Source organism: Salmo salar, chromosome 20 (assembly GCF_965601325.2).
Source record: "Salmo salar chromosome 20, fSalSal1, whole genome shotgun sequence".
NCBI classification, from domain to species: Eukaryota; Metazoa; Chordata; class Actinopteri; order Salmoniformes; family Salmonidae; genus Salmo; species Salmo salar.
In genome coordinates, this window is record NC_138310.1 from 68,638,535 (window position 1) to 68,767,196 (window position 128,662).

Consider the following 128,662-nt stretch of genomic DNA (forward strand, 5'->3'; position numbering starts at 1 on the left):
GAAACATCATGTATCTTCTCGTTATTGGAAAGACAGTGCATGAGGCCAACAGATGAGAATACGTTGAAGAACAAAACACCAGCCGCTCTGCTTGTAGCTCAGTTGACAGACGGCTCGTCTCTATTGGCTGGGGTTAGCCGAGCATGAGTCTGTGTTTATCTTCCATGTTGTTCCTTGTTCCCTGTCTGTTTGATACATAGGAGGAGATGTTTGTCCCTTTCCCTATGCGCTCCCAGAGGAACCAGGCAGGATACACGTGCGCCACCAAGGCCTTCCCCATCCCAGGCTCCAAAAGCGAAATCCAGCAGATCTCAGTAAGCAGATGGGATCTGGACGCTCTACTGTTTTCTCTCTCTCTCTCTCTCGCTCTCTCTCTCGCTCTCGCTTTCTGTTTGTTTGGGCTTTTGTCTTCATTTCTGCCGATTGAGATGTCTTCCTTCTATGATTGTGTGTATGATTGTGGAACTCCATACACACACACACACACACACACACGCCTGTGTGTGTATCCCCAAATCACAAAACAACATTGGCGGTGCTTCAACTTTTTCACCAGCTCAGTGACATGTTTTAAAATGACAGTTTGTCATAAAGCCAGATAACAAGATACTTTTACAAAGGAAATTGCTTATATTGTGTACCGTTCAAACTAGTCATTACACATTCATGTAAATCTGGGTTATGGGACCTAGAAAAAAAGCATGCATTTTGTTGGTTGCATTTAGCACTAACTTTAGATTCAATAGTGACCTCTGCAGTGCTTAAAAATCAGACTTCAAATGTGAAAAGACTTGGCCAACCGAAGGAGCAATGAAATACAACACTGTATCGTCTGCATACAAATGAATACAGTGCATTCAGAAAGCAATCAGGCCCCATCATTTCTTCCACATTTTGTTACGTTACAGCCTTATTCTAAAATTGATTAAGTAGTTTTGTTCCCCTCATCAATCTACACACAATACCCCATAATGACAAAGCAAAAACAAGTTTTTAGATTTTTGGGGGGGAAATGTATGAAAATAAAATAAATGGAAATAAGACATTTACATAAGTATTCAGACCCTTTACTCAGTACTTTGTCGAAGCACCTTTGGTAGCAATTACAGCCTCAAGTATTCTTCGGTGTGACGCTACAAGCTTGGCACACCTGTACTTGGGGAGTTTCTTCCATTCTTCTCTGCCGATCCTCTCAAGCTCTGTCAGGATGGATGGGGAGAGTCGTTGCACAGCTATTTTCAGGTCTCTCCAAGAGATATTCAATCGGGTTCAAGTCCGGGCTCTGGCTGGGCCACTCAAGGACATTAAAAAAACAAGTTGTCCCAAAGCCACTCCTGCGTTGTCTTGGCCGTATGATTAGGGATGTTGTCCTGTTGGAAGGTGAACCTTCACCCCAGTCTCTGGAGCAGGTTTCATGTAGGATCTCTCTGTATTTTGCTTCGTTCATCTTTACCTCGATCCTGACTAGTCTCCCAGTCTCTGCCGCTGAGAAATCCCCACAGCATGATGCTGCCACCACCATGTTTCACTGTAGGGATGGTATTGGCCAGGTGATGAGCGGTCCCAGGTTTCCTCAAAACGTGACTCTTGGCATTTAGGCCAAAGAGTTCAATCTTGGTGTCATCAGACCAGAGAATCTTGTTTCTCATGGTCTGAGACTCATTTAGGTGCCCTTTGGCATACTCCAAGTGGGCTGTCATGTGTCTTTTACTGAGAAGTGGCTTCCGTCTGGCCACTCTACCATAAAGGCCTGATTGGTGGAGTGCTGCAGAGATGGTTGTTGTCCTGGAAGGTTCTCCCATCTCCACAGAGGAACTCTGGAACTCTGTCAGAGTGACCATCGGGTTCTTGGTCACCTCCCTGACCAAGGTCCTTCTCCCCCGATTGCTCAGTTTGGCCGGGCGGCCAGATCTAGGAAGAGTCTTGGTGGTTCTAAACATCTTCCATTTAAGAATGATGGAGGCCACTGTGTTCTTGGGGACCTTCCATGCTGCAGACATTTTTTGGTACCCTTCTCCAGATCTGTGCCTTAACACAATCCTCTCTGAGCTTTACGGACAATTCCTTTTACCTCAAGGCTTGGTTTTTGCTCTGACATGCCCTGTCAACTGTGGGACATTATATAAACTGGTGTGTGTCTTTCCAAATCATGTCCAATCAATTGAATTTACCAAAGGTGGACCAATCAAGTTGTAGAAATATCTTAAGGATGATCAATGGAAACAGGATGCACCTGAGCTAAATTTCAAGTCTCATTGCAAAGGGTCTGAATATCTTAAATAAGGTATTTCAGATTTTTCTTTTTAATACATTTGCAAAAAAAAATGAACAAGTTTTGCTTTGTCTTTATGTAGAATAATAGTGAAGACATCAACACTATGAAATAACACATATGGAATCATGTAGTAACCAAAAAGTGTTAAATAAATCACAATATATTTTTTTATCTGAGATTCTTAAAAGTAGCCACCCTTTGCATTGATGACAGCTTTGCACACTCTTGGCATTCTCTTAACCAGCTTCACCTGGAATGCTTCTCAAACAGTCTTGAAGGAGTTCCCACATATGCTGAGTGCTTGTTGGCTGCTTTTCCTTCACTCTGCGGTCCAACTCATCCCAAACCGTCTCAATTGGCTTGAGGTTGGGTGATTGTGGAGGCCAGGTCATCTGATGCTATAATGACACAGGACGAGACCCAGATGCAAACACAGGAGGCAGATGGTTTGAGTCTCTGATATTTATTAAAATACAAGGGGCAGGCAATGGGCAGGTTGAGGACAGACAGAAACTCATTAACTAGGTCAGAGTCCGAAAGGTACAGGGCGTCAGGCAGGCTCGAGGTCAGGGCAGGCTGATTTGTCAGGCAGGCGGGCTCAGTGTCAGGGAAGGCAGAAAAGGTTGGAACCTGAAGGGCTAGAAAACAGAGCCTAGGAAAAACAGGAGCACGGAAAAAAACACGCTGGTAGGCTTGACAAGACAAGACAAACTGGCAACATACAAACAGAGAACACAGGTATAAATGCACTGGGGATAATGGGGAAGATGGGAAACATCTGGAGGGGGGTAGTAGTACTCGTACCTAACTGATGAGTCTGGTCTTTTACAGGACAGGTGGATTTGTAATGCAATGTAGCATCACAATACAGGCAACTGTTGGAGTTAAGCCTATGTAATCATTCCTGAGGTGACAATCTAGCTCTGCCCCGTTGCGTAGGCACAGTCGAAAACGAGTCGCCCATTCCCGATGATTCCCAAGGGGACACGGGTGACTTTGGATCCTCTCGGAAATGCAGGCGTCGGGGACTTCCGGGGTTCTTCGGGGGTGATCAAGCAGCTGTGGGCGAACAAGTGGGGCCAAAAACAGGCCTCCTCTCCCTCCTGCATTCCCGCAGACGTCCATCTATCCTTATAGTTAAGACTATGAGGGAATTGAGGTCCAGGCGTAACTCACAAGCTACGAGCTTGTCTTTAATCTCTTCTGATAGCTCATGAAGAAAAGTATTCAACAGAGACGCCGGGTTCCAGGCACTCTCGGCAGCCAACGTGCGAAAGTCTACCACTTAGTCTGCCACACTACAGGGTTGTTGACTGAATCAAAGTAGCTTTAGAGCCGCTTCTCTCCCGGACATTGGAGAATTGAATACCTTCCTCACCTCCGCCATGAAATCCTCCAAACGAAGGCAAATGGTGGATTGTTGCTCCCAAACCACCATAGCCCAGGAAAGCACCCTAACAGACATTAGCGTTATAAGATGTGCTATTCATCAAACAATCTGAAGGGAACAAAGAGGGTGGCAGCTCAAAGAGAAGGGAGCACTGGGAAAGAAATGCCCAGCAGGTTCCACGGACCCCAACATAGAGCTCTGGAGAAGGTAAGCTGTGTTCTCGGGAAGCCAGGGTAGGCTGTACAAAATCATAACTGGTAGGGGGATTACTGAGCATCTGGGAGGTCTCTGTTGTGACATGCTGCTTGATAAATAGTCCATGGAATGGCTCCAGTAACATTTCAAAACCATTGGTCATGGCGTTTGGAGACCTTCAATGAGGTTCTGAAGTAGCTCCTCATGTTTTTCAATGGTGGCCCCTGCAGGGAGACAGCGTTGTGGAGCCAGTCCGAGTCTGCTGGGTCAGTCATGGCCAGTTCGTACTATAACGACACAGGGCGAGACCCATATGCAGGCACAGGAGGCAGATGGTTAGAGTCTCTGATATTCATTAACCAGGTCAGAGTCCGAAAGGTACAGGGCAGCGGGCAGGCTCGAGGTCAGGACAGGCTGAATGGTCAGGCAGGCAAGCTCAGTGTCAGGGCAGGCAGAAAAGGGTAGAACCGAGAGGGCTTGAAAACAGAGGCTAGGAAAAACAGGAACACGGAAGAAACACACTGGTAGACTTGACGAGACAAGACAAACTGACAACAGACAAACAGAGAACACAGGTATAAATGCACTGGGGATAATGGGGAAGATCAGGGTGTGACAGGTGTAGCACTCCATCACTCTCTTTCTTGGTCAAATAGCCCTTACACAGCCTGGAGGTGTTTTGGGTCATTGTCCTGTTGAAAAACAAATGATAGTCCCACTAAGTGAAATCCCAATGGGAGCCCATATCACTGCAGAATGCTGTGGTAGCCATGCTGGTTAAGTGTGCCTTTAACTCTAAATACATTACCGACAGTGTCACCAGCAAAGCCCCCCAAACCGTCATGCCTCCTCCTCCGTGCTTCACGGTGGGAACCATACATGCAGAGATCATCTGTTCACAAAGACACAGCGGTTGGAAGAAAAATCTAAAATTTTGACTCATCAGACCAAAGGACAGATTTTCACCAGTCTAATGTCCATTGTTCGTGTTTCTTGGCCCAAACAAGTCTCTTCTTATTATTGGTGTCCTTTAGTAGTGGTTTCTTTGCAGCAATTCAACCATGAATGCCTGAATCACACAGTCTCCTCTGAACAGTTGATGTTGAGATGTATTCTCTTACTTGAACTCTGTGAAGCATTTATTTGGGCTGGTAACGCTAATGAACTTATCCTCTGCAGCAGAGGTAACGCTGGTTCTTCCGTTCCTGTGGCAGTCCTCATGAGAGCCAGTTTCATCATAGCGCTTGATAGTTCTTGAAATTTTCCAGATCTGGGTTGACTAGCATTAAAAATACAATTTACAGATAGAAAATAACGTAGCTGTTTGTTGACCAATGAGTAAAATATTTTTGCAAGACAAGGGAGCCTGGAAATGGGTTGATAATTATCGAGATCACTACTATCCCCACCCTTATGGAGTGGTAGCACAAAAGCTGATTTCAACACTTAAGTTAAATAAAAAATGTTACTGAGCCTGAAATGACAGGCGCTGCATATTTAAGCAAAGACGGATCCAAATTGTCAGCCCCTAATGACTTATTGGTGTCAATAGATAATAAGGCAGCAAGAACTTCTGTTTCTATGAGTTGTCAAACAGAAAATCCCTGACTACCATTTCCCATGTCACTTGAGGTTGACTGATCGTTCATCGAGGCAACTGGAGGCTGTATGTGGGAAGAACAGTCAACTGACTGGCAAAGTCCAGTGTGACCACCATTTCTTTCAAATAGGAAACCAGTTAGAAATCATCAAAATCGTATAAAACTACTTGCTTAGTCAGGGAAGTAGAGGAATTACAGTGAATTAACGATTTTGCAGAATTTAGAGGGATCAATAACAGAGTGTGCCACAGCGCTAAGGAAGAATTTTGATTTGGCCTGTTTATCCCGAGGCAGTGCACCTATTTCTCAATTGCCTAAATAGCTGCCAATCAGCTAACGAGACATTTTGTCTAGCCTTGGCCCAGGCTTGATTTCTTACCAAGAGGAGGTCTGAGAGTACAGGAGAGTACCATGGATTAGTTTGGTTTGCTTGAAAGGGCCATGTTTATCAGCCAGAGAGGTAAAAATGGATGAGAAAAAATGTAAGTGCCAAAATAGGGTCTGGTATGCAGCTAGTAGAAAAAAGCTTGCAATTGGGTGCGATTGTTTTTAAATTATCTTCACAATTATTAGAGGTTCAGAAGTTTTCAATTTGGTTACTCTAATGCAAGCCTAGGGCAGTGGTGGCTGATATTATTTGCAAAAACACCACTAACCAAATACTTATGGGGACGGTTAGTCAAGATAAGCTCAATCAATGAGGAGTTGGAAAGGTTCTTTTTTCTTTAGCCCCCAGGGATGAAGTTTGTGTCCGGTCCAGGCTTCCCACTGTCAAGGAAGCCCCTATAGCCAAAGGCTGCTGCTTTCAAATTCCACGGCGAGTGACGTGCCTCCATGGCTGGTTGGCAGGGTCAAGAATAGGAACATCCACTAAGTCATCCAGAAACATCCTACTAACTCCATTCTGTCTTGCGGACTACCGGACAGTCGGTTCTAGAGAGATGACACGGCGGCGACACTCCTATCAGGTCAGAGTGGCATCCAGCTACTTGAGTAGAAGAGAAAGAGAAAGTAGGCGGACGTGGATTCCCCAGTAGCTTGTGTAAGTTTGCTACTTGTTTGCTAAGAGTAGCCACTTTGCCTCTGTGGTCCTCTGTGAGCAAACAGTTGCAACATTGAAAGTCTGGATGGTCCATATTGCCCCAGAATACAGCTCCTTCAGCGTTGAAACCATTCGTTAGCCACCTATTTTTGAAATTACAGGCTAGCTAGGCTTCTGTGTCTCTCTTCTTGACAAAGATGTACTAAAAGTTTTGTTTAAGTTACTGTGGGTTTTCAAATATAGCCTGCACACCGCCTCCCGAAACAAGCACAGCCTGTGAAATGGCAAACACACAAGCAACACACAGCTGAGTCACACACCAGAGAGAAAATGGAGGACTTGCTCACTGTATGGATTCTGTCTGCACATACACTATACAAGCGGGAGATGATCAACACAAGTTGGTGCTGTAGAAACAAGCAGTAAATTGCGAGCCAGTGAGCCAAAACACTGTTCAACAAGTTAAGGAGAGACAGATAGCAGGAGTGTTCGCTTACCAACAAGCAGCGTAACGTGACAAGCGAGCAGCATTAGGACATTTAAAAGCTTCAGGATGGGACATTTCTTTTCAAAACGCACAAATTCAATACTTATGGACCACAGACCACTTTTAACTGTCATCTAGCCAGGGCCAAACTCTTTAGCTTTAAGGTTAGCTAAGGCTGTGAGTTGGAAACTATGCAGCAGTACATATATAAAGGTCCAGGTGGGAAGATTTGGCTTGCTCAAACATGCATCTCTATAATTATTCCTCAACAATGTACAAATGACAAGTGCAACGCTGTTAGTTTGGAGCAGGGAGATGATAATTGAGTACAGAAAACCCCTTTCCTTGTACTTTTAACACTGTAATGTTTATTTCAGATATATCGGTGACTTTACTGTTGAAGGTATTGCCTCTGTGATTTATGGGTCATTATTTTTATCTTAATATGTAATTGCTTTAGCTGAATCCAGTTACATGACTATACTAAAACTGCACAACAGCACAAATTCAAATCAATCCTTTCAAATATACGGTACTGTTCAGTACACAATAGTCACAATACTCAAACTGTGCTCCTTAACATAAACTGTGTTGTGCAGGACAAGTGGCTCCTCCACTCTGTCCTAATTCTGGTCCAGTCCTGGATTGAGCCATTGGTGTACCTGCAAACCACCTTGGATCGCTATGACAACGCCCCCGACACTCTACTCAAAAAGACCAAATGGGTGTCAGAAAAACTCCTTAGTTTGGAGCAAGGAGTGGTGGTCCTCATCAGGAAGGTACTTCAACAGTTACTCTAATACTTGTAGCTTTTAGGCATTTTCTCCTTTAGCCCAATGCATTTTCACACATCTCTTTCTCTTCTATATATGCCTCATTTCCTAGACTTCACCTCTCTCTCTCTCTCCCCCCATCCCCCTGTCTACTCTGTTCTGTCCTTGATGTGTACTATAGATGCTGGACGATGATATGCTGACCACCTCCTACTACAAGCAGGGTGTGGCTCCGTACGACCTGCAGCCTGAGGTGCTGGAGTCAGTTCTGAGGGACTACACTCTGCTCAGTTGCTTCAAGAAGGACGCCCACAAGATGGAGACCTTCCTCAAGCTCCTCAAGTGTCGCCAGACTGACAAATACAGCTGTTTCCTTCGCTAGAGAACAACTATTCCCACCCCATTCAAACCCTACTATTATATGGAATAAACAAGACACTACCCCGCATAATAAGGCTAGCTTAAAAAAAAATCCTCCCTGCTTCTGGTGCCCCCTTATTTGCCTTAAACACATAGTGAGGTCGACTGATATGACCACTGCCTTAGGGTGTCTTACCTCGTGCCTGGTTCAATACAGTATGTCAGCAACTGACTGTTTCCAAACATTTTCGTAAGTGTAATGGTTTGCCACTTTTTTAGAAAAGCTGCATTTTATATTTTCCTCTATATTTGTTTTACTTGGCTAGGCGTTGCAGGGCCATCCCAAAGGATGATTTGCATCTTGCTATGTCAAAAAAAGAGAAAAAAAATTGCATATTTTCCCATTGATTCAAATTTTCTTTGTTCTTAACTGGAGTTTGTATTCCTCCCTGGTTCTGCATTGTTTTTATTATTTCTGTTGCCCCTTGTGTATTCGGAGAGATTCTGTTCTTCTAGTTGAGCTGGCTTCACCTCTGCATTAGTGAAATGAAACACACTCAGTAGGAGACGGGAGTCAAAGGAAGAGCAGACGCTGCAGACAGAGAGAAGGTCTAGAGATATTCTGACAGGTAGAGAAGAGATTAAAAAAAGTAGTATTGAAAGAGGAATTGGACAGGAGAGTAAAAAAATTAAAATGGTTTGTTGGACAGGATATGAAGTAGCATTATTTTTAATTATGCCCATACCAGATAGTGTTTATCTCAAATTTACACAGAGGTCAGAATGAGGTGTTAAGAAAAGGACTATTTTTAGATTGAAAAATACCTTGATGATGCTTGTAACTGGCAAGACCAAAATAGGAAAATGGACAATCAATGTGTCTTTGTTATTTTAAATGGAACATTGCTGGAGGGTTAGCATGAAACTGTTCCACTGGTCCTATAGCAATGCTTAGCAAAGAGTAGAGGTATCCATGTGCCATAAACAAATGAAAGGACATAACCATCAGTAACTGAAGAGAAGGGAATTTTCTCTGATCTGAAATATTGGCTTTGTGAGAATGCATTTGGTCAAAGATATGGTTCAAAAGATATGGTTTAATTAACCTTCTTAGCTATGACAGAGAAGCTAAAGGAAGTATCAGGACAGACTAATTACAAACTTGGACTAAAAGCTCCTGTATGCAACCCAAAGGCACCATTTTAAACACATCTTCTAGAGTTTTTGTATCCCCATGGCAACACTGATGGTCTGTTATTAAGGGAAACATTGCAAGGGTGGAAAGGGGTACACTGCCCAACCCCCCTGCGTTATAACCCATCGTCGTTCCTCCTAATACTAAAGTATATCTGGTTTCAGGAAAATTACTCACCTTTTCTGCTGTAAGAGCTCAAAGCTTCCCTAACAGTAACTAGGCAATATGTCAAAATGTTCCCGTTTATAATGAAAAATGTGTTCCTTGGAAATGTCTCAGTTGTAAAATTATCTGTAGATAATAATTATGTGTATTTCAAGCCACGTTATCAAAATACGGCTTTAGTAGAAAAGGCACAGCATGTTTGTGATTATCAATAAAGACAATAGTTTGTGTTGTAAAGGTGATATTGATATTGATATGACTCTTTTTGTAATGCGTCTGTGTGTAGCTGGTGTGGATGAGTCAGGCGCAGGACAGCAGATATGAGTAATGTTGCAATTTTACTCGAACAAATAATCAACATACACGTCAGTAAATACAAGGCCACAATTACGGACCGCAATACAATAAACAATCACTCACAAACAAACATGGGGGAACAGAGGGTTAAATGAAATTAAAATGAAAAGTGGATCGGCGATGGCTAGAAGGCCGGTGACGTCGACCGCCGAACGTCGCCCGAACAAGGAGAGGAACCGACTTCGACGGAAGTCGTGACAGTACACCCCCCTTGATGCGCGGCTCCAGCAGCATGCCGACACCGGCCTCGGGGACGACCCAGAGGACAAGGCGCAAGGCGATCCAGATGGAGACGGTGGAACTCCCGCAGCAACGAAGGGTCCAAGATGTCCTCCACCGGCACCCAGCATCTCTCCTCCAGACCGTACCCCCTCCCACTCCACGAGGTACTGAAGGCCCCTCGCCCGACGCCTCGGGTTCAGGATGGCTCGAACAGCATACGCCGGGGCCCCCTCGATGTCCAGAGGGGGCGGAGGAACCTCCCGCACCTCAGACTCCTGGAGTGGACCAGCCACCACCGGCCTGAGGAGAGACACATGGAACGAGGGATTAATACGGTAATCTGGGGGAAGATATAACCTGTAGCATACCTCGTTCAGTCTCCTCAGGACTTTGAATGGCCCCACAAACCGCGGGCCCAGCTTCCGGCAGGGCAGACAGAGGGGCAGGTTTCGGGTCGAGATCCAGACCCGGTCCCCCGGTGCGAACACAGGGGCCTCACTGCGGTGGCGGTCAGCACTCGCCTTCTGCCGCCTCACGGTCCGTTGCAGGTGCACATGAGCGGCGTCCCAGGTCTCCTCTGAGCGCTTAAACCATTCGTCCACCGCAGGAGCTTCGATCTGGCTCTGATGCCAAGGTGCCAGAACCAGCTGATACCCCAGTATGCACTGGAAAGGGGAGAGGTTAGTGGAGGAGTGGCGGAGTGAGTTTTGGGCCATCTCTGCCCAGGGAATGAACGCCGCACACTCCCCCGGCCGGTCCTGGCAATATGACTGCAGAAACCTACCCACATCCTGGTTTACTTTCTCCACCTGCACGTTACTCTCGGGGTGAAAACCTGAGGTGAGGCTGACCGAGACCCCCGGACGTTCTATAAACGCCCTCCATACCCCGGACGTGAACTGGGGACCCCGATCAGAGACTATGTCCTCAGGCACCCCGTAGTGCTGGAAGACGTGAGTGAACAGGGCCTCCGCAGTCTGTAGGGCCGTAGGAAGACCGGGCAAAGGGAGGAGACGGCAGGACTTAGAAAACCGATCTACAACGACCAGGATCGTGGTGTTGCCCTGTGAGGGAGGAAGATCCATCAGGAAGTCCATCAATAGTTGCGACCACGACCGCTGTGGAACGGGTAGGGGTTGTAACTTCCCTCTGGGCAGGTGCCTGGGAGCCTTGCACTGGGCGCACACCAAGCAGGAGGAAACATAAACCCTCACATCCTTGGCCAAATTGGACCACCAGTACTTCCCACTAAGACAGCGCACTGTCCGACCGATGCCAGGATGACCAGAGGAGGGTGACACTTTTGGACTACATCAGTGGTTCTCAAACTGAGGTGTTGGCAGTGCGAGCCTGACTGTTCCTTTTTCCCCTTATTTTTGTTGTTGATTTTGTTGTAATGTTTGAGTCAATCAGATGTCACATGAACACACATAAGACATGGCAAAATGTGTAGAATTGCAGGAAATGAGAGGGGCATGTTTCCCAATGATGGACTGGTGGGCCCGAGTGAAAAAGTTTGGGAACCGCTGGACTACATGATTGCCCTCTTCTTCCCACCCCATTGCACCAGGTGGCAGCAGTACTCTGTCTTCAAGACCTTTTCATCTGAGAAGATTGCAGTTTTCTCAGTCCATTAAAATACACCCTTTGATCTAGGCCTACGTGTAACTTAAGATGCCTCCTATTGAGAGTAAAGTGTAAAAGTAGCTGTGGAATGCTGATGTGTTATAGAGCTGGACACGTGCTTTTGAACATTTGACACACATTTGACGCAAACATCATTTAGCCTACTGTTTCAGGAAGGAAGGAAAGTAAGATACATTGCAACATGAAATCATATTCATGGGAACTAGTATGGCCCTCTCTCTGCATATACATATAATATGTATACTGTATATTTTAGAGTCAGATGGAATTTGTCAAACAGCTTCAAGTTCTCAGAGAGGCTCATGTAGAGGAGACTTGACCAGGGTTTGAGCATGATTATGAGGAAATAACTTTATCCCTCAAAGGAAAACTCTGGACTGCAGCAGTGGCTCTGTTTGTGAGTGATGGATTGCCAAAATAAAGAAGCAGAAGTTCTATTAGTCGTGCTCTCTGGAGAATGCGCTTAAAATTGCCGGTCCTTATTGTTTGTTCCTGTTTACACCAATTTCACACTAGCAAGGTGAACACAATAAAGGAAGTGGCTAACAAAGACAGTTGTTCCTCGTCTGGGTTTCCTGCCAGTAATACAATCCTCTATGAGTGTCTTCTCATCTATAGCTCCTCCACGTCAATTCGACCCCAGCTCCCTTTATCACAAGATGTAAATCAGCCAGCAGTAGTCACGGCGAATCAAGTGTCAACATGGCAAAGGTTTTGCCAGCAACGTCAGGTTCAGCTTCCTGTGCCCTAATCACTTCAGCATGGGGGCCTAGGCCTCGGGTTGCCTGCCCTAAGCACCACCACCAGGCCCCCCGTCCACTGACAACACCCAGGGAGCAGCAGTCCAGCCCCTCGCCCCCACCCCCTCCCCAGGCTTTGCAGCCATAAATATTACAAATCTGCTATAAGTGAATGGGGGAGGAGGGGGGCCTGGATGATTTCACAGTCTAACTATTATAACCCGAGGTAAGGAAATCCAGACTGCTGGGATGCAAGAGTGGAGCAGAGCAGAGAGTGTGAGAGAGAGAGATCGAGAGACAGAGAAAGACAGAAACAGAGAGACAGAGAGAGAGCGACAGAGAGAGAGAGACAGAGAGAGAGAGATACAGAGAGACAGGGAGAGAGAGAAAGGGAGAGGGAGCAGAGGGGGGATTTGTGTGTGAGAGAGGCAGAGACAGGGATCAAGGGAGAACATGGATTGCTGGAAGGCAGGTAGATGGAATATGAAGTTTGGCGCTAGAGCTGGAGCTGGCTTGATATGGAATGAATCCTCAGTATGAAGTCCTTGAGCCTCTGTTGGCTCCCACACAGTGCACTGCTTTCATGTACTTCTCAGACCGACAGCTTGGAGAGCCCCAAACAGTCTCCAACCCTCCCAAGATTCCTCAAAGTTTTTTTCTTTTTGCATGCCTTAATGATACATCTGGTCTGAAAAGCAGTGGCAAGAACTTGTCATCTGATGTGTTTGTGTGTCTATGTGTGTAGAAAAAGCGAGCAGGGAGGAGCAGGAAGGGGGGAGGGCGTTCAATTGCACCTCATGTTCTGACAGCCGAACTGCAGCTCTTCTTTTACAAAGCCATTTCTATCACGCCACCACAGACCAGAGGGAATGTGACTCAGGCCATGAAAGAATGACAGAGGGCTTCTTAACTTCCCTCCAAGATCCCAGGACCACTGGAGCTGCAGCGTGCAGAGCTGTCAGACAACACTGTGTGTGTGTGTGTGTGTGTGTGTGTGTGTGTGTGTGTGTGTGTGTGTGTGTGGTGTGTGTGTGTGTGTGTGTGTGTGTGTGTGTGTGTGTGTTGTGTGTTGTGTGTTGTGTGTGTGTGTGGTGAAAAGGTCCAAACCGCCCCCCCCCCAACCCCATTTCTTCCCTGGGGGCGTCTCAGGGAGGCTGCATGTACGTGGAGGTGAGGTCAGGAGGTCAGAAGTTCAGGGGGTCAAGCCACTCCTAACAATTCCAATGTGTTGGTAGATGTCAAGCTGAGTCCGTCAGGTTGTAATAGCAGGCTAGGGTTTCGCCCAGGAAAGCTGCTAGTAAGAAAGAGGAGATGGGGGGACGGCTTAAAACAGAGTGAAGTCAGTGAAACATGTTGAAAGCCTATAATTATCCTCTGTTAAGGACGTGAGTGAGGTTTGGTGTGACACATTGGTCAAGGAAATTATTTGAATGTACATGACAAATCATGCATTATAAGTATGACATACAGTAGCATAATGCAAAAGATGGTCAAATATCCTCTTGCTTCCATTGTTTCTTTGTTTTATCTCCAAGACCACCTGTATGTACTGTTTTCTTTCACATTGCCATTGTGTACTGTCATTTGTAAAAAGCAGTGGGATCCACAATGGTACAAAAGAGTTTGATGTTGTTTTTAATCACAGGCAAATGAATGGGCTTGCTGAAACTGTCCCTGTGGGTGTCCCCTGTTTGTGGTTTGTGGTGAGTGCGGCGAACTGCAGGATTTATTCCACAAGGAAATGAGGCGATTACACAGGAGGGTGCAGGGAATGGGCTATGGGCTGTGAACTCAGCGGGGTAGGGACCATCAATCGTCCCTACGTGAAGCCCTGGCCTCTGTCCACTGTTCTGCTGGTCCACTGTCTTATCCTGTGATACATTCCCATGCCACGAATAGAAGAAGGTAGGAAAGAAACCTCAAATGTATAGATGGACTCTGATTTATTGTCATGGAGTCTGGACATTGTCATGAATGGACATTTTCACTTTTTTCATCATATAAAATGGATCCCCATTAGCGCAGAACAGGACAAGTAACAAAACACTGATACACTGGTAGACAGTCACAGAAATGTAACAGACAATGATATACAAATAATATAACAAAAGTATACTGTATACTGTTACAACTGAAGCATTTGTATAAGCCTGTATAAGCCTAAATGTAAATGTAATGTAATGTGCATTTACAGTCGTACATCCTAAATCCCTCTCATGAATGAACCTAGTAGTGAACCTAGTGAACCTCATGAATGAACTAGTACATGAGTGTATTTCTATCAGACTATTCAGCTTTTTCCATATGGTACCAGTTTAGGTTAAAGAACACTAGCTGGTTTAAACCAGGCAGCCTCTGTCACATCCACTTAGCATTGTCATGGATGTAGAAAAAGAAAAGAAGAACAAGCTACACTACTGTATCTAAAACAAATGGCCTGGAACAAACGTTCTCACTTAGGGAAAGAAAACCAAAAGGCGGACAGATGCCAAAAGAAGCTGAGCTTAAATCAATGCAATTTCCTCCCCTCACTTCTCTGGCCAGAGGAACCTTTGGAGTTTTCCAGCCTTTTTTCCCTTCTCTGAGATATAAATTGCAATGCACATAGTAGTACTGAGGAAACGGGTGGGAGCTGTAGGGGTGGCAGGGGGGCCAAGGGGGATATATTTGGGGGATATAGTTGCCTGTCTGCCAGGATACACTGTGTTTTTCTTAGATCAGGACACAAACATAAAAATCTAGTGCATTTCGCCCACTTCAGGAAGCTCTTCTGCCATAACTTCAAATATAATAATTTCCTTTTTGGAACGAGGGAGCATTAGCTTTCGTTTAATAATTGTTTTCTTTCTTGAAAGAAAAGCATTGGAGAGAGGAGGGTTGCTGATAGTAAATTGTTGTACCTTTAGCCTGTGATCCTAAATGAGTTTTGATGGGTGTGGTGCTAAATTCAGTGCCTGGCTGACTCTAACTCTGGTGAGGACAGTCACAGGCCCCTCCCTACTCAGCCGGGCCTCTCTGAAGAAAACAACAAATACTGGGAGCTGTCAATACTCTGAACAACACAATACACTACAATACAACATTGACAATGTATTGCTTTTTTCATATTCAAATGTAATTGATTGGGACATCATATGGAGAGAGATCAAATAGAGAATACGAATTAAAAACATAATACTATCAATGTGAATATATGCTCTCATCACAGGAGGTTGGTGGCACCTTAATTGGGGAGGGCTGGCTCATGGTAATGGCTGGAGCAGAATAAGTGGAATGGTATAAAACACATCAAACACATGGTTTCCATGTTTTTGATCCCATTCCGTTTGCTCTGTTCCAGTCATTATTATGAGCCGTCCTCCCCTCAGCAGTCTCCACTGGCTCTCATAATACTGACCATACTAAGAAAAGGAAAGAAGAACCACAAAAAGGTTAAGTGGGTTGTTTTATAATCAGTGAATAGAATAGTGTCAGAGATCAAGGTAAGACCCAGATGCAGACTGTCAAAGTAACACTGTTTAATGTTCCAACAGAGGCAAGCAGTAGACAGGTCAAGGCAGGCAGAGGTACAGGTCGGCAGGCAGGCTCAGGGTCGGGGGCAGGTAGAGTTGTCAGGCAGGCGGGCTCAGAGAACACAGACAGAGAACCCAGGTATAAATACACGGGATAATGGGGAAGAGGGGCGACACCTGGAGGGGGGTGGAGACAAGCACAAGGACAGGAGATAACAGATCAGGGCGTGACAGAATAGTTATCATTGGGTCTCCAATAACATAACATCTCAGTGTGTTGACTGGTTTTCAGGGTAAGACAACACTTTGAACACATTGCAATGGTTTCAGCTAGAAAGAGTGTCAGAAAATGTAATGAAATTATGTCCTCTCAATTTGACTGGAACCCCACTGGGACGACCTGTCTGTGTAGCCACTCTCATTCATTCAAGCTCATGAACGTTTTGAATTATATATTGTTTAAATGTTGTGGTTTCCCTGTTCTAACCCCATATTGGTGGCTTCCTCACATCTCCCCCACAGCTGACCAGCCTTGTCTTTGCGGTCTCAATCCCTCAGAGTAGACCATGGTGCTCCCTCCCACATGCTGTCTGGGGTTGCAGCACATACAGTAGACACACTGCCTTAGCAAACCTGAAGGGTCTGTGGGACCAGGGCTTTGTAGGCCAAACCCATCACCTCCATACAACCCAGTGTTGGTCTTGGGCGTGTTTCCATTAACAGTGGAAAATTGAAGGCAAAGTGCGAGATCTGCTCCCCTTAGACTCAGATTATAAATACAGACATTACGTCAGTGGCGTGTTTTGGCAGGGGTGGGGGAGAGTTGAACCGGGGAGGGAGGGAGAGCGATGCCCAGTCTGGTCCTAGGAGAGAGGCCTTGTCTGGACAGGGGAGTGGAGTGTGGGCTGGGGTGGTAGAATACAGAGTGACCATATATTTACATTAGGCCTGGCTCACTAGAGACCCTGGTACATTTGTTAAACAGAGAGAGAGATAGGCTGTGAAGAGGTGGTTGTTCAAACTGACAAAGTCAAGAAGTCCAGAGAGAAGATATCTCTACTGAACTGGAGACTGGAGGTCAGATGAGGAACTGGAGCTACACTCTGAGCAGAGTTGAGGTGCTTGGGGTTGGGAGGGGGATATATGTTTGTGGGGTGGGAAAGGAGAGAGGTGGACTGCAGGCCTTGTGTCTGAGCCTGTCTGATAAACATCAGACAGTAAAGCAGAGAGGGAGTGGAACACGAGGTAGCTGGGCTGTTACTGTGGCTACACAGCCTCGACCCAGCACCTGCTCTACACAGTAACAGCCATACAGTACAACAGTACACATCACAGATACACACCACCCACCTAGAGCCATCCAGAGTCTTTCTCAATAGTTGTGTTGATGACTGCATGTTCAAACGGAATCTGTTATCTGATAAATGAATTGCACTTGGCATGTGGAGATAACAGCGAGGATATAGACAATAAAATCAGAAATCACAGTTTTAGTATTTGAGTTGTATTTTGGGAATCATTTGTGGACCAGTGAATTAGAATAGCATCTGGCTCCGGTATTAACTAAAGCCTTGCTGCTCTCCTGTCCTCTCATTCCTTTTTTTATTCCTACTGCTTCTTCTCTGCCTATTGTTCATGCACTGTGGCGTGGATGTAGCTTCCTAGATTTCCGCTCAGCGAGGTGAAGGCGAGTGCTCGACTCCCTGCCAAGACAACTTATCTGGACCTGGCAGCCTGAAAACAGGATGGGAGAGGACAGAGGGGCTGGCTGCATGGGGGGAGGGGGCTGGAGGGGATAAGGCTACAGGAGAGAGGCATGGTGGTCTGATGGTGGTCTGCCCTTTAACACTGGGGGGGGTTAGGGTTCAGAGAGCTCTGTGGTGTCCATTCACAAGCCTTGCTCTCTCTCTAACGTGATGAATATGTGAGAACTCAGCTCATCCTCGGCCAGCTGCAGCCCCCAGTCCTGTAGGGAAATGTCCACTAGTTTGGGCTGATCCCAGGCCAGACACACCAGCTAGCCAAACACACAGGAGCCAAACACAGGTCTTTACAAGGCAACCTTCTAATTAAAGAGACATAATAAACACTGTGCTGTTTTTTATCTGTCTGTGAGATGGATCACCACCTCCCCCTGTTTTGGACTGATACATTGTCTCTTTTCAATGCCCAGTCGTTGTTGTTTTTGTTTATATTTTGGTTCTCACTTCTCACTTTGATATCAAATCGATTTGATGAGTGAATGAGATGTAGACCTACCGTTCAAAGTTCACTCTCTCGCTTCGACATTAAGTTAATTTGATGTTATGTGTGAAGCTACAGTATCAAGTCACAATGAAAGCCCAAAAAGAGAAAGGCAGGGATAGGGGATTTCAAGGGTTTGGGGACAAGGAGTCAAAGTGAAAGAAACTTGGCACATGTAAAATCAGAAGCAGTGAAAACTCAGTCTCCTGAGCCCATGGGCTTAGACATTATCTGTTTTAGGTGCAATCAGTCATTTACCATTTCCAGGTATATTTATATTTATAAGGTATAATTTCAGATATTATGTGCATTAAACTATCTGCTTTACTCATTACGTTTACGTTTTAGTCATTTGTCAGAGACACTTATCCAGAGCGAGGAGGTGAAACAACCAGAAATCATTATCTTTTTCTTATTACTCAGCTGTGACAAACACTTAATTAGTCACTTTGTCCATTAGTTTGCCCAAAAATATTATGTTTATCCTATTCTCTCTTCTTTCAAGCAAATGCGATAAACTAGGTTACCCTACTTTGGTGAAAATTCTCCATAATTTTAGTTACGGCTTAAAATATATATAATTGACGTCAGTATGTTTATTACAAAGGCACACAATAAGAGGCCTTGAGAGTGAGACATCCAACCGCTTCACAGTAGGTCCTCATTCTATGTCCAAATCTTGTATATCACCTGCCTCTGGACCGACGTGAAGCAACTCCCCAGGAAATTGCCTAATGAAAATAAAGTAAAAGTCCATACTTTTGTTGCGGCTGGCAGGCAGGCGTGCGTTTTGTAAGGACGGTGCGGCACAGGATAGCCAGGGGAGTTTACTTTACCAGGGAATCTGGGACACTTGGAACCAATTAAAGATGAGAGGCCTGTCAACATTTCTGTCTTTCCTCTCCCTCAGGTACCCATTTAAATCTTGTTTCCCTCTGCGCCTCTCTCTTTTTTTGCTGTGCAGGTAGGGTAGATTCCTTCCACCTTCTATTTCTGTCTGTAGGAGGAGCAGGGAGGGGACGGTTGGAGTGGTGGATTGGAGGGATGAGAAATACTGTAGGAGGAGCAGGGAGAGGACGGTTGGAGTGTTGGATTGGAGGGATGAGAAATACTGTAGGAGGAGCAGGGAGGGGATGGTTGGAGTGGTGGATTGGAGGGATGAGAAATACTGTAGGAGGAGCAGGGAGGGGACGGTTGGAGTGGTGGATTGGAGGGATGAGAAATACTGTAGGAGGAGCAGGGAGGGGATGGTTGGAGTGGTGGATTGGAGGGATGAGAAATACTAACCCCTGGCTGCTGCCTTGCATCCCGCTGTTTCTACACACACACACACACACACACACACACACACACACACACACACACACACACACACACACACACACACACACACACACACACACACACACACACACACACACACACACACACACACACACACACACACACACACACACACACACACAGCTCCACTGTAAAAAGCTTCTCTGATGAACTCTCTCTGTAGCACATAGCCCAGCCTCTTACAGTAGAAGAACCTCAGCAGAGCAGCAGGCCTGTGTTTAGACCTGAGTCTCTCTGTGTCCACAAACAGCCTGTCCCCTTTGCCCTGTGGTGGACCACATGATGATGGAAAGACAACCACCCATATCTCAAATAAGAAGACTGGTATACCTTATATTAGCCTTGGAGCATCACCACCTTTTGGAAATATTTGTGTATTTATTTTAGTCTATGTTTGGAAAGCACTTGCACTGTATGTAATACTACCAGCAGGTGATGTTCTTTATGATCACCTGAAAACAGAAAAACAAACAAAGTGTCAATTTCTCAATGAATGTGAGCAGCATTCAACATTCAGCATTCCACTGTAACATGTTGTATAAGAGGTGTTTAGATTAGGGGAGACTATATACAGAACAGAGCAGAGGAGGCTAGTGGGAGGAGCTTTAGGAGGACGGGCTCACTGTAATGGCTGAAATGGATTAAATGGAACGTATCAAATATTGGAAACCACATGTTTGACTCCGTTCCATTGATTCCATTCCAGCCATTACAATGAGCCTGTCCTCCTATAGCTCCTCCCAACAGCCTCCACTGGAACAGATGAAGCTGTGCATGGTTTGATGTTATTGCAAGAATGAGTGAAAAATAATAAGGGAGAGTAAGGAGGGATTTAAGGGTGTCTTAAACATTGTCAGGTTAACAGCATGAGCACCTAAATCCACTTCATTTTACACTAGCAGGTTTTCTAACGCACCACAACCCCTCTGCACATGCTGTGCGAAGCCCAGGAAATTACAATTAGCATCCTCCTGTATGTGTACACCCAGTGGGGATGACATGCAAGTACCACAACCTACCACTAGATGACAGGCAAGCCCCTCACATGTCTACTTGTAGATTGCTAGTGCATAAGCAATAAGCAATAACAGTCAACCAGGAAAATGTAGTTGGGGGTGGGGGTGTATGAAATAAAAGGAATGCATATGATTAGGGTTAGTGTTTGTGAAGCATTCTCTTCAGGCATGATTTTTTTATTTGATGTAATGTGCAGATGGTTGATGTAGGCTAGGTATGTGCACATGATTTCTCAATCACTTCTCCAGATGCCTGTCTCACTCTCTCTCACTCACTCTCAAGCCAGACTGTATTTGCAGAGCCATCTTTGAGGGATATCAAAGGCTGAATCAGATATCTAACAGGCTACCAATTCCCATCGAGTCTGATGTCCTTATTTCTCTGATCAGAAGAGAGGAGGGAGTGAGCGCCACGGGACGATGCTCATCTAGAGATGAGAACATGCCATGGAGTCCCTCAGTGCACCTGCATGTTCCATGATGTCACCAGAGTTATGTGTCACTTGGGGAAGAAGCACTATCCGTCCTCTGCTTGCATTGGTTGACATAAGAGATTTATTCTGCTTTAAAAAAACAATGTGTTGTACTTTGCACTTTATACTTAGACAAAGATACCAAAATATAGGTCTCATTTGAACATCATTCTTGAGGGTTCTTGTTCGTTTCATTCTTAGAAGAAGTGTTAATGACCTTGCATCATGTAAAAATATTTTCCTTTCTAGGATAAGGTGATGACTTCTCTCTCCTTTCTTTCTCCATTCCTTCCTTCATTCCTCTCCTCCTTCCTCCCTCTTTCTCTCTCTCTGTGGGCCTTGTGAAAACACAACCCAAACACTGGCCTCTTGTTTAGGGCAGGGTGTGTTCTCTCAGACCCCTCCCTGAGTCTAATCACCAAAGATTTCTTTACAAATTGCAATTACAGATAAACTGTGTGGGTGATGGGGATGGCCGATTGTGGAGGCTGAAGGGCATTATCTGGCATCAGCCTAATTGTTACATACAATCTGCCCAGTTTTCTTTACCTTCCCCTCTGCTGTGATTGTGTAGTGCGTACTTCAGGGGAAAACTGTTTATGAGTCAGCTCATTTGGGAGCACTTTGAAGTCAGCGCCCAGCATTTTTAAACTATTTTTTAAAACAGCCTAGTTGTGATCTGGCATTATTTTTTAAACAGTTTTTTAAGTTTGAGGCGGACGATAAACAGTCATTTGGAAGTTGTTTTTGATTTGTCATTGGAAATGGATGGAATATGCTAAGAGCATGACACACACTTAACGTTTGATGTCATTTTCCCAAGACACCGATAGCACATGTTTATGTTTCAATCTGTTTTCCATTATCTCTATTTTGTGTATCTTCAGTGATTATTGTGGCTGTGTCATTCACAGAGCCTATGTGTTCTCCCTTTCACTCTCACACTGTTCCATTTAAGCCACATGTGCAGCAGTTTGAAACATGCTACATGTGACATGTGGTTTTCTCAGCGTGTCACTGGTGAACAGATGCTTGGACTGAGGGAAACCCCAGACAGCGGTTTAGGCTCCACATCATGTTGTGAGGGAAAGAGAGAGAGCGTTAAGGGAGATGTAGAGAGAAAGAAAGAGTATGAGAGAGGGCGAGAGTAGGGAGTGTTTCACAAAGGTTGGGTGAGAACGAGGAAACTGTGGCCTAGTCTTTCCCTCTTTCTCTCCATTCTTCAGCCACAGTGAAGCTTCACGAAAACCAACAGACCACCCTGCATGGGGAGAACAGGAAATGACCCAACCTGAAGAGGAAGTGCTGCAAGGTGACCAGTAGCAGGCCAATTCAGGAGGGGGGTGAGTGGGGGGAGGTTGTTTGTGTTGGCATAACCCAGGGCCTAGCTATGCCACTGTTTCAGCAGTTTGGAGGAAGGAAACAGCTGGATAAGGGAGGCAGGTAGGGGCAACAGGCTCCAGACAGCCGTTGGCTTGCTACAGTTTGAGTGAACATCAATCAAAAGCACAAAGTCAGGCAAGACCTCCGCTATATTTAACCGCAGCATGTTAGCACATTTACACAAACACTTACTGTCACTGTCTCAGAATAGAACAATAACCTACGCTCACACCTTGGGGAGCAGGATTCATGGAATTAAAGCCATCCAGGCGTTCTCAGACAAGCATAGTTTGATGATTGTTTTTTAAAGTAATGGTATGATTAACTTAAGAGGCAAAGTTATGGACCTACCAACCCCATTGTGTGCAAGAGATGTGTTTGCGAACCATGAAACTCTTTTGAATTCCTGTGGGGTTCAAAGTGGGTCATGAAGGCTTGTAATTTTCCCAGTCAACCGTGCCACGAGCCACCCACATCACCACAAGCAGGCCAAATGGGTGGGTTGCTTCTCTGTGGCTATTTACCAGCCAGCCTATCTACAGCTATGCCATCTGGTAATGAACAACACATCACAATGTATTGATTGAAAACAAAATGTGTGTGTGTGTGTATGTATGTGTGTGTATGTATGTTTGTGTGAAAGTGGCAGAAAAAAAGAGAGCAGAACGCTGACCAGACATGTTAGTTGTGTTGAACCCTGGCTGTGCTGTGACTGACAATGGTCCAGAGGGGAGGCTGAGCAGGTAAGAAGAGAAGCCCCTCAGGGATAGGGTTAGGGTTATTGGGGAACCCTGGGTGCCCCAGTGGAAGATGCTGTCAGCTCCACATCCATGACCTCAGCGTATTATTCCTCCTAAAACTCTACATAAACCAGCTCAATAAGACAGACTCCACAAAAACAAAAGCCTGTCCCGGGGGAGTCATTGAGCTGCCAAGGCGAAATACCTCAAAATCCATTCCCAGTCAACTCCGTTCAAAACACACATACTTTACTGCCGACCCCTCCCAGCCTCACTCTGCCCTCACTCTGCCCTCACTCTGCCCTCACCCCCTTGACCTGAGAAAGGTTATTAATTGGAAAATGCTCAATAAGCGCGGGGTAATCTGTGGCACATTTTAATAATCATCTGATATTAATTAGAAGCAGCTGGTTTTGGTATTTATAGAATGATATTACATTTAATTGAATCTGTCACCCAGCTGCAGAGACCACATCTGGCAACCGGACTGCTCTGCCTTGGATGCAGCCTCTTTCCTCTTCCCCGCTCTCTGTCTTCCGCCCTCTCTCTTTCTCTTGTTCTGCTCTCTTTGTTGTTCATTTTTAAATGCAAAAAAAGTCCCTTTTTTGGGTGGATACTAAAATAGCAATATTGTACTGCTTGGCTTCTAAAGAAAGAAAGAAACAAAGTGAGGTCTGGTAATAATCGCAGTGCAGTTGTTGTTGCTCCAGACCTTTTTCTTCACTTGTCAAATCACCCTGGATAAATGAAGTGTCGGTCAAATTAAGGTATGGTAGTATGTTTAAACAGATTATAATGTTAACTGCTCATCCTAAAGTGTCATAACAGCTGGGGGGGGGGGGGGGGGGGGGGGGGTAAGCAGAACATAATCATAATGATTTGTACACTGCAAATAGAACACAACTAAGCCCAAAAATAAATTGTATTTGGAAACAGTAATAATTTCATACCTTGATTACATTGAGACACGATCACATATATATACACTGCTCAAAAAAATAAAGGGAACACTTAAACAACACAATGTAACTCCAAGTCAATCACACTTCTGTGAAATCAAACTGTCCACTTAGGAAGCAACACTGATTGACAATAAATGTCACATGCTGTTGTGCAAATGGAATAGACAACAGGTGGAAATTATAGGCAATTAGCAAGACACCCCCAATAAAGGAGTGGTTCTGCAGGTGGGGACCACAGACCACTTCTCAGTTCCTATGCTTCCTGGCTGATGTTTTGGTCACTTTTGAATGCTGGTGGTGCTTTCACTCTAGTGGTAGCATAAGACGGAGTCTACAACCCACACAAGTGGCTCAGGTAGTGCAGCTCATCCAGGATAGCACATCAATGCGAGCTGTGGCAAGAAGGTTTGCTGTGTCTGTCAGCGTAGTGTCCAGAGCATGGAGGCGCTACCTGGAGACAGGCCAGTACATCAGGAGATGTGGATGAGGCCGTAGGAGGGCAACAACCCAGCAGCAGGACCACTACCTCCGCTTTTGTGCAAGGAGAAGCAGGAGAAGCACTGCCAGAGCCCTGCAAAATGACCTCCAGCAGGCCACAAATGTGCATGTGTCTGCTCAAACGGTCAGAAACAGACTCCATGAGGGTGGTATGAGGGCCCGACGTCCACAGGTGGGGGTTGTGCTTACAGCCCAACCCCGTGCAGGACGTTTGGCATTTGCCAGAGAACACCAAGATTGGCAAATTCGCCACTGGCGCCCTGTGCTCTTCACAGATGAAAGCAGTTTCACACTGAGCACGTGACAGACGTGACAGAGTCTGGAGACGCCGTGGAGAACGTTCTGCTGCCTGCAACATCCTCCAGCATGACCGGTTTGGCGGTGGGTCAGTCATGGTGTGAGGTGGCATTTCTTTGGGGGGCTGCACAGCCCTCCATGTGCTCGCCAGAGGTAGCCTGACTGCCATTAGGTACCGAGATGAGATCCTCAGACCCCTTGTGAGACCATATGCTGGTGCAGTTGGCCCTGGGTTCCTCTTAATGCAAGACAATGCTAGACCTCATGTGGCTGGAGTGTGTCAGCAGTTCCTGCAAGAGGAAGGCATTGATGCTATGGACTGGCCCGCCCGTTCCCCAGACCTGAATCCAATTGAGCACATCTGGGACATCATGTCTCGCTCCATCCATCAACGCCACGTTGCACCACAGACTGTCCAGGAGTTGGCGGATGCTTTAGTCCAGGTCTGGGAGGAGATCCCTCAGGAGACCATCCGCCACCTCATCAGGAGCATGCCCAGGCGTTGTAGGGAGGTCATACAGGCACGTGGAGGCCACACACACTACTGAGCCTCATTTTGACTTGTTTTAAGGACATTACATCAAAGTTGGATCAGCCTGTAGTGTGGTTTTCCACTTTAATTTTGAGTGTGACTCCAAATCCAGACAAATCCAGACTCCATGGGTTGATAAATTGGATTTCCATTTATTATTTTTGTGTGATTTTGTTGTCAGCACATTCAACTATGTAAAAAAAAGTATTTAATAAGATTATTTCTTTCATTCAGATCTAGGATGTGTTGTTTAAGTGTTCCCTTTATTTTTTTGAGCAGTATATATACCGCTCTGGAAAAAATTAAGAGACTACTGCAAAATGATCAGTTTCTCTGGTTTTACTATTTATAGGTATTTATGGGTAAAATGATATTTTTGTTTTATTCTATAAACTACTGACAACATTTCTCCCAAATTCCCCCCAAAATATTGTAATTTAGATCATTTATTTGCAGAAAATGACAACTGGTCAAAATAACAATAAAGATGCAGTGTTGTCAGACCTCAAATAATGCTAAGAAAATAAGTTCATATTAATTTTTAAACAACACAATACTAATGTTTTAACCTAGGAAGAGTTCAGAAATCAATATTTGGTGGAATAACCCCGATTTTCAATCACAGCTTTCATGCGTCTTGGCATGTTCTCCACCAGTCTTTCACATTGATGTTGGGTGACTTTATGCCACTCCTGGCGCAAAAATTCAAGCAGCTCGGCTTTGTTTGATGGCTTGTGACCATCCATCTTTCTCTTGATCACATTCCAGAGGTTTTCAGTGGGGTTCAGGTCTGGAGATTGGGCTGGCCATGACAGGGTCTTGACCTGGTGGTCCTCCATCCACACCTTGATTGACCTGGCTGTGTGGTATGGAGCATTGTCCTGCTGGAAAAACCAATCCTCAGAGTTGGGGAACATTGTCAGAACAGAAGGAAGACATTTTTCTTCCAGGACAACCTTGTACATGGCTTGATTCATTGGTCCTTTACAAAGACAAATCTACCTGATTCCAGGCTTGCTGAAGCACCCCCAGATCATCACCGATCCTCCATGAAATTCCACAGCGGAATTTCGTGGAGGATCGGTGACCTTGAGATATCTCACAGCAATGTAAGTATTCATTCAACTAACAGCAATGTTACTCCATTCAACTATTCCAACATCCATTGTACATTTCTTCCATTCTATCACCTGTAAGGATGTGTGGATGTCAGTTTTTTTCTCTCTAATCAAAACAACCTAAGTTTGTCCTGATATTCTCCTTAGTAATATCACATCATTAAGTCCCCAGTCTAAAGTCATATTTCTGTCCCTATAATAAATCACAGTCAGTGCAGAGGTTCAGATCTGGATGCAGACTTGTGGCTCTCTCATGTTTTGTTGGATTGCATTCCTTAAACAGAGGCTGTCCATTTTTCTGACTTGATTTTCTCATCCCTTGGGTTATAAACAAGGAAGCAAAGACAAACATGTAAAAGCTGTTTCCATGGTCACATATAGACATAAACACAAAGGTACGCAGAAAAATACACCCAACACACACACCGCCTCCTCCTAATAGTATTATTATAATGTTTAATTTAACCTTTATTTAACTAGGCAAGTCAGATAAGAAAAAAATATTATTTACAATGATGGCCTACCCCGGCCAAACCCGGACAACGCTGGGCCAATTGTGCATTGCCCTGTGGGACTCCCAATCACGGCCGGATGTGATACAGCCTGGAATCGAACCAGGGACTGTAGTGATGCCTCTTTCACTGAGATGCAGTGCCTTAGACCGCTGCGCCACTCGGGAGCCCTATTAATGCTACCCTAGCCTGATTTGCACTTCCCGTGATGTGTTCCCCCTCACCCCCACCATGCTAAACTGGGGGCTAATATCTACAGACTGTCTGCTGAGTCTCACCAGGGAGATTTCCACTGGATACTCACAGCGTCTGGGTCTGTCAGAGAGAGAGTCATGCTACACCCACAAGCCCTGGGCTGAGGCTGCCACTCCCTGCTCCATTATCAGTCTGTCTGCTTGTGGCTCAGACTGCTGTAGTGCAGCATGTACGTCCTGACCCAGTCACTACTCCCTACAGGACAACAGACAGGTCAGTAGCCTTTCTGCTGGCTTCCTCACACAGTGCCTACCCTCTGTTGTACGTGGGTTAGTAGGTTCTGTCTTCACTGGAAACAATGGATATAGACAAACATCGGGATCAATATAAACTGATGGTTAGGGAGGGATAGAGAGTAGCCTGGCTGCTAGTTAAAGTTCAGTTAAGTGTGACTCTTTCTTCAACAAACTGGTCCAACTGTTGAACTGGATACTGTGTCACTATGAGGCCATGGCAGGAGTGGTGTTAAGAGTTCAGAACGTGGTCCTGTCCAACTTAGTTTAGGGTCACTGAGACAAGAGCCAGTGAGGTACACAGCACACCTGCTGGCTGGAACACAGTCTGTTTCTGTTGGAGCAGCGGGCCTCATATTTTGGCCGACGTGTGTTTGAGCAGAATGGACCCAAATGAAAGACACATTGGGTCGCAGAAATGCTGTGTTTGCAGTTGGATGAATGACTGTGGAAACAGGCTTGGCTGGTCCCAAAGAATCGAGAACTAATGTCATGATTGAGTACTCTGGGCTGGTAGTCCAACACAAGGCAAAACAGTTAATCCTGCTTTCTGAATTTGATTTACATTGATTATTGAAAAGCCTGATTAGTGTATCTAACCCATTAAAAGGACCCAGGCCTGCAGGGAGGCACATTGTTTGATAGGGGGCAGCAATAAGCTGCTGAGAGGATGATGTGGTTTAAATGGATCTCCAGACAGTCAGATAGCCACACACTGAGGACATGCAGTCATGAATTTAAGTAGATCACACTCTTCCTAGTTTGTCCCATTTTGTGTCTGTTTGATTTTCTCAGCTTTAGAACGTATCCCCAAGCAAAAGACAAACTGCTACATCTTTTGCTACATCTTTAAACATTTTTGAGCGTCTGCCAGCATTTTCTGGGTTGCACTCAATTCACCAAGAGAGTTAATTTGTCACTTTGGAACATAGCATAATTTGAGATATAAAAAGGATTGTAGCTCTAGGCATTCCAGTATTGTGCAATTGTTCCCTGTTGTTGACAAGGGGAGTACAGTGCTGAAGATGGGTTGAATGAGACACATTATTTTCTCTATAACTCATTTCAGATTGTTGTGCAGATCCTCAAGGCAATTTTATCACCAGGCCTTTTCCACGTTGAAGAGACAAGCTCTCAGCTCACATGCTTTATGTGCCCACAGAGCCACCTGCAGAGTTTACATCACCCCAAAGACACAGACTGTGAAAGGTGATACCGTCTATGACAGGTAGTAAAGACAGGGCCACTCACAGGTTTCTGCTTTTATTTCCCTGTCTTTATCTCACTGCACTGGCCTTCTGTGGTGATGCAGGTTACACATCTCCAAGGTCTATGCCTGAGCTCCACTTAGGTTAGATTTAGTTGACGTTCAGAAAGTGTACTACTCTTCATGCAGTTCAATCCTTCACGACAGTGTTATAACCATAGGTAGAAACACTACCAGGTTCCTGACTATTTTATTCTTCATCGTGGGACTTAACATTTGTCTTTATTTCATGGCTATCTTCCCCGTATAAATCATATAAAAGCAGTTATCTTCCCAGTATAAATCATTTAAAAGCAGTTATCTTCCCAGTATAAATCATTTAAAAGCAGTTATCTTCCCAATATAAATCATATAAAAGCAGTTGGATGATCTTTGGTGATCATCAACAGCTCCAATAGTCTGGAATGTGGGTCATTATTGAGACTGACCGGATCTCCTCAGTGTTCTAATGTTGCAGTGTTGGCCTCCCTATCCCTCACTCCCCTCAGTGGCAGACAACCAAGATGGATGCTGTGTTGCCAGGTCCAGGGGGTAAGAGAGGGAGGCAGCTCATTATAAGGTCAAGGGAACTGGCCGTTCTAACTGACAACCCTCATCTAGTGTACTCTCCTATTTAGGTCTGTAAACAGAGGTTACATTGGGCCAAAAGCTTCAGGCAAGAGTTCATGCATTTGAGCTTATCATGTTTACATTCCTTGATAATCTCAGTAGATCTGTTCATGATATTTCTCCCTCATTGATTGTTTTTAATTATTTTTTACTCTAGCCTCATATCAGGATTGCCATGGCCTGATTTAGAGTTGATGTTGTTTGACCGTGTCAGAAACAATCAGAGTTTTTTATTCTTGCCAATTATTTTTTCTACATTAGATGATCATATATTATAAAGGTCATAAAATATTATATTTTAAACAAATTTCACATATTTCAGTCCACACTAGTGTTTTATACACTAAAAGTGAAATTATAATATGAAATCAAATGCATTTTTGTATTTCTGCCATGTCTATTATCTAATGAGGATGAATAGAACTTTGTTTGGGCAAAAGGTTCAAAGACTGTACCAAACCATTGTAGATGCTGCGGCTGTGCTCTGACCAGACAGAAATTACCAGCTTTGTTCCCCTGGAAAACCTTTAAAAAAACCTAGGCCACGTAATTTAGAGGGGGATCCATTTCCACCGGTCTCCATTTACTTTTAACTGTTTCAGCCGCTCTGTCCCACACCTGGCCTCTGAGTGTGCCACTGAACAGAGCCTGCACTGTTCTGAACCCAGACAGAACTGCAGAGCCATGCGGAAAATAAATCAGATCCACGTTCATTACACAAAAGCTGAGGGCAGATTTATTTCATTATTGGACCTTTCTCATTCTGAGCCACCACTTCACCGTTTTTTTTCTTCTCTCCTTTCCCTCACAAGTGAACCTCTAGAGGGGGCAACATCTATTAGTTTAGCGTCTCCACCTCCATGCTATCTTGACTGTGGTTTTGGAGTGGTCTGAAAAACACTGGCCAAGCCACCCAAATGACCCTGTAATGGCTGTGAAATGTCCCCTATCTGGAGTGAATCAACTCCCTGAAACAACACAGACAAACCTGCATAAATACGCCTCTCTTCCCAGATCAAGAAGGAAGGGCCCGTGGATATAATTGAGGTCAGATTTTTGAAAGCGTGCTACCTTCCCCAGTCCCCTTGCTTCTGATACAGCACCCACAGGCCCCAGTCCCCTGCAAGCGCTTGTGATCAAATCCAAGGGCTGACTCTCGCCCTCTCTCAAGTCATAGCACATTGATGAAAGTGTTGATTGAATATAATTCTGTCTTGATATAGCTGCTTAGTCGAGGTCAAAGTACAGAGAAACTGTGAAACCACAGAGCCAAATCTACCATCCTAACAAAAACAAACAGCAAAACGGTTCTTCAGAGAATCACACTGAACAAAATATGAAGAGGATAACACAGTAAATATTTCATTAGTTTATACATTTTCTTCTTATTGAGTGAGGAACGAGATCTAGTGGAATTATCCAAATAGGCATCAATTATGTGTCCAATATCTTTGCCAGAGAAGCAACATGAAAATGGCTCAAATGGCAGAACAGTGCTCTCCAGTGTCATCAATTGATTGTGTTTGTGATCAACAATGACAAGAATCACAAACATACAGTGGGTTTCATCACCCATTCAGACATTGCACAGCTTTTAGCTAATACTGCAGGCACCAGCGGCTCTACCAGATGCTCAGAGTGGCACCCAGCAGCAGCATTGGCGAGAAACTGAATGGGTAGCCTACGTAAAGTCACTATCAGTGCGAGAGCATCCTCTCAGGAAGGAAGCAAGCTACGTTAGTGCCCCTCTGGCTTCACAGCATCAGCTCCTGCGGTGACAGCGGTTGTTTTTGTACTGTGGGGGGGTCATGTTACGACTATGAGAAGACCCCTCGGACAGGAAATCACCCATCGCAACACCCAGCAGCTCCAGCATTCTTGGCACAGAGCCAAGGTGGGGCTTGCTCACCCCAGGACTAGACAGTACAGGAAGAGGACAGCCTGAAAACCAAGAGAAGAGGCCTAATGTATCTTTGTATCTTTTATTATTTTTTATTCTTTTATCTAACTTTTTTTTTTAGGTATTTTCTTAAAACTGCATTGTTGGTTAAGGGCATGTAAGTAAGCATTTCACTGTAAGGTGAATACAACACCTGTTGTGTTCGGCGCATGTGATAAATACAATTTGATTTGATCTCATTGTCAACTTTAGCTGAACTCTTCTCAATACCCTCAGCCCTCTACTACATATGGTTGTACATGCACTGTAAACCCCAAGGCATTTTTAACTCAAATACTTCTAGTAAGTTGAACTCAAAGTCAACGAAAAGTAATTATTACTTAAAATGTTACTTAGTAAAAACATTTTTTTTTTATCTACCTGCAGTAGAGAGTGCTGGGAAAATAGTTAATTTGTTATCATAACTTAAATGTAGTTGATGTGCCTTCTCATTTCATTTTTAGTCAGTACTATCTGTGTTTTTGCATGTACATTGAGTGATTGATTGATTAATCTGATGCTACACAAAGATACATAATATACATTTTTCTAAACTAATCCAATCTTTTAGATACATTTTTTGCACCCGTTACTGAAATGGTTGTTCCAGCTTAAATGGCACACTGTAACTAACCCTGGCAGTCAGTATGAATGCACATTGAGGGTGAATAAAAATGTAAACTGTTGTATATCCTAACTCTGGTTGGATTCCAATAGGAATTACACATCACTTTGAAGCCCGCAGAATGTGACTTGAAGGTATGGATGCAAAATTCTGTTGTTTTCCAGAAATCCTGGTTTGCAAAAACTTCAACCAAGATTTCTGGAAAATCTGAGAAGTTTTGGAAAGTCATCAGAATTTTGCAAGTCCTCAAAATAAGGCCTTATGAGAAATGTAATGTCATAATGAGTAATTATAACGATACAATTTACCTAGGAACTCACTTGGTGAAGGCCACAGGACTGAAAATGAATGAATTCAACAACCATTTCTCTGTCACAAACAAATACAATTCACTCGAAAAGTCAAAGCACACTGGGAAATTATATTGGAGGTGTGGCTTAGTGGTGATGTTACTCAAAATGTTCAAACTGATACAATTTAAATCTGGACCCCCTACAGGGTCACAGTGACTCTATCGGTTTGAGGAATGACTGCAAAATTACTTTAAGTAACTGTACTCAGATTAAGAGCAACAGGTTTCCTTCAAAGTTTTGAGTAATGACAGCACATTGGTGTTTACAGTGTGGACATGGAGAGATCAAATGTGTTGTGGTTTGAAGAAACATTTAGATGATTCGTACGGTTCTGTAAGTGATCTAGTGAAAGTTAATAGAATTTGACGTTAATCAGATCACCACATGGCAAAGCAGTGACATGTTGTGATATGTGTTTGGTGAAGGCATTCCTGAGGCTGGGTTAGGAACCACAGAGTTACTACGTGGGAAATATCAAAGGCTTAGCACACACCACTGCTGTAGCAGAGAATGTAGGAGGTTTACGACAAACCCTGGTCCCAATCCATTCACCCTGAAAACATATGTGTGTGTATGTGTGTGCGGGTGCGTGTGCGTGTGCGTGTGTGTGTGTGTGTGAATATACGTGTTTGTGTCTGTGTCGCCAAAGTAGTCATTTATTGGCATCCCATTGATCTGACCTCAGAGTGTAGAGGTTGTTTCTGCTTAGCAACTTCAGCAGCTCAGGTTACACTGTCCACCCTGAGAGAAAACAAGATGGAGAACACTCCCCTGAGACTCCTCCCTCTCCCTCTCTCTGCCATGCCATGCCCTGCCTATCCCTCGCAACACATCACAACATATGGGATCCATTAACCCTGTTAGGTAGGGCCACATAAAAGTTTATTTCAATTTTCTACAACCCCACTCCTCGCTGAGGCCCCAGCAGACAGTAAATGAAATGCTTCAGGGCCCATGATTGCTGCTTGTGAACAGCAGGGGACATTTGGGTAGGCTGAGGTGACACTTCAGATCAGCTGGCTCACTACGACTATTATACATTAAAAATACAATTTTACATTACATTTTTTGGGGGGGTGACCTTGGAAACAGAGATCTGGATTTTATCTTCCGACAATAGCTGACGAACGACAGAGTTTGCCCTTAACTTTGCCTGACTTTACTCCTCACAAAACAATAAGTATTTTATGGAAACATGTTTTTTGTATTAAGATCAAATGCCATCACACAATGACTCAGTGGAGTGATACTTGACACTGTGATAGATGCTGTAAATGTCTGTGTCTTTATGAGACTGAGTAGTACTACCCCAGAATGTGAGGTTCAGCTCCATGAGTGTGGCAGTTCAGTTCAGAACAATGAAAAGCAGTAGTGTTTTCAGGGTCTATGAATGTTACTAACACAACAGGCATTTCATATAGTATTTATCGGTCTGGTTTGTTACTCTCAAACCACTACTCTACCCATGTCATTTACCTTCTTTACAATATAATTGTATGGCTGGAAAGGAAATATGAAAAGATTGGAGGAAGCTTAAAACAAATGAGAAGAAATTAAGTTAAAGTTGAAGTCACTTGTCTGAGATATCATATTCATCGGACGGGGGTGGGGGAGTTGACCCCCCCATCCTCCTCCACACTCCCCTGGCCTAGTAGTGGAACAGCCTTCATTTAAACCCACTGGAGGGTTATGAATGGTCTGTCTGGTTCTCTTACACCCTTGAAGCTCCAGCTGCTTCACATTACACAGAGAGAGAGAGAGAGAGAGAGAGAGAGAGAGAGCTCTACTCTGATGAGGCCCAGAGTTCAGTGTGCTGAGGAGGAGGAGGAGGAAGAGGAGGAGGAGGAAGAGGAGAAGGGGGAGGGGGAGGAGGAGAGGGAGAGTGAATAGGAGGCGGTTGTGAGGATGAGGGGGAGGAAGAGGGTGGGTTGCTTCACTTCCGGATCTAATGTGTCCATCCCAGCCTAATATCTCCCTTTTTTCCTACTCCCTGTTCATATCACTCATCCATTTTATTGCTTTTTCTGCCCCTCTTTCTTCACCTGATGTTCCTCTAATTTATAGTAATAAATGAAAAGTGTTGTCTCTTTTTGTGAGCCGCAACCATTACTTTCCCGGCAGCGGACCAAAAGTGAGAATGGGAGATTTGAGCCTTCCAGAATGTTTGGGCCAGTTTTATGAAAGTGTATAAATCTGAGTGGCAGTAGAGACGTAGATGCTAAATCCCCTGGCCTTGTGTTCTCATGTGTTCTCCTTCAGCAGACAGTGCGGGGTTGGGGAGTAATGAAACAAAGAAAATTAATATAATGTCACGTTATCACACAACGAAGAGTGAGAGCTTTAATTTGATGTATGTTTGGGTTTATGGGTAGATTAGACTATCCAGCAAATATCAGATTTGTAAAATACTTTTCAGGTCTTATATTTCCCTTTAGATTGATGGGGAGAAAAGCCATAAATGCACTTCACCACAAATAACCTAAATGGGAACCATCATGTAATAACCCTACACACCACCACCACGGTTACAGTCCATATTCAGACCATCTGCATTATATTTATGAGTGTCAGAAAGCTCTAGGTGACTGACACTGGATAGCAGATCGTTGTGGTCATAGCGAGGCAGAGATCATGTCTACATTATGGTTTGATGTAACTATATTGTTTATTGGACAATGTGGTTTAGATTGAGCCCACTCAAAAACACCATCCCCCTTCCCCCTCCTGCGTTCCCATGGACTTAGTAAATTGCTTGACTTACGTAGTAGGGGTTTACATTCTCATGCCCTCCCAGCTACCAGCAACCCCCCTTCAATCTGTGTTTTTTGTCTTTCTCTCATCAGCAACATGCTCATTCACAATAGCAGCTCACTCTCGCTCCACCCCCTGCACAGCACAGCTCAATGCAGAACATATGCTTCCAATGAGCTATCATTTGTTATAAATGAGGGTCCTGAAGATCCTACCCTCTCACGTTCACAGATACAGACACACACACACACACACACATAAAATGCTCACTCAAGAAATTTATATTTATATTCTAAATTGATTCGTAGGATGTCATTGAGGTTTGCCCCTGGAGATGTAATGTAAAACATATCTGACAGAGGGCTCCCTTCCTCATGGTGCAATTCTCAAACACACCACTAGAGGAGCCCCTACCTCACCAGACAAGTTCAGATAACCATGACCAGTTTCTGTGGTGAAAAGCACAAAGCATTGATAAGCAGGTAACACTATTTCAACTACATGACTTAGTGATATTGTTAACTACTTGTAAGAAGAAGTTTCCAAAACTTCCCTCACAGACACATGACATGATATGGCAATAAGCTATTTTATCTAAGATTTTCTCAATTAGATTGCTCTATTGTAAATGTAATGTCAGAGCCCTGTGAAATAAATGTGCTATTTTCTAACAGGTAGTCAGAACCCATTTACCTACCCCATGAAGTGGACAACGACCAACAGGTAGGCTAGGTTATTTGTATAATTGTTTAGAATGACTAGTCATACATGAAGAGTGAAGGTGCACTAGGCCAGCAACAGCTCACTGGAGTCATCTCACCTCTCTCGTCCCGTCTGCGGCAAAATGTCCTGAGGCCAAGATGACGTCGTTGTAAGCAGGGGCCAAGATGGTGTCGTTGTAAGCAGGAACTAAGATGGCGGCAAAACGTCCTAAATTCAAACAGAAATTGAAAGTTTGCCACCAACTATGGAAAGCGTGGATAAAAAGACGAGACGAACAACATCTCTCATCGATGATCAATCTAACTTTTAGCTTCTCATGACAAAAATAGTAATTCGAACACAAAGGCATTGGCCAATATATGACCTTGTTTTCAAGATTTTCTGATCGACTGATGATGATCATCTGAATCACATAATCAGCAGAGATGACAGTTCTGATCAATTTGTTTTGTCCTTTTCCCCAGGATAAGTTTACACACCCTCTCCTGGCGAGGAGACATTTACAGTAAATCACCTTTTACACAGGTAATAAACATGTTGTGGGGGTGCTTTGCTGCAGGAGGGACTGGTGCACTTCACAAAATAGATGGCATCATGAAAAGGAACATTATGTGGATATATTGAAGCAATATCTCAAGACTTCAGTCAGGAAGTTAAAGCTTGGTCGCAAATGGGTCTTCCAAATGGGCAATGACCCCAAGCATATTTCCAAAGTTGTGGCAAAATGGCTTAAGGACAACAAAATCAAGGTATTGGAGTGGCCATCACAAAGCCCTGACCTCAATCCTATAGAGAATGTGTGGGCAGAACTGAAAAAGCGTGTGCGATCAAGGAGGCCTAGAAACCTGGCTCAGTTACACCAGCTCTGTCAGGAGGAATGGGCCAAAATTCAACCAATTTATTGAGGCAAGCTTGTGGAAGGCTACCCAAAATGTTTGACCCAAGTTAAACAATTTTAAGGCTATGCTACCAAATACAAATTGAGTGTATGTAAACTTCTGACCCATTGGGAATGTGATGAAAGAGATAAATAAATAAATAAATAATTCTCTCTACAATTATTCTGACATTTCACATTCTTAATAAAGTGGTGATCCTAACTGACCTAAGACCTGGAATTTCCACTAGATGTCAGGAATTGTGAGTTTAAATGTATTTGGCTAAGGTGTATGTGACCTTCTGACTTCAACTGTATATACCAGTACAGAGTCAATGTGTGAGGGCACAGGCTAATTGAGGTAATTAAGGTAAGATGTACATGTCACGTCCTGACCAGTAGAGGGAGTATTAGTTATTGTAGTTTGGTCAGGACGTGGCAGAGGGTATTTGTTTTATGTGGTTCGGGGGTTATGTGTCTTGTAGAGGGGTGTTTATTTATGTGTTCCGGGGTTTTGGTGTATGTTCTGGTTTTTGTATTCTAGGGTTTTTCTAGTGGTTATATTTCTTTGTGGTCTGTGTGGCTCTCGATCAGGAACAGCTGTTCATCGTTGTTCCTGATTGAGAGTCATATTTAAAGAGCTTGTTTTCAGTTGTTTGTTTGTGGGTAGTTGTTTTAGCACTGCTTTTAGTTAGCCTGCTAAACTGTTCCTGTCGTTCTTTGTTTATTGGTTTTTCACGTTCACTTTAATAAATAAGTATGAGTATTCACGTACCCGCTGAGCCTTGGTCTCATCTATACGACAGCTGTGACAGAACTACCCACCAAACAAGGACCAAGCAGCGGGGTAAGGAGCAGCAGGTAAAAAATTATATGGACTATCAGGGGAATTGTGCATGGGAGGAAATTCTGGACAGGGCTGGACCTTGGCATCAGGCTGGGGACTACCGTCTCCCTCCGGAGGAAATAGAGGCAGCCAAGGCGGAGAGGCGTCGGTACGAGGCTTTGTATACGCTGAGGGAGAAGCACGAGAGGCACCCCCAATAATTATTTTTGGGGGGGCACATGGGTAGTTTGGCTGGGCCAATGGTGAGCCCTAAGCCAGCTCCCCATGCTTATAGTGAGGTTCGTATGGAGTGGAGGGCGCCGAGGTATGCTGAAGTGTGCACGATCCCGCCCATACGCACGCACAGTCCAGTGCGAGTGATCCCAGCCCCTCGCAAATGCCGTGCTAGAGTGGGCATCCAGCCTGGTAGGAGGATGCCTGCGCAGCGCATCTGGTCACCGGTGCGCCTCCTAGGTCCAGGCTACCCTACGCCCGCTCTACGCACGGCAACCATCAGGCCCCTGCACAGCCCAGTTCGCCCTGTACCAGCACTCCGCTCATACAGGGCTACTAGTTCCATCCAGCCAGGACGGGTTGTGCAGGAGGTGCGATCGAGACCGCCTGTGCGTCTTCACGGCCCGGTATATCCACAGCCAGCATCACGCACCAGGCCTCCAGTGCGTCAGCCCAGTCCAACTCAGCCTGTTCCCACTCCCCGCACTAGCCCTGAGGTGCATGTCCCCAAACTGGCACTTCCAGTACCAGCACCACGCATGAGGCTTTCAGTGCGGCAGCGCAGTCCAACTCAGCCTGTTCCCGCTCCCCGCACTAGCCCTGAGGTGCGTGTCCCCAATCTGACACTTCCAGTACCAGCACCACGCATCAGGCTTCCAGTGCGTCAGCCCAGTCCAACTCGGCCGGTTCCTGCTCCCCGCACTAGCCCTGAGGTGTGTGTCCCCAAACTGGCACATCCAGTACCAGCACCATGCATCAGGCTTCCAGTGCGTCAGCCCAGTCCCAAGCTTCCGACGACAGCGCCCCGTCCAGAGTGTCCGGCAACAGTACCCCGTCCAGAGTGTCCGGCAACAGTACCCCGTCCAGAGTGTCCGGCGACAGTACCCCGTCCAGAGTGTCCGATGACAGTGCCCCGTCCAGAGTGTTCGGCAACAGTGCCCCGTCCAGAGTATCCGGCAACAGTACCCCGTCCAGAGTATCCGGTAATAGCGTATAGCCCGGAACCGAGTGAGACGGCCTACAGTTCGGAACCAAGAGAGACGGCCCACTGTTCAGAGTCGAGTGAGACGGCCCACAGTTCGGAACGGAGTGAGAGGGTCTACAGTCCGGAACCGAGTGAGACAGCCTACAGTCCGGAACCAAGTGAGAGGGCCTGCAGTCCAGAACCGAGTGAGTCTGCCTACAGTCCAGAGCCGAGTGAGTCTGCCTACGGTCCTGAACCGAGTGAGTCTGCCTACAGTCCGGAGCCGAGTGAGTCTGCGTACAGCTCAGAACCGAGTGAGCCTGCCTACAGCTCAGAACCGAGTGAGTCTGCCTACGGTCCTGAACAGAGTGAGTCTGCCTACGGTCCTGAACCGAGCGAGTCTGCCTACGGTCCTGAACCGAGCGAGTCTGCCTACGGTCCGGAGCCGAGCGAGTCTGCCTACGGTCCGGAGCCGAGCGAGTCTGCCTACAGTCCGGAGCCGAGCGAGTCTGCCTACAGTCCGGAGCCGAGCGAGTCTGCCTACAGTCCGGAGCCGAGCGAGTCTGCCTACAGTCCGGAGCCGAGCGAGTCTGCCTACGGTCCGGAACAGAGTGAGTCTGCCTACAGTCTGGAGCTTCCAGAGTCGGCCTACAGTCCGGAGCCTCAAGAGATGCTATACAGCCCTGAGTATTCTGCAGGGGTAGACAGGTTGGGTGGGGGTTGTAGACCGGAACCTGAGCCACCTCCAGTATAGGTGGGTTGGGGAGGGGGGGTGTAGCACAGGAGTCGTTGTTGACGGCAGCCACCCTCCCTTCCCTCCCTTTAGTTAGGGGTTTATTTGTATTTTTTTGTTTGTTTAGGTGCATACGGGGTCTGCACCTTTGGGGGGGGGGGGGGTAATGTCACGTCCTGACTAGTAGAGGGAGTATTAGTTATTGTAGTTTGGTCAGGACGTGGCAGAGGGTATTTGTTTTATGTGGTTCGGGGGTTATGTGTATTGTAGAGGGGTGTTTATTTATGTGTTCCGGGGTTTTGGTGTATGTTCTGGTTTTTGTATTCTAGGGTTTTTCTAGTGGTTATATTTCTTTGTGGTCTGTGTGGCTCTCGATCAGGAACAGCTGTTCATCGTTGTTCCTGATTGAGAGTCATATTTAAAGAGCTTGTTTTCACTTGTTTGTTTGTGGGTAGTTGTTTTAGCACTGCTTTTAGTTAGCCTGCTAAACTGTTCCTGTCATTCTTTGTTTATTGTTTTTTTGTGTCCACTTTAATAAATAAGTATGAGTATTCACGTACCCGCTGTGCCTTGGTCTCATCTATACGACAGCCGTGACAGTACATGTAGGCAGAGTTAAAGTGAATATGCATAGATAATAAACAGAGAGTAGTTGCAGAGTAAAAGGGGGGGACAATGCAAATAGTCTGGGTAGCCATTTGATTAGCTGTTCAGGAGTCTTATGGCTTGGGGGTAGAGCTGTTAAGAAGCCTTTTGGACCTAGATTTGGCACTCCGGTACTACTTGCCGTGCGGTAGCAGAGAGAACAGTCTATGAGTAGGATGGCTGGAGTCTTTGACAATTTTTAGGGCCTTCCTCTGACACCACCTGGTATAGAGGTCTTGGATGGCAGGAAGCTTGGCCCCAGTGATATACTGGGCCGTACGTACTACCATCTGTAGTACCTTGTGGTCCGAGGCCAAGCAGTTTCCATACCAGTCGGTGATGCAACCAGTCAGGATGCTCTCAATGGTGCAGCTGTAGAACTTTTTGAGGATCTGAGGACCCATGCCAAATCTTTTCAGTCTCCTGAGCGGGAATAGGCTTTGTCATGCCCTCTTCACAAATGTCTTAGCGTGTTTGGACCATGATGGTTTGTTGGTGATGTGGACACCAAGGAACTTGAAGCTCTCAACCTGCTCCACTACAGCCATGTCAATGAGAATGGGGGCGTGCTCTGTCCTCCTTTTCATGTAGTCCACAATCATCTCCTATGTCTTGATCACGTTGAGGGAGAGGTTGTTTCCTGGCACCACACGGCTAGGTCTCTGACCTCCTCCCTATAGGCTGTCTCATCGTTGTCGGTGATCAGGCCTACGCCGTGGGCAAACTTAATGATGGTGTTGTGCCTGACCATGCAATCATGAGTGAACAGGGAGTACAGGAGGGAACTGAGCACTCACCCCTGATGGGCCCCTGTGTTGAGGATCATTGTGGCTTATGTGTTGTTACCTACACTTACCACCTGGGGGTGGCCTGTCTGGAAGTCCAGGATCCAGTTGCAGAGAGAGGTGCTTAGACCCAGGGTCCTTAGCGTAGTGATGAGCTTTGATGGCACTGATGGAACAGTGTTGAACACTGAGCTGTAGTGAATTAATTCTCGCAAAGGTGTTCCTTTTGTCCAGGTGTGAAAGGGCAGTGTGAAGTATAATAGAGATTGCATCATCTGTGGATCTGTTGGGGCTGTATGCATATTGGAGTTGGTCTCGGGTTTCTGGTATAATGGTGTTGATGTGAGCCATGACCAGCCTTTCAAAGCACTTCATGGACACAGACGTGAGTGCTACGGGTCGATATTAATTTAGGCATGTTACCTTAGTGTTCTTGGGCATAGGGACTATGGTGGTCTGCTTGAAACATGTTGGTATTGCAGACTCAGTCAGTGACAGGTTGAAAATGTCAGTGAAGACTCTTGCCAGTTGGTTAGGGCATGCTCAGAGTACACATCCTGGTAATCCATCTGGCCCTGTGTTCTTGTGAATGTTAACCTGTTTAAAGGTCTTACTCACATAGGCTACGGAGAGCGGGATCACACTGTCATCCAGAACAGCTGATGCTTCAGTGTTGCTTGCCTCGAAGCCGAATATAGAAGTGATTTAGCTCGTCTGCTGGGCTCGTGTCACTGGGCAGCTCGCGGCTGTGCTTCCCGTTGGAGTCTGTAATAGTTTGCAAGCCCTGCCACATCCGACGAGCGTCGGAGCTGGTGTAGTACGATTCAAACTTAGTCCTGTATTGACGCTTTGCCCATTTGATGGTTCGTCTGAGAGCATAGCGGGATTTCTTATAAGCTTCTGGGTTGGAGTCCCGCTCCTTGAAAACAGCACCTCTACCCTTTAACTCAGTGCCGATGTTGCCTGTAATCCATGGCTTCTGTTTGGGGTATGTACGTACATCATCGATGCACTTATTGATGAAGCCAGTGACTGATGTGATGTTCTCCTCAATGCCATCGGAAGAATCCCGGAACATATTCCAGTCTGTGCTATCTTAAAGTCCTATAGTTTAGCATCTGCTTCATTTGACCACTTCTTTATTGACCGAGTCACTGGTGCCCCCTGTTTTAGTTTTTGCTTGTAAGCAGGAATCAGGAGGATAGAATTATGGCCATATTTGCCAAATGGAGGGGAAGGGAGAGCTTTGTACGAGTCTCTGTGTGTGGAGTAAAGGTGGTCTAGAGATTTTTTTCCTCTGGTTTCACATTTAACATGCTGGAAGAAATTAGGTCAAACGGATTTAAGTTTCCCTGCATTAAAGTCCCCGGCCACTAGGAGCGCCGCCTCTGGATGAGCATTTTCCTGTTTGCTTTTGGCTGTATACCGCTCATTGAGTGCGTCTTAGTGCCAGCATCAGTTTGTGGTGGTAAATAGACAGCTACGAAGAATATATATGAAACTCTCTTGGTAAATAGTGTGGTCACAGCTTATCATGAGATTCTCTACCTCAGGTGAGCAAAACATTGAGACTTTCGCACTATTAGATTTCGTGCACCAGCTGTTGTTTACAAATATACACAGACCGCCACCCCTTGTCTTACAGGAGGCAGCTGTTATATCTTGCCGATGCAGCTTAAACCCCACCAGCTGTATGTTATTCATGTCGTTGTTCAGCCACGACTCGGTGAAACATAAGATATTACAGTTTTTAATGTCACGTTGGTAGGATTTTCATGATTGTAGTTCATTTATTTTGTTATACAATGATTGTACGTTGGCTAATAGGACTGATGGTAGAGGCAGATTACCCACTCGCCATCGAATCCTTACAAGGGACCTGACCAATGTCCCCGATATCTCCGTCTCTTTCTCATGCGAATCAAGGGGTTTTGGGCCTTGTCGGTGTCTGAAGTAAATCCTTCGTGTCCGACTCGTTAAAGAAAAATGTTTCTTTCAGTAGGAGATGAGTAATCGCTGTCCTGATATCTAGAAGCTATTTTCGGTCATAAGAGACAATGGCAGAAACATTATGTACAAAATAAAATAATGCAAAAAAACACACAAAATAGCACAATTGGTTAGGAGACTGTAAAATGGCAGCCATTACTAGGCTACAACTTCAACTGATAGGTTTTGCTACTTGCACTATGGGTTTTAAAAACTCCCAAATGTAACAAGATTAGCCCTACCTAATATGTGATAGCGTAGCTTTACTATGGAAGTAAGAGTAAAAACAGAACGGCCCACATTTCCGTGTAATGCTTACCTCAGCTTAGCTTAGCTGGAACACTAGGTGAATCTCAAGGGCCACACATGCTTCAAATCTATATATCTCATCATACTCTAGCTACTGTGGTCATTGTATTGCAGGCCTTGTAGTTTGCCTGCAACTAAAGAATAGCCCTTACTAACCCTTAGGCAGGTCTCCTTGGGTCTCTCTGCATACTTGGTGGATGATACTCCATGGGTATGGTATGTCCACTGACCATCTAACCCTGAGAGTGGATTAATAAATCCTTTTGTCAGAAATCAGTTGGATAATGTAAAAGTCAGATTGCATTGCTAACATTTTCAATAACCCTGGGTGATAGGTTAACTCAATTCAAACATTGAGTGCATGCAGCATCATCAGCATCTCAGATGAAAACAAGGCTTCTTTTCTCTCTCAACATCATTCAATGTTCATACTGATGCTGATTTTTGTATGAAGCACATCATAGGTTTGTGTTCATGTTTAAAGTAAAGGCATTTTTCTAGGCCAGCATTGCACACGGTGATTCAATTTGCTGTTGCTAGGGTGACGCTCTAATTTGGCCCTTGTAGTAGACATTGTGGTTAGAGCAACAGGTGCCTGTTATTTTGGTTCCCTTAGTGTGTGTGTGTGTAGGTGTGTGTGTGTGTGTGTGTGTGTGTGTGTGTGTGTGTGTGTGTGTGTGTGTGTGTGTGTGTGTGTGTGTGTGTGTGTGTGTGTGTGTGTGTGTGTGTGTGTGTGTGTGTGTGTGTGTGTGTGCGTGCGTACCTTTGTGTCTTCAGAGGGACTGAAATACACGCCCGCAAGCTGAGACAAGAGGGAGCAAATGAAGGCACTGCGGTTCGCCGAGCGCCGCACCCAAGGGATCCACAGCATTTGTTTACCGGCTCCCCGTGAAGGTGTGAGGCTTGAAAAAAAGTGTGTGTGTGTGCTTAAACCTCAATAAGCACACACACACTGCACATACAATAGCTCATAGTCCCTTTCTACCTCTCTCCTATTCACTCAAAAGCTACCAACTGCCACCCAGCTTGACCTTTCAATGTTTCCATTGCACTGCTCGGGCAAGGAGGTGAATGCTAGGTTAGATCAGAGATTATGTAGGTGACAGGGTGTTGGTCTCCCTCACTGGTTAGAGTGCAGATTTTAGTTCTCTGGATTTGAGTGGGACACACTGCTCTGCACTGGGTTTATACAGAGGAGATGCTTATTTCAGTCTCCCCCACCTGGACGGATACCATGGATATATTCAGCAGTCAGTGCTTTACAAATACTGCACATTTGCGTTTTTGGAATATCAGACTCATTCTTACACACTGTCTCTTTTGCAAACTGTGAGCTTCATGTTGCTAGTTGTGTGACCGCTCGTTAAGATACCATCTGAATTGATAGTAATTGCCATCATCTGGAACAGATTGGCAGGGTGTTCCATGGCAGATGTGAGTTACAGGGCCATGCTGACAGGAAAAGAGATGGCTTAGGCCAGAGAGGAAGAAGTGAGAGGTTGTACTCCGGCCAAAATCTCTCCATGAAAATAAGCCCATGAAGTGAGGAATTTTTGTATGGAGGTCTAAAAATATAAAAAAAAATCTATGTGACTGTGTAATTTGGTCAACAAAAAATGTAATTGCTAATTTTCTACGTGAGGCTTATTTCATTGAATATGAGTTTTGTAATGGTTAGGTTGTTATGAACACACTGATATAAATTGACATACATGGCATTTCGGCAACTTTGAGAAAAAAATACTTTATATTGAAGTTGTGCCTGTTGTCATAGAGATATATAGAGGACTCATCATGGATATAACCAGTTTTTGCATCGACTTTGCCATTGAGGGCTTCCACCATTTTAAAACAGTCAACTGAGTGTGGATTCCTATGAGTTGGGAGCATTCAGCCAATGAAGAAGAACATTTCAAATGGATTACTTTAAAATGGAGATATCCTCAATGGCGCTGCCCATGCTGTCAGAGACGCCATAATGGCACAGATAAAAAGATGAGTCCTCTATCTGTCTCTATGGCCTGTTTTTCACATGCGTATCTGCCCTCTCATTGGCTAGAATGGTCCCACCTAATCTCACCACCTCCAGCCTGACTTCCATCTTTAAGGACATGTATTTTCATTGTTAGATCAGTCACTTAACTATCTTGTCAATATAATAGACAATCGTTGCTTAGGCCCAGTCCTCTTGGAAATGGTTGTTCTGAGTTGTGCTCCAAAAACACCCAAATACGTCCTTTTAGAAATGGAAAAGCTCTCAGTATAGTGATGCAGGTCTTTTGATGTTGTACACATGAAATTGTGTCATTCCAAACTATATCCACAATGTTATATTCTATTTGGTTTCGATTCGAGCGATACCTCTCCATCCATTCTAGCAGCAGGCTACACGGAGAATGGAACTGCTGGATAGGGGAAACAGATTGAGTCGCACAAATTGGAATATAACGTTGTGGATGAAGCTCAGAATGTGTACAACATCTAAAGACATGACGTTTACATCAAAAATAGAGATTTGGTTGTAAAAAAAAAGCTAACTTCTCCTTTAAGTCTCTAACATGGAGGCAGATGTCAGTTCTAATTGGTCTTCAGAAGTACACAGCTTTCTTCTTTTAAGGGAATGGGGTCTACCCATACCCATCTTTTGAACTTTAGCTGTTGATCCACACTGTGGAGATGAGTTAAGGCCTGGTGTCTGTGGTCCCATATGAGTGAGGAGAAGGGGAGTAGTGTGTTGGCATGAGGGCTAGAATATTTATTGCCTGGTCTGGCCTGCAGCGTGCTGCTCTGCTCTGCTCCTAGGTAGTTATGGCAGTCAGCGTGTCCACCTTTGAACTGCTGATCTCCTGGCTAAAGCCTGACACGGTTTGGGTCTGCAACTCTCTCTCCTCTTTCCCTAGTCTCCTGGACCATCTCAAGTCCCTCTGTGATATACGCTTCCATGGAGGGGGACTCCTCTGACCATAACCCAGCCCTCCTGAGACCCCTTCCCCATGAACCTCTGTAGGAAGAGGAGTGAGTTGGGTTGTGCCCACGTCGCGGGAGGCACCACCGGTGTTCCCTGCTCTGTTATTCCAACTCTCTGGTTACAGTCCTAAACCCAAGGGGGTCTTTAATGTCCTGGAGATCACGACCCTGGCTGTTAACAGCTACAAGGGAAATACCCTCTCCATTCTGCCCTAGACTCTCCCCATGTTACCAATCCCCTCCTGTGGCTGACGTAGTCCCATGAGGTGTGTTGCCTCCCTCTCAGTATAGGAACCCTCTTGTAGACCCTACAGTATTTGCTTGCTTTGACAAGGCCACTGAGATGATGGTTGGCCAAATAGAATGAGGAAATATTTGCTCTGCATATCCCAAAATCTTAAACCACTAAACCCCACACGTGGTACAGGTCAGACGGTGAAGATTATGTTATGGCCAACCACTGACTTAGAGTATTGTATCTTCATTTCATCAGATATTTGCACTGAGTCAAAAAATATATTTAGGCTACCATACAGTTAAAAGAAATTGAAATGTACTTCGATTTCACAGTTAGAATAAGATGTTTGCCCAGGTAGTTTGAGAGGAAAAAATGCAATCATGATCAGTCAAATAATATACTAAATGTATAGCCTAGTTTTCAACTGAATATTCCATTTTAGTTTTGACCCCTGTTCTGACCTGGCCATTTGTCTTTTTGACAGAATGGCAATTTTCAAGCCAGTTAGAAATGTCGATTATCTCCCAGACTATTATCTTCTTATGTACCACAGTTGAACTTGTCAGAGCCAATTGAAATGCTGTAATTGAAGCTTGATCCGAAAAATGCCCAAGGCCCTTTTGCTATTTTTGTCTAAATTACACGTGTCATTTTTTTATCTATGAGCATGTCTTTCAAGATAACGATTTTGCATTGGCCATGGGAAATGTTTGTCTCCCCTGTCATTTGTGTGTGATCTCAAGTTCACTCACAGGGATAATTTAATCTCAAACGTATTCAACAATAAAGAGAGAGAGAGCTTGACATCAGGTGCTCAACGGTAAACCATTCCGTTCTGCACCCTCAGAAGCTCCCCATTCATTGACTGGAAGTTAAGTAAACTTCGTTTTAAATTTACTGACTGAGTAGATAATGTGTCTATACTGCAGAACAACTTGATACAGGCTAAAGCAATCTACTTTGTATCTTTGCTTACAAACCACTACCAATGCACAAATGTGAGGCAATGCTTCCAGTTTGTGTCATTGAGTTTGACATTTTGGAGTGCATAGTGATGATCACATGTTACGTCTGGCCAGGCAGGGCAAGGATTTCCTCCTGGAAGTGTCTGGCAGGAAAGGGTGTGATGGTGCTTCAGTGGAAGGCTGGAGTCCTCTCTGAGGTAAGGAGCCCCCCTCTCTAGTCCACCCCCACATCTCCCACACCTCCAAAGGCCCTCTCCCCTCCTCAGGCTCTCCTACCTTCTCTCAGCCTCTGACCATGACCCCATGACCCCATGCACTGTGGGGTGGTTCTGGTTCCTATTTATAAAGGTGGGTTTCCTCCAATTCCATTGTCAACATCCCATCCTCCTCTTTCCATGGCTCCCCTTCCTCTTTTCATCTGTGGTCCTTTCCTCCAATTCCTGTTTGTGAGAGTCCCGTGGCTGGCTGCCAGGCAGGTGGGTGGTCATCTGGGGAGCTGTTTAGTCATCTCTCCTAATTATCCATGGTTAAAGGCAGGGTGTGGTGAGAGAGAGAGAGCAGAGCACAGACTGCCACTGGACCACCGCGTCATGTCTGGACCAGTTATATCCTATAGTCATCTTCCTGGCTGGCTCACAATTTGTTGGGATGTAGTAGGCCAATGTACACACACATCAATGGAAAGTTTCTTTACTCCAGTCAACATCCACTTGATTGGTCATGCTACTCATTCTATTCATTTTGACATCCCTCTGCTTGAAGGTTATGCTTTGTAATAAATGTGGCCTACACTTATTTTTGAATATTCCATTTTTATTAACTTTGATACTGTTCTCTCTTGTACGTGGAAAAATATGTTCTCTGAATGTACTGTAAGTAGGTCTAATTCTTTTCTAAAATGCTTTATTAAATGTGACTTTTTTTGGTTGGTGGTGTGGAAAAACATAGCTTTCTCAGTTGCATGGTTAAAAAAAAGATATTTTTTAATGACATGATTTAGTGTATCCGTATAGGCATATACCATGTAAGGCCCCTCCATTCAGAGATATACCAAACAAAGAAGTCTTATAAAAGTTAGCAACTTTCTTCAGTAGTCAGGAGACCTTCATTTCTAAATCTATAAAGAATAAGGCTAGGGCTAGCAGCATAGTTGTCTCTGATTACAGAGATTTCTGCCAGTCCCACTTAAGATCTCAGGTCCCCAGAGAAGCCTTTTTATAGTCAAACAGGAACCTACGTTCCCCTCTGGGCTTTGCTTCATCTGTGGGCATGACACACTTTCTTCATATTTAGTCTGCTTTTTTCTCCATTGTTTTGACGCCTTCCTTTTTATCGACAGCTAATCTGAGCCAAGATTGAAAATAATAATATTTTTGTTAATGAGACGATGGTGTCGAAAGGTGAGAAACTGGAATGTAGAAATGTTTTAGTGCCTTAATTCAAAAAAGGAAGTTTCATGTAAACATCACATGTGCTGGAATGTGCAGTGTTTACTCAAACAATGGACAAAGTGTTTAAATCAATGATTTAATATGAAGAATGCAAAGTTGATACAAGAATCTAATAAAGAAATTCAACAAATTAATTAAAACTCAACAAAGAGCTAGAGAATGGTGATAATGCATGAATGGTTGACCATTGATACATATTTTGTTCTTTGCTGCCTCCCATCAACTAGGAAATGATGCAAACGGCGACCTGCAGAGGTAAAAGCATTGTGAACAAGGGCCCCCGGAGAGGCTTTCTGACAATGGATCCAAATGAGACCCCAGACAATGGACCCCCAAGTCCCTGACAATGTTCCAGGCCTTGTCCAGATCCAGATGCTTGTCCCGTCCTGGGCTGGCCGAACGGAGTGAGAAAACGTGTGTGGTTTGATTACTTGGACCTTGTGTTTGTTTGAGCCAAGGCTACGGCCCACCTGGATGTATAAACGCCCAGTCAGACAGACGGGGGGTTAAACTCTCACTCTGCTTTTATCTCACACAGACATCTGTTGCTGTAAGCCTCCCAGATGTTTCCTGCCCGGCTGGGCGGCTGGTGTATGGTAGTGGTGGTACTAGAGCACTGGGCCCAAGCCTGCTCACTCTCCTGTTCTCCTGGGCCTTTCATGCTGATAGTATCTTGGCAACTTGACCGAACAATTCCAAAATATCATCATGCGGAGGACGTTGTTATTTTTGAAGTCAATATGACTAGCATGTCGGCTCTTCCATGAGGACAAACAGGAGTGATGTCATTTTTCATTGTGAAGCGTTCTTATCCAGATACATTATGTAATTGTACTAAGAACCAGTGTGTCAAGTTGTCAACCACACAGCGAAGATTTAGCTAAAATAAAATTAATCAGGAATTAGGATTTCTAATCTGGCAGGTTCTGTATATCAGTGTAGGCCTACGTGACAACCTCCACACCACTCTCTCCTTTATAAAGGCATTTGTTTTGTTTTATGGACATAACTTGGAGAAGCGCCAAAGTCACCTTTGCTCTAAGTACCCTTCCATACTGGAAGGTAAGCGATCATTCAGCTATTATATTTAATATGCTCAGACAGAGATGACTATCTGCTCCTCAACCTGTGGTATTAACAGGAGTCTAGACTAGTACACACTACCATTATTAGAATGATTCACTGTATCACATCTTCATAACATCTGTTTTTAAGTGTCTTACCTTGGGTACATTAACTAATAGAAGAGTAGGTGTGTACATTCATCCACCCCATGTAAGATATCCTGTCACTGCAATATACATTATTATTATTATTATTATCATCATTTCATTCTTTATTATTAGTATTATAGACATTTGTGTATTTTATGTTTAACATGTTTTTATGTGGCTTTTTATAATCTAATTAATATGGAACATGTTGATGTTAATCAAATAGTGTTTTCTGATTGATTTCTTCTGCTCTCATTATTTTCCTTTACTGTGTACACCAACAGTTTATCCAGCCTAGTGGCTGGTTGTTATTCAAGCTAAATTATATAGGTACAGTCTTTGAAAAACTGGTCCAGGACTTTGAACGTTGAACTCATTTCCACAACTGTTAAGCAAATTGGCTCCTTCTGAAGTGAGTATAGACTTTACAGTTACCGCAGTCTGATAGTAGGAGACAGTGCTCTTACGACAGGGAGAGTCACTCTATCATCTGTCAGGCCTGGAGTCTGCCTGCTTCCCTCCTCCCTAGCCTCTCCCCAGTCTGGGGTGCTGGATGAGGGGGAGCTATCTATGATGGAGGGGGGCAGATAACAGTGTCTGGAGCCCAGAGGGAGCCATGATTCCATACAGTACACAGTGGCAAGAACCACATGAATCCCAGAGAGGTTCAGACACATGGGGACTTGTCACAGTGAGCCTTTGGTTTGCCTCTCTGGCTCTGTCTAACTTTAGCCTACATAGCCCAAATCCTGCCAGTATTGTTCGATGGTTGTACGTTTATTTCAGGCTGTAACGACCTGGTTGTGTATAGCTGTGTGGGTAATGTACCTGTATATAGATCTTGTTTATATACAGCTCTACAGTTTGATAATCCTATCCATTAATGTACAAACAATCTCAACGTGCGTTTTGATCGCATTGCCCCAACAAACTAATTGCATTCCATGTGAGATTTTCCCGTTGTTATGGTATCATGTATCAAGGTAAGACCCAAGTGCAGACTGTGTGAAGTAACGATGTTTATTGTAACAACAGTGGCAAGCAAATTACAGGTCTAGGCAGGCAGGGGTTGATTATCCAGAGTAGGAGCAAAGGTACAGGATGGCAGGCAGGCAGGCTCAGGGACAGGCAGACTGGTTAGGAGGGCGGGTACAGGGTCAGGACAGGCAAAAGGAGGACGAGGAAAAGAGAGGCTGGGAAAAGACAGGAGCTGGAAGGACAAACGCTGGTAAGATTGACAAACAAGACGAACTGGCACAGACAGACAGAAAACACAGGTATAAATACCCAGAGGATGAGTGGGGAAGATGGGCGACACCTGGAGGGGGTGGAGACAAGCACAAGAACAGGTGAAACAGACCAGGGCGTGACAAACAGTTCTTTGGCTAATGGTTTCTTTGTATGTTAAACACCATCCACTTGTTTGCTCTGTCTCGTAGTGGAAAGAAACATATGACTGAATGCACAGAGAAGCGTGAGGTGCCTGTCACACTATCATCACATGGTCTGAGGGGCTCTATATCTAGACAGATATCAGAGCGAGACAGTGGTACTTCTTGGTGTATTTTATTTTAGCTTGCAGATTATGCCGAAATGTAGCCGCCATCTTTCCTCTCCTCGCCCACACGTAAAAAAACAGAACTGAATTTTCATTGGTTAATTTTCATTTTTAGTGTAGACAGGTTTCTGAAGAATGACTGTTATGAATGTGACTCTGAGGTTGTTAATCTGCTCTGATGTTGGCAGACAGCCATGATAGACTTAGATGTGATTATTGACTCTAAAGTTTGATGTTCTATAACGTACCCATATGGTTAATGATTTTGCAATGTTTTGTCACTGAGGTTTTTGTGCTTGTATCACCCCAGGCTCAACATCATTTAGAGCTTGGATTTCACTCACCACATCACATCTTTCAGGTAGCTCAAATATGCATTGCGTGATTACACTTATTTGCATATGAGATCTGAAATGAATAAGAAAATGATCAGCCAAATGTTCCTGCACATTGATGGTAATGCATCATGTTTGGTAGACGACTGTTGACAAGGCAATGGCTGACATACAGGCCCAGTGGGCATGCTTTCAGGTATCTACAGTGTCACTAGTTCAGCCTGGGTATTTTCTGAACCGTTTTTTAATTGTATTGGCTTGGAGGAACTGAAGACCATTTGAGGTGCTGCTAGATGTGAATCTGTGATAGATTCAGAGGGAGTTATTTCCAGTGAGCCTCTATTTCTAGTGAGGAACTGTACCTACTGGCATTGATATACAGAGGCTTTAAGGCAATGGGATCTATTTAATATCCTCCTACGTTTCATTTGAGTTATAAGGATCACAGGATATTTATAGTACTGCCAAGATGTGTGATTCTTTCCAGACTGCTTGGCTGGGCTTTGGGGAGTGCCCAGGCCCAGCAGATGGTTGTTTTATTCACCTTCTTCTCTCTCTTCTTTTTCTTCTCTCTCTCCCTCTATGTACTTTTTCATGAAAACAATCAGCTGAGTCTTTTGGAGAAGGAGAGGAAATTCATCAGATCCGCAACACAGCACCCAACCCCAGTGTCATAAATTCTGGATGCTTCAAAGTAGCAGGAAGTGGAGGCCTAATAAGGTGTATCCTCCAGGCTTCCTGTTAGGCTAACCCCGGAACCCTGGGCCAAGTTACTTTAGACCTGCCACTGGATCCTCCCATTTGACCCCCACACTTAAACTGGGGCCATTATGTGGTCAAGGCTGCAAACTCACCACTCAACATGTCTCAGTGGTCATTTTGCTTTAGAGTAGACCACCAAGGTAGATCGCTGAGTCATTGTTCATTAAAAATGCAATCCCATTACGCAGATAATGCAATGTCTAGAATTACTGGAAGAAAGTACTTTATATTATTTTCTCATCAAACTAAGAAAACACACAAAAGCCCAAGAAAGGTCCATGATTTAATTCCCATGTTCCTCTGCTCTCTGGGGACTGCAGCCTAGTGAAGAAGGGGTTGACTTAGTCCGTCAACAGGAGACCCCGCCCACCCAAGGGGAGGAGGGGCGGCAATGGGTTGCCGTGTGCATCAACACTCATCTCAGCTGGGCTGGAGTGTCTGCATGGTCTCATCTCCAAATTGAGCTTGGCTTTGAACCATGGGGATCAGCCTCTCCTCGCCCGTTTCAGAGACAAGATGCCTAGATTAGACATGTTGAAAGGATATGTTTTCAATTTGACTCGTGCCACCCTCCTCTTCCCCCACATCTCCACCTCCCCCACCTCTCCTCTTCCCCCACCTCTCCTCCTCCCTCACCTCTCCTCTTCCCCCACCTCTCCTCCTCCCTCACCTCTCCTCTTTCCCCACCTCTCCTCCTGTCTCCCCTCTATCCCTTCTCCTCCCTGTCTGCTTCCCTCTGTCTGCCTCCCTCTGTCTGCCTCCCTGTCTGCCTGGGCCATGTGTCTGACATCTGATTCATTCTCCTGTGGAGAGGGGGAGCCAAACGGTGGATCGATAAATAATTTCTTTATGCATCTGCAGGTAAATAAAAAAACCTGTCTCTGGTTAAAAATACATGAATCCCTTGTCTGATGTGCCACAGATGCTCCACATGAATGTCTTCCTGGCCTTCCTCGGAGTAGCTCTGTAATTTCTAAACTGCTTTTACATGCAGACCCAACAGACATGTTTTATCTCCACAATAACACAGAGCTCTGCAGACCATTAAACCAAATGCAATGTTCAAGCAGCAAAATGTCTCGCAGAACATAGCTAATGTGTGTGTGTGTGTGTGTGTGTGTGTGTGTGTGTGTGTGTGTGTGTGTGTGTGTGTGTGTGTGTGCGTGCGTGCGTGCGTGCGTGCGTGCGTGCGTGCGTGTGTGTAAGCACAGGTGTGTGTTGCGCATGTATGTACTGTATGCACATCTGTTGAAGCAGAGTTGCAGCTATATAAGCCATTCAGATTGACCCAATTGGACTAGTGAGTTGATAGTACACAGAAATAGTTTTAGTCAATTAAAATATCCTGTATTTCATTTTTTAAGTAGGTGTTTCTTTCTCATAAGCTGCTTCTATAAGCCTTGCTAGTAACTATACTTCATAAACAATCTAGCCCTGGTTGGGTAAATCCAACACTAGCTGCGGGTTGTAATAATTGTGTTTTTGTGTGAGTCCCTTTGAGGCTTTCCTTATTACATTTAACAAGGTCTGAAATATTCAACAATATTCAATAATCCAAGAGAGCTCTCTGGCCTCTAGGTCATCAGGCTGCTAATTATCCCACACACCTGTCACCATCGTCAAGCGCACCAGCGCCTCATGACACTCACCTGGACTCCATCACCTCCTTGATTATCTTCCCTATATCTGTCACTCCCCTTGGTTCTTTCCTCAGGTGTTATTGGCTCGGTTTCATGTCGGTGCATTGTTTGTGTTTCGTGTTTATTGTTTTGTTTATTTATGAAAACATTCACTCCCTGTACTTGCTTCCTGACTCTCAGCACACATCGTTACAAGTTCATTGAAAAGCCCATGTGGGTTTTGAATATTTTTCTCATGAGCAAGGCATGCTGTTTAGTACCCCACCTGCACACACTCTTTGTCCCTCCAGATGTTCTCTCTAAGCAATGCAGTGTTGGGAGATATGGATCTCTGGCTCTGGTCTGGTAGCATGCTGATAGTCATCAATTACAGTATAGTAATGACAACACACTCTTGTCTCATTGGAGCTCCTCAAGCCCCATAGTTTACTTTCAAAGCAGCTGCCATTACTGGAGAGAGTATGTGCTATAAACAAATGTCTTTAGGCTGAGAACAGTTTGGTTTGAGACAATGTGTTTACACAACCAATGTACCACGTTGGTGTAGGTCAGGGTGGGTTTTCAAATTATATGAGATTTAGTAATGAGATGCAGATGTGTGTCTGTAAATTTATTTGTATGCAAGAGACTTTTGTTTACAGTTGCATTCATTTTTCTTGAAGCTTCTTACGGTCCAAAAATACTTGAGAATAGCGTTGGGTTGCAGGTCCCAGAGAGTGGTGTTGTTTTAGTTCAAACGCGGTGACAGCACAGCGCTCTGGGTTGTGGTGCGCTGCAGAGATGTCTTCTGGGGTGTTGTCATGCTGCGATGTGTGCCTGATAAAGGTGGTTTCCTGCCACTGCTCCACTTAGCTGGGAGAGATAGTGAAAAGTGCAATCACAGCTGAAAGCGAATGTCCAGTGTGTGTGTGCACCCACATGTGTATGTTAATTTTTGTTAACTAAGTCAGTTAAGAACAAATTCTTATTTACAGTGATGGCCTACCCCGCCCAAATCCGGACGACAATGGGCCAATTGTGCACCGCCCTATGGGACTCTCTAGCACGGCTGGTTGTGACACAGCCTGGAATCGAACCAGGGTCTGTCGTGACGCCTCTTGCACTGAGATGCAGTGTCTTAGACCGCTGCGCCACCTGGGAGACAGGCACCTGTGTGTGTGTGTGTGTGTGTGTGTGTGTGTGTGTGTGTGCATGCATGTATGTATGTGTGCTTGTGCGCGTGCGCGTGCGCGTGCGCGTGCGAGTGTGTGTGTGTGTGTCTGATCAGCGGAGCACATCCTCTGGCCATTGCAGGGAAGGAGTGGTGATTTGAATAGCCCCTATTGGCAGCTCTACAACACACTAATAGCTGCCAGGTTAATTTAACCCAAAAAACAGACCTTTTCTCTCTCCTCCCTTATCTACTTTGGGGGGGGGGGGTTCAAGCTAGAGTATCACTCTTTTGTTGCACATCTGTCCTTTGGCAGTGTTTTGCTAGTGCAGTGTCTAAGTTTGGAAAGTTGGTGTATTTGTAGTCTGCAGAGTATAGAATTGCATGTATTCATCAGCATGAACATTTCAGGAGGAGTTTGTTCTTGTCCATGCAAGCCGCTGTAACAAGAGAAAACTTCTCTCACTAGTCTGTATGCTGCAGTCAGTGACTGTCCTGTTGTAAATCAGTCTCCATATCACCTAAAACTTCTCACACCCCTGCTGCAATGGTTGGCTCTCCCCTTCCCTGCCTCTCTCCTCTGCACTGGGGCTGGAGGCTGGAGCATGGGCCAAGTCCCCAACCACACATCTGCCTTTGGGCTGATCCGAGACTTCTTGCTGTGCTGCAGGGGGAGGATGTGAGAACGGTGGGCCCTGGCCATTCCCAGCCGACAGCCACGGCCCAGGAGATTGCCATAGAGCGAGTCCGCCTTGCCTCGCCTCGCTCAACCCTGTGATGTGGGAATGGGAATTGCCTGGGAGGGAGGGAGGGAGGTTGTTGTCCCACTGAGTGGACTGAGGCACCCAGCCCGGCCCGGACAGTTAAAGATAGTTAGCTCTGTGTGTGTTTCCTCTTCTGTTGTTTCGCCTTGCCTCATAGACCGAACAACAGTGCCACACAAGTGGTCGGGACTGGAGCCTCCATGGCCAAGTGGCTCCAGGGGTTATGACCTCTTTCTGACTTCATTTAGGAGCAGTGTGTAAACATGTTTGCATTGTTGCAGAAAATGGTCACTCCAGGGTTAATAATTAATGTTATTCCCCCTTGTGTTCCTCAGTTCTTTTTCTAGCTTACTACACGTTCTGCCCTTTGTCCTTTTTCAACTCGTTGCTGTAGTTTCTCTTTATTCAGCTATCACCTCTCTTGTTCTTACTACAAACAACTGTCAGAATTATTACAAGTATCGAAACCACTTACATTGTTTTATGACTCAGATCCAGCTACCTCAAGAGACTGTTAGTGTGTGTTATGTATTACACAACCACTATCATAACTGAAGAGACTACAGCGTGGTTTTGTGAGTAATCTCTAGTCTAGCCCCACCATGTTACACTGATAAGGAGCAGGAGTGTCTGCTCTGGCTCAGACCTGAGAACCAGACCCCCTCCTCCCCTCTTCCCCTCCCAACACATCTCTGCTAGACGCCACACCCCCAAAGAGAACACTGGGGGCAACCTAAGGGCCAAACTTAGACCAGCAACCTTCATCTGAGCTTAGTGAGGGGTTTCAACATCCCTGTTCAGTCTATAGTGCACGTCCATGCTATGAGAATCAAGGGGACTCCCTCCTTCGCCTACATCCTTTGTCATGAAGCTGTCATTCCTAGAAGCATACCAGTTCCTGCTGGAAAATAACCGCTTTTGGGCAGTCACACACACTCACAAACACACACACACAGACACACACACTCACAAACACATACACACACAGACACACACACAGACACATACACACACACAGACACACACACTCACAAACACATACACAAACACACAGACACACACACAGACACACAGACATAATACACAGATCCACACACATATACACAGACACACACTCACAAACACATACACACAGACACACACACACACACACACACACACACACACACACAACACATACACACACACACACAGACACACACACAGACACATACACACACACACACAGACACACACACTCACAAACACATACACACACACAGACACACACACACACACACACACACACACACACACACACACACACACACACACACACACACACACACACACACACACACACACACACACACACACACACACACACACACACAGACACACATACAGACACAGACACACATACAGACACATACACACACACAGACACACACACTCACAAACACATACACACACAGACACACACACACACAGACACACACACTCACAAACACACACACACACACACAGACACACACACAGACACATACACTCACACACAGACACACACACAGACACATACACACACACACAGACACACACACACACACACAGACACACACACAGGCACATACACACACACAGACACACACACATATACACAGACACACACACACACATATACACAGACACACATGCAGTCACACAAAGTTATGGGAAGTTCTTCCAACACTAACTCAATGTCCATATGTCACTGGGATCCTTGTGTGGGAAAGTGGGTGACCTGAGGTGAGTTTGTCTGCTATGCAGTGTGTGAAAAACTGCTTTCCTTCCTCCCCCTCACGTTCCCTCACTATTGATTGTATGTGTTACATTGTATTTTCTCTCTTGTCTTTTAAAGTTTCATTGACTCAGTGGGGTGGTACCCAGCTGGCACAGACAGACCCTAACTGTGGTTTACAGTAGGCCTTAGTCACTTGGAGGGCCATGTTTATATTGCTGCCTGAGTCTGGGCAACACATGCTTGGGAAGCAGGCCCAGGGAACTTTTTCTCACTCTTTTTTCCACTTTCTCTCTCTGGCTTTCATGAGATACACGCAATGTAGGCCTAAGGGCCTTGGGGGTGTATGGGAGGGGGTCTGGCAGGGGATGCTAGGTCATAGGAGGGAGTTTGGACAGTGTCATCTTGGACAGTGTCATCTTGGACAGTGTCATCTTGGACAGTATCATCTTGGACAGTGTCTTGTGATGTCACACTCTCTGAAACTGTGAGAGAAGGCTGATGTGTCTACTTAGTCATACAGAAAGATTGTGTGGAAAAATACTACTGGCAACATGGCGTAGTTGATTGCATGATTTCAGCTTCCATGGAGAGAAGCAGTGGTACTTACCAAACTATATTCTAGGTATTGTACACGGTGGGTGTGTGGAATGTTGCCATCCACTGAAAATAACCAGGGGAGATTATGATTTTGTAGTGTGATCGTGGACAAGGAAAAATATGCCACTGACTAACTTTAGAGCGACTTCAGGAATGACTTCAAAATACCTCTGTTTCCAAATATAGACAGTGTTACCCTTTGAACTACAGTGAAAAGAGAACATGTTTCTAGGTTCTTGCCAAACTGAAACTTTATCTAGCCATAATCACCTGTCTATCAACTCCTTCAGATGTTTCCATATTACATCAGTAAGGTTGTGACATTTTAAATACAGAAAACGAATAAATGAAAGCGTAAGGGTGACTATGATTTCTGACCTTTAGGACCTCTTGATAGTTCCCTTGAAGAACATTGTATTTCCATTAGCAACTGCAGCACCAAAGAGCATTGATGTGCAACTCCACCTGTGACCAACTTCTGCCAGTTGAGGGCTCATAGCCATCCGTTGAGATGCCTACTCATGGGCAGAAAGCCACTCAAACCCCTCAAGTCCCATTGGCCTTCTCCCCTGGCGCCCTAGCTGCCCTGACCACTGGCAAAGCCACCGGCCAGCAGACCAATCAATTCAGGAATGTTTTTTTGTGTATGTTTTTGCTCGCCTAGTTTATGGCTGAAGGCAGACGGGAGATATTTTACTGTATTATTGCAATAAAATGAGTTCATTCATGTTGTGTGAGTTCATTCATGTTGTGTGAGTTCATTCATGTTGTGTATGTCTTTGTTCACACAAACTCTAAACACTCTTGTCCTTTCTCACAAAGCTTTAACCTCTAAGATGCCAAAAGTTGTCACAGATTACTTTACTCAATGTGGCCATTGGAAGAGATAGGGAGGGTTGAATTCCTCCTGAGGACAGTATCTGCTGTAACTCTCTAGTGTTTTCAGTCAAAGTAAGACTTTGTGAACATTTAGCATTTTTTTCTGTTAAACTGCTTACAGTTTAAAGTGTCACCCAGTTTGGACTGAAGTCTTTTAGCTTCAGATGAGGAACCATTTTTTTGGCAGCTGTAGAGGTGTATTATAAATTGACAACATAATTCATCAGGCTTAAAAATATAGAAAAATACTCAGGGCTCTATTAAATCCCTATTGCTGAAGCGATTGAGCCAACATATGCATCATTTACCGTGAATGCTGTTTTTGCCAATGAGGGAGCATTGCCTTTAAAATGTAATTGGACTTTAGCGCAGCATTTCCACGATATGGATTGAATAGGGCCCTTACTGTGAAGCGAGAAAAGAAGCAGGTCACCAATTCCCCATGAGTCACTAAGGAATGTGGGATAGCAGGTGCTGAATATCACTTTCGTTTATTTTTCCCCTCTTCTGCTTAGTTAGCACAGGCTGCAGTCACACACATTCATCCATGTTTGTTCTGTGTCCATGTTTTTATTTTTGGTTATTGCAGTGCTTGCATTCTGGCATCCTGGTCAGCCACCTCTGAGAGGCTGGTGGACGGTGAGAGTAGGCTGGTGAGAAACCACCGTAACCAGAGACCATAGACCAAACACGACCTGGCTGTCTACTGCCTCCCAGCTCTGCTCTCTGCCAAGCGAAGGAGACCCCAATTCCCTCAGTCAGAGGTAACCTAAGGGACACTCAACTCTTCTACTTTCACAAGTGCCTGTGCAGCAAATACAGGAAAGAAGACGGTCAATTAAAATACTCGTAATGTTTTATTTGCATTCAGTTCAGGTTGGATCAATGCGATTGACCAGAAAATGTCTTAGGCAAAAGATACAACCTAAAAACCCGGTCTGTAGTTTTACCCTAGCTCCCTCTTGACAGAGATAGTAGATTTAATGCCAGTCCAGGCTAGGCCCGAGATTACCCAGGAAGAGCAGTCAGCACTACTGGGCACTAAATCACAACAGCTTCAGCAGGAGCTTCAGCAGGAGCAGGCCAGAGAGCCAATGAAGTTAAGGGTCAAAGGTCAATGGGAAGGAAGCTCAAGCGCAGTCTGCATCTATTTCTGAGGTTACTCTCTGGCACTCACTAGAAAACAATGACATGTGTTTGTGCCTTAGAGCTAATATGTTTGTTGTACCCTTTATCAGTGGCTGTTCAGCAAATGATGGTAGTGTGTGGTTCACTTCTGGCATCAGAGCTACAGTGTTCGTTGTCCTTGATTTATTGATGTTTACGACATCCATTGTGTTTGCACTGCACAGTACAGGTTGAACAGTACATGTTAGTGGGAGTTGGAAAAATCCTTAACCTTTCTCTGACTAACATTTCTCTCCAAAAACTTGTTTCCCATGTTTAGCCTTGAAGCCACAGAGTGGTTATCTGGCAGAAATAATACAGTAAGACAGCCCCCTTAGCGTGTGTGTTTTTGTTCGCCTACAGTGATTCGCCATGCTTATTTCTGAATATGTATGGAAAGTACCTGCTATGATAAGCAGGGTTTTCACTGTTTATTGATTTGATCTGCATGGTTGAAAGTCATGCAAGAAGAGCTACAACTGACTACACATTAGGCTGAAATAGTTTCATTAAGGTGGAGGAGCTGGGGGTTGAAAGTAAAGGGGGAAAGACAAGCTACATATGAAGAGAAAAGAAAGCGAGTAGAAGCCAAGGGGCTTTGGTGAAGAGGGTTGACCCTATCCCTGATTTCTCGGGGGGGGGGGGGGGGGGGGGGTGCGTGTGTGTGTTTGCATGTTCACTTTAGCTCATTTAAGATATTCACATCTGATCCACTCTCTCTTTAACTACCCACAACTCTCACATCCACAATGGAAAACAGCTTAACTCTCAAGCCAGTTATATTTCTAACCAAGGACATTAGAGAATAATATTGTTTTGATTTATTGTAATAATGACTTTATAACATTTAATGAAATCAACTTAATTTGAGGACAGACTCAATGTCCCTCAGACAAAGCTTAACCCTTCCCTTATTTGTTGAAGGTTGTTTGAAAGGTTTCATACTCCTTATGAATGTAATGCAAGGAGATGTTACAAGCGAGAAGTAAATAGAAAGGGAGGGGGAATGGAGGTTCCTTAGCGGAGAAAGAGAGGACTATGGGCCTTTGAGGGGTGGGCGGCAGTGGCAGGAGTTGGGGGGTGGCCTGCATGGGACTGGTATGTGTGCGTGAAAGCCAGACGGGGAGGGGGGGACGGGGACGGGGGAGAAGAGGGCCTGCTCGCTGACTGTGATTGGAAACAGATGTTGGCGAGAGCCAGGGCAGAAAATAATTTTTGGGGGAAAATTCTCAGGCCTTCTCTTTCTGGGCCCTGGCTCCAGAAGCCAATCACAGCACGGCACATGCTGGTCTGAGGGGCGTTCAAAACCGACTGATTGGCCAAGGACTCTAACGTGGGTGCGCTGAGCAGATGTCCTGGGAAAGTTGCTGAATCCCAGCCGACCCGCAGTAAAAGAGAAGAGAAAAAAATGTGGTCCTACAACTGGACAGTGACCAAAACCTGTTGTAATCCAGCTGCACACACACAAACACGCGAGTACTCTGACACACACACACACAATCCACTTGTACAAAGAGAGGAACACATGCATGGAATCACATTCTTATTTCCAACTGAAACGCTTCCTATAGACCTATAAATATAGACCTATAAATATCAAATTCAGTGTCCCTATTCAAGTTAAGTAATACATTGGCCTCTTAAGAACCAAAATTGAAAATTACCTTTATTCAGGAAAATAAATTATGGCGTATTGGCCCTTTGTTATTGTCGTCTGGAGTAGACATTTTCTAATGAATGCAGGAGAGTGGCTCAACACCTTCACGACCACCCCTTCACCCCACCAACCCTCCTTACTCTCCCCTTAACCGGGAAAGACCACTCCACTCCTCAGACACACATCTCCTTCACCTCCTCACAAAGAAGCCCCCCCTCATTGTGGCCCTGTATCTGACAGGTGCTGTAGTGCATGGGTTTTAAATCAATCACCATTACTAATGGAAAGTCCACATTACCATGTGAAGCCAGTCCATTTCCTGCCCAGAATGCCAGGTCCCTGGTACCAAGGCCCTCATGAATGCAGGGTGGGTGGCCTACCAGCCCCAAGACTGGCTCTCATTTCAGAAGGGATACCAGGAGGACGAGGGGTGCCTCTGGGAGTCAATGGCATATTAACTGGGGATGCGACAACAGCAATAAAAATGCAAATTGAAGCCCAAGCTGAGGATGCCCCAGCCGTGACCTTCATAAACCTGTATAATACAGTCCTCCACCTGCAGTGACATGTGGGTCAACCCATCTCCTCCACCACAATACACACAGCTGAATGAGAAAGAAAATAAAAAAGCAGGAGATTGACTAGCTCCTTTTCCCTGAGTGGGAAGTCAGAGTAAATAAAATGTATTTTTTGTGTGTCAATGAAGTTTGTTAATTACATGTACGTTGCATAAACGTCAAACTGCTTTATGGGTGCTTACTCAGTCTCTGACCACTGTGGTGATTGTGTAAATCCTCCATCTCTGAGTGATGTTCGGTAACAGCAGGACCCATGAGAAGAGTCAGACCGTTGGAAAATATGCTATCTCTTGTAACAGGCATGGGCTAATGTGTTTATGTGTTCCCCAGACACCACTCCTACCCTGGGTCCATACAGACCCAACCAAGGAGACTCTACGATGAAGAACTATTTTATTTTATTTTTACATTTAAAAAAAATTGACCTTTATTTAACTAGGCAAGTCAGTTAAGAACAAATTCTTATTTTCAATGACGGCCTAGGAACAGTGGGTTAACTACCTTGTTCAGGGGCAGAACGACAGATTTTTACCTTGTCAGGTCGGGGTTTCAATCTTGCAACCTTCTGGTTACTAGTCCAACGCTCTAACCACTAGGCTACCAGCCGCACAGTAAGACCAGAATCGAACCAACTCTGTTGTGTTACCACCAATGGGGGGCCGAGGGGAATGTTGGTCATATTCCATGCCTTCTCTGCATAATGGAAGCAATGAGCTGTATCTGTCTGCGTCACACTCTCCCTCTCTCCCTACAGAGGAGCTGTGATTAAGTACTGAAAGAGGCAGAGATCAGGGAGGCATCGTGGGTCCTACCACCATCCTATACACATTTCTTAACCAACTATGCAATAGGCCTGCACACCATACTTTCTAAGTTCGGCTAGGTGTTTTTCCTGTTTAGGTCAGGTGGTTATGGGAATCTCATGACCACCCTGCCAGTCAAACCTCCTATCCTCCTCCTACTCTATTCTTCCCCTTCATCTCAGTCTTTTCAGGTTAACCATGTCATCTTTAACTGTGTTGAGCAACACATTTCACCAGCCTATATAGCGCAGCTATCTATCTGAACCTTAGTGTGTACCATCCTCCTCCTCTTCCTCTTCCTTCTCCTCCTTTTCATCCTCCTCCTCTTCATCCTCCTCCTCTTCCTCCTCCTCTTCCTCCTCTTTCTCCTCTTTCTCCTCCTCATCCTTTCTCACTCATGGGAAGACTAGGCGTAGGAGACAGATGAAGCTTCGCAAGCGGGGCCATTAGATAAATATTTGGGTTGAAGTCTGACAAATGCGTCTCTCTCCGTTTCTGGAGTGAAATAAGCTGTGAGCGACATGGGGTCTCAGACAGGGAGGCAGACATCTCCGTCTCGGTGACACCGCCAGGCGCTACGGTTTGATTTTCTGTTCCGCTGTTCGGTTCTCTCTCTTTTCTCTTTACACCAGTGATTATAGCAGTCTGTGAGTTGAGTGAGATACAAAAAAGAACCATGTGAAATCCCCACCTCGTCTGAATGTCTCTCTCTTTGGTTGTGAAACCAGCAGGTGTGAATGGTATCATAATGTGTTGGGTTATGTTCCAGGTTCTTTGGCAAAATGGGCTCCCAGAGCTTCCAGTGAAGTGTTTAAAGACTATGTTGCCTGGTTATAGTGTCTGGTCTGGATCACAGGCCCAGGGGTGTGGAATGCTGAATGTTAGAAGAACAACCTGCCTAACTTAAGCCACCCTCTGCTAAATACATATTAATCCTGTCCAGGGGGAAATTAGCCAGCAATACAGCATGTATGTGTGTGTATGTGTGTGTATGTGAGTGTATGCGTGCATGCGAATGTGTGTCAGTATCTACATCCTGTCTGCTATATTTATAGAAAGTTGCAGGTACGGAAAGTTTTAGTCATGTTGCATCCAAGTCCCAGTAAAGATAATACACTTTATTTTGTTAAGGAGTCTGAGACTATAGTTTTAATACTTCCTACAAATGTTCTATCAATGTCTCATTCAATGTTCTCCTGTTCTAACCTAAACGTATTCACTACAGCTTATTTGAACCAAGAACGAACATATTGCACGCTATGATGTACTAGACAATCGTTCTAAATATGGTATGGATTTCAAGGACTAGCCTCTGTCCTGATGTGACATCTCAAACCAAGCCAATATACAGTATCATCCCAGTAAAGGAATATAAAATATTTCATCTTTATGCCAATAATTTATCAAGTTTAGTTTGCTACAGACCATTGTGGGATAAAGACACCAGTCTGTATTGGTACTGGTCCTTTGCCTTTTGCCCTATGTGCTGTTCTAGAGGAGCCAGACAGCTGTGCTGTGCTGTGTTGGCCAGGGCAGTGGCTGGGGAGAGGTCACTGCATCTATGTTTTTTTTTTATCTATAGTGGAATTACTAGGACCCTAGGGCTACAAACACATGAATGGGCCCAGCGTGCCTGTTTCTGCTTTGACGTCACCCATCGCCGTGGAAGTGACACTCTTGTAAGCCAGGTACACACCAGCGACATCCCAGCATGCCTTTCAGAGGGGACCTGGATCTGCCACCAGGCCCAAACTGGGTTCTGAGACCGAGACCAATACATACTCTTGATCTGCACATTGTAGATGTATTTGGGTAGCCCAATTCAGATTTTTTTTCTACTAATTGGTCTTTTGACCAATCAGATCAGCTCTGAAAAAGATTTGATGTGAAAATATCAGATTTTACTGGTCAAAAGACCAATTAGTGGAAAAAATATCAGAATTGGGCTGCCTTACACAGTCTCAGTGTTATCATGATTGAGTGAGGTACTGACTTGCTCAGGCAGGTTTTGGATGTGAGTTATTCGTATGCAATGTGTGAGGTGAATAGGCCTAGATGTGCTCATCCAGTACATGCGCAGGTGGTTATTAACATGAGTACGCAGAAATCTTTTGAGGATAATGTGTAGGTACTTCTATTATGTTTACAAAAAGATAGATTAACTGACTAACCTTTCTTTTGGCATGTAGTCAAGGCCAGGAAGCCAAGTAAGACTGCAATCTGCTAATCTGCTTTCTTTAATAGATATTTAACTTGTTTCCAATGTACTGTAAGTATCAGTATAGATGTAATGTTTCAAAAGCCTTTTTTGCTCTGGTAATATTAGAAGAAATAACCACACAATACACACAAAGTATGAAATATTTGTTCACATATATTTTTTTATAACGTAACATTTTTTAAGTACATTAAGAAATAGAAGCAACAGTTTATAAAACTTCCCAGCAGAAATCAATGATGGGCCAGCATCAGCCTTTTTCTTTAACAGACAGGTCTATTCTCTATATCGAAAGAAAAACGCTACATTTTTTTTCCTGTGCTACCTTTATTTCCCATGAAAGCACCAGCTGTCTGCGTCTTTTTCTTTTATAAAATATAAATTACTGAAAAATATTCAAATGTTTGTGAACTAAATACATAAAAAATTATCTCATTAACAAAAATACAGAAACACTATAAAATATACAAAAAACAACACCATCCATAACAAAAAAGGTTTCCTAATGGATCAGTCTGAGATATGCTAATATCGCAAGGTATCTGTGTATTTATGTATTTAGTCCATTTAGAAAGATCTGTGCAATACTTGTGTCTACAACTTAACTTATATGACATTTACTGAAACAAACTTGACTTAGAAGTCCAAACAGACACAGTATATGTCCATTTAAACAAAGATATTATATTCTGATCTACTCAAAATGGTGACTGGCTAGGAGCTGGAAGGCATCGTCAACAACGAGTTAAGCATATATTTAAATATATGAACAGTTGCCCTAACGTAAAACATTTTTTGGAGGAAAAAAATCTGAACAGTAATAATCAAACAGTGATGTGAATCCTGGAAATGAGGTGTGCATAATGAACCACAGAGATTGGGTGGATTGATTTGTTCAAGAGAATTCAACTTTCTCTACACAAGATCACGTGTGTGTGTGTGTGTGTGTGTGTGTGTGTGTGTGTGTGTGTGTGTGTGTGTGTGTGTGTGTGTGTGTGTGTCTGTGTGTGTGTGTGTGTGTGGTCTGTGTGTGTGTGTGCGTGTGTGTTTGTGCTGACTGACACTAGAAAAACCAACCCTGTGGTCAGTTGCCCAACTAAAAAGTAACTAATATGGACAGAAATCCCTTTCCTATAATCTCAAGAGGGAACTACAGTCAGTCCAGCCAAATATCTTCACTGAGTCCTAACACTGGGTGCTTTCCAACAAATCAAAAGATCAAAGCAGAAACAACACTTTGAATGTGAGGGAATAACAGTCCCTGTCCTTCAAGATGGTGGACATACCCAAAGCGCTATCGATCGCCCAGACCTCACATGGGTTTGGTTATTATTCCTGCTTTGTCTCTTGCTTATTTGTTTAATCTGGGTCTTAATAAAGCATTATGAAATACAATCTGTACAAATAAACATTTCAAAACCTATTTTCATCAGAATGGGTAACATTCAGCCACTGTAAACAATAACATTTGTATTTTAAGATGATATTTCTTGACTTTGGCTTTTCCCATAAGACCTGCGTATAGTCATGTTCCCACTGATGACATTACTCAAAACCCAACCAGCACAACTACTGTGGCTCTTGAGCAAGCTGCACAAGTACATATAGTATTCAGGGCATGTCATTTCATTGATCCTTTCCATATACTGAATTGGGTGTCCTTACGTCTTAGAAATAGAAAAGCATGTACACATCATGGTAAGAAAATAGCATATAATGCCACATCTCTCCCAGTAGTCCTTTAGCCCAACTGTTTATGGTAGTCCTGTTTCCTGTCGATCTCTACCTCCTCATTGGTGAAATGGAGCATCTATACAAACACTTCAGTTAACAAAAGACTCCAAGCTGTACAACACCACAAGCATTCATCTCATCCTCATGCCATAATGATGATAATTCTCTTTCAGCCACTACTGATTAACTTCACAACTCCACGGTTCCCTCCCAAAACTACCCAGTCCTCCTCTCGTCTCTCTTTTTCAAACAGTCATCCAAAGTTTACACTCCTTGCTTTGAGCTCTTCTCTTTTCACCCTACTACCATCATGCACCTTGATATACCTTACCTAGCTATGGCAGCTTCCCTTCATTCAGAGAACACCACGTAACACACACAAATACAGTACACTCTACATTCCTAAGCTTTCTCTTTTGACTACAAAAACCATCCCTCGTACATGGCTCGCAATTCAATTTGTCAACAACAGGTCCCTCCCTCTCTGCTCTCTTCTAAAGCAATGCTAAAATGGGGGTTTGGAAAACCACTCAATGTACAGATTGTGATGGGCACGTTTGACTCCTTCATGTCCAAATACTTTCAAAACTCACCACAGAAAGGGTGTCTAAGGATTTTTATTACTGGTGGTAAGACAGTATATTTTTTATAGTGAAGCGGCAAATGTGCGGAGCTGAAAGCGTCAGTTTTAAAGCAACGGTTACTTTCAGGTGTCAATCAACCATTCTTGGTATGAGTAAGTAACTCTCCATCCAACCTATGAAAATGAGTAAAAAGGCCAGTGTCTAGTGTCGTCTGATAGTCATATCAGCATATTTCAGTTATTGGGCTTTCACAGAGAGGAGACAGGACTAACTTAACATTAAATGGTGCAACGTTTGGTTTCATAATACCTTCATAAAAAAAATATTTAAAAAAAATGGGGGAACCCTGGTCGGACTGAGACTAAACAGTACACCAGGAGTTGAATCTCAACGATAATACTGACACAAACATTATGCTTTTGAAACAATAGTAACAAAAACAACACTTTTTTGGTCCAAGCTGAGAACTCTACCCATGCCTATTGTGTGGAGTGGCAGAGAAACACTGACCTATTTCCACTACTTTACATTTTATATTTGGCAACAGATTTCATAGCAGGAACTCTCAATTCATGTCCTTCCCTATAATGGAAGCACATGCCAAACTGTCTCTTGCCAAACTGTCTCTTGGCCCCCTTCCTCAATGTCAGTTTCTTGTGCTACTTAGGCTAAATGGCCACTCTATTCTAACTGATAGCTTTCCATGTGCCTTGAGCTACTAAGTAATACCAGTATATACATATAGCTACCATACACACTATCTCAAATGTAACATATTATCAATTTTCACGTTTGGCATGTGCTTCCTTTTTGAACATCATCTGACAACAGCTCAAAATGATACAGACCACAGTTTAGGTTTGGTCCCAAAATGGGCGCCCTCTTTTACCGGACGGCATCAATCTCTGAAACCTTGTCCCCTCGACTCCTTTACTCTCCTATTCTTCTACTTTTTCTGTTCTCTCCTCCCTCTGTTTTCACTCGTCCACATCAGGCTTGACGTCCAGCATGGCGTGGAGCTCCTCGGGGGTGTATCCCAGCAGGCTTTTTAAGTCACAGACAAAGCGGTAGACATAGCGCTTCCCTGATGTCTTGTGGATGATGTTCTTGTCATAGTAGTAGCGCAGGCCTCGGCTCAGCTTTTCGTAGTTCATCTTGGGTTTGTTTTTCCTCTTCCCCCACCTCCGAGCCACCTGAGTCACAGAGGGAAAAGGCACCCTGTTACACCATGTATCAACCTTGAGACAGAGCTCTGCACTAATCTCACATTACAATATTATCGTGCACATGTCTTCTCTTGACATGGAACAATATTTAATGTAGCTAAATGTACCTGATACCGCTAAGGTTTCTTTGAGTCTAAGTAAGGCAAATACCACTGTTGTTGGCGTCACATTAAAAAGACATCAAGCTCAATATCCAGGCTGCATCACATCCAGCCGTGATTGGGAATCCCGTAGGGCAGCGCACAATTGGCCCAGCGTCGTCCAGGTTTGGCCGGGGTAGGCCGTCATTGTAAATACGATTTTTTTCTTAACTAACTTGCCTAGTTAAATAAAGTTTCAATAAAAAAATGTTTAAAAATCTGTCTAACTGTTTAGGGCCCCCATGCCATGTGAGGTCAGTGGTGGTGACCTCTCACCTCGTCAGGGTCGGACAGCTTGAACTCCCAGCCGTCTCCTGTCCAGCTGATGAAGGACTGACAGGACTTGTCCGTCAGAAGCTCCAGCAGAAACTGCCACAGCTGGATGGGGCCGCTGCCTGCAGAGCAGAACCAGGAGAAGGGAGAGAGAGGAGAACAAGGTAAGAACACTGAGAGAGAGGAGCCTTGTTTTCAGTATAATACAGATGAGTATTACTGAACATGACATCATCAGCCACATGTAAACACAGCATATCTTTGACTGACTGTTCTCCTCATGCTTCTCATTAACTACTTGTCTTGGGGTCATTCATCTCCTACTATAGAAATACAAATATTGCACTCAGAATCAGACATGTACAAGACACAATAGTGGAGAGAAAACAGTGTTTTCACAGACAAGGGTCCCATTCATCATGAATCCCTTTGTCTACACTTTGCCCTCTGCAGTATGTGGAGCTGGGCTTCACAGCGTGTTTTTGTCTGTCTGTATGAATTTCATGGCAATGAAATCACAGTGTTTAAAATAAGAGGGGGTCTTCATATGAGGCCTTGGCTGTGTGTGTGCGTGTGCGTGTGCGTGTGTGTGTGGTGTACAGTGCCTTGCGAAAGTATTCACCCCCTTGGCATTTTTCCTATTTTGTTGCCTTACAACCTGGAATTAAAATAGATTTTTGTGGTGTTTGTATAATTTGATTTACACAACATGCCTACCACTGTGAAGATGCAAAATATTTTGTTTTGTGAAAAAACAAGAAATAAGACTATAAAACAGAAAACTTGACTGTGCATAACTATTCACCCCCCCAAAGTCAATACTTTGTAGAGCCACCTTTTGCAGCAATTACAGCTGCAAGTCTTTTGGGATATGTCTCTATAAGCTTGGCACATCTAGCCACTGGGATTTTTGCCTATTCTTCAAGGCAAAACGGATCCAGTTGGATGGGTTCCTGCTGGTGTACAGCAATCTTTAAGTCATACCACAGATTCTCAATTAGATTGAGGTCTGGGCTTTGACTAGGCCATTCCAAGACATTTAAATGTTTCCCCTTAAACCACTCGAGTGTTGCTTTAGAAGTATGCTTAGGGTCATTGTCCTGCTGGAAGGTGAACCTCCGTCCCAGTCTCAAATCTCTGGAAGACTGAAACAGGTTTCCCTCAAGAATTTCCCTGTATTTAGCGCCATCCATCATTACTTAAATTCTGACCAGTTTCCCAGTCCCTGCTGATGAAAAATATCCCCACAGCATGATGCTGCCACCACCATGCTTCACTGTGGAGATGGTGTTCTCGGGGTGATGAGAGGTGTTGGGTTTGTTCCAGACATAGCGTTTCCTTGATGGCCAAAAAGCTCAATTTTAGTCTCATCTGACCAGAGTACCTTCTTCCATATGTTTGTGGAGTCTCCCATATGCCTTTTGGCGAACGCAAAACGTGTTTGCTTATTTCTTTCTTTAAGCAATGGCTTTTTTCTGGCCACTCTTCCGTAAAAGCCCAGCTCTGTGGAGTGTACGGCTTAAAGTTGTCCTATGGACAGATACTCCAATCTCCACTGTGGAGCTTTGCAGTTCCTTCAGGGTTATCTTTGGTCTCTTTGTTGCCTCTCTGATTAATGCCCTCTTTGCCTGGTCTGTGAGTTTTGGTGGGCGGCCCTCTCTTGGCAGGTTTGTTGTGGTGCCATATTCTTTGAAACATTTTTATAATGGATTTAATGGTGCTCTGTGGGATGTTCAAAGTTTTGGATATTTTATTACAACCCAACCCTGATATGTACTTCTCCACAACTTTGTCCCTGACCTGTTTGGAGAGCTCCTTGGTCTTTATGTTGTCGCTTGCTTGGTGGTGCCCCTTGCTTAGTGGTGTTGCAGACTCTGGGGCCTTTCAGAACAGGTGTATGTATATATAGTGAGATCATATGACAGATCATGTGACACTTAGATTTCACACAGGTGGACTTTATTTAACTAACTATGTGACTTCTGAAGGTAATTGGTTGCACCAGATCTTATTTAGGGGCTTCATAGCAAAGGGGGTGAATACATATGCCCCACCACTTTTCCGTGTTTAAAAAAATTATAATTAAACAAGTAATTTTTTTCATTTCACTTCACCAATTTGGACTATTTTGTGTATGTCCATTACATGAAATCCAAATAAAAATCAATTTATATTACAGGTTGTAATACAATAAAATAGGAAAAACGCCAAGAGGGGTGAATACTTTGCAAGGCATTGTATGTGTGTATGTAGTTTAGTGTAAACTCCCAGAGATCAGCCATTAGGAACATTACATTTCATCTAATTTGTAAGCAAATGTTGCTTGATTTTCTGTTATGTTCAGGTCTGTCCTAATAATGCAATATACCGTAAAAGCAATTAAATGCATTTACCTACAATTTGATTGACATTTTTTACATATATTTGCAAATTAAACAAATGGACCAAATGTGACGACCAGAACTTACAATCGTGTTGAAAAGAAAAATAAATAGTAGCAGGAGAGAAAAACAAAGTGTACTCTTTGATCTTGTGGTTTTCTGTACAGACAAAAAAAATCACACCTGGCTATGCAGCGCCTACTTAGCAAAGCTGTAGCAGAGCGGAGCTGTTACCTCCCAGACATGCTTCATAAAATCACCCTCATACGACACACACCAAAGCTTTCAGAGAAATGGAAGTGTGGGTTGAACACCTGAAAGCAAAATAAGTTGTTTTCAATCCAAGGCTTCTACTCGCTTCCCTCAGTTATGAACATGAATGCAAAGACGCAATACCCACATTTCAGAAAATAATAACCAGCTATTTTCAACTGACTACTGTACAGTAGCTCTCCTCCTGATGAAGGCACATTCAAAAAAGCCTGCTACTGTAACCGTGGGCCCACATAAGGGTGATACAACAGTGCCCCTTTCCAGCCCCCTCAAGCTCTCTCACACGAGAATGTTTGGCGACCCTAAAATGTTTTTCCAAAAATATGTTAATAGCCCCCATGCACAATGGGCCTCATTGAAAAAGCGTATTCAGTGGAGAAAGGGTGGGGGTGCTTGCATTCATAGTACTGTTTAGGATCTGCCTTTAGGCTTTACAGATGAGACTGTAGCCTATGCAGGGTGGACAGAGAGACGGAAAGAGAGGGAGAGAGAGAGACAGAGAGAGAGAGAGAGAGAGAGAGAGAGAGAGAAGGAGGCTGTAGTTGGCCCCAAGGCACAGTGACTGACTGCCTGCTGCATCCCCAGAGGTGACAGAAGTGTGATTGGAGACGAGAAACACAGTCAACCTCAGAGAGAGTTGACGACTGACTGAGCCTCACTTATCTCACACCTTCTTTATCACACCAGCTCATCACTGTGTGTGACTGGGAACCGTGTGTGTGCCTGTCAGTGCACAGCTACTGGGAATTGAAGCCAAAACACACGTTTTCATCAAAAGCTATTTGAGATATTACATAAATGTTTTTCTCTTTTCTGGGAAGATTCTCTCTGTTTTTCACATAGTAATAAAATGCATTTGTTGTTTGGGAGCCAAATGGTGTTGATCTTTCTCTTGGCTGCAGGACAGCATACAGAGTAATAACAGTTAATAACAATGGTTGTTGCCAGCTAGACACTTAATTTCTGAAGCATATTGAAGTATTTTTACCACTTATGTTCATTTTATTCTCTTTAGTTCTGCATGACTCTAAAAGCTCTGAGAAAGTATTCTGACTAAAATGAAAATATTGGAACATGGATTAGCCTCTGAACATGAGTCTATGGTAGTTTTATAACTAACGCTACATCATTAAACACATACAGTAGGGAAGTGAATTACTTTGCAGAAATGCATGAATGATGACATGCAGAAAATAGCCTAAATATGTAGGATCTTAATTTGAGCCAATTTGCTACAGCAGGAAAATAATCCTGCAGCAACAGGAAATGTTAATTATTATGTGGATTATAATTAATTGACATTTTTGTAGGGGTTAATCAATTTTTCGCAAGGGAAAATCAAGTCTGAAATGTCAAATTGGCAATTACAAACTTCAAAATACTTTTTAAACCATTGCAGGAAAGTTCCCCTGCAACAGGTTGGATCAAATTAAGATTCTACATCTGTACCACTAGCAGGCATTATATTACGAATGCATACTGTAGCCATGTAAAAGCCTTCAATTAGGGCATGCCAATTTTTTATATCTGTCTTTCATTTTATCATTTTCATTTTATGTCTAATGTACATCTCTGTAGGTATGCAATTATGATCCAAAGATGAATGCATGAATGAAGAAATTGACATAATTGATTAGTACAGACAACTTTGCAGATTACAAATTACCATGAGATGCCAATTGTAGGCAATGAGTAATGCAATCTGAAGAATACATTGTCAGTGACGAACACTGTGTGTTCTGGTATTTCCCCTCTCCTCTACTAGCAACCTTGTCACTGCAATTTAACACAGAGGAGAGAAAGTCCCCAAAGACTAGATAGAGAATAGGAGACATTGTAACTAGTGTGTCAAGTGCATTAAAGCTATTGAGAGACAATTTCCCCTTAAATTGCTTCTCAGTCTCCATAGATGTATAGAGTGCATTTTGAAAGTATTCAGTCCCTTTGACTTTTTCCACATTTTGTTACGTTACAGCCTTATTCAAAAATATTTTTTTCCTCACAATCCACACACAATACCTCATAATGACAAAGCTAAATCAAGTTCTTAGATTTTTTGGAAATGTTACATTTACATAAGTATTCAGACCTTTTACTCAGTACGTTGTTGAAGCACCTTTGGCAGCGATTACAGCCTCGAGTTGCCTTGGGTATAACGCTACAAGCTTGTTACACCTGTATATGGTCTGTCCCAATCTTCTCTGAAGATCCTGGGGAGTGTCGATGCACAGCTATTTTCAGGTCTCTCCAGAGATGTTCGATCGGGTTCAAGTCCAGGCTCTGGCTGGGCCACTCACAGTCATTCAGAGACTTGTCCCGAAGCCACTCCTGCGTTGTCTTGGCTGTGTGCTTAAGGTCGTTGTTCTGTTGGAAGGTGAACCTTCGCACCAGTCTGAGGTCTTGAGCGCTCTGGAGCAGGTTTTCATCAAGGATCTCTCTGTACTTTGCTCCGTTCATCTTTCTCTCGATCCTGACTAGTCTCCCAGTCCCTGCCGCTGAAAAACATCCCCACAGCATGATGCTGCCACCACAATGATTCACTGTAGGGATGGTGCCAAGTTTACTCCAGACGTGACGCTTGGCATTCAGGCAAAATAGTTCAATCATGGTTTCATCAGACCAGAGAATCTTGTTTCTCATGCTCTGAGAGTTTTTAGGTGCCTTTTGGCAAACTCTAATGTGCCTTTTACTGAGGAGTGGCTTCCATCTGGCTACTACCATAAAGGCCTGATTGGTGGAATGCTGCAGAGATGGTTGTCCTTTTGGAAGGTTCTCCCATCTACACAGAGGAACTCTGGAGTTCTATCAGAGTGACCATCGGGTTTTTGGTCACCTCCCTGACCAAGGCCCTTCTCCCCCGATTGCTCAGTTTGCCTGGGTGGCCAGCTCTAGGAAGAATCTCGGTGGTTCCAAACTTCTTCCATTTAAGAATGATGGAGGTCACTGTGTTCTTGGGGACCTTCAATGCTGCAGAAATGTTGTGGTACCCTTCCCCAGATCTGTGCCTCAACAAAATCCTGTCTCGGAGCTCTACGGACAATTCCTTCGACCTCATGGCTTGGTTTTTGCTCTGACATGCACTGTCAACAAATCATGTCCAATCAATTGAATTTACCACAGGTAGACTCCAATCAAGTTGCAGAAGCATCTCAAGGATGATCAATGGAAACAGGATGCACCTGAGTCTCATAGCAAAGGGTCTGAATACTTATGTAAATACGTATTCATTTATTTTTGCAAAAAGATTCAAAAAACCTGTTTTCACTTTGCTGTAACGTAACAAAATTTGGAAAAAATCAAGGGGGTCTGAATACTTTCCGAATGCACCGTATATACTTGTGCTCTATGTTGAAACATGGAGAATTCAACTCTCTTACGGAAAAAACACATGAATTTGTGTGTGAAATCATGTGATTTTCCACAATCATGTCGTTTTTCTGTAATGGCTATAGGTCCCAAAATGTAAAATGGTGAACTTTTTCACTACATTTTTACAAAACAAACTGAAAACCTTGCCATAAAAAGAATACGAAAATAGAATGTGCCAGACCTTGGATCTTTTTTAAACTTCTAAGATGTGTTTCTTTGTGTTTGAATAGAAGATAGAGTAGCTTTTTCATCAGGCACTGTAGGTAGAAAGGGGCCTTAACAGATGAACAGATATATCTACTCTAGTTTTAAGTGCAGGTATTGTTTTGTGTTTGCACCCAGGTTGCCAAGACGACCTGGAAAATAGGTTGAGATGCGGCCGCAGATAAAACGGTGCAGATGAGAAAGTCAGAGGTGCAAGACGAGGCGAGATGGAGAGAAGAGGCTGAGAGCAAATGTCTTGGTTTCCTGTGAGTGCATGACTCTGGAGCTGCAGTGCCCCAGGCTGTTATAGAGGTGTGTATATAAACGCTCTCAGCCAGAAGCTGTGCCGCCAGTTACAGAGACCCAATTACACTGAGGCACACCTACAGTATGTACATCTGCTGCAACTGCCTGGCAAACATGTAACATATGGCTCCATTGGGTGGCATAAAAACGCCTGTAAGAAGTAAGAAGGATGAACGTTTGGCCATATTTATTGTAGTTGATCGCACATTTTCCAAACTGTAACCTGTATTTTCTTCATTCATTTCGACTAACCTGTGTATCCTGCCAGTGCTGCGGCGGGGATGACAGGTTTGTCCTTGCTGAGGTCTGAGCGCTCCCTGACGTAGTCCTTGAAGGTTCCCTTGGGCTTGTGTCCGTGTAGGGTGCTGGGGTAGTCCTCGGAGTCGAAGCTGTCGTACGATGGGACGCGCTGCAGACTGCTGAAGGAGGACTGGCTGCTCCAGGACTGGGTCAGACGGTCACAACTTTCAAAGCTCTCGTTGCTCTCAAACGAGTCCTGGCCTCCCAGCTTACCTGAGAGACAGAGAGGGGGAGAGCAGAATCTGTTCATTTTATTGCCTCATAGTGTGAGAGGGAATGAAAAAAGAATTATCTGAAAGTAAATAGTTTAGAGCAGTGACATTACGATTTGACAGAGGACAATATTTATGGCAGGAATACACATTAGACACTGGCAGTAAATTACACTCTCACTGAGCTTCTTTGTTCTGTATAACGTAATGTATGGTCCTGGTCCCTTCATTTCACACTCAGTTTAGCATGTGTAACTGCTATTTGGTTTTGTCTAATTGGAAGAAGATCAATGCAAATTGCCTTGCTATTTCTGGCCTCGGCAAAGATAAAAGGAGCATTTCAACTGAGCGCTATTAAAGAATGAAAGATAATCCAGTGCCTCGACTGATACTGAAATCTTCAATTGCACAAATTGAAGCCACATGTGGTTTTCAGTGGTGCCACAAATACTTTTCCACATTTAGAAAGCACAATGCGCTGGGATTTATTAGGTACAAGGCCTGGACATACCTTGCAGGCGAATGCCTAGTCAGTCCACTGGACGGGCCTGTGTACTGTAAACTCCCTGACACCCCTTATTAATTTGTTAAACCGGGGGATTTGAGAAGAAAATCCTCGCTTTATTGGTATCAATGTAAACCACGCTGTTAATTCTTCTCCAAACTATCAGTAGGAAAGCAAACAGTGGTGCATGTGGCAGGTAAACAGAACGATTCATGAGAAAGAAAAACCACGCTCTGACACTCTCTGTCACTCTCTGGCATTCTCTGTCACTCTCTGTCACTCTCTGTCACTCTCTGTCCTTGCTGAGAACCACCTCAAGGTTCAGATGTAAAAAACAGAGATGAGAAATTTGAGAGAAAAAAATGTGGTTGTTCTTGAAGGTTACCTCGCTTGGGCTGTTTTACATGAAAGCTATAGGGACAGACAGCGCTAACGCACCGTGTGGCTTTGTTCTCTTCTCACTCTGACATAAACAATTGACTTATTATCTCCTCGAGGCGGGTTTGCTTGAACCACAAGCCAGCCTTAGGGCCTCCTTTCTTCTATCGTGGTACATCCAGTGATGTGGCAGGGCAAGATTGGAGGGCGTCAGCGAAATCACACGCACACAGTGATGTTCACAAACCCAACCCAATTAGCTAGACCTCAAGACTCACACAAGGAGTTACAGTCAACACCGTGGAATGACTTATCATAGATTCATACTGTATGGACTGAATCAGAGTCTCAGTCTTATGCACAACTAAGACATGGACTAAAGGCCTACTCACGTAATGGCCCCAAGTTACCCAAGTTAACTTGTTCCTCTTTGAGATAGGGCACCTAATACACAGCAGCTGTAACAGCCACACTTCACAAAATCTTGATTTCCAACCATTTCCTTCACTATCTTGTTTGTGACCCCTCACCTCTGCTGATGCGGCCCACACACATGTTGTCGGGGGAGACCACCTCCTGCTTGACTGAGAAGTAGTCCCCCTGCAGTGTGTTGAGGGGCATGTCCCTGAGGATGACGTTTGGGTATTCGCTCTCGTACTTGAGTGACAGCAGGTCCTCGGAGCTGATTGGGTGAAGGGTCTGGTAAGACTCTGTGATGAAGCCCGGCTCTGAGTATTCAGAGGGAGGAACGCACTGGGCATGCTCAATGCCATAGCCTGGAGAAACACAGGAGGAGGAGGAGGAGAGGGAGGGAGGGAGGGAGGGAGGGAGGGAGGGAGGGAGGGAGGGAGGGAGGGAGGGAGGGAGGGAGGGAGGGAGGGAGGGAGGGAGGGAGGGAGGGAGGGAGGCGGGAAGAGAGTGAGAGATAGAGACAGAGGGAGGTGGAGAGAGAAGGAGGGGGCGGGAGAGAGTGAGAGAGAGAGAGAGAGAGAGAGAGAGAGAAAGAGAGGGGGAAGAGAGTGAGCGATAGAGAGAGAGAGGGAGGTGGAGAGAGAGAAGGAGGGGGCGGGAGAGAGTGAGAGAGAGAGAGAGAGAGAGAGAGAGAGAGAGGGGGAAGAGAGTGAGCAATAGAGAGAGAGGGAGGTGGAGAGAGAGAAGGAGGGGGCGGGAGAGAGTGAGTGAGAGAGAGAGAGAGAGAGAGAGAGAGAGAGAGAGAGAGAGAGAGGGGGGAAGAGAGTGAGCGATAGAGAGAGAGAGGGAGGTGGAGAGAGAGAAGGAGGGGGCGGGAGAGAGCGAGAGAGAGACAGCGAGACAGAGAGAGAGAGAGAGAGAGAGAGAGAGAGAGAGAGAGAGAGAGAGAGGGAGAGAGAGAGAGAGAAATGGAGAGCTCAGTTGTGTAACTGCAACAACAAAAAATTACTGGACCTACTGTGCTGAGTCATATTCCCATTCTTTATGTATAGACATTGATTGACATAACATATTACATATTAACAAGCCATTAGTGCATTAGAGCCAGACTACGTACATAGGATTTAGTCTCTTCAGTGATACTTACTGACGAAGTAGTCTGAGGTATAGTGGGATTCCTGGAAGGTGGAGGTCAGGCCGTTGACAGGGAAATGCTTTGTGTCTTCTTCATGAAAAATAGATATCAACAGTCACTGACCCTGTCATTGATTTAATGTATCCTTTAACAGTCGTAAACACACTGCATTCAGTATGGTTGGGCCTGGCTGATTAAATATTAATGACCAGGAGGAAACGGAGGTCTTCCTCTTCATCTCAGATTACCATGTAAATGCTAACAGCGCTAACACTTGAAACCGTTTTGCACAAAGAGACTACAGCGGCAATGCTGTGCTTCAACACACACTACAGCTAATGTGATAGGTACAGTAGGCATTTCTGAGGCTTATGATTGATACCAGGGTTGGGCTCAATTTTGAATTGAAGGCAGTCATTTCAGGAAGTAAACAAAAATTGTAATTCAATATTCTGAAAAGGGCATTTATTTTCAATGACTTCTCAATGAACTGAAAACTAGAAGCTATTTATATCAATATTTTGGACATTTCTGAATTTGTTATTAATATCCCTACCTGAATTGACTGCCTTCAATTCTAATTGAGCCCAACCCCGATTGGTATGTTGTACAGAGCATTATGTGTACTGTAGTACATCATGCTACAGCCTGGGCCTACCTTTCTGAAGCATCTCTAGATGTTCCCAGAGGATGTCGCCCACATAGTCAGGTGCTAGATCCAGGAAGCGTTCCTTCCCCAGGGCACACATACTGGCCCCGTTCATACAGAACTTGTGGAAGTCCACGCTCTTCAGGCTGAACTCGTTCACCGTCCACGTCAGCCACTCTCCCACGTGGCTCTCTGTCCACTGCCTGGGGTCTGAGAGGGACATGGGGGGAGAGGGAGGGACATGTCACTGAAGGGCTACCTGAGGTCACAGTCATACACATGGTGACAAGAAACCTCCACTCCACTCTGTTTTAATCTACCATCTCGTGAATTATAATAGAGGTGAGGTATTATCAGGCCACAGAGCCATTTCTGTAGCGCATTCATTTTCATTAGCAGTTTCAGTGGGTCATATTTTAGACGTGCTGCTGCTGCTGTTAGAGGTAAGAGGTGAGGTGGTACAGATAAGTGGTGATACTAACAATAGACTGACAGTGAAACCCCAGCTATTTGCAGACTGGCTGGGAGGGCTGGACTGGGGAAACCAAACATAGACATGCTGCATCCTATAATATCAAAATGGTAAACTCTGTGGTATGCCTCAATCGAAGAACAATCATGAATAATTTATCTCTGTCTCTCTACCCCGGCTTTCTCTAAATCCTACAGTCTGTCTGACAACCAATACACTCAATCTGTCATTTTGTATATAATGTCACCACTTAGCTATCTTTAGTCATACTGAGAGGAGGGGTTTAGATTTTGAGTGTGTGTAGGGAAATATGTCACAGTGGGTAATCAAAAAATATGCATGTAAAGTGAGACATAGGAAGGGAAAGAGAGAGAGAGACACAGAAAGAGAAAGTAAGCCCTTGTTTAAGTGCTTTACCTTTGGGAATGGCCAGTCGTTGCTGTTCCTTTGTGAAGCCGCTGAACGTGTCCTTCAGAGCCTGAGACATCATCTCTTTACTCCCTGGAGTGAGCAGGGGCACGTCTCCACACTCCAGATCTGTCAGTCACACAGGAGAGAGAGACTAGCAGTCAGACTCAGCGCACAGAACACAGGGCCCCCCCCCCCCCACACACACACACACACACACACACACACACACACACACACACACACACACACACACACACACACACACACACACACACACACACACACACACACACACACACACACACGCCAGCCGCCGTGATGAAGCACTTGGCTGAACAATTACATCCTGTCCAGACAGACAGTGTATCGACTTGGGAGAGAATCAATTATACTATGGCAGCTGCCGCTAACGCTTTGGTCACATACGCGTGCACACCAACAACACATGCTCCAGCTTCCGCTGTCCGTGTTGTCCAAGTTCCTCAAAGCAAAGAGTTGTTTGTTTGGCAATATAATACATGAATGCCTCACATATGGACAAGGTAGAAGCCATTCTCACTGGGGACCCAGTGGGTAGGACTCACAGAGTGGGGATGATACCTATCACTGTGACCTCTTATGCCCCCTTCCCCCCAGAGGTCAGGGACGAGGTGATGATGTCACCCTAAGCCCTGCCAGGCTGGAGGGGGTGGGGGTAAGGGGTCGAGGGGGGTGGGTGGAGGGTGAGTGTCTCTGTGGTCCCGGACACACAGGCCCACTGTTCTCCCCTCACAGCCAGTGGGCACCCAGCATGAGAGAGAGTACTCTTTGATGGCGTTAAACAGTGCCTGATGACTCGCATTGATCTAATTAGACTCTACCAGGCTACAGAGGGGTGGAGGGAGGCGGAGAGGGAAAGCCCCCAGGGCAGGAGCGCTAGACTAGAGTGCTAAAATTTTACTTGGATCAAGACAGCAACAGACAAAACTAAGACATGGAAAGAGAGAGAGCGAGACAAACACAGACAGACAGACAGACAATGACTGTGACAGTCTTCTGTGAATGAATATATAAATCGCCACATTTCATAACAAAGAAAGGCATAAATGATTACCACGGCTGTATGTCACTCTGTCTCTATCACCTCTCGCCGTGTGAGGTAAACTACCAGATCACAAGCAGGCCCGGAGGGAGGCTGGAGACGTTTTGTCACCCCTCTGCTGTCTCTCAACACCATAAATGTTCTGGCATCTCTGCCCTGGTTTGATCTGCCAGCCCAGCGAAGGGGAGGCCGTGGCGATGTGCAGTTCATGCGTGTTTTCACTGCTCATCAACGTTCCCGACTTCGTCTGGAATGCACAACAGCTGTCGTTCCTCTGTGGAACTGTAACTCAACGCTGCCTGTCTGGAACCCAAGGCTCTCTCTCTCTCTCTCTGTCTAACCGCTGGAAGCTGACAGGCCAAATTATGCAGAGTGCCCAAATGGAAGCGAACCATAACACTGCCGGTATGTGATTCGATTAGGCCTCCATGCTCCCTCTCTCTCCATTTGGAAGTCCTGATTATACTACATATTACAGTAACCACTCTATTGGCTTGGTTATGCATTTCTACCGTATCATGCTATTTTAGTATCATATTACAAAAGACTGAAGAGACTATTGTCAGACAAGGCCCATTCTGAAATTAAAATAAAATGAGACCTGACTGTATAGCGTCCACCATGTCCCTGACTGCACGGTCGTCTTGACCATCTCCACCGAGACGGCTGGTTGTTGAGTAACTACGTAGGGTTAGATAGCGCTAGTGGAGAGCGATCGCTGGCTGAGATGAGATGGAGCTTGCTCAGAGTCAGACTGTGCCTGGGCTTTGATATCAAAGACAAAGACTGAGAGAATGTTGAAGTTTATTTTACATGGATAGAGTGGAGTTTGTCTGCACTTTGGAACCAGCTCGCGCTGCCCTCTCGCCATCCCCACGCTGGGCTTCGCAGGCCTAAAGCTGTCTTAAAACCAGGGCCCCATCAAAGATACAGAGCTCCCTCTGGGTGAGCAGGTGGGGGTTCATATTGTACAGACGCCCACCAGCTGAAACAGGCAGTTTTAAACCCCAGATAAGACTCATATTGGTTATAACTTAACCATTGTGAGTGTGTCTGAACTGCACAACATTCATGTTTTAACTTCAACATGATATTTCCTGGTGCATGAAACTCCTATAGACTGAACTGAATTTGATTCTGTCTTACACATTACAAATGATTACATTTCATACAGTATACTGTGAATGGTACTCACTCCCTCTCTAAACGACCCATGCAGTTCTCTGTAAGATAGCTAATGTACTGTACATCTAATAACTGGGGAGGCTGGCTTGGGTATGGTGTCTCTGCTAAATTATGAGGCCCTGATATGGTTTCAATGCCTGGGAGTCTGATTAGGGCAGGTTGGGCAGGGTCAGTATCACTGAGACTTAAGCATCTGCGAGCCACCTTCACACACAGAGTGGTAGTCTATCTTAGGATAAGACCCATCCATTTAGTGGACTGACAGTGTGATTGGGTTTAATATGTATTGTGATTATGACAGGAGAAGGGTAAGATTGGTGATCTATGACACCCACAACTTAGATTACAGTGGAGAGAGGGAGGACCGTGCCTGCATGTGGCTTATGGTAAATAGTCTTATTGCCTACCAATTAGGAAAAAATATGGATCATTCAATTATTTATTAGAAATGGTATGCAAAATGGGACTATATTATCATTGACAGACAGTGGGAGAGAGATGTCCTGTAGATTTACTGTAAAATATATTGATAGTCACTGGTTGGTGTGCAGAGCTCCACAATGATATCTGTCCCCAGAGACGCCCACTGAATAAATGCTGTGCGTGCCGGAAAAGCATCCCTCTTCCCCCACTCCTAACCTTCCCTGCAGACAAAGGTTCCAGTCCACACCTCTGGCGCTCAGGTCTATTAGCAGCAAGGAACAGGAGGAGGGAGACACACGTGAACCGAATTATTAGCCTTCTTCGCCTATGCGCCGGAGAGAGGATGTGAAATCTTGCGGCCGGGGCCATGGCCCTAAGGAACCGTGGTGGGGCTGGTGCGGGGCATAGCAAGTCAGGGTGGGGTAGGGTGGGTGAGGTGAGTGGAGTGGAGGGAGAGTGGAAGGATGAGTCATTGAGCTGTAATGTGAGTCGATCACAGGACTGACTGGGGGGAGATGAATGAATGAAAAGGGAGGCCTCAGAGTGCTCCCTCTGTCTGACATCAGAGTGGGAATGGTGCCATCTCCCTGCCTCTGGCTGAGACTGCTGTGTTCATTCATAAACCCCCTGCTATGATGCTGCCTCTGCTTCAGATGATGCAACGACATGCATGGAGCAGGAAACTTCTACCGACACAATGGGAGAAAGAAGCACTGTGCTATCATGTGGCTATAAATAGTCCTAGACTGAGTGTGTATGAATGTGTGTGTGTCCATTTAGGTCTGTCATTGTGTGTGAGAGAGAAAGAGAGTTGGTGTGCGATCAAAGAAGGGAGGACGTCTACGGGGCTATTCAGTGGACTGCCAGATATTTCAGCAGTGAAATGCTTTTAAAGCCATAAAGGTCTGATTTATTTCAGTCTAATGTGAGATTAACATCTTTGGCTGACAATACACCTGTCTTTCTCCTTCTCTCTCTCTACAGCGCTTTGTGGGTGGTACGGCTATATTTATGCGACTGAGTCCACTTCCTGAGGCTAAGGTGTCACTTCCCAGAGAGAGCTAGAGAGAGGTGAGAGGTGGGTTGAGCGGGTTGGGCCTTTCAGGGCCAACCCAGGTTAACCCCTTTACCGAAAATATCCCTCTGAGGCTTTATGGTTTATTAGGCAGCGGTGGTGGGTACCACCAGGGGGTCCTACCAACTCAGGGACCCCCTGTCCAGAGGTGACGCTGCTATCTGAGAGAGGCTTTGATGGAGATTTGTATCAGTCCCAGTCTGGGAGCACGGGGTCATAAACCCCGCTGAGTTAAAGAGAGAGCATTCAGCCCTGCAGAGTAGAGCAGCAGGGGAAATAAGTGGTGGGGAAGGGGGGGGGGGGGGGGGTCAGAGGGCACTCTAAGTCCTGAGAGGTCCGCTTGTTCTGTCACTATTTGGATATCCATGTGAGGGCCAGGGCCAGAGACAGGAATAGAAGTGGCCGCTTGCCACTCGCTAGAGGAGGCTGCCGGGCCGGTAGAGTAGTGGTGTTACAGCAGGACCGACAGTGGGCCAGGGCCAGATGAGGGCCAGCCCAGGCGCTGCTCTGAGGTCACAGGCTGGGGCTATCCCCCCATCCATCTAGCCGTCCATTGCATCCTGTTGAAACAGAGTTGCTATTCTTAGGGCTCCACCACTGTCTGCTGTGCGTCCTCTCCCTTCACAAGCCTGTGGTGCTCAGCCTCCAGACCAGACCTGTAACTACTACTACTGTCGACCAGACTTGTTACTACAACTACTGTTGACCAGACTTGTAACTACAACTACTGTTCACCAGACCCATAACTACTACGTCTGTTGACCAGACCTGTAACTACTACTACTGTCGACCAGACTTGTTACTACAACTACTGTTGACCAGACTTGTAACTACAACTACTGTTCACCAGACCCATAACTACTACGTCTGTTGACCAGACCTGTAACTACTACTACTGTTGACCAGACTTGTAACTACTACTACTGTTGACAGACCTGTAACTACTAATACTGTTGACCAGACCTGTAACTATTACTACTGTTGACCAGACTTGTAACTACTACTACTGTTGACCAGACCCGTAACTACTACTATAACTACTACTACTGTTGACTAGACTTGAAACTACTACTACTGTTGACCAGTCCTGTAACTACTACTACTGTTGACCAGACCTGTTACTACCACTACTGTTGACCAGACTTGTACTACTACTACTGTTGACCAGACCTGTAACTACTACTACTGTTGACCAGACCTGTAACTACTACTACTGTTGACCAGACTTGTAACTACTACTACTGTTGACCAGACCTGTAACTACTACTACTGTTGACCAGACCTGTAACTACTACTACTGTTGACCAGACTTGTAACTACTACTACTGTTGACCAGACCTGTAAATACTACTGCTGTTGACCAGATTTGTAACTACTACTACTGTTGACCAGACTTGTAACTACTACTACTGTTGACCAGACCCGTAAATACTACTACTGTTGACCAGACTTGTAAATACTACTACTGTTGACAAGACCTGTAACTACTACTACTGTTGACCAGACCTGTAAATACTACTATAACTACTACTACTGTTGACCAGACCTGTAAATACTACTGCTGTTGACCAGACTTGGTACTACTACTACTGTTGACCAGACCGTGACTGCTACCACTGTTGACCAGACCTGTAACTACTACTACTGTTGACCAGACCCGTGACTGCTACCACTGTTGACCAGACCTGTAACTACTACTGTTGACCAGACCCGTAACTACTACTAGTGTTGACCAGACTCGTAACTACTACTATAACTGTTGACCAGACTTGCAACTACTACTACTGTTGACAAGACCTGTAACTACTACAACTGTTGACCAGACCTGTATCTACTACTACTGTTGACAAGACCTGTAACTACTACTACTGTTGACCAGACCCGTAACTACTACTACTGTTGACCAGACTCGTAACTACTATAACTGTTGACCAGACTTGTAAATACTACTATTGTTGACAAGACCTGTAAATACTACTGCTGTTGACCAGACTTGTAACTACTACTACTGTGGACCAGATTTGTTACTACTACTACCGTTGACCAGACCCGTAACCACTACTACTGTTGACCAGATTTGTAACTACTACTACCATTGACCAGAATATTAACAACTAGTACAGTTGACAAGACCCATAACTACTACTACTGTTGACCAGACCTGTAACTACTACTACTGTTGACCAGACTTGTAACTACTACTACCCTTGACCAGACCATTAACTACTACTACTGTTGACCAAACCAGTTACTACTACTACTGTTGACGAGAGAAGGAACTACTACTACTGTTAACCAGACCTTTAACTACTACTACTGTTGACCAGACCCGTAACTACTACTACTGTTGACCAGATGTGTAAATACTACTACTGTTGACCAGACCTGTAAATACTACTACTGTTGACCAGACCTGTAACTACTACTACTGTTGACCAGACCCGTAACTACTACTACTGTTGACCAGACCTGTAAATACTACTACTGTTGACCAGAAGCGTAACTACTACTACTGTTGACCAAACCAGTTACTAATACTACTGTTGACGAGACAAGTAACTACTACTACTGTTATCCAGACCTGTAACTACTACTACTGTTGACCAGACCTGTAACTACTACTACTGTTGACCAGACCCGTAACTACTACTACTGTTGACCAGCCCTGTAAATACTACTACTGTTGACCAGAAGCGTAACTACTACTACTGTTGACCAAACCAGTTACTAATACTACTGTTGACGAGACAAGTAACTACTACTACTGTTACCCGGACCTGTAACTACTACTACTGTTGACCAGACAAGTAAATACTACTACTGTTGACCAGACCCGTAACTACTACTACAGTTGACCAGACCTGTAACTACTACTACTGTTGACCAGACCCGTAACTACTACAACTGTTGACCAGACTTGCAACTACTACTACTGTTGACAAGACTTGCAACTACTACGACTGTTGACCAGACTTGTAACTACTACTACTGTTTACCAGACCTGTAACTACTACCACTACTGTTGACCAGACCAGTAAATACTACTACTGTTGACCAGACCTGTAACTACTACTACTGTTGACCAGACCTGTAACTACTACTACTGTTGACCAGACCTGTAACTACTACCACTACTGTTGACCAGACCTGTAACCACTACTACTTTTAACCAGACTTGTAACTACTACTACTGTTGACCAGACCTGTAAATACTACTGCTGTTGACCAGACTTGGTACTACTACTACTGTTGACCAGACCCATGACTGCTACCACTGTTGACCAGACCTGTAACTACTACTACTGTTGACAAGACCTGTAACTACTACTACTTTTGACCAGACCCGTAACTACTACTACTGTTGACCAGACTCGTAACTACTATAACTGTTGACCAGACTTGTAAATAATACTACTGTTGACAAGACCTGGAAATACTACTACTGTTGACCATAATTGTAACTACTACTACTGTTGACCAGACCCGTAACCACTACTACTGTTGACGAGATTTGTAACTACTACTACCGTTGACCAGACCATTAACTACTACTACTGTTGACCAGATTTGTAACTACTACTACCGTTGACCAGACCATTAACTATTACTACTGTTGACCAGATTTGTAACTACTACTACCGTTGACCAGACCATTAACTACTACTACTGTTGACCAGACCCATAAGCACTACTACTGTTGACCACCAGACCTGTTATTACTACTACTGTTGACCAGACCTGTAACTACTACTACTGTTTACCAGACCTGTAACTACTACTACTGTTGACCAGACCCGTAACTACTACTACTGTTGACCAGGCCTGTTACAACTACTACTGTTGACCAGACCCATAACTACTACTACTGCTGATGACCAGACTTGTAACTACTACCACTGTTGGCCAGACCCGTAACTACTTCTACTTTTGACCAGACCTGTAACTACTACTACTGTTGACCAGACCCATAACTACAACTATAGCTACTACTGCTGTTGACCAGACTTGTAACTACTACTACTGTTGACCAGACCCATAACTACAACTATAGCTACTACTACTGTTGACCAGACTTGTAACTACTACTACTGTTGACCAGTGCTGTAACTACTGATACTGTTGACCAGACCAGTAACTACTACTACTGTTGACTAGACCCATAACTACAACTATAGCTACTACTACTGTTGACCAGACTTGTAACTACTACTACTGTTGAAACAGACCCGTAATTACTAGCTGACAATCTGGACCCCTACAAATCAGCCGGGCTAGACTATCTGGACCCTCTCTTTCAAAAATTATCTGCCGAAATTGTTGCAACCCCTATTACTAGCCTGTTCAACCTCTCTTTCGTATCGTCTGAGATTCCCAAAGATTGGAAAGCTGCCACGGTCATCCCCCTCTTCAAAGGGGGAGACACTCTAGACCCAAACTGCTACAGACCTATATCTATCCTACTCTGCCTTTCTAAGGTCTTCGAAGGCAAAGTTAACAAACAGATTACGGACCACTTCGAATCCCACCGTACCTTCTCCGCTATGCAATCTGGTTTCAGAGCTGGTCATGGGTGCACCTCAGCCACGCTCAAGGTCCTAAACGATATCATAACCGCCATCAATAAGAGACATTACTATGCAGCCATATTCATCGACCTGGCTAAGGCTTTCGACTCTGTCAATCACAACATACTTATTGGCAGACTCAACAGCCTTGGTTTCTCAAATGATTGCCTCGCATGGTTGACCAACTACTTCTCTGATAGAGTTCAGTGTGTCAAATCGGAAGGCCTGTTGTCCGAACATCTGGCAGTCTCTATGGGGGTGCAACAGGGTACAATTCTCGGGCCGACTCTCTTCTCTGTATACATTAATGATGTCGCTCTTGCTGCTGGTGATTCTTTGAATGTCCTCTACGCTGACAACACCATTCTGTAAACTTCTGGCTCTTCTTTGGACACTGTTAACTAACCTCCAGATGAGCTTCAATGCCATGTGCCATGTGTAACTCTGTGTTCTTGTATGTGTCGAACTGCTTTGCTTGGCCAGGTCGCAGTTGCAAATGAGAACTTGTTCTCAACTAGCCTACCTGGTTAAATAAAGGTGAAATAAAATAAAAAAATACTACTAATGTTGACCAGACCTGTGACTACTACTACCGTTGACCAGACCCATAACTACTACTACTGTTGACCAGACCTGTAACTACTACTACTGTTGACCAGACCCATAACTACAACTATAACTACTACTATAACTACTACTACTGTTGACCAGACCCGTAACTACTACTACTGTTGATCAGAACTGTAAATACTACTATAACTACTACTACTGTTGACCAGACCTGTAACTACTACTACTGTTGACCAGACCTGTAAATACTACTATAACTATTACTACTGTTGACCAGACCTGTAACTACTACTACTGTTGACCAGACCTGAAACTACTACTACTGTTGACCAGACCTGTAAATACTACTATAAATACTACTACTGTTGACCAGACCCGTAACTACTACTACTGTTGACCAGACCTGTAAATACTACTATAACTACTACTACTGTTGACCAGACCTGTAACTACTACTACTGTTGACCAGACCTGTAACTACTACTACCATTGACCAGACCTGTAACTACTACTACTGTTGACCAGACCTGTAACTACTACTACTGTTGACCAGACCTGTAACTATTACTACTGTTGACCAGACTTGTAACTACTATTACTGTTGACCAGACCCGTAACTACTACAACTGTTGACCAGACCTGTAAATACTACTATAACTACTACTACTGTTGACCAGACCTGTAACTACTACTACTGATGACCAGACCTGTAACTACTACTACTGTTGACCAGACCTATAGCTACTACTACTGTTGACCAGACCTGTAACTACTACTACTGTTGACCAGACCTGTAACTACTACTACTGTTGACCAGACCTGTATCTACTACTACTGTTGACCAGACCCGTAGCTACTACTACTGTTGACCAGACCTGTAACTACTACTACTGTTGACCAGACCTGTAACTACTCTTCAGTCTGTCTGTCTCTCTTTACAACAAAACACATAGCTCTCAAGGAACACCACTCTGATGCTAACAGAGACTAATGCCCCATAGCTGCTCTTCTCTCTTTCTCTCTCGTCTCTATCTTTGAAATGACATTAGTTTCTGATGTGTAGTAAGTGCATTAACTCCATATTGTTTACCAGTCTTAGTTCTTGCGTGATAACATTAGCTGCCTTTTTCAATTGATCGCTGTCTATGCCTGGTGGAGTGTATTTCTCTTGAAAGCCGGTGGAAATTCCCTGCTTTCTGCAGAAGGGATAAAACTGAGACAAAGCTCTTACTAATGGCTCATGGTCACCATCTATGCTGCTCACGATCATACACTCAATGCTTCAATCATAGAGAAAGAGCAGATGGTTTTATGCGTCTTCAAAATAGAAGTGACGACTGGGTTACAAAATGTCTCACTCTGCAAAACTACATACACAGATTGTGCAATGCCCCAACTCTCTATGAAAAACACCTACAACACATTTCAGCATTTCACAACCCTCCAATCCACCCAAGGCAAGGAACAAGGGATAAAAGCAGGAGAAGTCTGTTCTATGTTGTTTGTGAGTTAACCAGGGCTCTGGTTAGCTGTTAGAGTACATGCTAGAGAGCAGAGCAGGTGGTGTGAGATTAGCGGCATGTAGCAGCTTTCCCTGGCCCCAGCCCTGCTGTAAACACACAGGGGATGCTCTGAGGGAACTGTTTAGGCGTTAAAGCAAACACACAAAATATCTGACAAACAGTTTACCTGCTCGCTTGCATTCTTCTAACAAACCCACCGTGCCTGGCCCCTTTTCAGTCTAAACTGCAACATTCCGTGAGTACAGTTTCCTGACACCATTCTGAAATATGGCGGGAAGCGATACCGACTGAAAGTAGGGGGAATCTGTCATATTAATGGAATATTCATTCATTCAACAGTTCTCTTTGTGACATTCTACGCACACAAACACTATGAGCCATGGATACAATTCTACATCACACAGCTTAATGCACTCTGCACATTCTAAAGCATGGGCGACAGATGGATAGTGGATAAATAAATTCCCTGCAGACCACATTGTTTTCATGTTGCGTACCATACATTCCTCTGGTGTTTTACAATCACTAATGTGTTTCTCACAGCTTTCTTGTGTGCCTTTAGTGTGACCGAAAATGGCTGTGGCCCCCTTAGAAAATGGTTGGAGGTCAAATAGTTGAATTACTCTCTATTTTGGATGGAACAGTGTTGTTTTCGAGTTGAAATTAGTGTTTGTACAACATATCAAACGTCTGGTTACTTTTTTTTACCTCTATCTCAATATAGGTGGTTTTTGATGCAATGCAACACTTCAGAGAGATATAGCTGTGTGTGCTGATCAAATGATGTGTAAGAGATAACAGCAACTCATGGAAAATATGCACGCAAGCGTACAAACCCTTACACTCACTCACACACTCATCCAAATGCAGGTATAGGCAAAACATTGAGTAGATGTGACTCACACTGTCAAAGAATGACTGGACTTAACATTGTGTTCCTCTTGACGTGAGTAAACATGACGCAAGAAATTAGTCTTTCTAAAAGAATGTTGTCATTTACTCACTATTTGTAATTTATTCCTCAGAGGTTCCCATAAAAACACACTGGAGTCTGAGGTCTGAGTGTTGAGGGAGGAGCACGTAGAGAGACCTCTTAATGTGGTTTTATGAGAAACTGCCAGTGGACTGTGTCCCAGCAGCTCTTTAGTGGTGGAAGTGAACGGTGTCAAAGACAAGTTCTCATTAGGATGGGCCCTTGGGACTCCTCCAGATGCCCACAGTAACTATTATTAGCAACACTCAGTCTGGAGATTGCCAGGCCAGACCTCTCACTACATCCAAAATATGCAGATATGAAGAAAGAGAGAGAAGGAGCCAGGTCGCAGTTGTAAATGAGAACTTGTTCTCAACTGGCCTACCTGGTTAAATAAAGGTGAAATAAATAAATAAAAATGCTAAGGCATCCAGCTGTTACAAACACCCAACTCCCAACCAACCAACCACAGCCTGAGCCCCAACCCCAACCTCTCTTCCTTGGGGTGCCAGAGCAGAGCACATGTGCCTCCGATTTGACTGTGCCTGCATCACTGAGGCCTCTCACTCGACGTGAGAGCGCCACAGAGTCTCACCTACATCATACAGCTCTCCTCCCTCGCCACAGCTTTCCTTATTGTTCTCTGCTAAGGAGAGCAGACCTGCTTGTCAATACCCCTCTGATGTAGTAGGGTTGACATACATTAAAGTGCAGTCTGTGGCTCATGGGACGTTCACTACTAGCCTGATTACAAAAGCAGCCCACATGCTGACTCCAAAAACAGGTGGTCTGCAGAAAACCGAAAATGCATACAAAAGGGAATTAGGAAAATCTGCGCCACTGGCCGTAAGCAAAAGACTGGGCCGTCCTCGGAGGACACCAGATTGATGTCTATACCAGACAAAGCATAGTTTACTCTGGGCAAACAACCTCCCGATGAGGAACTGTAAAACAGCAGTATGGGACAGAAATACATGTAGTGCTTCACACAGGGAATGGTGGGACGTGTGGGAGGTGGTTGGCCACACCTCCAGACATAGCTATGGTTTGGTGAGGCAGCGTGGAGCCCACCAGTTAGCTCTCCCAGTCAGCACAGTAATGTAGAGTAATGGGGAGAGGAAGGGCCTGCGGCGGCAGGAGGCAGCCGGTGGCACGCGGTGGTGTGGCGGGTGCTGTGACTCAGGGATTAGCAGAGACTGACAGATGGCTGGGATGAGACAGACCGACGCCACATCAAGGCCTGAGGTGATGTTAGACTGAGAGATGCTCATGTGGCCCACAGAGGGGATGGAAAAGAGGAAGGAGAGGGGGAGAGGAGGAATGAGAGGGGGGAGGCTGTAAAAAACCTTCAAGCTTGTTACTTCTTCTTTCCTAACTCGTGGACATGCTGTTTCTTTGTTTTGGTTGGCGTCTCGAGAAGGCTTATTGGTGAAGGCTACACTCCAAGAGATGAATCTACTCTGTTTTTGACAAGGTCTAAAGAAATCATCTTTCAAGAAGTTCACATACCGTTATAGGACTTCAAAAAGATTTAGAGTACAAGCAAATACATTTTTCAACCCGATTCCACACATGCCTATGCTTTCAGCACATCTTACAGTATGTGCCACACCTTCAAATGCCTTTCTTGCGCTCTCTCTCCACATATGCTTACTATTTAGCACACTGATGTATCACAAGGTAGCACGCCTACTTTTATATGACTAAGTTCTGAAAGGCTAAATTAATGCGTGTAGTCACAAGAGAGACATCCCGATATTGCCCACGCACGATAACATTTCACAGATTAACAGGGCAGGACTACGGTCAGACAGATGAATGAATGAATGAAGGAGGAGAAGGAGGAGGGAGGAGATACCCATTTAATGATATTATAGGGTGACATCATAGCCCATTCACAGCAGAGACACTGGGTCATTGTGGCCAGTAGTAAAGTATTCCTCTTCATAGACAACCATTCTACCAACAGCCCAGCCTTTGAAACATCTGCCCCACATGAGATGAGTCTGAGGCCCATTCAGGAGACTGGGCATTCAGTGCCCACTGGGCACAACAGCAGCCTGGCATCATGGAGACATTGTTTAGCTAAAAACTGTCTAATTACTATGGGCAAAGCACCAAATACAAGACACCAAAAAGTGCTTTGGATCGAACATCCTGGTTGGCCATTGCTTGATTCGGCAAAGTGAAATGGACTTCAGCATACCTGTTTGTTCTGTTGGGTCCAGCAGCGCCAACCCACATCAGAGGAGGCTGAATCGCCCCACCGCTATTTGCACAGCTGCCAAACGGCCAGGCGGGCTCAAACACGGGCACATTTTGCATTTTACACAGCACTACTGAAGGAGTGCTGACACTGTCAAACCAGCCCTCAGCTGACACATGCTTATTTAAGCCACCCTGCCCAGAAGGAAAACACTCCTCACCATGCCAACAGGCACCAAAATGGGGAGGGACAGTCGGGCGTCAGCCTCTGGCACCTGGCCCGTTGTGGACCCTGGCTGGCTGTATGTGACATGGGTATGTGGTGGCATAGGGGGCCCTGAGTGTAGCCGCCCGGCCCGGTAGTGCAGCATGCCAGTTAAGACAAGCAGCCGCGTCTTAACCGGATAAAAGGGAGACTCGCACCCAGCAGGCCTGCCTGCCACACACATTCCTCTCAGTCAATGAACCCTGACCTGCAGACCTGAAGAACAGAGAGAGAGGGATCCTAGACCATGCAGGGAGGACTCAGTCAGTACAGGAAAGCACATGTCCTTATACACGATACAGAGTGGTAGGAATAGTGTAAGTACAGTACTGTAAAGAAGCCATGAGCTACATTCTTTTGAAATCAGAAAAAGGGGCCCTGTTATTTTGCAATCCAACACCCTCCATCTTCAGAAGGAATCGGACTTATCTTAGCATTCGCAGCTCCACTCCTTAGCTTTATCGTTTTGTTATGGCTACTTGATAAACTGAGTAATCAGCTACTGCACCATGCTCTACATTGGACTGGGCTTACAGTCAAATTGAATTCAATATAGCAGCACTTTATTGCCAAGTATTCACTTGCTTGTAGAAATCTTTCACTTGTATTTCCCAATATATCATTGACGCTACTCATTTCAAATTCCCCAAAAATCTGACTTCTGTGTGGGAATGAAGGATCTACTACGTCAGTACTTATACAGTAACACTCAGGAACCTGCTTTTTGGTATATAAACAGCTTTGTTTGGGATCACCCCTAACCTCCACAGTCTGTAGGCACTTAAAATAAATGATCTCAGTGGGATATAGTGAAAAAAGCTTCAGTAAACTGACACTCACTTCACCTTCACAAAGATAGAAAAATAAACAAGACAATGAGATGTATCCTATTGTCTTGCTGTGTGTGTGTGTGTGTGTGTGTGTGTGTGTGTGTGTGTGTGTGTGTGTGTGTGTGTGTGTGTGTGTGTGTGTGTGTGTGTGTGTGTGTGTGTGTGTGTGTGTGTGTGTGTGTGTGTGTGTGTGTGTGTGTGTGCGCACATAGATAGAGAATAACAAAATCCTCTGCCTAGGTATCATCACTCTATAGCTCACTTAACCCTTTCCACCATTCACAAAGATCCTGTCATGTTCTGTCATGCCTACTCAGTATAACTCAGCCATGGGGGAACATCGCAATTTCCTCTTTTGATCAGAAGGAGTAGGAAGGGTTCACTTCATCAGTGGGCCACTGGTCTACTGTCCTATTTACAATGAGAGAAGCTAGCTACACGGAAACGGGGAAGGAGTAGATGTAATGTGTATGTCTGATGTAGAGAGTCTTGGCAGCTACAGCCTGACCCCAGTACACACGGTCGGCAGAGGAAGCTAGCATTGCGAAATGGCTTTGCAAGATAGCGGTATGTTTTGGCAACCCCACTGCAGCTATCAGCAACTTTCTGATATGAGTGCGTTACCATCAGTGTGTGTGTGTGTGTGTGTGTGTGTGTGTGTGTGTGTGTGTGTGTGTGTGTGTGTGTGTGTGTGTGTGTGTGTGTGTGTGTGTGTGTGTGTGTGTGTGTGTGTGTGTGTGTGTGTGTGTGTGTGTGTGTGTGTACGTGTGTGTGTGTACGTGCGCACGCGAGGTGCTTCACCTCAAGGAGTCATTACACTTTCTTCCTATTTTTCTGCATAACGGGTTACGGAGAAGTGTATGTATCATGTTTCCATGACGTCTCAAGCCTTTGCCACCTTAACAGCTGGCACACTTCTGAAGCCATAAACGTAGAGATTTGAATATTAGCCTAATGTTAGCTATTAAAGCCCAGTCAGCCCTCTCAATGAAGGAAGAAAGAGTGAAATCAACCTGACTCTGAATGTAAAAGAACAGAGTCACTTTGAAGGGAATTAAACCACTGAATTCTAAATACAGACTCAAACACTGTGTTATGTGGGCTTGCACTCCATGACCCAGCCCAGTGCAACCATGACCTGGCCTTACGGGCAACAGGCAGGATATCCAGCCTTCAGGCCTGCACACTCATCAACCCCGTCTGCCTCTGGTTCTCTCTTGAGACTCTGGCTAAACCACTCAGCACGAGGAGGAGAGGAGAGGAGAGGAGAGGGGGAAAGGAGAGGGGTAGTACTGATGACTGGGCACCAGTGGTGGTTTCCCATGCAGACAGCAGCATGCCTGATATGACACGCCCTCCCTGGACTGGGGCTACTCTGGGTGGCCAGGGAGGGAGATGGGACTATGATAGTAGGTGCCCGGCAAGGCAAGATCTACTCAGCATGAAAGAGAAGGCTGACTCTCTAGAGAGGGAACTCATTTGAAAAGGAAAAAAAATACACCAAAGGCACATACTAAAGGCACAAGGCTACTGTACAGCTCCATAAATAATGTGTTCAAATTAACAAACCTTTTATGACTGAGTAGAAGTGTCAACTGTCAAATTAACATCATTTTTTAAACACACAGGAACTTTTCAAACACTAGTAGGCACAATGTCATACTGCTTGCTTTAGTCTCATGTTCTTTGCCATAGTTGAACTAAGTGTTCATATAGGTTAAATAGTTAAATCATGACTCCTCATAAATTAACTCTTCAAATCAAATCAAATTTTGTTGGTCACATACGCCTGTTTTTTTTAATGTATTAAATCATGCCTCCTCATAAATTAACTCTTCATCCATGAAATATGATTGTCAGTCTAATGCAGGGTTCAGCAGCTGCAGCTTTAGCTTACAGTCTAGCCGTGTGACACCGGTATGTTGAGAACATGAGACTGACGATTAAGAAATACAATTATGTAAACGGGGATTCCATTTAGACTAAATTGCATAAGAGTAATAATGTATTTCCCCTTGTCCCTTATTTTATCCAGAACAACTGTCTGGATCCACAAACATTTATCCAAAAAAATGTGTCTTATTCGTTTACACAATAAACAAATTAATGTTTTGCATGCACAACAATTGTGAAGACGCGATAGGACACGGACATATCCCGTTAGGCTAAATGATGGCTTTATCATAGGGAAATACTTATTACCTCCACTGATACATGTTGCACTACATAGGATGGCATTTGCCTTACAAAAGTTGACCCGTGTTTTAAATGCAAGCCGCTATTCGCCACACAACATGAAACATACGGAGAGATCATAGGCAACTGTAATTACAATGTTATATGTCAAAATACAAAAGTTGCTTTACTCACCGTCCATTCTTTCAGACTTTATGATGGTTAATGTCGGTTTCATATCGACAGCTGCCGTCATGATCATCAGATCAATTTGTTCGATAACGGGATGATAAATTTTGTCTCTCTCTCTCTAACACAATAATTCCGTGATAATTTATTAAAAATTGCTTTCTTCCCTTGCCGTCCAATAAAGTTTTGATTTACTCAAAAACAATATTGCGTTTTTCCTGTCCTCCCGCTTCAATTTATCTCCACCAAAATGTATCCAGTAGGCTACAAACTTCTCTTTCAATCGCTCTCTGTCCGCTACACTCTCTCTCTCTCTCTCTCTCTCTCTCTCTCTCTCTCTCTCTCTCTCTCTGTGTCGCTCTCTGTCGCTCTCTCTCTCTCTCTCTCTCTCTCTCTCTCTCACACTCACTCATTCCCTCCCTCTATCTATCTCCGTCAGGGCGTTTCTGTCGCTCTGACTGAGCAGTACGAAAGAGGTTGTGTTGTTCCCTCCGTGGAGCCTAAATGTACCACCGGCATCTGAAGGGGTGGCGTTTCTACCGCCAGTGGTCAAACTCGTTTTGCATGGCCCGGTTCCCCGGGTAAGCAGAGTTCTCATTTTACACCATTCCATTGGCCTTTAAGTGAAATCCCCAACATACCGGAGCATCGGGCCATGCAAACGAACTCCACCAGTGATTCACAATTCAATTACATTCTTGCCTGCTGTCTTTCTATGAGAATCAATCATCCGCATGTTCCCGCAAATTAGTCCAATTCGGAGGCTGATAGTAGGCTATTTTGGACAGCTGATTAGTTAGGCTATTTCTTGTATTAAGAGATTAATTTTGTTTACAGATTTTACACACACAACAATAGGCCCACAGAAGTTCATCCATGTTCTATAACCCTAATGTCAAAGACTCCCCCATAAGGCAACTTTACTGAAACATAAGAAGGTCTTCAATTACAATGTTGAACAAATTACATAATTATCCAGATAGAGATATTATCCAGATACCTAATACAGTGAGTCAATAACCCTATACAATTCCCATTGTTTCTGAAACGTCTCACTGTCACCCTAAGGCACAAGTTAAAAGAAAGGTGAGGGAGGGTTACTTAGCGTCTGATAGACAAGTATACAGACCAGTATAGTGCCTTCAGAAAGTATGCAGACCCCTTGACTTTTTCCACATTTTGTTACGTTACATCCTTATTCTAAAATTGATTAAATAAATAAAAATCCTCAGCAATCTACACACAATACGCCGTAATGACAAAGCGAAAACAGGTTTTTCAAAATGTTTGCAAATGTATAAAAAGTAAAAACAGGAATACCTTATTTACATAAGTATTCAGACCCTTTGCTATGAGACTCGAAATTGAGCTCACATGCATCCTGTTTCCATTGATCATCCTTGAGATGTTTCTCCAACTTCATTGGGGTCCACCTGTGGTAAATTCAATTGATTGGATATGATTTGGAAAGGCACACACTTGTCTATGTAAGTTCCCACCGTTGACAGTGCATGTCAGAGCAAAAACCAAGCCATGAGGTCAAACACATTGTCTGTTGAGCTCCAAGACAGGATTGTGTTGAGGCACAGATCTGGGGAAGGGTTTTGAAGATCCCCAAGAACAGAGTGGCCTCCATCATTCTTAAATGGAAGAAGTTTGGAACCACCAAGACTGTCCCTAGAGCTAGCTGCCCGGCCAAACTGAGCAATCAGGGGAGAAGGGCCTTGGACAGGGATTTGACCAAGAACCCGATGGTCATTCTGACAGAGCTCTAGAGTTCCTCTGTGGAGATGGGAGAACTTTCCAGAAGGACAACCATCTCTGCAACACTCCACCAATAAGGCCTTTATGGTAGAGTGGCCAGATGGAAGCCACTCCTCAGTAAAAGGTACATGACAGCCCGCTTGCAGTTTGCCAAAAGGCACCTAAAGACTCTCAGACCATGAGAAACAAGATTCTCTGGTCTGACTAACCCAAAATGTAACTCTTTGGCTGGAATGCCAAGCGACACATCTGGAGTAAACCTGGCACCATCCCTACGGTGAAGCATGGTGTTGCCAGAACCCTGCTGTGGGGATGTTTTTCAGCAGCAGGGACTGGGAGACTAGTCAGGATCGAGGAAAGATGAACGGAGCAAAGTACAGAGAGACCCTTGATGAAAACCTGCTCCAGAGCGCTCAGGACCTCAGACTGGGGCGAAGGTTCACCTTCCAACAGGACAACAACCCTTAGCACACAGTCAAGACAACGCAGGAGTGGCTTCGGGACAAGTCTCTGAATGTCCTTGAGTGGCCCAGCCAGAGCGTGGACTTGAACCCGATCGGATATCTCTGGAGAGACCTGAAAATAGCTGTGCAGCAAAGCTCTCCATCCAACCTGACAAAGCTTGAGAGAATCTGCAGAGACGAATGGGTTAAACTCCCTAAGTACTGTACAGGTGTGCCAAGCTTTTACCGTCATACCCAAGAAGACTCGATGCTGTAATCGCTGCCAAAGGTGCTTCAACAAAGTACTGAGTAAAGGGTCTGAATACTTGTGTAAATGTGATATTTCAGTTTTTTTCTTTAATATAAATGAGCAAACATTTCTAAAAACCTGTTTTTGCTTTGTCATTATGGGGTATTGTGTGTAGATTGATGAGGGAAAAAAACGATTGAATCAATTTTAAAATAAGGCTGTAACTTAACAAAATGTGGAAAAATTCAAGGGGTCTGAATACTTTCTGAAGGCACTGTACCAAGCATTTCAGGCTAAGGTGACCATCTGTGTCCAACTCCAAGGGTCCAAGCGTCCTCATAAACACCTCAGAGTATTTCCTATTCACCTTGTACTGATCAATAAAAACCTAGCCTGTCTTTTTACAGAACTGCCTCTTAGGCTTTTGAAAAGGGATGACGTCTTGGAAGAATGCACAGGATTTGATGCTGCTGAAACTTGAAACATATCCAAAATCAATCAGTGGCAGTGGCGACCCGTCATTCAGGGCAGGTGGGGCAGAGCCTATTTTGCCCTCCCCCCGCCACAAAATATATATATTATTTAAAAAATGTTGTCCCTGTTTTGCATGTTATTTTGGCACTAATATGCGTCACATATCAGTTTGCAAACAATATAAAAATGTTTTATCATTGAGTTAATAAAGCATCCATACAAACAGGTGTTTCAGCCTAGCTCAGTGCTTCCTGTGGTGATTGGGCAGCCAGCAGAACATATGGAGCATAGGGGTTGGTAATATTCTGTAGTTGCACCTGTGATTGGCTTAGTGTTCTATCACTCATTGGGACACTACACCACCGCAAAATCTATGGGGAGAGCTTGAAAATGTAAGCCCCTTGGGTGCTGCTATGGCAGGGTTACATTAGAAGTGCCCATCCAAGAAGGCTCATGGTCATTGGCCACATATAAAATTATGTCAAATCACGTTTTATCTACCGTAGCTTTGATTGGACTGATTATGTCAACATCATACTTTCAAAATCTTAGCTAGCAAGCTAACACTGGCAATTTTTTTTTAATCCTTGTCATATGAAGAGAAATTATACATAAAACGTATTGGTGCTCATCGGCTATTGGACGTAAACATTACACAAGTTTGAAATTGCAACAATGAGTGGTTTGGAAGGAATCAATGGCTAACTGCAAGCATTGCAAAGAAATCACTAGCCTGCTATTCAGTGGAGTGGGTGCGTGGTCCAAGTCTGGGTTTAGGGGTCTTTTTCCCAAGCTTGAAAGGATAAACATTCAACATTGGCCAAGTTGTCAATCCAGCATGACTTATGCTGCGTTCAAAACAACTGGAAACTTGGAACCGGGAACTCTCATACTTCAGTGAGTTCAAGACAACTGGGAACTCTGAAAAAAAAGAGCATCCAACTCAGAATTCTAAGTCGGGATTCTCGGGCCTCTTTCTAGCGCTTCGACCTGAAGATCACTGACGTCATGATTCAACCTTGTTTTTTTTCCGAGTTCCCAGTTGTCTTGAAAACCCCATAAATCCAGAGAATGCCAGACTTTCATTATGAAGTTTGATGACAAAATAAGCCTACGAAGGGCCGCCGCACCACCTTCCTGTTCAAGTGAGCACAGCACAACAAGGCTGAATGAACAGTTTCACTGCCAGACAAGGCTCTGCTAATATCCAGGTGTAGCAGTGGTAAGGTGTTGGGACTGCTGTTGGGACTCTGCTGTTGGGACAGCTTTATGTAGGCCCCAACAGTTTGTGGGCACCGTTTGTCACCGTTATAGTGCAATTCATGTATTGTTTAGTGTTGTGTTGTGTAGTGGATTTCCTGGCATGTATAAAAACATTATTTGGGGGGAGTTTGCCCCACCAAGATATAAATGCTAAAATCGCCACTGCTCAGTGGACACAAAGAATTCAAAATAAATGGATCTATTGGCTCTTTATCGACACAAATCAAATTGGGGCCCCTGTCATCATGGCCATCACAGCTAATTTGATTTGTAAGGGTTACTGTTTTATCTATAAGCTACTTTTTATGTGTTAGTCAGTTTTTTAGGCTACTCCGATGAGGGACAAGCAGCGTGTTATTTCAGAAATTGAATCAAGATTTAGTTCTGCCTCTTGTAGGAAAATGACTGAATATATGAGCAAGAGTGAAAGAGTGCTGGTGCTCCACTTGGAACAAAGACAACCATATGGAAGTTACCTGCCATGGCAACAGATTGTCATTGCAATTGTCACATGCAGGTTTCTTTGCTTCTTTAGTGGAACCTAGCGATGTTGACAACAGTAAGATGGTCTGTCCAAGACAATATTACTGGTAGAAGTAGACAGCTAAAGTACAATCATTTCATTGTTTTACAGCTGTGTAATTAATTCCTCAAACAAACAATACAGTGACATTGGATTTAGCAAGTGTATCAGCATCCAATCTACACAGGTCTGCATACACAAAATAACATGGTTAGCTAGATAAGTCAATATGGTCCATCCTAATATGCAGGGCAACATGATTATGCATGTACGTAGCTACAGTATACCTCCAAATGGGATTGGGAGGTAGGGGAGCCAGGGGTATTGATCATGAATGGATTTTTAAATAGAAATCTTTCACCGTCTCCATTAGCGAACCTGGATAATGTTTCACTTGACAGATCAGCCGTAGTAGAAATGCCAGGCAGAGATGTCGTGTGGCCTCTGCGGTCTCACTGCTCCTCACAAGGGGCCATCAAGAGGGTGGGAGGGGTACCTTTCAATTCATTTCAGTCAGTCAGTCAGTCACTCTCCTCTCTCTCCCTCTCACTGCCCCTCTTTGTTTTGGCTTAATGAGCTCCTTGTATCTACTCTTAAAAGGACAGCCCAGATCCTTTGTGCCTGAGGACAACCATTAAGACTAATAGCGTTGCTGACTAATATCTGGACTGGAGCTAGCAGAGTGGCCTTTTCAATGGGGGTGCGTTATGTCCCCTCTCGCTCCCTTATATGTATCATCCATGTGTTAATGGTGAACATTTAAAGTGGGTATTAATCTATCTATGTACTTAATATATTAGCTTGAAACTTACTAAGTTCTGCAAATAGGTCAAGTTGAATATAAACTTCTGTTTAATGATTTGAGAGCTCCACAGACACATATAAGTGCAGGTAGACTGATGTACCCATTTTGTACTTGGTTGATACACTCTAGTTTTCATTCAGTATTATCTTTCTGACCTGCTAAACTCATTTCCATGAGCGTTACAACAGAGTGAATAAGAGCTGGGTCTCCCTTTACTAAAACACTTCAAAGACAGAATCTGAGAGGAAATATTAAAATAAATAAAACACTATCATTACAAAAGCCAGGTACAGATGTAGGATCTTAATTTCCAGGAGTGAAATTCAGGAAATGTACAACTTGTAGTGCATTTGAGGTTTAAAAAGGCTTCTGAAGTTTGAAATTTACGAAAAATGTATCAACCCCAACAAAAATGTCCATTAATTGTAATCCACATAATCATTCACATTTCCTGTTGCTGCAGGATTATTTTCCTCCTGTAGCAAACGGCCTCAAATGAAGATCCTACATTTGTAAGAACTAGGGCTATTGTTATTTACCCAAACATGCAGTTTCCTGGATACTACCACGCCAGGTAGCCTAGTGATTAGAGTGTTGGGCCAGTCATTGAAAGGTTGCTGGATTGAATCCAAGGTAAAAATCTGTTGTTCTGCCCTTGAGCAAGGCAGTTAACCCACTGTTCCCTGGGTGCTGTGGATATTGATTGAGGCAGCCCCCAGCACCTCTCTGATTCAGAGGGGTTGGGTTAAATGCAGAAGACATATTTCAGTTGTACCACTGACTAGGTTTCCCTTTCCCAAATACGTTAGTCACTGGTCATTGTACTGTAATGTATACATTGTACAGTTACAGGAAGAATGGATATGGGAATGAAAACATCTGTACATGTCATTGTACGTGTAAGTGACAGCCCTCCCATGAGACTGAGCAGCACCACCATCATCTCCCACTGATCAGGCAACATGTGCACTTGGGTTTCAATGTCTAGCTTCTTTACCTGGCAAATGCTGTTGCCATGGTTTTGACAGTTAGGGGTTCATGCAATAGCATTGCAGTTTAGCAGCTATAGCTAAAGCAAAGCTGCTCCTCAGGCACATCTGTTATGGCTGCCTGCTTCTCCTTAATCCAGACATATAACTGGTGCACCTGCTGCTGCCAGGGGTTAATTGACAGCTAGCTAGCTGAAAGGACCTACTGCTGCTGCCAGGGGTTAACTGACAGTTAGCTAGCTGAAAGGCCCTGCTGCTGCTACCAGGGGTTAACTGACACACACACACACACACACACACACACACACACACACACACACACACACACACACACACACACACACACACACACACACACACACACACACACACACACACACACACACACACACACACACACACACACACACACACACAGCACACACACACACAGCACACCACACATACACTCACACACACTAACGAGACAGTGGGATCCTTGTGGGCCCTGGTCTCTTAGCCGTCTGGGGATGCCATAAGCTGGATGCAGTTCTGCTGAGATCATAGGCCTCGAGTAGGGACAGGACCACAGACTGTGTGCGTGTGTGCGTGTGCGTGTGGGCCTGTGTGTGTGTGTGTGTGTGTGTGTGTGTGTGTGTGTGTGTGTGTGTGTGTGTGTGTGTGTGTGTGTGTGTGTGTGTGTGTGTGTGTGTGTGTGTGTGTGTGTGTGTGTGTGTGTGTGTGTGTGTGTGTGTGAGAGAATGTGCGCGACTGTGTGTGTGTTTGAGTGAGTATGCTGGGGGTGGTTCTGGGCCTCCCTCAGCTCTTTCTGAACAATTGCCTTCGCTAAAAAGGACGTCTCTTCCTCCATTAGCGCCACCACGTGCCCCCCATCACTCCATTGTGCAAATAATTCAATTACCCCCCCCTCCCCCGGAGTCTCTGAGCCTCTCAGGTCTCCCTCCTTCTTTCCATCCCTCCATCCTTCTCTTTCACAGAAAGAGAGAGAGCTCACTGATGAAGCTCCACCACCCCCCGCAGCTAAAGGAAAACCCCTCGTATCCCCAGTTAGACTACAGCCTGTTAATTAGAAGCTGGTCTGCATTACAATATAGTGTTAACATCACTAGATGGATTCATTGGTTGACTATTAAAGCTCACACTATACCAAATGTGATATGATTATGATACCATTATGATAATAACAATATACTCATTACCCATTATCTACACTGACACATTGTTCAGTCCTGACACACTCATAAGGGTATAATGACAGTAGGTATTACTAAGCCACATAATAGCAGTTTTACAATAGAGGTCTTTTCTTGGATCATACCCACATGTTCCACCTTTCCGATGAGCTGGCATTAGTGGCATCACCTCTTCCCATGATGGTACTGTATGTCCTTGAAGACTGAATGTTCTGTATATGTGGTCACTCGTTAGTCACCGTAGAGGAACTGACCCCACTTACCCTTACCAGAACTGGTCTATGCAGCTATGTACAGAGGCTCTCTAGGGAACAATTTTTACATATGCCTAATGGCTGTGCCATTCCCGACCCAATGCCAGCTTATCAGCTATCACTACAAACAAAGCCAATGTCACTACTACAACCACTCACAAAAACATAGCCTAGCGAAGTGGGGCTGCGCTGCGACCCTCTGCTTCAGAGTTGTCTCTCTTTTTTCCCCTCATTTTGTTTTATTGTTGGGGGAAGTGTGCTTCGGCCTGATTAGCATCGCTGTTTCCTCCTTTCCCATAACCTCCAGACCCCCGCAGGCTGCTTGTTTACTCTTAGAAAAAATAAATAGGCCTGCGCCCGTGAGGACGTGCCCCTCATCAGAGGCGAAGACGCCCACCCCCCTGTCCCCAATCTCTCCCCCCTCCCCTCCTTTACTCCTTTACTCTCCTCCTCCCTCCCTCCCTCCAACCCAACCCCCCAGCCCTGGCCCTGTGACCATCCCCCCTCCCTACTATCCAGCTGTTAAATCACGTAAAATAAAACCCAGACCAATGGTCCCTGGGTTCCATGTCACAGCTGTGTTCTAAATGGGAGTGGATGTTTGAATGTACAGTGAGATCCTGAGTGCCTGGGAGTGGATGTGTGTGGAAGTGGGCTTTTTACTGAATGGGAGGATACAGTAATACAATACATGCCAGAGAACTGGTGTGAATTTAATGAATGACTATGTGGGGTGTGAGCGACTACCGGAAGTAAAGTGTGTGTGTATGTGTGTTTCTGGGTTTCAGTGAGACTGTGCAGCACACACATCATGAATCTCTAAGTGGGTGTTTATGATCAGACCCAGCGGTGTGAGAGTGTCTAGGTTTCTGTGAGTGGAGAAGAGAGGAGTGGAGAAGAGAAGAGTGGAGCAGAGAGGACTGGAAAGGAGATGAGTGGAAAAGAGAGGAAAGTGAGAGGGGGGTTATTGTAAACAGTGCCATGGTATGGCGGACGTCTGGAAGCTCTGTGTGACAGTGGGCTCAGGGCCAAACATGCAAAGGCCCTTTAACATACAACATCCCTTCACCACATCAGCTCTCAGGTCTCTCTCACAGTTACTGTAGCAACAAGCTATAAATCCAAGTGATGTAAACTAAAAGGGTGTTACAGTACTGTGTTAGGAGCTCAGTCTTTCAAACTTTAAGTTGTGGTCCTCTATAAAAAGTAGAGAACATTTTCATTACCGGCCCCAGTACTCAGTGCACCTGTGCTGATATTATAGCTGTCATTTCTATGAAAGAGAACCAGGGCAGTTTCTATTGGCCGTATACATAGTGAAACACAAAGAGGTTCTTCACAAGTTGTATACTGTATTGGACATTCTAGGTGGATACTGACACACAGGCAGTCATTTTCCATAATGTTAGTGTGACTCAACAGCAGTTGAGGTGGTATCTGTGTTTAATTGCATTGGTTCCACGAAAGGAAACATGTAATAGCTGGCAAAATATTCAATAGCAGAAATATGTTGCCAATTAATTGTGCGCAGTGACTTGGGCTGTAAAATATGAAAGGGAAGCACACGCAAATGTGTTCAAAGCTAAGCAAGGTGTAAGAGTGGTCTCAGGCCAAACTTACACACACGGTAAAGCATGGCTTCAGGAAAGGAAGAGCACGTTTGCTGGTGGCACAGACAGCCAAAGAAGACTTCTTCACTTCTATCCTTACTATATAGTTGGTTTTCTCAACAGGTTATTGAGATGACCTCGAACGACTGTGGTTAAGAAACATATAGGTCAGATCAACGGTTTTAGGAAGTGGAGTATGTCAAGGGTTACTGGTTAGGAGGTTTCAGCTCCATACACTGTGAGGCTACACTTCAATGACAGCAACAACATGTATTTGACACTCTGTGGGGTCACCAAATTACTCTAATTGCATCTACAGGTGGTTGCATTGCGCGGACGAATGAACGGCAGTGGTTTGCTTGATCACCATCATGAGGGAGAGGGGATCAACTGGAGGTCGTTTTTTTCCATGTGATAATGTTTATGTCAACGGTTTAGCGCTGGAACCACTGGAGGCTCCAAAGGAGTGTGTCTCCAGCAACAAACATCAGCAAATCCCATCAGATCCAGCCCCGACCTTATCCCCCGGGGGGAACCAGAGGCTTGGGAAAAAGACGGCTGTCCTTTTGTCCTCCTTTCCCCTGTGCCCCTGCATCCAGCCTGGGAGGAGACGGAAGAAAGCTGGTGCCTGGCCTAAGCACCACCCCCCCAATCCCCCATGGCGTGTGTCCCAGTCCCCTGAATAAATCACTCTTAAGAAAGAGGGAGGCCAGAGTCAAACAGAGGCAATGCACTGGGAGGAATGTTCCAGTTTAAAATAAACGGCAGAAAAAAACAGAGTGCAGGCAGAAAAATGCGGGGCATGTGGAGGTCCCCAGAGGAGGAGAGGAGGAGGCATCTGGTAAAGGCATCGGCCCTGGGGTCAACGTCACCATGGTCCCCAGGGAGGAGGAGACCCACAGGGGGCCCCGGGGCTGCTCAGCCGGCCGCTCTGTATGCAGCACTCTGGAGCAAGACGGACTGCCTGGACTGGTGGTGTGTGTGTGTGTGTGTGTGTGTGTGTGTGTGTGTGTGTGTGTGTGTGTGTGTGTGTGTGTGTGTGTGTGTGTGTGTGTGTGTGTGTGTGTGTGTGTGTGTGTATCCATGTAAGATGTGGGGATGAGGTGTGTGTGTGCCTGTATGTGTGTCACAGTTCATTTGCCACACCTCTCCACTCAAAGTAATTTGTTTGCAGTGAACACTTAATCTACAATGAACAATCTCTTTCACCCCCAATCTCAGTTCCATTTTACCCCAATCTAGTTTCCGTTTATATGAGGCAATCCATGTGTTCCTTTGAGAAATTTAAAAGGCAGATTTCACTTTGCTTGCTTAATTCACTGTATTAAGTACAGTGACCTGAACGAACAGGCAAACAACTGTGTTCTGTAGGATTTGTTCTTAGTCAGAGGCTTACTTTGGCTCCTACCTGTGGGTACGAGGTCATGTCCATTGGGGACCTCCTGCAGGGTGATGTCCTGGGGGTAAAGGGTTCTGGATGGGGGGTAGTGCTGCTGCTGCTGGGGGTGAACCACCATGCCAGGGAGCTGGGTCAGTGGTCCCATAGCCACTCCTCCACTCTGCCTCTGTAAAGGCAACACAAAACAGGGGGTTAACTAACTGAGCCTGGAAATGGTCTAGGGCTGGGCAATATGGCCCAAAATATTATATCACAATATGTTTCTTATTTTTGACAGCATGGTGGTATTTTATGTTTCTGAATAATGTTTTAAATGTTTTATGAGTAGTACATGACCTTAGGATGGCAACAAATTAATTCTAAGTAGTTTTAATGGGCTTTCTCCATTATGATAGTTTTATACTCAACCAAACTAGGACAAACCTGACAATGAAGTAGTCCAATTTGTAGAACTTTTCATTTATTTAACAATGTATTAAATTACCTTTATACCGTAATTTCCGGACTATTAAGCGCACCTGAATATAAGCCGCACCCACTGAATTTTTAAAAAAGTATTATTTTGAACATAAATAAGCCGCACTTGTCTATAAGCCGCAGGTGCCTACCGGTACATTGAAACAAATTAACTTTACACAGGCTTTAACGAAACACGGCTTGTAACAAAAATAAATAGGCTTTAACGAAACACTGCTTGTAACAAAAATAAATAGGCTTTAACGAAACACGGCTTGTAACAAAAAAAAAATAATTAACAGTAAGCTTTAGTTGTCTTTTTGCACTGAGTCAATTCCTCACGCTGCTGTTTCCAACGTCTTATCATCTACTCATTAAGACCAAGCTCCCGTGCAGCAGCTCTATTTCCTTTTCCAACAGCCAGATCAATCGTCTTCAACTTGAAAGCTGCATCATATGCATTTCTCCGTGTCTTTGCCATGATGAGGTTGACAAAATGACTACCGTAATCAGAATGATGGGAAGTTTGAGAGCGCTCGATTTAATCTAAACTGTAAACAAAAAAGTTGTTTGACCTTAACCCGTTTGGCAATTTCATTGGTCTAATGAAAGCTTCGTGCCGCCAAAAAACTGAGCACGTCACAGATTGTGTTTTTTTGGAGAAAAAAAATTTGAAAGCGGGAAAAATCCATATATTAGCCGCATCATTGTTTAAGCCGCGAGGTTCAAAGCTGGGAAAAAAGTTGCGGCTTATAGTCCGGAATTTACGGTATTTAGTACTTTTAAAAATCCATACCGGTATGTGGATCCATACCTTAAAAGATGATATATCACCCAACCCTAACCTGGTTCCTACTGCACAGCAACAGCAAGGCACAGATGCAGTATATCTTAACCTCACATTTTGTTTACTTTCAAACTGTGTTTGCTTACTGTACATGTGAGTAAAAGGTTTACTGAGTTACTGTAAGAACATCAATGAGCTCGATTGTAAGGGGGAAGAGACCAAGCTAGAGTTTAAAAAAAATACTATTTTGGAGTGGAGATGGTTTTGTTTTATGCTTTCAGTACAGATAAAACAAAGGCTAAATTTGATTCAATAGGTTTATCTTTGTTTCAATCTGTTGTCCCCGCAGATTGGACTGAGGGGAAGTCCAAAGTGAATGAGTAGTTGGGAGGAGGACCATATAGGAAAACTGTACGTATGTGGATACAAGAAATAGCAGGAGAGTAGATAACGGGTCAGGACTATTCTGAGAACATTTTCCATTGACTCAAAATCGCACTAAGCAAGCACATGGAACATGATGCAGTTCTGATGCACTACTTCAAGAAATGGGTGATCATACTCTGGTGACCCTCTGAAAGTGATATCTGATGCATACCTGACAGGGATGTGATCACCAGTAGCAAGAAGCATAGGAGCCTCTACAGTAGCAGTTTCCATCTATCAGCTCTATCAGCTCACCATAGGGACAATAGTGGTGGATCCTGTAACCTCGCCACTTAACTGACTACCGGCTGGTCGGTCTTCACAACAGGCATGGCTAGGAGTAGAGACCTCAGATCAGGGTACCTGAATGACTGCCCATCTGATAAGGACTCTTGTTAAAGCGATGCCGGGTTTATCAGTAGGCTGTCAGCTTTACAGCCAGCTACTAGTGAGAGGGGACTGTGGAGTCTAATCTAGTGAAGTCTCTAGGGGGTACGTGGGCCGATGACGGCACTATCAGTCCAGTCTGGCAGGGAGAGGGGAGTGATAGCCAGGGGAAGAGGGCAGTCGTATCGGCACTGTTAAGCACAGGAGGTTGGTAGCACCTTAATTGGGGAGGACGGGCTCATGGTAATGGCTGGAGCGGAATAAGTGGAATGGTATCAAATACATCAACCACCAAAGTGATATTGGAGGACCAGCAAAAGTAGGTTGCCATGAGTCCTCCATCCCTTGTGTGGATGAACCTTTGAGGCCACACATCTGATATGTGAAAGTATGAGAGTCAGGGGCAATTCAACTACAGCCTCTTCCACAGTCTCATTTTACAGGACATGGTCACAAAACATGGAAACCTTGGCCATTTCTTTCACATAAACAACATCTTTGCATCCAGAATAACATGGAAAATCACAAAGGCAGAGGGCGGGGAAATCAGAGGACCTTTCTCTACTAATACATGTCAAATCATAGGAAAAGCTGTGGCAGCCTAGGTTCACCTTTTGACCACGTCAGCCTCGGGTACAGTAATCTAAATTTCAAAGGCATGCAGAACCACCTGAGCCAATTAGGGGCGAGGGAGCTTTATCCCTCTATGTTTTGTACCAGAGCCAGGTTGGGTTGATATTTGCATGTGACCTCGTCCTCTTTGTCTAACAGGGCTGCATTCTGCATACAAATGGGAACATTTCTGCCAGCGCTTCCCGGCCTTCACCTTTCAGAGCTCACCTGACAGGAATCCCAATGTCCCTGATTCCTGTGATCTGACAGGCTGTATTCATATGGTCCTTTCATTTGGATGGTGTTAAAAAGACTGTGTTTACAAATAGCCTAAATAACCTGCTCTATGGCACATCAAGAAGGTATTACATGGTAAAGTGTTTTTCTGTGAGGGTGCTCTGCATGACTCCAAATAGACTCAGTGATGGTTGGGCCCCCACGTCAAAGTATTTACTGCCGATATGGTTAGGAGGTAATAATTGTTTTGCAGAGCAGAGTTGATTGAAACTATTGGTTTCAGACCTTGGTCTTCGTTGTCCATCTCTTATTCCAATGCAGCCTCCCAAGACAATGTCTACCTTACATTCACCTCTGGTCCATAGTGGTCTACAATGAAGAACTGATAGCAGCATTTTTTTAACAACAAATAAAGTGCTGATTTTTTATAGTAAACTTAACAACGCTCCAGTGTTGCAGTAGGTTGATGGAATCCAGAGGTGCATTGCTAACACACACTTGCATACTCCTCCTACACCGTGGCATGTGGTTGGTAGCTAGCTAGCCCGTCCACAGGCTGTAACAGGAGTGTGATTTATGGTGGTCGGAGTCTTACCATCGCGCCCAGATGGTCACAGGGGTGAAGGGTCGAGTAGGAGGAAACTGGATCCATGTAGTAACTCATCCTGGGGTCTGGATGGAGCAGCAGGCCTGTGGAAGGGATCAGCATACAAACAACCGAGGCGGAGCCCCTATCAATCACACACTGTTTACACTGTGTGACTACAATAAGCTGTCACCACAGTTCTACATAGAGTGGCACCACCCCAAACTGCCCTGTGTAACATCTAATGCAGACATCCAAAACAACATTGTGATAATTCTTCCTTTTTGCAATGTTGACTTTAAATTACATAATCACTTGATGGAAATGGGTTTAGAAATAGAGGATCTTTAATGAATAACAACTTGATCATTTCCTCCTCTTTGCATGGGAAAAAACAAACCAAAAAAAACTATTTGCATGGACAACAATGCAATAACAGATACTAAATTCTAGCCTACAACATCCCAGTCAAGATTATAATGAATTCAGTTGCTAGTGTGTCTCCATATTTGGACATTTATATGAGGCAGCTTTTTCAATATTCAGGGCTGAACATGTTAAGTCACACTATCTCCAGCGGTGATAGATAATTCTTGGCCTGATTTCCCCCCCCCCCCCCCCTTCTTACCTCCCCCTCCTCCTCTGTCCCTCCCTCCCACTCTCCTTCCTTCCCTCCCACTCACTTTGGGCATCTCATTATCATGTGTTTACTAGTAGAAACATCAACAGACGGGGAACAGGAACCCAGCTGAGAGGAGAGCTGACAAGACAACGTGGGTGGGGACAAGTAGCCTCGAATGTATGCCTTATATAGCACACATCACAAATACTTTATCATTGTCAAGTGATAACTGTTGTAATTGACTACAATAGAAAAATATGTATCATAAATATATGCAGCCAAAGTCACAAAATTACATTAGGACACCAATAGTTTGCATTCAATGCAAGATTTATTGTGAGGTAAAACATTTTATATAAACATATTTTCCAAATGACTGGGTCAATGGCCAATGGCACAGCAGAGAATCCAAACAGAGACGCACGTGATATGCTATTGCATATCAATGCAGATATACCACAAATATTATTAAGCTGTAATTAACATTTTTTTCAACTATTAACTATTCAACTATTTTGATGTACGTTTGATCAAATAAACGCGGTCTTCTCCGTTTAATTCAAAATGCACCAGATTGCACGGTTCATTCACGCTTCAACAGCATTCCTCACGGGAAACGCGACTGCACTTCAAAGCGAGCTTTACAACCCGACACATCACACTCCTGTTGTTTCTCCTATTTATATGTAAACAACATTATTATCTACCAACATATATCTACTGGATTTGTAAAATTGGTAAGAGTATAAACTTACGGTGTTGTGAGTGAAACTTTCTGCAGGTTTGTTGAGTGGTACGCTCTGTAGGCTAGTTGGCTGTGACAGTTCAGCGGTAGACAGACTCAATGCACTGATGCTGTACCTGGGCTTATAGTGAGTCCAAGGAGGAAGGAATATGCACTTGCCGGATTTAAGTCCCACCCTCGAATCATACCGAGACCCACTCAAATTCCCTTCGGGGTTTTCAACACAATCGCTGAGTAACCGAACTGTTGTTATCCAAATAGAAAAACGTGTTATTGTTTACTGACACATCTGGGTTTTCACCATCAGTCCTATGCAGGTTTGATAATCATATAGACTTTTTTCAGTGTCATCTTGAATTCTTACTATCAAGCCAATGATATGATCATCTCATCTCGTTTTTCAGGTGTAGTTGGAACTTGGTGACAATGAATAGGCTTCCTGGGTGGCCTGGAAAAAGTCCCCAATTATGTGCACACAGGCCACACAGTATCACATCAGTGAAGTGTCAGGAAAGGGTGAGACCTAGGGAGTGGTCAGTCAGTTGTTAGGACATACAGGCCAAGAGCCCTTTCTATCCTGCCTGGTGTCAGAAGGCATGTGCTCATCAACAGTGTGCCACCACCAAGGTGTCTCAAACAGCACATGTAGCTGCGGCTCATTGCTGCCTCCGGGTCTATAAAGGATACCCTTGAGAGGTATCTGGTGCCTGAATATTTGTCATCTATTTGCCCCTCCACAGCTCTCTAGTGGCTGGTGCCTCATCGCCATTCAGCCCCATCCCAGGCCATGCGTGTGTGACGCTGATTAGAGCCCTGACGGAAACCTCAGCCAGTCATCTACGAAATGAGAAGAGGTGATTCCACACGCCGGGAAGTCTACAAGCCCTCTGTATCTGATAGGGTGCTGTGATACACAGGAAACAACATGATATGTATCTATTCATTTGGTTATTAACTGCACTATAAGTATTCTTCTATCTGTAAAAAAGCATTCTACTGGAAAACATGATGGTGAAATGCAAAAAGCAGGGATTTATCAGCTCAACACTTGCGACTCATCTGAAACACCTTGTGACTCTGTGATGTTCTCCTGGCCCTGGTAGAACATTTGTTTGAATGATAAAGTGCCAAGCCCCTGGCAGAGGCTGCCTCTTTAAAGTACATCTTGTTCAAGTCCAAGGTGAAAGGCGTGAACGAGTGCTGTAGACGAGGAGCCCAGTGGCAAGCTGGGCTGGGGCGCGTGGCCTGCGCTTTCTCAGCATCCCGTTTGAAGCCCTGACGTGGGCCCCTCGCCCCCGGGCCCCACTGTTCTCCCTTGGCCCCCTCAGGGCACAGATGGGCAACACGTCGGGGGCAAAAGGGGAGGGGATGAGTTATTGCCATGCGAAAAGAGGAGATCGGGCTCGCCCCTCTGATTAACTAAATTGAATAAAGGGGCAGGAATGCGATCCAGATCTATTCTAATGCCCCCTCAATGCTGTTTCAATTATCGGCATTGGGAGTTCAAAGGGGAGGCCCCAATACACTTCTGCTCCACATGAAGCAGCTCTCATCACTTAACCTCATGCCATTGTTCTGCCACCTTTTTACGCTCAGTCACTCTCTCTCTCACTCTTTCCTTCTCTCTCTGGCTCAACTGCAGTCATGCTTTACATTAAACAGATAGTGAACACCATGCCATCACCACCAGTAAGCCCCATAATTCAAAGAGTAGGAACTTTTTTATTGCCTACTGTACCTTTCACCAATGTCATGGTGTTACTTGACGTTCATTTTTTCCTTCCTGTTTTTTGTCTTAGTGAAACTACAGTTATATGTACTCTGCTTATTTATTTCACTATGTTTTACTTTGAGATGGCTATTTGCTTTTTTGCTTCATGGTTAGCTATGTCTTCTTCTGCATGAAGCCCAAGTCTACCCAACTGTTAGTCACTAGGCCATCAGACAGACTCTTCTGGGTATTAAAGGAATAGTTCACCCAAAGTTTGGCAGACATTTTCATACCGCAAATGTGGTTTGAAGTCAAACTGAACCCATTTTCAAACCATCTGTTGTCTATAGGCATCAGGAGAGTTCTGCAGGTCTCAGTCCTCAGTGAACTGGCACAGGATTGGCATGGTAAAGTTGGAACACTATTGAAGTATAAAAACATCTAACAAACTAAGATTTTGGGTGAACTATTGTGTTTAAACTGAAGTGAAAAGTAAGAGCAGTACTCTCCAGATGAGCCAGTAGAACATGAGTAAATCATTAAGAATATCGTTATGGCAAATAGAAATCAAACCTGGATGGTGTTCAAAGATAGATGGGTGTCACGCCCTGATCTGTTTCACCTGTTCTTGTGGTTGTCTCCATCTCCTCCAGGTGTCGCTTATTTTCCCCAGTGTATTTATCCCAGTGTTTCCTGTCTTTCTGTGCCAGTTCATCTTGTCTTTTTTAAAGTCAACCAGTGTGTTTTCCCATGCTCCTGTTTTCTATTCCCTTTTTCTAGTCTTCCCGGTTTTGACCCTTGCCTGTTTTTTCTGGACTTCGTACCCGCCTGCCTGACCCTTCTGCCTGACCTGACATCGAACCTGTCTGCCACTCTTTACCTATTGTACTCAGAATCTGGTTTTGACCTTTTGCCTGTCCACGACCATTCTCTTGCCTACTTTTTTTGGATTATAAATAAACTATAAAGACTCTAACCATCTGCCTCCTGTGTCTGCATCTGGGTCTCGTCTTGTGCCCTTATAGTACGAACTGGCCATGACAGACGCAGCAGACTTAGACCAGCTCCGCCACGCTGTCTCCCTGCAGGGAGCCACTTTTGGGAGACATGAGGAGCTGTTACAGGACCTTCTAGAAGGCCTCTGTTCCTTGACGGAACGCCATGACCAAGGGTTTAAGGAGATTATAGAGCAAATCAGGGAGTTAACTCAGAGGCTGCCTCCTACCTCTGAGAAACCCCAATCACCCAGTAATTTATCCCTATTAGTGGTGAGCTTGTACAGCCTACCCCGGCTCCCCAAGAACCCCGCTTACCTCCTCTGGAGCGATATTCTGGGGACCCTGGCGGGGGTTTTCTTTCTCAGTGCTCTCTTATTTTTGAGCTACAACCATCTTCGTTTCCTTCAGACCAATCTAAGATAGCGTATGTTATTACGCTAATGTCGGGAAGCTCGCTTTCCTGGGCTATGGCAGTTTGGGAGCAATAATCCGCCGTTTGTCATCTGTAGGATTTCATGGCAGAAGGGAGGAAGGCATTTGATTCTCCGGTATCCCGGAGAGAGGCGGCCAGTAAACTTCTTGAATTACTTCAAAACTCCCGTAGTGTAGCAGACTACACGGTTGATTTTTGCACGTTGGCCGCCGAGAGTGCCTGGAAATCGGAGTCTCTTTTCGATACTTTTCTTCACGGATTATCTGAGGTGGTAAAAGATGAGCTAGCTGCTCGGGAACTACCGGTGGACCTCGACTCCCTCATCGCCCTCACCATTAGAATTGATGGAAGCCTAAGGGAACGCAGGAGTGAGAGGAGGTCTGGTCTCGGGCACACTCGTTCATCTGCAGTGGCTCGCTCACCTCCAAGGGATCCCGGAAGTCCCCGAGGATGGTTTTTCCAAGAGGATCCGATGCCACCTGAGCTCCCTCGAGAATCATTGACGAGTGGTGAGTCAGCTACACCAGAACCTATGCAACTGGGAAGAGCTAGATTATTGCCTAGGGAACGTTCAAATTGGCTAAGCTCCAACAGTTGTCTGTATTGTGGCGCTGCGGGGCATTTCATTGCTACCTGTCCAGTGAGGAGACATAGATTATTAGTAGGTACAAGTACTCTGGTGAGTCAGACTGGGAATTTCAATTGCCCGTACCCCTTTTGCTGTTATTCTGCTGTGGGGAGACCAGTCAAAGTATTTTCGGGTGCTCATTGACTCTGGGGCTGATGAGAGTTTCATGGACAATACCCTGGTATCTGAACTAGGTATTCCCACTCAACCCCTTTCCGTTCCCAAGGATGCCAGAGCACTGGACGGCCGTTCCATTGGCAGAGTCATGTACAGCACAGTTCCCATGACTCTGCGGATATCTGGTAATCACAGTGAGTCAATACAGCTGCTTCTCATTGAGTCTCCTCACATCCCTGTGGCTTTGGGATTTTCTTGGGTCCAGAAGCACAATCCCAATATTGACTAGACCACAGGTTCAACCCTGGGTTGGAGCCCGTTCTGTCACTCAAACTGCCTGAAGGCAGCGCAGACTTCCCATAAACGTCTGCCTGCTGGGTTAAGTTCGGCCTCGGATCTCTCTGCCGTTCTTACAGAGTATCATGACCTCCGGGAGGTTTTCAGTAAGGCTCGTGCTACCTCCCTTCCTCCACATCATCCTTACGATTGTGCGATTGCCCTCCTCCCAGGCACCACACCGCCTGAGGCTGGATTTATTCCCTGTCTGGCCCTGAGACCAAGGCTATGGAGGAGTGCATTGATAACTCTCTGGCGGCTGGAAGCATTCGCCCTTCGGCCTCTCCTGCTGGCACAGGGTTCTTCTTTGTGGGAAAGAAGTACAAGACCCTGCGTCCATGTATTGATTACCTGGGTCTCAATGACATCAAGGTCAAGAACCGGTACCCGCTACCATTCCTCTCATCGGCATTCAAACCTCTCCAGGGGGCAACCATCTTTTCTAAACTGGATCTCCAGAATGCCTACCACCTTGTTCGGATACGCGAAGTAGACGAGTGGAAGACTGCTTTCAATAAGGCAAATGGACACTATGAGTACCTGGTCATGCGGTTTGGATTCAATAATGCTCCTGCTGTCTTCCAGGCTCTGGTTAATGATGTGCTCCGGGACATGTTGATTAAGTTTGTTTTTGTGTACCTCGATGACATCCTGGTTTTCTCCTGTTCTGCCCAGGAACACGTTCTCCATGTGCGACAAGTTCTTCAGCGTCTTCTGGAGAACCAGTTGTTTGTTAAAGCGGAGAAGTGCGAGTTCCACCGCTCCACAATCACTTTTCTGGGATACGTCATCTCTGAAAGGAATGTTCAGATGGATCCGGAAAAAGTGAGAGCGGTGGTGGATTGGCCCCAACCCATGTCCAGGGTGCAGCTACAGCGGTTTCTGGGGTTTGCTCATTTTTACCGCCGTTTCATTCGGGGCTACAGCAACCTGGCGACTCCCTTCTCTGCACTCAACTCTCCCAAGGTACCGTTCACATGGTCCCCAGCCACAAACAATGCTTTTGTGGATTTGAAGCAGCGATTCACCACTGCCCCATCCTCATCCATCCGGATCCGACCCATCAGTTTGTGGTGGAGGTTGACGCTTCTGACGTGGGAGTAGCGGCCGTTCTTTCCCAGTAAAGATGGCCCTGGAGAAGTGGAGGCATTGGCTGGAAGGGGTGGAACATCCATTTTTGGTTTGGACCGACCACAAGAATTAGGAATATCTCCGCACAGTCGAGCGCCTTAACTCTAGGCAGGCCCGGTGGGCTCTGTTATTCATTAGGTTTAATTTCACCATGCCCTACCGCCCAGGGTCCAAAAATGTGAAGCCGGACACCCTTTCCCGCCTGTACAGTTCCGCTGCCACACCTTTGGAATCAGAGACCATTCTCCCTGCCTCATGTTTGGCGGCTGCAGTTGTCTGGGGTATTGAGGCTCTGGTTCGCAAAGCACAATGTACCCAGCCAGACCCTGGGGGAGGCCCGATAATCGGATGTTCATTCCTGATTCGGTCCGGTCCCAAGTCCTGGAATGGGCTCATTCCTCCAGGCTTACCTGTCATCCCATTGCTCGTCGTACCCAGGCTTTCCTCCGACAGCGCTTCTGGTGGCTCACCATGGCTCCTGATGTCTCGGCCTTCACCGCTGCATGCATGGTGTATGCCCAAAGCAAGACTCCACGGCAAGCTCCGTCTGTCTCCTTCAGCCACTTCCTGTTCCTCATAGCCCCTGGTCCCATATTTCCCTGGATTTTGTCACTGGGCTTTCTCCATGAGATGGCAACACCACCATCCTGACGGTAGTTGACAGGTTCTCCAAGGCCACCCATTTCATCCCTCTTCCTAAATTACCTTCCGCCAAGGAGACGGCCCATCTCGTGGTGCAGCACGTCTTCCAAATCCATGGACTCCCGGTCAACATTGTCTCGGATCGGGGTCCTCCGTTTTCGTCCTGATTCTGAAAGGCATTCTGCACCCTTATCGGGTCATCGGTCAGCCTGTCCACGGGGTTTCATCCCCAGTCCAACGGCCAGTCGGAGCGAGCTAATCAAGATATGGAGTCTGCCCTCCGGTGTCTTGTTTCCAATAACCCCACCACCTGGAGTCGGCAACTGATCTGGGTAGAATATGCCAGGAACACTCTCCCCTACTCGGCTACTGGACTATCCCCCTTCGAATGCTCCATGGGATATCAGCCCCTGCTCTTCCCAGAGCAAGAAGCGGAGGTCAACATACCTTCAGCCTAGATGTTCATCCGTTGCTGTTGGCGTACCTGGAAAAGAGCTGGCGGCTCTTCTCAAGACAACCTCCAGGTATCATCGACAAGCAGACCACCACCGGACTCCGGTTCCACTCGGGACCTACCCCTCCGTAAACTTTTCCCGTTTCATTGGTCCTTTCCCCATTTCTGGAGTCATTACTCCCACTGCTGTCCATCTGCTGTTGCCCCGTACCCTCTGCGTTCACCCTACTTTTCATGTGTCCAGGATTAAGCCCTTGTCTCAGAGTCCTCTGTCTTCTGTTTCTAGGCCCATCCCTCTCCCCAGGTCATCGATGGCCAGCTGACGTATACGGTGAGACACCTCCTGAGGGTTCGACCATGGGGCAGGGGTTTACAGTTATGGTCCGGAGGAGAGGTGCTGGGTTCCTGCTAAAGACATCCTGGACCCGGCCCTCATCGCCTATTTTCACAGCCGACACCCCAGTCAGCCAGGTATGCCCCCAAGGTAGGACGCCAGGTGGAGTCCCTAGAGGGGATTACTGTCACGCCCTGATCTGTTTCCAGGCCCTAATACCTTTTTTGCACTATTGGTTAGAGCCTATAAGTAAGTATTTCACTCTAAGGTCTACACCTGTTTTATTCGCTGCACGTGACAAATAAACTTTGATTTGTTTCACCTGTTCTTGTGATTGTCTCCACCTCCTCCAGGCGTCGCTTATTTTCCCCAGTGTATTTATCCCAGTGTTTCCTGTCTTTTTGTGCCAGTTCATCTTGTATGTTTTCAAGTCAACCAGCGTGTTTCCCCGTGCTCCTGTTTTCTATTCCCTTTTTCTAGTCTTCCCGGTTTTGACCCTTGCCTGTTTTTTCTGGACTTCGTACCCGCCTGCCTGACACTTCTGCCTGCTCTGACATCGAGCCTGTCTGCCACTCTTTACCTCTTGGACTCAGAATCAGGTTTTGACCTTTTGCCTGTCCACGACCATTCTCTTGCCTACTCCTTTTGGATTATAAATAAACTATAAAGACTCTAACCATCTGCCTCCTGTGTCTGCATCTGGGTCTCGCCTTGTGCCCTTATAATGGGAGGGGTTGAGTGGTGCTGAATGGTGGGACTAAAAAATACTGTGTCCGTAAAATGTATATAGGTTCAGAACTTTTCTGAAACAGCACAGTTAAAAATATATGGCAAATAGAAATCAAAACTGGATGGTCTTCAGAGATAGATGGAAGGGGTTGAGGGTAGCTGGATGGGATTAAAAACAAACAAAAGATAACTATTGTAAAATACACTTGTCCGCAAAATGTAAATAGAATGTATAACCTGGAAGTAGAATCCTATGTGTTGTTGTCCATTAACTTACTCCAATTAGGGTGGTAGGGTTAGGGGAATATAATAAAGGAAAATCTATGTATAAAAAATTAAATATATATATATAAAACCAGTCAAAAGTTTGGACACACCTACTCATTCAAGGGTTTTTCTTTATTTTTACTCTTTTCTACATTGCAGAATAATAGTGAAGACATCAAAACTATGAAATAACACATATGGAATCATGTGGTAACCAAAAAAGTGTTAAACAAATCAAAATACATTTTAGAATCTTCAAAGTAGCCACCCTTTGCCTTAATGACAGCTTTGCACACTCTTGGAATTCTCTCAACCAGCTTCACCTGAAATGCTATTCCAACAGTCTTGAAGGAGTTTCCACATATGCTGAGCACTTGTTGGCTGCTATTCCTTCACTCTGCGGTCCAACTCATCCCAATTCATCTCAATTGGCTTGAGGTCGAGTGATTGTGGAGGCCAGGTCAGCTCTCCTTCTTGGTCAAATAGCCCTTACACTGCCTGGAGGTGTTTTGGGTCATTGTCCTGTTGAAAAACAAATGATTGTCCCACTAAGCGCAAACCAGAGGGGATGGTGTATTGCTGCAGAATGCTGAGGCAGCCATGCTAGTTAAGTGTGCCTTGAATTCAAAATAAATCACAGATAGTGTCACCAGCAAACTAGCCCCACACCATCACACCTCCTCCTTCGTGCTTCACGGTGGGAACCACACATGCAGAGATCATCCGTTCACCTGCTCTGCGTCTCACAAAGACATGGCGGTTGAAACCAAAAATCTCACATTTGGACTCATCAGACCAAAGGACAGATATCCACCGCTCTAATGTCCATTGCTTGTGTTTCTTAGCCCAAGCAAGTGTCTTCTTCTTATTGGTGTCCTTTAGTAGTGGTTTCTTTGCAGCAATTCGACCATGAAGGCCTGATTCACGCAGTTTCCTCTGAACAGATGAGGTTGAGATGTGTCTGTTACTTGAACTCTGTTAAGCATGTATTTGGGCTGCAATTTCTGAAGCTGGTAACTCTAATGAACTTATTCTCTGCAGCAGAGCTAACTCTATGTCTTCCTTTCCTGTGGCGGTCATCATGAGAGCCAGTTTCATCATAGAGCTTGATGGTTGAAGAAACTTTAAAACTGCACTTGAAGAAACTTTAAAAGTTCTTGACATTTTCCGGATTGACTGGCACACCTGCTATTTGAAATGCATTTCAGGTGATTTCCACATGAAGCTGATTGAGATAATGCTAAGAGTGTGCAAAGCTGTCACCAAGGCTAAGGGTGGCTACGTTGAAGAATCTCAAATATAAAATGTATTTCGATTTGTTAAACACTTTTTTGGTTACTACCTGATTCTATATGTGTTATTTCATAATGTTGATGTCTTCACTATTATTCTACAATGTAGAAAATAGTAAAAAATTAAGAAAAACCCTTGAATGAGTAGGTGTGTCCAAGCTTTTGAATGGTACAGTATATATATTTACAAAACAGATATATGGGGGATTGGAAATAATGCAGACAATTACATTGATGGAAACTACAATCTATCTGCAATATTAAAGCTGATCCACCCTCTAAAAAATGTGAATGAAAAATAAGAATATAATTTAGAAGATCTCTCAGTCCTGTGTGTTGTACTTATGTCGCCTCATTGACAGTATGCCTTTGTCATCCTATTCCCAATATTGTTTTAATCAACACCCTCCCCCTCTCCCCAATGGTGTGCTGTGGTATGTTGAGTGGGTGTAGACCAAGAAGCCTTTGTTTCATTTTGTCATTTTTTGATAATTTAGAGATAGAGCTGACAGGTGATATTAATGATATTTTATTAGCAGTGTTCTGATTGCTGTCGGTAAACCTGCCTTGGCTGCGTTTGTCTCTTTCAGGGGAGAGAATGACAATGGGGAGTTCTCTTCCCACTCCCCTCACACAGGAGATGGCCATTTTCTTTGAAATGACGCCCGAATCCTTTCCCTACCGAAGAAACTGCCCCGCAGATGTTGCTAGGCCGACTACAAAGAAGGAGCTCTTTATGAGGAGAACGTCTATTTTGGTCCCTGTGTGTTTCTGTTTCCGAGATGTGGTGCTTTGAGAGGCAGAGGCCTAATCTTTCTGCTCAAAACTTGTTTTATTCCTTGCCGAGATATTTTTAGATTAAAGACCCAATTCAAATGACTAAAGTGAGGATGTAATATTTTATGACAGTATCAATGTGCAATCACTATGGTAGAGTTTTAGGTCGTTGAAAAAGCTGAGATACTATATTGGCATTGGTAAAAAGAAAGAAACACTGGAGTACTAAACTCAATGAATACTCAAGTCATGGAAAGGCTCTCTGTATTGGTTTGAGTGGGTTTATACAGAAGTGGCAGTGGTTAGGTAGGTTAGGTCACACTCTGACCCAAAGAATTGTGACTTTGTTGCAGTCTGACTATGAAGCAGAGGTCTTGGGAGATATATTATCTTTAATTAAGGCACCAATCCCTTTGGCAAGTTGTCTAAACAGGCCTAAATAGGGCTACTAAATCAGACTAACATCCTCAGTATTTGATGGTTTGGGAGCGTGCACTCGCCCCAGATGGTTCATGTTTCTGTACCCAGGACAGGGATCTTCTGTTTAAGCGTTGCCTTGACAGACCCGGTTCCACAGAATCACATGCTGAGTCCCCGTCCCCCCCCCCCGTCCCCGTCAGGGACTGTGTTTAGTTCAATCTGAAGAGCATTGTTCCCTGCATCTGACCTGGGATCAGAGGATAGTGGTTGAGTGTTGCTCAGCTCAGCAGACAAGTTGTTGTCTTGAAATATGACACTGACACTGTCACAGTACTATTAAAACAAATGCTTCCCACTTCACCTCTTGAGTGAAGGACCAGAAAGTAAAAGTTAAACCTTTTAGAAGAGCAATTCACATGTATGGACTTGACTTGCCATTTTTGGAGATGGTGGCACGTGTACAGAGTTTGATTTTGACCCAATAGAATGTTTGTTCTCAGAATTTTTATTCAAGATCAACAAATGTACCAAGTGACTGCAAGTTGCAACACAGGGATTAAAATCATCCCCTCCTTATGTCTCTTTTCAAATACAACAGTGTTATGAAACATTTCAGTGAGTAAACTAACTGCAATAAACGTAGTTCTAGCTCAAGAAGCAGAAAAGAAAGATGAGAGAAGGGGGAGACAGACGGGAGACGGAGTAAAGAGGAGGGAGAACAAGATGCTCAGTCCAGCGTGCCCTTGATAAGCTGCTGGCAGAGCTCCAAAACAAACACCCACGCAGCCCCCCTCCGCTCCTCTGTTCAGCCCCAGCCTGGGCCCCAGTCCCAGCGCCAGCACTAGCTATTCTTCTTCATTAGCCGCCCAGAACTGCTTGCCATGTAGTTAGAAGAGGGGTTTTCTGAATGCTTGTGAAACACACTCTCATTAGAGACGTGCAAGAAAGCTGGTGAAGAGAGAAGAGGGCTGGAGAGGAGGATGAGAGAGAGGGGTCAGCTGGAGATGCTTGCTTGGTTTGAAAAAAGAGGGAGATGACAGTGTAAAACAGCCTCCCTTGTGACTCTCTCTTCGGTGTGTTTTGGACAATCAGTAACTCCATCCTAGTCCAGTTGTGTTAGCACTTATAGCAACATAAGTGGCACAAGCAGATCTGTCAGCCTCACTCAGCTCATCTACGCTGTGATCTGTGAAGGTGCAGCGAGGCTTATCAACGGCAGGGCGATGAGAGGGAAGACGTTGCTGCTTGTCAGTGAGTGATTTTCACCAGGGTCTGGGTAGTGTCCAGTCCAGAGCCTGTGCTGTCTTCCTGTCTGCCCAGGGAAATACATCACTCCTGCCACCCCTCACTCATACTCTCCCTTATTCTTACCAGGCCTTGGTTTCATTAACATATCTGAATGGATGTGAACTTTGCTCTACAACGCCCCACAATACTGCAGGTACTCCAGCTGCAACAGCAGAGTTCAAGACAAGACACACTTTCCCAACAATGGAGGCCTGCTAATGCTCATCCTGAGAAAAGCAGAAGCCCCTAACTCCTGGTTCCCTCTTCCCTTCCCTCCTCTCCCTCCACTCCCTCCTTCCCCTCCATCAGGCCAGGCTTAGAGAAGTGTTTACAGAGCCAGAGCCTGTAATTAATGACAGGATAGTTCATTTGAGTCCTGGTTTTGTTCTGTGGAGGTAGATAGATACAGCCAGGGGGTTAGATTACAACTACATAAATAATGCCCCCCCCCCCCCCCCCATCCCATCTCCTCTCCATCTCACCCCTTCTCACTCACACTCAGTCTTATCCCATCACAACTGTCCTCCGGAGTAGTGTTTCTCACAAGCTTTCCTCCTGACTATCCTACTTGGCTCCCCTTCCCATGCCCACTAACCCCCCCCCCCCCCCACACACACACACACACACACACACACACACAATTTCCACCCCGTCCCCTTACCGTGCAGCGCCGGGGGTATTTTTATCCCAGAGTTTATGCTTTAAGGATGTATAGTCCATCCTTTGCCGTGAATCTCTCTGTGAGGAAAGGGGCTGCTCTCTGTCTTCCCCCCTTCTTCTTTCCGTCCTTCCCTGCCTCCCCTCACATTCTCTCTCCTTTCACCCCTCTCTTTGATTAGCCCCCCCCCCCCCCCCCACACTCTGTCTCTCTCTCTCAATTTGATTCAAAGGGGCCTTTTTGGCCTTTTTGTTTACATTACCAAAGCAAGTTAAATAAACAATAAACAAAAGTGAGAAGAAACACAAAACATCAACCAAATGTTTTTTTTTATGTACAGTATTGCACTCATAAAGGTTTCAAAAGGATAAAGACATTTCAAATGTTATATTATCATCTACAGTATGTACAGTGTTTTTAACAATGTGCAAATAGTTGTAGTATGAATAATAAAGGAAGATAAGTAAACAGATAAATATGAGAGTTTATCAATGTTAGATTTGTTTTCTTTGTGGGTCTGTGTGATCTGTGGGAAATATGTGTCTCTAATATGGTCATACCTTTGGCAGGAGGTAAAAAAGTGCAGCTCAGTTTCCACCTAATTTTGTGGGCAGTGGGCACTTAGTCTTTCTTCTTTCGAGAGCTACGTCTGCCTATGGTGGCCTCTCTCAATAGCAAGGCTATGCTCACTGAGTCTGTACATAGTCGTGGATTTTCTTAAGTTTGGTTCAGTCACAGTGGTCAGGTATTCTGCTACTTTCTATTCTCTGTTTGGGGCCAGATAGCATTCTAGTCTGCTCAGTTTTTTGGTTTATTCTTTCCAGTGTGTCAAATAGTTATCTTTTTATTTTCTCAACTGAAATGTGTCTTCTGCTTTTAAAGCTTGCTCGCAAATGGGTCTTCCAAATGGACAATGACCCAAAGCATACTTCCAAAGTTGTGTCAAAAAAATGGCTTAAGGACAACAAAACCAAGGTATTGGAGTGGCCATCACAAAGCCCTGACCTCAATCCTATAGAAAATTTGTGGGCAGAACTGAAAAAACGTGTGCGATCAAGGAGGCCTACAAACCTGACTCAGTTACACCAGCTCTGTCAGGAGGAATGGGCCAAAATTCACTCAACTTATTGTGGGAAGCTTGTGGAAGGCTACCCGAAACGTTTGACCCAAGTTAAACAATTTAAAGGCAATGCTACCAAATACTAATTGAGTGTATGTACATTTCTGACCCACTGGGAATGTGATGAAAGAAATAAAAGCTGAAATAAATCATTCTCTCTACTATTATTCTGACATTTCACATTCTTAATAAAGTGCTGATTCTAACTGACCTAAGACATAATTTCTACTAGGATTAAATGTCAGGAATTGTGAAAAACTGAGTTTAGATGTATTTGGCCTAGTGTATGTAAACTTCCGACTTCAACTGTAAAAAGAAGACCGGTGACGCCGACCGCCGAACGCCGCCCAAACAAGGAAAGGAACCGACTTCGGTGGAAGTCATGATACCCCAATAATTACCAATGGAATCAGCATCAACAGGAACCCCTGAAAAATCCTCAACAACAGACTCCGACAATGTTCTGAGCAAATGTCAAATTGGCTTTTTACCAAAATATTGTATGACAGAAAAGGCATACACCCTAACTAACAAACAAACAAAACAAAACAAAAGCAGTCTTAACATGCTTGACTGATTTCAAAAAAGCTTTTGACTCGATTTGAAATGATGGAAAGCGGTGTTGCATACAATATTATAAAATCAATGTATACAAGCAACAAGTGTGCAGTTAAAATGAGCAATAAACACATAGATGTCTTTCCTCAGAGCTGTGGGGTAAGACAGGGATGCAGCTTGAGCCCCACTCTTTTCAACATATACAGTATATAAATGATTTGGCAAGGGTACTAGAACATTCTGTAGCACCCCGCCTCACCCTACTAGACTCGGAAGTCAAATGTTTACTGTTTGCAGATGATCTGGTAATTCTGTAGACAGCAGATAGCCTAGTGGTTAACTTCCTGACTGATGTCTTGAGATGTTGCTTCAATATATCCACATCATTTTCCTTCCTCATGGAGCCATCTATTTTGTGAAGTGCACCAGTCCCTCCTGCAGCAAAGCACCCCACAACATGATGCTTCCACTCCTGTGCTTCACGGTTGAATGGTGTTCTTCAGCTTGCAAGCGTCCCCCTTTTTCCTCCAAACATAACGATGGTCATTATGGCCAAACAGTTCTATATTTGTTTCATCAGACCAGAGGACATTTCTACAAAAAGTACGATCTTTGCCCCCATGTGCAGTTGCAAACCATAATCTGACTTTTTTATGGCGGTTTTGGAGCAGTGGCTTCTTCCTTGCTGAGCGGCCTTTCAGGTTATGTCGATACAGGACTCTTTTTACTATGGATATAGATACTTTTGTACCTGTTTCCTCCAGCATCTTCACAAGGTCCTTTGCTGTTGTTCTGGGATTGATTTGCACTTTTCACACCAAAGTACGTTCATCTCTAGGAGACAGAACGCGTCTCCTTCCTGAGCGGTACGGCGGCTGCGTGGTCCCAGGGTGTTTATACTTGTGTACTATTGTTTGTACAGATGAACGTGGTACCTTCAGGCATTTGGGATTTGCTCCCAAGGATGAACCAGACTTATGGAGGTCTGCAATTTTTTTCTGAGGTCTTGGCTGATTTATTTTGA

The 128,662-nt window shown here is 44.7% G+C and overlaps 2 protein-coding genes across 3 annotated transcripts in view; one reads left to right on the plus strand and one right to left on the minus strand.

Moving 5' to 3' along the window:
• The window catches only part of smtla (somatolactin alpha), a 12,751-nt gene extending 3,031 nt beyond the window's left edge, over nucleotides 1–9,720 (plus strand). The window contains 3 exon segments of the mRNA NM_001123604.1: nucleotides 201–314; nucleotides 7,590–7,769; nucleotides 7,945–9,720. Coding sequence (NP_001117076.1) covers nucleotides 201–314; nucleotides 7,590–7,769; nucleotides 7,945–8,145 — 495 coding nt within the window. The 3' untranslated portion in view covers nucleotides 8,146–9,720.
• A 56,315-nt stretch (nucleotides 9,721–66,035) lies between these two features.
• Nucleotides 66,036–113,878, minus strand: LOC106581098 (protein C-ets-1). Of its 2 annotated transcripts, XM_014162824.3 has the most exons (10): nucleotides 113,757–113,878; nucleotides 112,389–112,483; nucleotides 108,898–109,054; nucleotides 80,869–80,988; nucleotides 79,989–80,189; nucleotides 79,343–79,420; nucleotides 78,315–78,560; nucleotides 76,642–76,902; nucleotides 69,860–69,978; nucleotides 66,036–69,410 (listed from the first exon to the last, which is right to left on the minus strand). In XM_014162824.3, exons 2-10 carry the CDS (start codon nucleotides 112,455–112,457, stop codon nucleotides 69,195–69,197), a joined length of 1,467 nt encoding a protein of 488 aa, XP_014018299.1. In that variant the 5' UTR covers nucleotides 112,458–112,483; nucleotides 113,757–113,878; the 3' UTR covers nucleotides 66,036–69,194. The 2 variants fall into 2 exon arrangements, with proteins under 2 accessions (XP_014018299.1, XP_014018300.1); XM_014162825.3 differs by lacking the exons at nucleotides 108,898–109,054; nucleotides 112,389–112,483; nucleotides 113,757–113,878 and adding an exon at nucleotides 97,928–98,402.
• Nucleotides 113,879–128,662: the final 14,784 nt, after the last annotated feature.

Bases quoted from the DNA above. Each gene is read 5' to 3' on its own strand.
- LOC106581098 (XM_014162824.3), bottom strand. From the start codon at position 112,457: ATGAGTTACTACATGGATCCAGTTTCCTCCTACTCGACCCTTCACCCC. The intron at 80,989-108,897 runs GTAGGAGCCAAA...TGTGACTGACAG, and splicing joins ACATGACCTCGTACCCACAG to ATCTGGAGTGTGGAGACGTG. The intron at 69,979-76,641 runs GTTAGTCGAAAT...TCTGCTCTGCAG, and splicing joins AGCACTGGCAGGATACACAG to GCAGCGGCCCCATCCAGCTG.